Raw genomic sequence first — 144179 nt, forward strand, 5'->3', positions numbered from 1 at the left:
TTTTCCCTGTGAGTGTACACGTGTTGTAAAAATTTATAAAAATAAAAAAAAAAATTAGTAAAATGGAAATCGATCAATTTGACGGAATTCAAAAAAGATTGCAATTAATTCTCGCGGGAATAAACAAAGTCCGTGACGATTTAGATTTAGACAAAGAACAATTAAAGAGTAATGTTAAAAAAATCGGTAGTGAAGTTAATAAAATAGAACGAAGCTTTAAAAGCGAAGAATTTGAATTAGTAGACTTGATTTTGGAAGAAGTGACGTTAATAAAAGAAGAAATGAGGAGTGGGAGGGAGGAAATGAAGGTTGAGATACAAAAACTCAGCGAATCGGTCGCGAAGCTCGATAAAAAGTGCCGGAGAATCAACGACGACTCGGAGGATCTTCATGTTCGTCTAAACTCGGCTTTAGATGAGGCGAAAGTTGCCGAAGAGCGATTGGAAGAAGAGAGGGGGAAGAATGACGTCAGCGCGGAGCTGGTGGGGAGACTCAAGGAAAGGGAGCGGCAGCTGGAAGAGAAGCTGGAGGGGATGAGTAAGAAGATGGCGGAGCTCAACAAAATGTCGGAGAAGACTCAGGTCTCTTTTAGCGAGTCCAAGTCCCAAGAAACTTGGCTCAAAGGCGAGAATTTCGTGATTAAGGACTATAAAGTCTCTGAAGAGGTTAGAGAGGTTGAATTCAATTTTAAGAAGTTTGGGGAGCAGGATAAAATTGTTAGAAGGACTGATGAGGTTGCGGGTTGGAACTGGCTCGAGAAAATGGAGGACAGGATGACCAATATTGTTATTAAGGGTTTGAAGGTTCAGGAGGATAATATTGTGGAGCAGGTTAGTCAGTTTATTGAATTGAAGCTTAATGCGCAGATTAAGGTTCTTGCGGCTAAGTATTTTGAAGGTAAGGATAAAGAGAGGGCGCTGCTGGTTAAGTTGGAGAGCGAAGAAGATGTCGAGGAGGTTATGCGCAGGCACAAGTTTGGAATGGACGGGATTTTTATAGAGTATGGTGAAATGACGCCGCAGAGGGAGCTGCGGAAGCAGTTGAAGATTATTGTTGAGAAACAATTGAAACATACTAATAGTTAGATTTAAATGTGGAATTTTTGAGGTTGTAATTATTGGAGAAAAATAAAATTATTTTTATTTTTAAATATTTATTTATACATTTTTTTATTTCTTAATTTAGTAAATTTTTTTTGTAGAAAAAAATTATTTTTATTTTTAAATTAATTTTTTTTCTCAATTTTTTTGTTCTTAAGTTACTATTTTTTATTTTTTTTAGTAATAAAAAATTATTTAAATTTTTTAATTTATTTTTTATTTAAATAAATTTATTTTTGATTTAATATTTTTATTGTAACTTTTTTTCACAAAAATAATTTTGATTTGTAAATAATTAATTTTTTTAAATAAATTTATTTTTGATTTAATATTTTTATTGTAAAATTTTTTTTTGTGTAAAAAAATTATTTTTATTTTTATTTCAATAAATTTGTCTTTAATTTAATATTCTTATTGTAAAATTTTTAATTATATTTAAGACGATAGTTTAAGTTGTAAATTTGTATTTAATTAAATAAATTTTTTAAATCATAATTTAATATAGTTATTATTGTAATTAAAACATGCCAATTGTTTAATTTAAAAGTGGAATTTTGGAGATTTTTATTATTGAAGAATAATAAATTTATTTTTATTTTTAAATATTTATTAATAAATTTTTTTATTCTTAATATAGTGGAAAACAATTATTTTAATTTGTAAATAATTAATTCTTACTTAAATAAATTTAATTAATCAATTTTTTTATCACAATTTAATATAGTTATTATTTTAATTAAATTAAATTTTACAGGCTCGAATATTTATAATATAATAATATTTATTCCTAATATTATTTAGCTTTAGTGTAATAATTAGGTTTAATAAAGGGCATTTTCGTTACAGTGGCTTTCCAAGTTTTTCCTCTAACTTCAACTAATAAATTTGTACCAGCTTTGGAAAAATTCGGAGGTACATAGCCCATAGCAATAGACTTCCCAAGAGTAGGACTGGGACCTCCAGAAGTGACCACGCCAATTTTCTCTCCAGATTCGGTGAGTATAGAAGAGTTTTCTCGGGCCGGCGGGCCCTGGTTTATCGTAAGTCCGACTCGTTTCTTCTGAACTCCTTGTTCAATTTGGGAAATTATTATTTCAGCTCCAGGGAAGTTTGCTTCCTGACGTCTGCGTTTTCCTGCAAATTTTATACCAAAATTTAGTTATTTGACCTCAACTCTCTACAAAGGAGCAGATTTAGTGATCATGCGCCACCTTTTGGAAGTTTGAAACACTTTTGATCAAATAAATTACCGATTTTTGGGTTTTAGTTTAAATATCAATTTTTTTCACGTAACTGAGATAAATTTTTAGTATATAAAGGATTAATTAACAAGTAATTTATTAGAAAATAATTAAATAAATATTTATTCATAGGAAAGTATTTCTTAAACATTCCTGCTGATTTTTGAGGTTTATTTATGAAATTTTTTATTTTTATGTGATTTATAGAAAATATTAATAATAATTAATTGTATTACGGATGAAAATTAGTTGATTAATCTGAAGAAAGACAGATGAGGGCTTTGGAAAAATTTTTATACCTAAATTTAGTTATTTGACCTTAATTATCTACAAAGGAGCAGATTTAGCGATCATGCCCCACCTTTTGGAAGTTTGAAACACTTTTGATCAAATAAATTACACGATTTTTGGGTTTTAGTTTAAATATAAATTTTTTTCACGTAAATGAGATAAATTTTTAGTATTTAAAAGGATTAATTAACAAGTGATTTATTTGAAAATAATTGAATAAATATTTATTCATAGGAAAGTATTTCTTAAACATTCCTGCTGATTTTTGAGTTTTATTTTTGAAATTTTTTATTTTTATGTGATTTATAGAAAATATTAATGATAATTGATGATGATAGTGCATTATTATTTACTTTTTACTTTTCATATTTTATATATGATTATATATTTATACCATATACTTTTGTATTAAATAATTGTATCCGTGATGGCCGCAAGGAGCCTAGACTCTATGGCCAAATAACAATAAATAAATAAATAAATAATTAATTGTATCACGGATGAAAATTAGGCCATTAATCTAAAAAAAGACGGATAAGGGCTTTAGAAGAATTTTTATACCGAAATTTAGTTATTTGACCTTAACTATCTACATAGGAGCAGATTTAGCGATCATGCGCCACCTGTTGGAAGTTTGCAACACTTTTGATCAAATAAATTACACGATTTTTGGGTTTTAGTTTAAATATCAATTTTTTTCACGTATATGAGATAAATTTTTAGTATTTAAAAAGATTAATTAACAAATGATTTATTAGAAAATAATTGAATAAATATTTCTTAATAGGAAATTATTTCTTAAACATTCCTGCTGATTTTTGAGGTTTATTTATGAAATTTTTTATTTTTATGTGATTTATAGAAAATATTAATGATAATTAATTGTATCACGGATGAAAATTAGGTCATTAATCTAAAAAAAGACGGATAAGGGCTTTGGAAAAATTTTTATACCTAAATTTAGTTATTTGACCTTAACTCTCTACAAAGGAGCAGATTTAGCGATCGTGCGCCACCTGTTGGAAGTTTTCAACACTTTTGATCAAATAAATTACCGATTTTTGGGTTTTAGTTTAAATATCAATTTTTTTCACGTAACTGACAAAAATTTTTAGTATTTAAAAAGATTAATTAACAAATGATTTATTAGAAAATAATTAAAAAAATATTTCTTAATAGGAAATTATTTCTTAAACATTGTTTTGTACCAAATATTTCTTACTATTTAATAACCCATTTTAAAATATTTATATTTTTAAATTTTTATATCACAAAAATCAGAGTTTAACAAAAAGAACATTTGTAAAATTGGACAATGAGAAAAATAGTGGGGGTAGAAAGGTTGAGATGTTCTCTAACGTTTAACCTACAATATAATTAGACACGTCGCAAACAAACAATATGGCGGCTCAGCGACACACATTGATATGTGTACAGGTGTCGCTGTTGCTCTTACTAATCTATAGACATAACTGTTGGCTAGTGTCCAGCCATCTACCGACAAATTCTCCTAATAAATATTTATTAACTATTAATAAATGTTGTTTGGTGGTAACAAATATTTATTTAAACATTCCTCGGCCTTTGTTACCATCAACAATATTTATTTAATATAACCAACTAACTTATTTCACTTTAATAAATAGTTTTAATTATTAAACAATATATTTTGCTCCCAAAGTTTTAAAAAATCATTTATATTACTCCCTAATAATTCTATATACTATCTATTAACAAAAATTTTTACCAATAAGCCAAGTAAGCCCAGCTTCAACCGGTGTTGTTTCTTCATTAATATCATGACCATATAAACACAAACCAGCTTCTAACCTAAAAAATTAATTAAAAATTATTAAACTTCTCAATTATCTTACAAAAAAATTTTTCTACTAACCTCAAACTATCTCTAGCGCCAAGACCAGCCATCTTAACCTCTTGCTGCCCAAGAATCATCTCCATAACATCCTCAGCATGTCTCCCCTTGAAAGAAATCTCAAACCCGTCTTCCCCAGTGTACCCACACCTAGTAATCCTCACATTAATCTTCTTAGCTTGCGTCTCAACAGAATTCATAAAATAAACTTCATCTAGATTAACTTCAACAAGCTTCTGGAGCACATTTGCCGCTTCAGGACCCTGAAGCGCAACTAATCCTTGTTCCAGAGGGTCCAGGTACTCTAACTGCACTCGTCTTCCTCTTTTATCAAACTCATCCTGGAAAACAAGAAAAAAATTGAAGCTATCCCAGATAGCAAAATGACGTATTAAGTTATTCCGAATGAGCTCAGATTTCTGATTTGGACGTCAGAGTCTACGTCTAAAAGACGTCTTTAAGACCTTCTGAAGAGGTCGAATGCGCCGCTTATTGTAGACTTTAAGAACTCATCAAAACGAGCTCTTTTTTCTGAACTCGCACAGATGAATGATTTTTTATCTCTATACGCTATTATAATGATAACAATAATAAGAACACAACAAAAATAATATTAATAATAATAATAATAATAAAAGTAAATTATGAAAAATAATTCAGAGTTTCATGAAGCACCGATGCTGATTTCGAATGTTTATTATTTTAGCTAGACCTAATATTGTCGGTTTAAAGAGAGAAAGTGAAAATCGCAATTGCCTTAACTAAGATTTGAACCCGAGTCGCGCGCGTGCTAGATCGATACCTAACCCCCTACGCTGTTCAAACGATATGTCGTTACACATCTCATTATTCTTATAAGCTAAGTTTATATAGTGATGAAATGTTGCGATCATTGTCTATATTATTTATTCTATTTGATACTGTGTATCGATAGAGAAAAAGTAACTTTTACGAATATTTATATACTAAAAAATATTCAAAAGTCTACCTGTAATATTTTTTTAAATAGTCTATATAAATTTTGTTTACTTTTCACAATATAAAATCTAATAGATAAATTAATGAATATTAAAAATTCAACAATAATTAATAAGTATATAGTTATAAGATATCGTTAAATTCGAATAAAATGTTTAAAATTGATACATGCAAAGTATTCCTTAAATGTAGAAAGTTCACATAATTTTTTCAGATTAGAATCCAATTTTATTATTTTATCTAAATTAGTTTGATTACGAACCAGATTTTAACATTATTGCCTATTACTTCATAATATAATTTAAAATTTTTGAAAAATTTAATTAACCTGGATTAAGAGAAATGAGTTAACCTATGCCAAGTGTATATCTATATATTAATCTATTCAAATTGTTTTAAATCATTTAATTCGAATTATTTTTAATCATTTTCAATTTAATTTCTCAATCAGGAAAGTAATAAATGAAAAATGAATAAGATTTTGACAGCTTTATATTAAAAAGAAATTTGTGTTTTTGTTTATAATGTCTATATATAAGCTCATTATACGCAACTCAAAAAGAAGTCCAAAAAAGGGACTCAGTTAGATGTCAGAAAATTGACTCCAAACTTATAAGTTCATTAAGAGCTCTTAGTTCTGACCTCGTAAAAAAGAGCTCCTTAAGACGTCACATTAGGACTTCTATAAGAAGTTTTTTAAAAGACTTCATACTGAAATCTTTATGACTTGGATGCTGACTGGGTATATTAGATAAAATGCGGAATAATTAGAGGAACTTTTAAAGATGAAGTTTCATTTGAAACAACCTTGCGTTGGTTGAACAAATTAATGTCGCAGTCCCTGCGACCGGCGTTAGACACCACGTAGAAGCGATCTTCAGCATCCTTGGTGATGATAAGGTCGTCCAGGATCCCGCCCTGGTCGTTGGTGAAGACAGTAAGCGTAGAGCCGCCAGGTTTTAAGTTTTTTAAGTCTGCAGTGGTTAGACTCTCGAGGAACTCTCCGAATTTCGGCCCCAGACTATTGTCTGGAGCATATGGCCGACGTCGAACAACGAGGCTTGAGTTCTTGTGTGCTGGTGCGAGACTGCTATCGCTCCTTTGTATTGGACTGGTAGAAGCCATCCGGCAAAGTCCACGATTTTTCCTTAAAATATATGTACAATTTTTAGAAGAATAATTGTAACACTGATAGAAGAATTTAGGGAGTAATATATAAAATTTTGGGAGCAAAATATATTGTTTAATAATTAAAACTATTTATTAAAGTGAAATAAGTTAGTTGGTTATATTAAATAAATATTGTTGATGGTAAGAAAGGCCGAGGAATGTTTAAATAAATATTTGTTACCACCAAACAACATTTATTAATAGTTAATAAATATTTATTAGGAGAATTTGTCGGTAGATGGCTGGACACTAGCCAACAGTTATGTCTATAGATTAGTAAGAGCAACAGCGACACCTGTACACATATCAATGTGTGTCGCTGAGCCGCCATATTGTTTGTTTGCGACGTGTCTAATTATATTGTAGGTTAAACGTTAGAGAACATCTCAACCTATCTACCCCCACTATTTTTCTCATTGTCCAATTTTACAAATGTTCTTTTTGTTAAACTCTGATTTTTGTGATATAAAAATTTAAAAATATGAGCCTAGCTGAAATATATCATTATTAACTATTTAAATATCCCTATTAAATATTTTAAAATGGGTTATTAAATAGTAAGAAATATTTGGTACAAAACAATGTTTAAGATATAATTTCCTATTAAGAAATATTTATTTAATTATTTTCTAATAAATCACTTGTTAATTAATCTTTTTAAATACTAAAAATTTTTGTCAGTTGCGTGAAAAAAATTGATATTTAAACTAAAACCCAAAAATCGTGTAATTTATTTGATCAAAAGTGTTGCAAACTTCCAACAGGTGGCGCATGATCGCTAAATCTGCTCCTTTGTAGATAGTTAAGGTCAAATAACTAAATTTAGGTATAAAAATTTTTCCAAAGCCCTTATCTGTCTTTTTTTAGATTAATGACTTAATTTTCATCCGTGATACAATAATTGTCATGATTATTTTTTATAAATCACATAAAAATAATAAATTTAATAATTAAACCTCAAAAATCCTTCTATCAGTGTAAAAAAAAACTTTTTTAAAATTAAACTAACCTTGGTTCTGAACATGAAAATCATATAGGCAAGTTCTTCTAGCGGTCGATTGTTCTCGCACACTTTTGAGGTTAAAACTGTCAGAGGTTACAATTTTCTTACAACGAAACAAAAATGAAGAACGAGAGGAATGTTTGAGATGATTGATGAGGTTAAACATGATCGACTCAGACTGACGTGATGTTGATTAATCAAGAAGAAAGAGCGTCCAATTTGTTAACAAAATCATTCGCTCAAAGTCGTACATTTACTAATACACTTACTTTGCATATTTATCTCGTGAGTGTTGAGATAATAAACTGCCAGTGCGATAAACTCGCCTCGTTTTTTATTATTATCGATTTGTGCAGTGTTTTGATACTCTGAGGTCATACGCTTGATTATTTGCAATTGAACAAGAAAAATTAACTTCAATTATTAATCAAGAATAAAATGTTATCTTCTCGATTTAAGATAATTAAAAATTAAATTTTTAATTATTAAAACAATATTTTTAAGTACTAAAAAAAAATTTTTAATACATTGCAGTACTTACCTTTAAAATCATACAATTATAAGTCTATATATAAATATATAAATTTATATTTATTTTTTTATTTTTTTTGGCTGAGAAGCAGAATATCAAATATTGAAAATATTCATTAGCTTACGCCGGGATCGAACCCGGTCTAATGCTTTGGTAAACAAGAGCCGGCTTCAATAGGCTACTACGCACTATAATCATTAAATATTACTAACAACCTTGCAGTCACTATGTGACTGCCGTGACTTGTGAACAATAAATAAATAAAATTAAGCTTTATTAAATACTTACTTTGGTTAAATTGCACTGTACTTTCGTAAATATTGACGTTTTTAAAAATATAAGCTCATCCTGATGTTATACTCATCAAGAGCTTTCATTTAGGTACCCACATGCCTTTTTGATATATTTTTCATGTAAACAAATATATATAATATCTATAAATATATAAAATATATGAAAAATTGATGTGGGTACTCATATGAAAGCTCTCGATGAGTGTAACATCAGGATGAGCTTATATATTTAAAAATGTCAATATTTAACAAGATAGATGGTCATTTTTTAATTATTGACATTTTTAAAGATATAAGCTCATCTCAATGTTACACTCATCAAGACCTTTCATTTGAGTACCTACATCAATTTTTCATATATTTTATATATTTATATATATTATATATATAAGAAATATATCAAAAATGCATGTGGGTACTCAAATGAAAGCTCTTGATAAATGTAGCATCAGGATGGGCTTATGTATTTAAAAATGTCAATAGTTCACAAGATACAAGGTCATTATATCTTAATTATTGAAATTCTTAAAGATATAAGCTCATCTTGATGTTACACTTATCAAGAGCTTTCATTTGAGTACCTACATGCATTTTTGATATATTTCTTATATATACATATATGTAATATATATATAAATATATAAAATATATGAAAAATTGATGTGGGTACTCAACTGAAAGCTCTCGATGAGTGTAACATCAGGATGAGCTTATATTTTTAAAAATGTTGATAGCTCACAAGATATGTGTTAAATTGCACTGTTCTTTCCTAAATATTGACATTTTCAACGATATAAGCTCATCCCGATGTTACACTCATCAAGACCTTTCATTTGAGTACCTACATCAATTTTTCATACATTTTATATATTTATATATATTATATATATGTATATAGAAGAAATATATCAAAAATGCATGTGAGTACTCAAATGAAAGCTCTTGATAAATGTAGCATCAGGATGGGCTTATGTCTTTAAAAATGTCAATAGTTCACAAGATACAAGGTCATTATTTCTTAATTATTGAAATTTTTAAAGATATAAGCTCATCTTGATGTTACACTTATCAAGAGCTTTCATTTGAGTACCCACATGCATTTTTGATATATTTTTCATATATACATATATGTAATATATATAAATATATAAAATATATAAAAAATTGATGTGGGTACTCATATGAAAGCTCTCGATAAGTGTAACATCAAGATGAGCTTATATCTTTGAAAATGTCAATAGTTCACAAAATATAAGGTCATTTTTTAATTATTGACATTTTGAAAGATATAAGCTCATCTTGATGTTACACTTATCAAGAGCTTTCATTTGAGTACCCACATGCATTTTTGATATATTTTTCATATATACATATATATAATATATATAAATATATGAAAAATTGATGTGGGTACTCAAATGAAAGCTCTCGATGAGTGTAACATCAGGATGAGCTTATATCTTAAAAAATCTCAATAGTTCACAAGATACAAGGTCATTTCTTAATTACGTATCTAAAGATAAAGCACTTGATAATAGACATTAAATAAGCGTCTTAAGACCCTTAAATAAATAAAAATAAATCATTGAAAGCTATAATATATATTGAATTTGTAAATTTATTTATTAGTCACTAAATTATCATATATTAAAAAAATGAATAAATAAAACCAACATATTTATCACTTTTTTTTTTATATCTCATTATACATATGTTATTACAAAAACAAAAAAAGACATCATTTTCCATTTGTGTGTTCTTTAAATCTTAATTTTTATCTTTTATTTCTTTTAAACTATCTTACGATTTTCACAAAATTTCACCGATATTCAAAATTTCAATCCTTAACTTTATCCTTGTTCACCCTTTGTTCCTACAATTTCAAAATCGGTATAATTTTTTTTTATCAATAATTTCCAGAGAAAGGTTTTTTAAGGAAACGCTCCTGTCAACATACAATGTACAATGATTACACCAGAAGTTATCTTCCGCAATAATAATAATAATAATAATAATAATTAATAATTAATAATAACTAAAATTAATAATTAATAATTAATTTTCACCCTAAAAATTTCAAATTTTCCTTACAAATTTAAGCCTTAACTATACAATAATTCGACTCGAATACAATTAAATATCATCACTTCCGTATATATAGATACAATTTAAAATTCCTCAATTAATAATTAATTAATTAATTTGTTCCTCCTCTTTTATTTTTTTCCACAATTATTAATAATTAAATATTATTTATTTTATTACATTAATTAATTAAAACATTTTAGGTCGCATAAATATTTTATCTTATTAATTTATAAAATGAAAATAGGTACAATTTTTTATTTTTTTATCATTATTTTAATAATTAATTTTAATAATTACTTTTTTAAATATTGGACGCTCTTTATTCGGATTTTTATAAATATTTTGTCAAAAAAGACTCCGAAATATTATTTTTAGTCGCTTTGTTTCTCCCTAATAATGCCCATCGATTGCGATTCTAGTCCACTTGGTAGAATTAATTTTGTAGTTAACATACACACAATTATTATCATAATTTTCTTTTTAATTTTTCCCTTTATTTTTCCTCCTAATACATTCATACACACGCATTAGACAATTGCAACAAATTACTAATTAATAAACACTCCTTTTTAGTTCCTAACCTTAAAATTAAATGCCCGTAAGCGGCTCACAAAATGGCGGCAGGTTTTCTAACTTCGAAATGCAACCATTTTGTCATAACCTTTTAATTAATTTTTTTTAATTACAAAATTTCCACCAATTTTTATTATAATTAATTATTTACATTTTTCTGCATTTCGACGTTTTTCTTTTTTTACACTCTTTAATTTAATATTTACAATAATTTCTACCGTACAAAGTTAACCTTAATTTTGAGGAAAATCCGCCGACAATTTGGAGCAGCTACGGTAATTTATATTTTTAATTTTATATAATTTTTAACCGGTGTAATTTACAATTATGCTACGCAATATCGTTGGGAATTTTTTATTATTAATTTTTTTTAATAATAACCTCTCACTCACTCGTAAAATTACCAAATGATTGAGTTTTTAATTTTATACATCGCTTGTCAATGTTTTTTCTGTCTTTTTGGGAGTACCTATTTACAATAATTCGAAAATTACGGTTTTGTCCGAATTTCGAATTGTCCATATGTATTTTTGATGGAAAAAAAATTTTAAAGCGGGAAAAAAATATATTTTTACCTTGCCGGGGATTCGAACCCGGTTCCGCGCGGGTGAAAGTTAAAATAGTCTACGCGCGTAAAAAAAAATTATTTTGACCCAAAATTATCGCTTTTTTTTGCTCTTATCCACTCAAATAACATTTTTAGTACTTAAAAATATATTTTTGCCCGCTTAAAAATTGTAAATAACTAAAAAAATTTTAATATTACAATTTTTTCACTTTTTTTTCGTTTCGTATCCATAAATAGATCGTGATGCTTGTCTTTTTAGTTAAGTAAACGTAAAAACTTTTATTGCTAATTAAACACAATTAATCAACTTTAATAATAACTATTAATTATGATTATAAATAAAAATGGAACAATTTATAAATCAAATCAATTGTTTCGAAATTGCACATTTTAATAAATCACAATTTTTTTTATTTTATTTTCTAATTCATACCTTTTAATGAGATTTTCGAAACAATTAATTATTTAAATAAAAATGCTTTACAAACAAAATTATTACAAAATTTTTTTTATAACTATATAATAATATTTATAATTATTAACTAATTAATAACACTAAAGATTGTTGTTAGTAATTACAAAAGTCATTTATCGGGTAAATTGGAACGCATTTTGGTTTTATTTTTGTTAGTGTTAAATGTGGTGTTGTCTTTTGTGTTAATAAGTGTTGAAATGCGATTTTAACCCGATAAAAATTAACAAAAAAAATTATAATAAAACACGTTTTTTAAATGCAATTTTGGGACATAAGCGTATTTTTAAGATTTTTGCAAGGTACCCGGATTTTGATCACGGGTTAAAAAATTCAAGGTCTAGATGAAACACGCAACGTTAACTTATAAAATTAATAATTAATTATTAATAATTGTAACAGTAGATTAACTAACAATTAATAAAAACTTAATTATAAATTTAAAAAATAATTATTAGTCGTATTTTTAGCTGGAGGGTCTTTAATTATTTTTTTTATTATTAAAAAAAAATTTTTTTTTATTAATAAAATTTTTTTTAATCCAAATTTTGTATTTAACTGCAAAATTACTCAAATATTAATTGCAATTTAAATTATCGTTCATTTTTGAGGGAAGAAATTGACCGAAAAATATTTTTAGGCGTCACAAAAAACTGACCAGAAAAAACTGGGTTCGAATCTCAGCGCCGTCTAAATTAATTTTTATTTTTTTTTATTTTTTTTAATTGAAATTCAAGAGAAAAATTTTACTTTAAAGAATTTAAACATAAAATTGAAAAAAAAACATTATTTTTATTATTAAAAAAAATTATTTTTTAATCAAAATTTTGTAATTAACTGCAAAATTACTCTAATTTTAATTGCAATTTATATTATCTCTTATTTTGATGGAAAAAATTGACCCAAAAAATTTTTTAGACGTCATTTAAAACCGACCAGAAAAAACTGGGTTCGAATCTCAGCGGCGTCCAAAAAAATATTTTTTTTTTTTTTTTTAATTAAAATTCAAGAGAAAAATTTTACTTTAAAGAATTCAAATATAAAATTGAAAAAAAATTTTTTTTAATAAAAAAAAATTTTTTTATTTAAAAAATTACCAGCTTTAACTACGACTAAAAAACTTGTTATATTTTTTCTAAGAAGCGGTTCAAAAAATAGCTAATAATATTAATAATTAAAAGTAAAAACTTAAAGTCAGTCATTTTGCACATTTTTAAACAATAATAATAACTTTAATAGTACATTAAAATATTTAAACATAACTAGACATTCAATAATAATAATAGCTATAATATTAAGAGTGCTTAAAAAATTATTGAAAAAAGCTAGACAATTTTTTAAAAAATTGTCGGGATAAAATCTAAAAAATACGCTTGTGTCGGTAATCATTGTATATCGTATTCGACGCCGATTCGCGACGTTCGTAAAATAGTAACGCAAATTGAATAAAAATTGTTAAGGATTTTTTCCGTAAGTTTTTCAATCGCGTACTACAAAAATTACGACATACGCATCGAATGGAAATAGAAGCGTGGGAGTAAAAACTTATAAAATAATAACCGAAGCTTCAAAAATTCATTCGCACATTTTTAGACTGAATTTTCATTTAAACAACCGTCGTGATTTTTAACAATTTACCATTTCACACTTTTACTTCTTTTCAACTTTTGTTTATTCATTACAAGGATCGACTCGAGTCCGATCGCCGATTTTCGGCGAAACGACCAACGAAAGGAGGCTTTTTGTCAACGCTGATTGTGGTCCCGCAGATTTTTTATTTTTTTCCGAAATTTATTATTGCCGATTTTTACTTTTTGACTAGATTCGAATTTCAATTTTTAGTTTTTTATTTTATCTGCGGGACAGTGCGTCGGTGTATTTTTGCCCAAAAGGGGACTTCGATCAAACTTAATCAATACCATTAACGATCACTTTTTCTTATTCAGTGTTGGAATTTTTTTTTTTTTTTTTTTTTTTTCCGAACAAGCTGAATAGAAAGTTTGTGATTTTTTTTAAAGTAACAGTAACGCGCTGTGTTAAGATAAATAACTGTACGTAAAAATTTCAAAATTAGAAACTTAACGTTCGCTTTTTTTTTTGAGTTTTTTTTAGATTTTTTTTATTATCTGTCAATTTTTTAAAAATTATTTTTGATAAAAAATAATTAAATTTTTCAATAAAAATTTTGAACAAAATGTTTGAAAATTTCTTAACAAATTATGAACATTTTTGAACAAATTTTGAACAAAATGTTTGAATAAATTTTGAACATTTTTGAACAAATTTTGAACATTTCTGAACAAATTTTGAACATAAATTTTCAATAAAAATTTTGAGCAAAATATTTGAACAAATTTTGAACATTTTTCAACAAATTTTGAACAAAATTTTTGAACAAATTTTAAACAAAATGTTTGAACAACTTTTGAACAAAGTGTTTGAACAACTTTTGAACATTTCTGAATAAATTTTGAACAAAAATTTTGAGCAAAATGTTTGAACAAATTTTGAACATTTCTGAACAAATTTTGAACATAAATTTTCAATTAAAATTTTGAGCAAAATGTTTGAACAAATTTTGAACATTTTTCAACAAATTTTGAACAACTTTTGAACAAAATGTTTGAACAACTTTTGAACATTTCTGAACAAATTTTGAACAAAAATTTTCAATAAAAACTTTGAGCAAAATGTTTGAACAAATTTTAAACATTTTTGAACAAATTTTGTAAACAATGTTTGAACAAAATTTTTGAACAAATTTTGAACATTTTTGAACAAATTTTGAACAACATTTTTGAACAAAAAAATTTTTTTTCTAAGACAGATAATAAAAAAAAAAAACTCTTAACAAAAAACAATAAAAAAAACCATTAATCGCGAACGAACATGATCAACGTGTATGTGAAACATTTATTACGGGGACTTCCTTGAGCTTTTTTTATTTTGTTTGAATAATTACTGACAAAGTACTTGAAACCCATTAGTTAATAAATGTACTCATTATCAGGGTTTATCCATTATTAATAATAAAATTTAAATATGTAATAGACCTTGGAAAAATGTCGGGTGGATATTTTGTGAGGGAGGTTTGTATGTGTGAAAGCAAATGCCATAAGTTAATAAACTAAAAATTGATTTACTCGGATACTATTAATTTAAGATTGTATTTTTTTCCCGGGAAGCTCCGGCGCCTCTGACCAACCTACCCCGCAGTCGCCCTCAATCAATCTCTCCCTCCTATTCCCTCAGAATATGGCGCCAGAGGTGTCTTAGATCCGCGTCCGAGGCCCGGTAGGGGGAATCCCCCGGTGAATGCCTTCGCGATGAGAACCGCGATGAAAATCGCGTACACTGCTTATATCTATTGTATCCGGATAACATTTGTAAGTTATTATTTAGATATTTTTGTTATAATAATTATATATTTATATATATGCATTAATTATGTAAGGAATGTCAAATTTTAATTATTTTTTTTTTTTTTTTCGAGCCCAAGCTCATTTTCCTCTTTACCCTCTTAGTCTTCTATTTTTAATAAAATCGATTATACAATTTATCTATCGCTAAACACTTAACACATTGTTTTTCCCAAATTACCAAATAAATTAATGGAAGACCATTTAAATTTAAAAAAAAATAAAAAACAAAGCTTTAAAATCTGATAAATCCTTACATTAAATATTAAATGCGTAACCTGTTCCTACTATTGTTTATAATTGTTTATTGTTTATGGATTCTACTATTGTTTATTATTGTTAATTAATAAATTGGTATGTTATATTTGATAAATCTGTAATAGTTCACTGTAACTAAAAAATTTAACTATAAAATATAACCCTGACGAAGGCAATCACCAGCGGTATTATTAATAACAATAATATTACCAAATATTATTGCATAATTTTCCATCATTAGTCATGCTAAAGCCAATGCAAAAAAAAATTTTTTCATATCTCGGTTTGTTTCCGAGAAACAATCCAAATCCGATTGTTTCTTTGTTCCGGTTGCTCTCGGACGCGCATGCTTAAGACAGTGGGTTAGGGAGCGAACATATTCCCGTCAACGAAAGTTCGGAGAATATTCGAAACAAAAATTATTTGCCGGAACAAAGTGCCGAACAATCGGAACCAATGCATTGTTTCGAACAATTCAAACGGATTCCGATTGTTTGGGACCTTGTTGGCCTTGCCACCGCTTCACGTGTTTGTCGCAAGCTTTTTTGTTCACTTGGGAACAATTGCAATTTTTTTGTAATTTTTTGCACCGAATTTATTAGAGTCAAGCTGCGCAGGTGAAGCGATCGCCTTATTAACTATGATTCTTCGATTATATAGTGGACATTTTAAACAACTTATTCCGGTTTTAATCACGGAGGCTCATACAGTGTACAAAACATGTGAAAACAATGTTTTACTGACGAGCAACTCGCACTGCTATAGACTGTCGGTTTTCATGCTGCGCACTTACGGTTCGTAGAACACACGGTATACAAAATGGACACCTATAATTCGGATTTATCCGAACAATCCCGATTGTTGATTTTTTGTATCACCGTATATTCCGATAGTAAGATTATTTCATTAAAAAATTAAAACCCGTTTTTTAAAAAAAAAATTATTTAGTTTTTTTAATCGTCATCTTTAATTTAATTGCCTAAAACAATGGCTCTTTAAGCCGTTGCTCATTAGTCCGTGGCCAGACATAATAAATATGTCTGATTTGTCATATCCGGGTAGTCACATTTTTTAAGCAATTTATTAATACTAATCCTTCGTATCAACGCAATTGCTATACCTGCATCCAAACATATGCCAAAGGCCGCGAATTTTATTTTCAAAATTTAAATTTACCGCGAATTTTTCAATTTCGCGCCAAAATTTCAAATTATTTTTTTTCGCGGGTAATTTAAATCCAAAATTTTGCCGCGAAATTTAAAATACAAAAATTCCTGCGAATTTTTTATATTTCAAATTTTCGCGCCAAAAATTTCAAATTTAAATTTCCCGCGGAAAAAACCCCGCGAATTTTTAAAAAATTTAAATTTCGCGCCAAAATTTCTATTTTTAGCCTCCAAAATAATGCATCGTGTCTCTGTAATTTGTCGAAAGGATTTTACCTTTTTTTTTTTTCGCAAATTTACAAAAACAATTGGCTTTACATATCCGTAGTGTATTTAAGTGTAAGTGTGTAATTGTATTTAAATTGTTTAGTAAATAATTATTAGTTTATCATATTAATAAGAGTGTAATTAAGTGTTGGTGTGTGTGTAACTATTGTGAGGCCAAATTGGACAACAAAATGGCCCCGTGTATGAGAAGTGTGTTTCCGAACGCGCACGGGAGAGCGCGCTCCGAGAACCAGGGCTTATTGCGCTTGCGCAGAAGAAGGGCAATCTTCTGACAAGCTTAACTGTGTCTTCCTGTATATATTTTTTTTTATTTTTTTTCATGGTTAGTCGCACAAGATGTCTGTATTTGTTTATTTATTTATTTTATTTATTTATTTATACTGTTAAATAATTGAGTTTGTTGTATTGGTGTCGGACCAATCTTACCGCGTCATTACAACTTACCGCGGATTTTTTATTTAAATAATCATCAATAGTTCATGATAGTCGAGTCGTATTTGTGAGTGTGTATGCGCTGGGAGTATACACCAGCGCATCCGGGCTATGGCATATTTTTTAATTATTTTTTTAGTTAATAACATTAGCAAATTTACATGGATTAAGATTATGGCAGGGTTTGGCGCGCAATTTAAATCTCCCGTACTGAAGCTTTTACAATTGTCAACTTCTAAGCCTCAGTACGGTGCACGGGGACCCATAACCTGTTAGAGGGTCCATTATATCGCGCGCCTTGCCCCCTTAGAGTACGGGCATATGTAAATCAATATATTTGTAAATTATTTTTTAGATTTTTATATACTTTTTTTTATATTTTTTTTGGCGCCAATACATGGCATTTTTTATTTCTTTCGATTACAGAACATACACTACGAGCTATTGTACCTGTGTGTTTGTTTTTAAATGTTTTTTACATCGCGGGCACAGACGGCGCTAGGTGTCCTTTCCAATTTTTATTTTTTTTTAGATTAGTTAATTAATTAGTTGGAAAAGCGACCTTTGCGCACGGCAGGACGCACCCTTGCTGGTCTGTCAATCGTTCCATGGCTTTATATGTGTGACAATAAATATTACGGCGTGCTATGAAGTATTGTTAAACGTCTTTTTTTGTTACACGATTGTCTGTGATTTGTTTTAAATTATTTGATATTAGGGACCGTTAATTAATTATAAACATTTTTTTTTTATTTTATATAATTACTTAAGTGATTTAAGTTTTGTTTGTTTTTTTTTTCTAGAAAAATAAATTTGTTTGTGAAAAATTTATTTTTTTTTTTTTTAATAAATCTAATTTACAGTTTTATCTTTTATCTCCCTTCCATTCATTAGTATTCACACCGTTATTGCTTAAACCATTCATCCAAATAAGCCCAAATGAAATTTATCCGAATAAATATTTTTGAGGTTACACAGTAAAAAATTTTTGTGTTGTTTTAAAATCAAGATTGTTTTTTTTTGTTAAATATTGTCAATAGCAACACTTAGTTTGTGTTAAATAAAAATATTTATTAAAATAAACGAAAAGTTATAAACGTCAGACAATTTATTATTTTCTTTTTTAAATAATATTAAGCTAGCAACCTTGCATCTAAAAAAAATTTTGCTTTATTAAATAATGAATTTCATTAAATTGCACAGTATTTTCTTAAATATTGACATTTTTAAAGATATAAGCTCATTCCGATGATATACTCATCAAGAGCTTTCATTTGAGTACCCACATCAATTTTTCATATATTTTATATATTTATATATATTATATATATGAATATATGAAATATATATCAAAAATGTATGTGGGTACTCAAACGAAACGTCTCGATAAGTGTAATGTCATGGTGAGCTTATATCTTAAAAAATATCAATTATTGAAAAATTACCCTATATCTTGTGAACTATTGATATTTTTAAAGATATAAGCTCATCCTGATGTTACGCTTATTTAGACCTTTCATTTGAGTACCCACATCATTTTTTTATATATTTTATATATTTATATATATTATATATATATAAATATATGAAAAATATATAAAAATGCTTGTGGGTACTCAAATGAAAGCTCTTCTTGAGTGTAACATCGAAATGAGCTTATATCTTAAAAAATATCAATAATTAAAAAATTACTTTGTATTTTGTGAATTATCTACATTTTTGAAGATATTAGCTCATCCTGATGTTACACTTATCGAGACCTTTAATTTGAGTACCCACATCAATTTTTCATATATTTTTCATATATACATATATATAAATATATGAATATATGAAAAATATATAAAAATTCATGTGGGTACTCAAATGAAAGCTCTTGATGAGTGTAACATCAGAATGAGCTTATATCTTAAAAAATGTCAATAATTACGAAATAATGACCTTATATCTTATAAACTATTGACAATTTTAAAAATATAAGCTCATCTTTACATTATACTCATCGAGACCTTTAATTTGAGTACCCACATCAATTTTTCATATATTTCATATATTTATATATATCATATATATGTATATATGAAAAATATATCAAAAATGCATGTGGGTACTCAAATAAAAGCTCTTGAAGAGTGTAACATCAGGATGAGCTTATATCTTGAAAAATTTCAATACTTCACAAGATATAAGCTCATTTCTTATTTTCTTAATATAGATTAAATTAAAAAAATCTAATTTTTTTATTTTATTTCTGGTTGAAATATATAATAAAAATTTGTGTTACTATCGACACAACACATTTTTCACTGTGTAATTTTTTATTAAATGGAGCTGAATTTCGTTGGAAGGGATTAGGAAAACTAAAACCCAAAATAATTGGTCCCTATCCTTTGAAACAAAAAGGCCAGTCGTGCCATTGAGTGCTGTTGGGTAATTTCCATTGTTAAATAGTGTGTAAAAGTGTGTTAATGTTTAAAAGGCTTAACTATCCTAACTGTACAATCCATCGCAATGCCGTATATTATTATTATTATTTAAATAATTATTTTTTGTTTGTTGGCAATTGAGTGTGCGTGTGTTTTCGTGTCCGAATAAAAATATTTAAATAAATAGGAAATGTCGGTCGGTACTTGGCTATGTACGCCGATTGGACGAACATAAGAAGCTCGAATATTAATATTATTCTTGAAAAATTGAAGTGTGGTTGCCCGAAGAGGGTATGCACTCTTCGAGCGTTAGGTATTTACACTGACAAACTAACCCTATTTGTTATTTGTTATTCATTATTATTATTGTAGTAACTGTAACTGGTTTTTTTTTGTTTATTATCATGCGAATAGAAGTAGTATGCAATTATTACTCGTACAAACTGATCGTTCTGCGGTTTTCCTGAGGTGTATTTACAGTATGTGAGTTTTTAAATTAAAATGGAATAATATCTGCAACGGAAATATTTTATTTTGGGAAGATTCATTTTTTTTTTTTTTTTTGAGAATTCGGTATGGATCTATTTTTTTTTTGGACTTTTTTTTATAATTTTTAACATTAAAGATTTTTTTTTTTAATTTTTTGCAAGTAAATTTAAAAAAAAATTTTTTTTTTTTTTTAGTAATTTTTGCAATTTTTTAATTAAAAAAAATTTTTATCAGGTTAAAAATTGGAAAAAAAAACAATTTTTTTTAATAAAATAACTTTTAACATTAAGAATTTTGGATTAAAAATTGAAAAATAATTTTTGCAATTTTTTAGTTAAAAAAAAAATTTTTAAAAGCTTAAAAATTGGAAAAAAACAAATTTTTTTGATAAAATAATTTTTTATCATTTTTAACATAAAGAATTTTGGATTAAAAATTAAAAAAAAATTTTAGCAGTCAAATTTTTAATAGTACTTTTCTTTTAAACACTTTTTGCAATTTTTAAGTTAAAAAAAAATTTTAAACAGTTGAAAAATTGTTCAAATACGAATTTTTTCAATAAAATAATTTTTTTATAATTTTTAAAATTAAGAATTTTGGATTAAAAATTAAAAACAATTTTTTTGCAGTCAAATTTTCAATAAAAATTTTATAAGAATAATTTTTGCAATTTTTAAATTAAAAAACAATTTTAAACAGCTTAAAAATTGGAAAAAATACTAATTTTTCAATAAAATAATTAATTATAATTTTTAACATTAACAATTTTGGATTAAAAATTGATAAAAAATTTTTTTGCAAGTAAATTTCTAATAAAAAAATTTTTTTAAGCGATTTTTACAATTTTTCAATTAAAAAACAAATTATAACAGCTTAAAAATGATAAAAAATCAAATTTTATCAATAAAATAATTTTTTATAATTTTTAACATCAAGAATTTTGGTTCAAAAATTAAAAAAAAATTATTTTTACAATTTTAAATTAAAAAAAAAATTTTAAACAGCTTAAAAATGGTAAAAAAACAAATTTTTCCAATAAAATAATTTGTAACATTAAAAATTTTGGATAAAAAATTGAATAAAAATTTTCTGCAGCTAAATTATTAATAAAAATTTCTTTAAAAATAATTTTTGCAATTTTTAAATCAAATAAAAATTTTAAACAGCTTAAAAACGGTAAAAAAACAAATATTTTCCGTTATCTAACCTTTAAAACTCAATTAACCATATAAGAAAAAATGACGTCACTTGCTAAGATGCGCGCGCATCTTATAGAGCACTACCGTGTTTCTGACTCTTGAAAAAAAAAGCCCAAAAATAAAAAGATCCACATAAACTTTGAAGCTTTTACGATGAATCCTTGACATTTCTTATTTATATATTTATAAACAGATAAATATATATCTCATTCGGATAGTAAGCAGCCTTAGGTGTTCTCGTATGTATCGGATGTTGGTCAATAATTATTATCATCATTATCAATTATTCTTTATAAATTCCCAATAACAATTTCCTGCAATTTAATTATTTTTGTCTACTATAAAAGGCTACGCGATTAGAAAACATCTGGAAAGAAACAAAAAATCAGAAAAGTCTCTATCTCTCGATTAAACGTAAGGAAGATCCAATCTGGCCTAGATAAAAATAAAAAATCCATTTTAGATTTCAGGAACGGGTGTAGGAAATTTATTAATTTTGGGCAGAACGAAATTCGACACGCTTCCATTCATTCCGCACTCTTCAGTCTGCGATTATTCCAATTATTTTTTTTTTTAATTAATTAATAAAAACAAAATAAGTATTGTCTGTTACGTTATCGATAAATAATTACAGAATTATTTTGAAGCCACGTTAAATTGACGTTTATAATTTAAACAATTAAATTGGCCAATTGATAAATTTTAACCAATAATAATAATAATAATAATAATAATAATAATAAAAATAAAAATATCAATAATGTTAATAATAACATAATAATAATAGTAATCATAATAATAATTATTTCAATATATTATCAGAACAATAAATCTCTCCCATCCCTTTTTAAATTATTTAAAGTTCCCATTTAGTTTATTTGTTATAATTTTATTTTCTTTTCTTTTTAATATTGCGAGAACGTAACGATTTTAAATCCTTTATTTTACATTACATTTAATTATTTATTTATTTAATCATTATTTTGTTTTTATATTGCAAATTGTTTAATTTACCTTTTTTTAATAAAAGATATTCGAAACCGACGCAATGTTACGTTGTTCGAAAAATAAAAAAATATTTCCCTTATTAACGATCACAGGACCTCAGATTACCTCAACCACACATCAGGACTCTAATATACACTATTTGTACATATATATATTCATACATATTTACATATATATTATATAAACACATGATGTTGTTTTGCGGCGATTTTTTCTTTCGGATTTTCAAAAGTTTGCTTTTTTTGGGCGAGATTTTGGAATTTTATTATTTTATTTTATAGAAAATTTTATTATGAACAAAAAAGTATTAATTGATTCTTTTTTAACTCAATACTTTTCGTGCAATTTTAATTTTAAATTGCAAAACTAGAATTGCACAATTTAATTTTCCCGCGCTTTTTTTCAAATGACCAAAAGTGGCATTTTTCGTCCGAGATTTTGAAATTTCATCATTAAACTTGATAGAAAATTCAATTCTGAACAAAAAAGTATTCTTTGAATTCTTTTATAAACTCAATAATTTCCGTGCAATTTTAAGTTTTTATTGCAAACATAAATAATACAATTTGATTTTCCCGCGCTTTTTTCAAACGGCCAAAAATGGCGTTATTCGTCCGAGATTTTCAAATTTTATCACTTAACTTGGTAGGAAATTCAATTCTGAACAAAAAAGTATTCTTTGAATTTTTCTCTAAACTCAATACTTTTCGTGCAATTTTAAGTTTTTATTACAAACTTATAATTTACACAATTCATTTTTCCCGCGCTTTTTTCAAACGGCCAAAAATGGCCTTATACTTCCGAGATTCTGAAATTTTATCATCAAACTTGATAGAAAATTGGATTCTAAACATAAAAGTATTCTTTAAATTTGTCTCTAAACTCATTACTTTCCATGCAATTTTAAGTTTTCATTCCAAAACCGCAACTCTTATCAAAACCAGAAAAAGTTCCGCCGCAAAACTGCCATACGCTCATATATATACATAAATATAAAAACAAATACATATACATACCACTCACACATCATTTACCTAATTCATTCAATCGTCGGTAATTACCCGAGTAAATTTCACTCTCACACACTCGAATTATTTAATAGAAATAAGTCACTCGGCTAATTACCGTCCCAGTTTCACTTATCCTAATTTGATAAACCCTATACTTTATTTTCAATATTTATATTTATATTTATATTTATATATATATACCTTTCCATATATATATATTTATATAGCATTTATTTATAATTATATTTAATAACTCTCATTAAACGAGACGAAAGTCACTGTTATCAGCGTGTGTGTGATGTACGCATATATAATATATCATATATATTATACACAATATATATATTTATATATATAACTGCAATATTTCGTCTTAATCTAATAATTTATTTATACCTTAATATTAAAATCATTATTATTATTAAATATGTGCCACGCCAAGCACACAATTACCTCTAATTATCAAATGTGTACAATTTAGTTTAGTTGCGCGTAATAGTGTAGTGTAATTAACCAATTATCAATAATGTTATATTAATTGTTATTTTATCCTACCGTATAATTAACTTAATCTTTTTTTAACATTATTAAATATTGTTAATATAGTCAGTCGATAAAGTCGGTCAGGACAGTTATCGGTTGTGTAAAAAAACATTACACATACCTCGGACTAATTTTTACATAACGTGTCTTTTAAGACAGTGCTATTATCAATTTTAAGAACAAAATTTACCGAACAAAATAACAAGCCCGTGTGTTAAATGTCCGATAAGTGTCTGTTCCTCAATTCATTATTGTATGGCACGTTTCTGGAGTCGGAAAGTACCAGCGCGTTATGTAAGATGGCGCCACTGGTTACTTCCATGGACTCTGTAACGGAATAATCGATGGAATGCACATCGATCTGGGCCAGATGATCAATCATCACCAAAAGACACCTAAGCCCAGTGAATATTGTCCGATAAGTTATTTACTAATTAATTAGTTAAATTAGTTACTTTAGTTGATAGTTGAGTGAAAAACTGCTGAGACAGTGAGTGTTTTCGAAGATGACCGCTTGGACAGAGTTTGAAAGAGGTTAGTGGGTGACTTTAAGATTCGCCAATGTCGTCGGCTTTTCTTTTAACACCACGCTCTTCAAGGTCTTGCCCGGACTGGTCAGCAAGCATCGACCTTTGCAGTTGCTGTTGCTGCTGATGCTGCTGAAGCTGCTGCTGCTGATGAAGATGCTGCTGCATGATCTGGTTCTGGTCCGGGTAGGACGACTCGTTCGCCCAAGGGGTCCACTCGTCTCAGTAGTAACTGAACTTTCATGGCTGCTGATTGTTCTGTTGGTTAACAACGTGCTGGAGCGTGAACCCGAGAGCACGGGGATCGCCGTGGAGCCTCAGAGCCTGCTCTAATCGCTGCTCCTGCAGACGGAGCGCCTCCCCTGATGATGGAATCAGGCTTGCGGTTAATCTGACGCGCTTGTTTGCGGATTGGGATTGCAAGTCCTCGTTAAGTCCCCTCATCATCATCTGATGATGCTGCTGTTGCGACTTACCTAGATCTGGCGACAGGCTGTCTGGCTGGGACAGCTGCTGGTTCGTGTGGTGTCCTGGCATGCCAGAGCCTCCACCGCCGCCATTGTGCTGCCCTAAATGGTGCCTCATATCGCTTCCCACCGCAGAACTCGCTGCAGCAGCTGCTGCTTGGGAAACCTGCAAAAAACCATCATCATCACCACCATCATCATCAATTTTAACAATTCCAACTTACCGCGAGTCTGAGGGCAGCCTCCGCTTGTGATCGAAGCAGAGCTTCTGCTTGATGCATTCTCAACGCCTGTTCAGAGTTATTATTCTGGACACCTTGCTGTTGTTGTCCAGTCTGTCCTTGCTGGTTCGCATTAATGTCATTGTTATTCCCGCCCATTCTCATGGCAGCTGCTAGGGACGCCACATCTACTGATGATAAGTTAGGAGAGACTGAATTTTGAAGACCTGTTGGACAAAGAAGCAATTAGAAGTGATCCAAAGTGAAAAGTGATGATTCTGGAGGTTAAAAAAGATTCTTACCAGCAGCTTGAACAGCAGCAGCCATCACGGCCATCCTTTGTTGCTGAGACTGCATCTCGTCGTGATACTGTTGAGCCGTGGATTGGCTTCCCGCTCTCAGCATCTCGCTCAGCTTGTTTCCGCTTGGTCCCGGTGAAGCCATGTTGTTGTTGTTATTGTTGTTGTTGTTGTTCAGTAGCCCGGTCCCTGCACAAAAATCTGCTCGCGTCAGTTAGACCGTGTTTACTAACATCGTCTATTAGTTTATCACATTGGAAAATAAGTCTTAATGAGCTAATGATTATAGCTAATGAGCTAATGATTATAGCTAATGAGCTAATGATTATAGCTAATGAGCTCATGATTATAGCTAATGAGCTAATGATTATAGTTAATGAGCTAATGATTATAGCTAATGATTAGCAACCAGTTTAGGATTTATTTTCCAGGATGATGACTTAGATTAAGTGTCCCAAAGGGAAGTGTCCCCACTGTTATATGAATATCAAGAATAATGATAGTTAGAATGATTGATGAATGTCAATTGTTATAACGAAAGTCAGGATTTGATAGTCTTTATGTCTAGGAATCGTTAGTGACTTAAGTTAATAAAATGTAGTACGATAGCGTACCAGGTTCACTACCGGCCGAAGATAGTCTTCCGTTTCCGCTACTGCTCTCGGAGTGAGCCGACGGGGATGGGCACATTGGTGGTTGCTGTAAATTTTGTGGTCCACCTGGTTGACTCGTCAACACACCGAGACCTGCTCCTGAATCCACAGAATATGGATCTCATAACAAGTGCATCATCATCAGGAGCTAGGATTGGGGCACTATCTGATTGGGCTTTAACTAATCTAAGTTTGTTTGCTTGCAATCAATCCAAAATCCTGCTGAGGTCAGCAGATCTTGCAAGATTTGCCGGCAAAGAAACTTAGACCACTAATGGGACATTGAGGGAATCACCGAGTGCATTGTCTATCAGGAAAGAGAGGACAATAGGAATAATGACTCACCTAAACTAGAACCGGCTAGAAGCTCTCTTTCACGTCGCTCAGCGGCAGCTCGGCTTAGAACGTACTGGGCAGCAAACTGATGCTTGGGATCCATTCTCATGTGCTCCATGTGACTCAGCAGACCTTCGGAACAAGAAATTATTGGTTAGTCATAGAAGGAGCAATTGGTTTGTTATTAGCAGTTAAGTCTAGGCTAGTGTCTAATGTCTAGAACTTCTGGTCTAGGATCTAGGATCTAGAATCAAGAAGACTCACCACTCTCATGGGTATAGACGGCTTGGCAAACAGAACACGGCCACATCCTTAAATTGGTACTTAGTTGACTAGTTTCCGGATGACATGCCAGGTGCTTTCTCAGGCTCCCCTCGTTGACGTAGTGCTTCCCGCATACTGGGCAAGGATGGTTCGCAGTCCGACGTTTCGCTAGGTAAACCCCAGCAACCGAGGTGGTGCAGTCAGCAGGGGGAACAATAGTACGACACAATGTCGAGGTCAATGCCAAGCAGGTTTAAGCACCCAAAGAGTGTGTACATTTTAAGCTTATCTTAGGTCATTCATTCTTTTTACCATTCGTTCATGTTCTTCTTATTCTTAGTCTAAGTGTTATGCTAACTATTTTTCTTCCAGTCACTCTAATAGATATTTTGATCTCCATTGTGGTCTAATTTGGGCCCAGGTTTGGTGCACACCTCAAACGCAATTGGTTAGAATTTTTTTGGACTGTTCAATTTCAGGTTAATGGTTACCAATACAATTCAAGAAGAGGAAGGAAGGGTTCAATTGTTGGTCATGAAGAAATTGCGTTTGAGGTATGGATGGTTTCTTGTTATTTGAAAGTTAATGACAATTTGTGTAATGATACTTTCTGCCAAATTTTTTTGGTAAAGCTTTAGAAGCTAAAAATTGATTTTTTGGGCGAATTTGAAACATACTCATTACACAAATTGAGAAACCTTGAGCCCAAAAAAAAATCGGACAATATATATTAGTAACAGTTAGTTAGTTTCCAAAAGTATCCATTGCCCGAGAAGAGACACGTATGCCCGCGCCAAAGCGAATCGGGAATATGTGATAATCTTAGAGCTAATCTGATAAGTCTTTCTTTGTCTCGGACTAAGATGTTAATAGAGATGTTACTAACCACAACTATAACCACTTACAATGATTAATATTATTGATATTAATGATACCAATTGGAAAAGAGACAAAGAAAAACAAGTTTTGATGTGTGACTGATAGAACAATGTCAAATTTTAGGTACTTACTGGCAACACCAGAGGCGTTGGGGTCCTTGTGGGTGATCTTCATGTGTTCCATGAGTGCCTCGCCGCCGAGGAAGAGTTTGTGACAGATTGGACAGCTTGTTGCGTTTGGCCCGCCAATTAGTCCCGCATGTTGCTGGAACACAACACGCTGTTGCAACTCCTTTTTTGTTTTTTGCGATAATTAGTTTTGTTTTTGTGAAGCGATCACGATGATGACCAGAAGTAGTAGTAGAAGTAGCAGTAGTAGTAGAGAAGCAGCCGGAGGATTTTTATTTCGCGGACGGTGCCACAACAGGACCAAACATATTACCGGGGTAATATTACCGTGTTTATTTTTATCGAGTCATTGTTTTTGTTACCAGAAGCAGCAGGGAAGGCACAGAACAGACGATACCAATTGTGTGTAAGTTATTACTTGCCCAATTAAGTTATTTTATTATTTTATTTTATATTACTTCGCACCAGTGAGCTTGCATTCATTTCTTTCAGGCTTATAAATCAATATTTCAGGCTTGAGGAAGTTTTTTACCCGGTCCATTTTACCCTTCTTTCTTTCTATCCTGTACAGTACTTATTTCTGAGTAATTTGAGCCTATGTACGATCAAATCCGATAATTAGTTTCGATTTTAGAAGCATTTCATTCCTGCCCGAAATTTTAACCAAAAAAAGTATAAAAAAAACGACACCATTTTTAAACTACTTTGCCGATTTTATTCAACTCATAGCATGACCTAGGGGCACATATAAGGAATTATGTTACTGAGTTTCGTTAAGTTCCGACGGATATTTTAGAAGTTATCATCATTATAGTTTTCGAAATAGGCTTTTCGAAAAAAAACTTTTTTTTTTTCTAATAATTTTTTTCGATAAAAAATCGCTAAAAAATCACCAATAATTGATACCGAGTAAGAAAAATGCTCGGCTACGAAAAAAAAAATAATTCTTTGGACCTTTTACGAGGCCTCGAACATGTGGGTGGTCTACTGTAATGCGAGCGGCGTTGCCGGTTCTTTCTCTTCTGATATTAGCATTCTCGGATACTCAGTACATATTAAATACTTAAAACATGTACAATCTACTGACAATTAGATCAGATTAAGTCGATCGAGGACTAAACAGCTGAATGTTATCGTCGACATAATCATCAGTATCTACTTTTAAAATTTATAAACTTTAGCTCCCATGCCTTCAGACCGAGAGATGATGAATGCACTAAGCTCATTGGCTGCGAATATATATGTTTAATAACAATAATAACAATAATTATAATTAAAAAAGTACTACTGTAATTTTAAACCAGACGTCCTTTGTCTATCATCATCGCGCGACGCACAGCCACATTTTTTTTCTAAATAATTTTGATACTACACTAGGTCATTTTTTTTTGCTTAATCCAAAAATTTGAGTATTTATTTTAAGGTCTCCGTCGTTTTTTGTTCATATAAAGGTGTGGGAGGAATTTTTTTAATCTCATTTACACGAACTGTATTTTCGGTGTTTTTTTGGGTAAATTCTTTTATGTGTACCGTTTTTTAACTAGTGGACCAATTTACCCCGTTTTCTATCACGACTTAGGGGCACATACCAGAAGTTATGATATAGAGTTTGGTTAAGTTTCGATGGATATTTTGAGAGTTATCATCATTATAGTTTTCGAAATAGGCTTTTCGGAAAAAAACTTTTTTTTTTGGATCATCTAATTAACTTCTAGCTTTTGGAAATCTTTAAAGAAGTGAAAAATAATTAAAATTTACTAAAAAAATTCAGAAGTTTCCTTCTAATTGAAGCTTTGATCCTGTTTTTATAAAAAAAATTTTTTTTTAGAGAAAATACCAACTTTTAAGTTACCTAGTATTTTTTTTCCGTAACTAGGGTTCGTGTAGATGAGATTTAATAAAAAAATTCCTGAAAATTAATTTAATAAAAAAAACGGCGGAGCCTGGAGAATAGTCAAATTTCACACAAACTAAAAATTGGGTAAAACATAACTTATAGGCAAAATAAATGGGTAGAATAACTTAAAACATACTTAGGAAGCTTTAACACAATAAAAAGTACATAAAATTGGTGAACAAGAGACGAGAAAAGGCTAAAACGAGACTGGACGGCAATGACCTCAAACCGCAAACATTTGGGGGTCGTGTAATGTTGTATTTTTTTTATACTTGTTATTTTTAAAATCCCGGACCTAGGGTACTGGAGCCGCGGTTGCGTATGGATAAAAAAACATCGTAAAAAAAAAGAAATATAAAAGTTGGAATAAGTATACATGAGCGGAGGAGTTTGTAACCGAGATGTAAAAAGAGAGAGGGAGATATATTGCATGCAAGTTATTCTCGGAGGGAGGCTGACTCTGGCAGAAGAAGGTTCGACGCCCCGACCTGGCCCAACTGGAAAAAACCGGTTTCAAGTGCTTTTTATTTTATTTATTACCTTTTTTTTTATTCAACATCAGCATCCACGGTTTTTGTAACCAACTCATCTCGAGTGTGGAGAACTGTATGAAGATTATTTTTAACGCGTGGGCGTTTGTTCCCATATACCTCGTAATTATTGTTTTTATCCTCTCGGCTAAGAGTTATTGCTTTTAGTTTCATTTTTTTAAACATTTATTGCATTATTTTTTTCAACTTCGATTTTGCGCATTTTTTTGAAAAAATTGCAATGTTCGCCATTTTTAAACTACTTGGCCGAATTACCCCGTTTTTTTGCCACGACCTAAGGGGACATACAAAGAGTTAAGTTACTGAGTTTGGTTAAGTTGCGACGGTTTGTTTGGGAGTTATCGTCATTATAGTGTTAAAAATAGGCTTTTCGGAAAAAAACTTTTTTTTTTTAAACCATCCAATTAATTTCTAACCTTAGGGTTTCTTTAAAGGGTTGAAAAATAATTAAAATTCACTACAAAAATTCAAGAATTTTTTATTTGCTTGCTAATAACTCGACTCGATAAATTTCTCATCACTCCCGAATTTCTCTAAATATTTAAATAATTAAATATTGTACAGGCGTAAAACCTTCGAAAAGACATTTGAAGTGAATTTTAAATCGAAAACGCGTTGATGACTCGGTAAGTCATCAAGGGATCGATAACTAACTAGCCGTCTAATCGTTTCCTTGACGTTGTCGGTGTGCGTGTCTACGTTAACCTCTTTCGGGTGAACTCCTCGGAGGTTTCTTGATCGTCATACATATCACCCTCGGTTTTGTATTCCGCCCAACTTCTTCACTTAAATCCTCACCCCCGACCCTTTCGCCCCTAAAACCTGGCCTATAACCTACAACATACAACCTCATACCTAACAACTTCCTCTTTATGCTCATGTGTTATAAAACTACGCACTGATAGAACGATTTTTTATTTCTATGTAATTTATAGGAAATATTAATGATAATTATTGTATCAAGGATGAAAATTAGTTGATTAATCTAAAAAAAGACAGATAAGGGCTTTGGAAAAATTTTTATACCTAAATTTAGTTATTTGACCTTAACTATCTACAAAGGAGCAGATTTAGCGATCATGCGCCATCTGTTAGAAGTTTGCAACACTTTTGATCAAATAAATTACCGATTTTTGGGTTTTAGTTTAAATATAAATTTTTTTCACGTAAATGAGAAATTTTTAGTATTTAAAAAGATTAATTAACAAATGATTTATTAGAAAATAATTGAATAAATATTTCTTAATAGGAAATTATTTCTTAAACATTCCTGCTGATTTTTGAGATTTATTTATGAAATTTTTTATTTTTATGTGATTTATAGAAAATATTAATGATAATTAATTGTATCATGGATGAAAATTAGTTGATTAATCTAAAAAAAGACAGATAAGGGCTTTGGAAAAATTTTTATACCTAAATTTAGTTATTTGACCTTAACTATCTACAAAGGAGCAGATTTAGCGATCATGCGCCACCTGTTGGAAGTTTGCAACACTTTTGATCAAATAAATTACCGATTTTTGGGTTTTAATTTAAATATAAATTTTTTTCACGTAAATGAGATAAATTTTTAGTATTTAAAAAGATTAATTAACAAATGATTTATTAGAAAATAATTTAATAAATATTTATTCATAGGAAATTATTTCTTAAACATTGTTTTGTACCAAATATTTCTAACTATTTAATATCCCATTTTAAAATATTCAATAGGGATATTTAAATAGTTAATAGTGATATATATCAGCTAGGCTTATATTTTTAAATTTTTATATCACAAAAATCAGAGTTTAACAAAAAGACCATTTGTAAAATTGGACAATGAGAAAAATAGTGGGGGTAGAAAGGTTGAGATGTTCTCTAACGTTTAACCTACAATATAATTAGACACGTCGCAAACAAACAATATGGCGGCTCAGCGACACACATTGATATGTGTACAGGTGTCGCTGTTGCTCTTACTAATCTATAGACATAACTGTTGGCTAGTGTCCAGCCATCTACCGACAAATTCTCCTAATAAATATTTATTAACTATTAATAAATGTTGCTTGGTGGTAACAAATATTTATTTAAATATTCCTCGGCCTTTGTTACCATCAACAATATTTATTTAATATAACCACCTAACTTACTTCACTTTAATAAATAGTTTTAATTATTAAACAATATATTTTTGCTCCCTAAATTCTTACATCAGTACCGAACCCTTTTAAAAAAAATCCTTGGGCATTTTTTTCTCTACAAGGCAAGCCAGAGCTCAAGATAAAGATTAAAGAAAAATAAAAAATAATATTGAGAAAACGAATGAGTAATATCTCTTTCCCTTGAAGGTTGTCTGAGGCTCACTCTTTATTATTTCTTTTTCTTAACGTGGCCTCGTACTTCAGCCCGCGGATAAATAAAAAATAGCAAGCAAGTAACTCCGCAAAAACTCTCTACACAAATAATAACAACAGTAAGTATGTATGTATAAGGATAAAAAAATATCAAACCGAGGCCTTGAGCCGCGATTTCTCGAGACTGAGACCGAGACTGCAAGTTATTCGGCTCGACCTTAATTTCCGGCGGTAACGAGGGCGTGACGACTCGCTGGCCCTCGTTGTCGTTGCTCAATCGGGCCCAGGCATGTTTATTCGCAAAATGTCCCCCCAAGGCCCATTTGAGCCTTCCAAAGGATAAAGGAGACCATTGACGACGTTGTTACGCATCGATGACGCTTCATGTACACCCACTTCCTCTTTATGCCACACCTTGCCGGTTAAATGACAGAAAAAGCGCTTTTTTTGGGGTCTTGTCCCAATTAATGACAAGGTGGTACCAATTATTGGACATAGGGTTTTTTGATTGGAAAAAATCCGAGTTTTTTTCTTGGAGTGAATGAGAGTTAATAGAGCCTAATCCGAAAGGAACGAAAGCGTGTCGGATAATCCCGAAAGGGTGGACTGAAGACTAATTCCGAGGGTGATTGGAGTCGAAGAAATGATGAAAGTCGCACATACCCCTGCGGGGTATGTGCCAATGAAGACAGACAAAAGTTTATTGTCCTAACGGGTCATTGAAGTGTGACAGGACGTGGGGAAAAAATTCGGGGGTAGTCGACCGAGAAATCCCTCCCAGTTGATTCACGAGCAAATGATTTCATTATCGGTCCCCTGCTTTTTTAGGTACTAAAAAAAATTTGAGGGTGGAGCGAAAAAATGTCGCTATTGAATTTTTTTTTTTAATTATTTTTAAGTCGAATTTTGGAAGATATTGAAAAAATGGCTGTAGAAGAAAATTCAATATTTATAGATATATTTTGTGTTTTGATATTAATCAAAAAGGTCAAGTTATAATTTCAATTAAAAATTATATCTTGACTTTTTCCTTTAAATTTTAAATAAAGGGCTTGAGATATTTAAAAAAATTGATGAGGACCTTTTAAATAGATAATTAAATTTCCTAAAAAAAAAGGTCTTTTGTAATTTTTTCATATCTTCAATATTAAGTCGTAAATTTTGAATATTGATATTTATCAAAAAGATCACTAGTGATACATGAAAAAAAAAATTATATGAAAAATTACAATACACTGATAGAAGAATTTAGTACGTACTAAACTGATTTAGTAACAAAATTTTTATTCATTTATTTTTGGGAGAAATAAATATTTTGTGCCCATCAATATTATTTGTTACAATTTAATAAATGATTTTTTTATATAAACAAAGCCTTATTGCTTGGAAATAAATATTTAGTTCCACCAAATAATATTTAGTAACAAGTACTAAATATTTCTTTGGCAAGTAGTCTATTATTGATATATTTAAAACTTGTTTAATTTAAAATTTTATAAATGTCTCAAACAAAAAAATATAATTTAAAGAAATTCTTTTCTTTATAATACCTTATATTTTTACTTAAAATTATTTTTATTTATTTCAAGTTAAAAAGTTAGGTTACACGGTAAAATAAGTTAAAAAATTAATTTTTTTGATACAAATAAACGATTTGTTAAATATTAACAAATATTTTTAACTATAAACAAATATTTTTAACTATAAACAAATCCTTCTATCAGTGTATATATATATATACTAGCCGTTACCCGCCCGCTTCGCGTGGCGTACAATATACGTGTATTTGTATATCTATATTCACAAATATAGGTATACAAATACATAGAGTGATCATATAATGGTACATGATCATCTATTATGGCTTTTACCTTATATAAAAATTTTTAATTTTTTCTATATTTAATGCCTTCTTATTATCCTTTAGGAATTGAATTTTATAATTTTTTAATTAACGCCCACGCAAGGATTTGTGAGGGTGGCATTTCATAAAATTCATTCTTTACAGCTCAAAAACTCCAAAAAAATCCATCTGGCCCAGTTTCAATCCTTTAGCTGCTATAGATTAAAAGGTACAATTTCTTTTAATTTTACGCCCACGCACGGACATGTGGGGGTAGAATTTAATGAAATTTATTCTTAACAGCTCAAAAACGCCAAAAAAGCATTCTGGCCATGTTTCAAAGTATTAATAGCTATAGATTGAAATTAACGAATTTTTTCTTAATTTGACGCCCACGCACGGGCACGCCAGGGGGGTGGAATGTCACAGAATTCCTTTTTAAAAAATTTCTAAATGTAATTTGAGACATTCTGACCAAGTTTTGAACTATTAAAAGCCATAGTTGAAAAATATGAATTTTTTTTCGTGAACACCCCCGCAACCCCCCTTGTGGGTGGAATTTCGTGAATTCCGTTCTTAGCTGACCTCTACTTGGCAAAAGGAATATTCCTGCTAAATTTCAAGTCTCTAGGTCTTATAGTTCCAGAGATATCGTGATGAGTGACTATCTATATCTACACGGGAAAAAATTTCTGGGAAAATTTACGATACAACTATTGTAAAGCTGGACTATACTTTGATTACTATTAATTTTCAAATATTTTAGAAGAAAAAATACTATTTATTCATGAAAAAATACGATATTACTATTGTAAAAAGTAAGAGATGAAAATTGTCCAGTGCTGCCTCTGTATCTTTCCAATAGAACTATAGCAAATTTTACAATAGTTGAATTGGAATGTTTCTCAATTAGTGTGAGTGATGGCCGTGCACAGCGCTAGACTCCGAGTTTATGTAAATGTTAAAGGATATGTGTCTTAGTTTACCTCAGGTAGCGTAGAGGGAGAGTCTCTGGCTGCCAACACAGAGTTCTGGGTTCGATTCCCAGATAGCACGAAAATGTCGGTTTCTTTTTTCGATTACTGTACAGGTACCAATTAGTCCACTCTTCTATCTCTCTCCCTCCCTAATATTTCTTTTAAAAAAACCAACTGTGAATTTTTACAATAGTTGAATTGTAAAGTTCACAAACACATATTGTATAATTTGCTCTATAGTATTCGACTTTTTAAGACTCTTGCTTGTCTTATTTGTTGGATAAAATTTACAATAGTAGATCGTAAAAATTACTAAATAAGAAGTATAGTCCACCGTTACTCTTTTATTTAGTAAAAATTACAATAGTAAATTAGTAAAAACTCCTTCAATTTTATTTCCGTGTATAGAAAGTCTCCTATATATATATATAAATACATACATATATAAACTTTTGAACTAATGGCATTTTCTGAACCAGCTTGACGAACTGAGTCAGGAAATAGCAAAATTTTTCAAAAGTTCCGTCATGAGGACAAATGCAATAGTTAGATTTCTATGAAATCTACTAAAAAAATAAATAAAAAGTATGAATAATCGAGGGTGGAAAAAAAATAAACAAGTAAATCCGGTGTCTAACGAGTTTTTACTGAGCGTACTCACTGGGGCAATTAACCGGGGGTTTTCCAGGTAGTATAGCTTTTGCAAAGGAAGAATACCTCGAGAGAGCTTGCAGGGGTGGTGGCGAAATGAGTAAAGCAAAGTACTCTGACTCTGGGTGGAGGGATGAGGGCTTGAGGGATGTCGTGGCTAGAAAGAAACCCGGAAAGCCAAGCAAAGGGTTGTTGTATCGTGTTGCACGGCATTTAAGACTTACACCAGTACTTTTAGGTATTTTTGTTCCGGGGCAGCGTGCACCACCACCTAGACGATAAATACAAACCATTTCGTATCTAATTCATCCCCTGTGTCTTGTTCCGTTCACTTTTAACCGGACAATCCATTTATTATTTTTTATTCTTACTCATAAATAAATTTTATTTATTCCTTCCCTTTTAATTAAAACAAATTATTTTTTTTTTCTTTAGGCACTAAAATTTATTATCAAAAATTTTAAAAAAAAATCTACTTATCACTTAAGTTTGTCGCGATTCAAGAATAAAATATCGCGAAAGGCTTGTTGGTAATTAAAATCCCGGCATAAAACACTCCGTTAACTTTATGCCTCTGAAATATACCTTTATAGAAATACCTTAATATATAAACAGTTAAAAAGGGTTGCTAGTTGAGTAAAAAAAATATTTACAAGCGAAAATAACTACAAATGTTTTTTTTCTGTCGTTAATTTCTTAAAAATAAACTCTGGCAATTAAAATCATACTTTTTAACGGGAAATTCAATTTTAAATACAGATCTCAAGAAATTGTTTTTTAATATAAATTCATTATCAAGTTATTAAGACAGTGATGTTTTTTTAAAATTGCATTTTAATTCAGTTTAATTTTATTCAATTATATTAATAGTTTTTTTTTTTTTTTTTTTAATCAATTATTTCAAGGTTAAAATTGAAGGGGAAAAATTGTAAGGAAAAATTTTTTTAGGAAATTTTTATAGTCCAGAAAGAAATATTTAATATTCAAGGTAATTTTTGGATATTTTAATAAGAATTTTAATTTTAATAGTGAAAAATAATTATTGAAGTAAAAAAATTAAAATTAATTCATTAAAATAATAAATTAAATTAAGATACTTTTTTTGTAGAAAATTTTTATGTTTTATAAAAAGTATTTTAAGTAATTTTTTTAATATTTTAGCCAGAATTTTGATCTTAAAGTTGCAAAAAAAAATTTTTGAAGTTTAAAAAATTGCAAAATAAATTTTTTTTTTAATTTAAAAGTTAAAAAATTAATTATTTTAAGGTAAATATTGAAGATATGGAAAAATTGTAATAAACTTTTTTTTTTAGGAAATTTTATAATACATTAAAAATATTCAATATTTATAAAAAAATTTATTTTTAGTTTAATTAAAATTAAAGGGTTAAATATGGAAGATAAGAAAAAATTTAGGAAAAATTTTTTTAAGAAATTTTATGCTTTATAAAAAAATATTCTTGGGAATTTTTTAATATTTTAACTAGAATTTTTGTATTAAATATTTACTAAAATTTTATTTTTTTTTAATTTAATTAAATTTAAGGGTTATTTAAGATACAAAAAAAATTCTTTTTTGAAATTTTATGCTCTAAAATAATTGTTGAATATTTTAGCTAGAATTTTGATTTTAAAGTCGCGAAAAATTATTATTGAAGTTAAAAAATTATGAAATTAATTTTTTAAAAATTTAAATGAAATTTAATGGTTAAATATTGAAGATATGGAAAAAATATGAGACTTTTTAAGGAAATTTAATTCTCTATAAAAAGTGTTAGTAATTTTTAATATTTAAGCCAGAATTTTAATTTTGAAGTCTTAAAAATTAATTTCTGAAGTTAAAAAATTAGAAAATTAATTTTTTTTTTTAATTTAATTCAAATTTAAGGTTTAAATATTGAAGATATGAAAAAAAATAGATTTTATTTCTAGTAATTATTTAATATTTTAATTTTAAAGTCTTGAAAAATAATTTCTGAATTTTAAAAATTACAAAATTAATTTTTTAAAAATTTAATTGAAATTTAAGGTTTAAAAAATTTAATTTTCTAGAAAAAAGCTATCTTATATTCATATCTTAAAATTTGAGTCTAAAATTTAGAAAAATGAATTTTGATAAAGAAAAATTAAATTTTAGAAAAAAATGGCATTAAAAAATTTTTTTTAAACAAAAATTATTAAAGAATTCTAAGAAAAAGTTGAGAAATGTGAAAAAAAATTGATTTTTAAGAAATGTCCCAATTATCGTAAAGAAAATTCCCACGTTTTTATAAAGCTAAAAAAAAAAAAAATTCGCGCTATCGTGAGATATTATTCATTGCCGGACTAGAATCTGTAAAAGAATCCTTAAAAAAAAAAAAAGTAATTTCTATATAATACTATGTAGCTCTCAGAACTGGTATCGTGGAGATTCCCTTGTTGCATCGCTGGTTATTGTGCCAGCGAGGGGTGAATTTGATTAAAGACCCCGGAGGCATCTTTCAATCTCTTATAAGTTTTTTGCCGGATTTTTTGTTTTACATTTTACATTTTAAGCCAACATACACCTCGAGCCTTTATTTTACTTCTATACAAGTTCCTTCCCTAGCATCCCTTTGAGTCCTCTTGTCTTCCGGAAGCACCCTGTTTGTGTTCTCACACCAGCCGACGTAACGACTAATCACAATAACTGGTCTTATTAAACTCAGCTAACTAACCCGCTCTAAATAAAATGTCCAACGGACATTTTTATTGATACGTCAAGCTTAATTACTTAATTTTTTATTTTTATGTGATTTATAGAAAATATTAATGATAATTAATTGTATCACGGATGAAAATTAGTTGATTAATCTAAAAAAAGACAGATAAGGGCTTTGGAAAAATTTTTATACCTGAATTTAGTTATTTGACCTTAACTATCTACAAAGGAGCAGATTTAGCGACCATGCGCCACCTGTTGGAAGTTTGCAACACTTTTGATCAAATAAATTACCGATTTTTGGGTTTTAGTTTAAATATCAATTTTTTTCACGTAAATGAGATAAATTTTTAGTATTTAAAAAGATTAATTAACAAATGATTTATTAGAAAATAATTGGATAAATATTTCTTAATAGGAAATTATTTCTTAAACATTCCTGCTGATTTTTGAGGTTTATTTATGAAATTTTTTATTTTTATGTGATTTATAGAAAATATTAATGATAATTAATTGTATCATGGATGAAAATTAGTTGATTAATCTAAAAAAAGACAGATAAGGGCTTTGGAAAAATTTTTATACCTAAATTTACTTATTTGACCTTAACTATCTACAAAGGAGCAGATTTAGCGATCATGCGCCATCTGTTGGAAGTTTGCAACACTTTTGATCAAATAAATTACCGATTTTTGGGTTTTAGTTTAAATATCAATTTTTTTCACGTAAATGAGATAAATTTTTAGTATTTAAAAAGATTAATTAGCAAATGATTTATTAGAAAATAATTGAATGAATATTTCTTAATAGGAAATTATTTTTTAAGCATTCCTGCTGATTTTTGAGATTTATTTATGAAATTTTTTATTTTTATGTGATTTATAGAAAATATTAATGATAATTAATTGTATCATGGATGAAAATTAGTTGATTAATCTAAAAAAAGACAGATAAGGGCTTTGGAAAAATTTTTATGCCTAAATTTAGTTATTTGACCTTAACTCTCTACAAAGGAGCAGATTTAGCGATCATGCGCCATCTGTTGGAAGTTTGCAACACTTTTGATCAAATAAATTACACGGTTTTTGGGTTTTAGTTTAAATATCAATTTTTTTCACGTAACTGAGATAAATTTTTAGTATTTAAAAAGATTAATTAACAAGTGATTTATAAGAAAATAATTGAATAAATATTTCTTAATAGGAAATTATTTCTTAAACATTCCTGCTGATTTTTGAGATTTATTTATGAAATTTTTTATTTTTATGTGATTTATAGAAAATATTAATGATAATTAATTGTATCATGGATGAAAATTAGTTGATTAATCTAAAAAAAGACAGATAAGGGCTTTGGAAAAATTTTTATACCTAAATTTAATTATTTGACCTTAACTATCTACAGAGGAGCAGATTTAGCGATCATGCGCCATCTGTTGGAAGTTTGCAACACTTTTGATCAAATAAATTACCGATTTTTGGGTTTTAGTTTAAATATCAATTTTTTTCACGTAACTGAGATAAATTTTTAGTATTTAAAAAGATTAATTAACAAGTGATTTATTAGAAAATAATTGAATAAATATTTCTTAATAGGAAATTATATCTTAAACATTGTTTTGTACCAAATACTTCTTACTATTTAATAACCCATTTTAAAATATTTAATAGGGACATTTAAATAGTTAATAATGATATATATCAGCTAGGCTTATATTTTTAAATTTTTATATCACAAAAATCAGAGTTTAACAAAAAGAACATTTGTAAAATTGGACAATGAGAAAAATAGTGGGGGTAGAAAGGTTGAGATGTTCTCTAACGTTTAACCTACAATATAATTAGACACGTCGCAAACAAACAATATGGCGGCTCAGCGACACACATTGATATGTGTACAGGTGTCGCTGTTGCTCTTACTAATCTATAGACATAACTGTTGGCTAGTGTCCAGCCATCTACCGACAAATTCTCCTAATAAATATTTATTAACTATTAATAAATGTTGTTTGGTGGTAACAAATATTTATTTAAATATTCCTCGGCCTTTGTTACCATCAACAATATTTATTTAATATAACCACCTAACTTATTTCACTTTAATAAATAGTTTTAATTATTAAACAATATATTTTTGCTCCCAAAATTAAAAAAAATCAATTATATTACTCCTTAAATTCTATCAGTGCACTTTAGAATTTTTCTAAATTATCTTCTATAGTTTAAAAGAAAGTTCGGAGGATTTGTTGTAATGTGTGATATAATTTACGAAATTGATTTTCTTGGAATGCCGCGCGAGGGTAGCTATTACGATTGTATCTATTCTTAAGGGTGAGGAATGCCTTCGATCGTTTCGGCGCCAGAGATATGTATATGTATAGAGAAGAGTGAATAATGATAGTGATGGTTAATTCCATATTTTAAAGAATTATTTAAACATTATCTGGGCTATATTTAGCCGGTCTCTCGTCTCGTCTGCTCAATTCTATTCGATGTTCCTAGCCTTTTCTCTAATGAACTCTGCCAGAGGTCATATAAGTCTCTTTGGGTTTTATTTTGCCGGTTTTTATTAATATTTCGGGGCGGTTTTTGGGATTAATGGTGCTTAAGTAATTCAGCGAAATAAAGAGGTGTGAGGATTATAATTAATTAATTTGTAAGCACTTGTGCAATTTTTAGGGTTGTAAATTGTAATATTACTTTTTAATAATTATTATTTATTTTTTATTAATCGAAAATTGTTTTTTTTCCTATTTTAAGTCCAAATATTTTAGTAAAAATTACTTTTTTTAATTATGTAGTCCAATGTTTAGATTAAAAATTAATTTGTTTAATTTTGGAGCCAAAAATTGAATCAAAAATTGGTTTTTATAATTAAAGAGTCCAAAATTTGATAAAAAATTCATTTTTACAAATTTTGATCTCTAAAATTTGAATTTAAAGCTTATATTTTAGGTATTTAGCACAAAAATTTTAAAAATTAATTTTTAAAATTTCTAGACTTCAAAATTTGATCAAAAAATTAATTTTTCTGTTATTTAGCTCAAAATTTTTATTAGAAACTAAATTTTCTCATTTTTGAGCCTGAAATTTGATCAAAAATCAATTTTTGTAAAATTTAGACCCCAAAATTTTAGTAAAGAAATTATTCATTTAATTTTTCGCTCCAAAAATTGACTAAAAAGTTGATTTTTTAGTTTTTTAGTCCAATGTTTAGATTAAAGACTAATTTTTAAAATTTTTGAGCCAAAAATTTAATAAAAAATTGGTCTTTTTAATTAAGGAACTCGAAATTTGATCAAAAATTGATTTTTTTAATTTTGAGCTCTAAAATTTGAATCAAAAGTTCATTTTTTAGTCGCTTACCATTAAAATTTGATCAAAAACTAATTTTCAAAATTTTGGCTCTAAATTTAGATCAAAAAATTAATTTTTTAGTATTTGTGCCCAAAATTTTCATTAGAAACTAATTTATTTTAATTTTGGAGCCAAAAATTTAATAAAAAATTGGGCCTTCAAATTTTGGAGCACAAAATTAGATCAAAAATTTGTTTTTTATTAATTTAGGAGCCCAAAATTTGGTCAAAAATTAATTGCTGTAATTTTTAACCCTAAAATTTGGATTAAAAGTTTAATTTTAGTTATTTAGCTCAAAATTTGGATTAAAAACTAACTTTTTGAATTTTTGAGCCCAAATTTTGATCAAAAAATTAATGTTTCAGTTTTTTAGCCCAAAATTTCCATAAGAAACTGATTTTTTTAATTTTGAAGCCAAAAATTTGACCAAAAATTGGTTTTTTTAATTTTAGAAGCTCAAAATTTGATCAAAAATTAATTTCTTCAAGTTGGAGCCCTAAAATTTGAGTGAAAAGTTTATTTTTTAGTTATTTAGTTCAAAATTTGTATTAAAAACTTACTTTTCAAATTTTTGAGCCCAACATTTGATAACAAATTTAATTTTTCAGTTATTTAGCCCAAAATTTGATCAAAGATCAATTTTTACAATTTTTTGACCCCAAAATTTTAGAAAAAAAATTATTTATTCAATTTTTGACCCTATCAATTTACAAAAAAATTAATTTTAAAATTTTCAACTCCAAAATTTAACGAAAAAATCAATTTTTCAACTATAGACTCCAAAATCAATATAAAAAATCCAATTTTCCCAAAAATTAACTTCAAAATTCAATTTTTCAAATTTTGAGCTTTACAATTAGTTCAAAAATAATTTCATTAAAAATTCTAATCAAAATAAATTTTTTCCTAAAAATTAAATAAAAAAACAAACTTCGAAATTTTCTAAAAAAAAAAATTTTTCCAAAATTTACCTCAAAAATTAAAAAATAAAATTACATTAATAAATAATCCTTTTAATTTATGTCTCCAAAATTTTTGAAAAATAAATTTGAATAAATAATTCTTCTAATTTGACTCCAAAAATTTTTTAAAAATAATTTACAACCTTGTAAGTGTATTAATTAATTAATTAATTATACTTGCGAAGCATAAAAAAGGAAATAAAAAGAAGCCGGCACCAAATAAAAAATAAAGAAAAATTAGTATATAAAATAAAAAAATAAAAGTGTGAAAATTGCGCTGGCCGGTTAGTGCGTAATTGCATGATTATGTACAAAATGATATATATTATAAGTTAGTAATATATATAAGACAGGTGATTATTGCAAATAATTTCTCCTTCTCACTTTCGAAAGTTTTAATTTCAAAAAAAAAAAATTATTTAAAAAAAATAGAATCAAAAAAAGCAATAATCACATGTCCTGGGTTAGAACTTAATTAAAAAAAGTGGACGTCGGATTTATCATTGTTTGGTACATACATGACTGACCTTCGACGTATGGGTCCTCAAGCTTGACTCGGTGGCGAATCCCTTTCCGCAGATGCTGCAGTGGAAGGGTCTGTTCTTGGCCCGCTCTACCTGGGCGTCGTGGTTCCTCAGGTGTTGCTGGAGGTTAGACAGCTGGATAAATGCGCGACCGCAATCCGGTAAGTGACATTTGTACGGTCTTTCGCCTGAAACATCCGAATGGATCATTTTAACTTTTTTTAAAATTTAATTTGCCGATTTAATAAGTTTGACAGAAGTTTATTATTATTGGCTATAATTTTATAATTATAATCAATAATAATCTAATTACATATAAGACACACTTTTACAGAAATAATAAATAAATAATTTAAAGTAGCAACCTTGCAGTCACTGTGTGACTGCTGTGATGTGAACTAGAAATAAAAATTTTGCTTTATTAAATGTTAAATTGCACTGTACTTCTTAAATATTGACGTTTTTTAAGATATAAGCTCATCCTGATGTTATACTCATCAAGACCTTTCATTTGAGTACCAACATCAATTTTTCACATATTTTATATATTTATATATATTATATATATGCATATATCAAAAATATATCAAAAATGCATGTGGGTACTTAAATGAAAGGTCTTGATGAGTGTAATGTCAGGATGAGCTAATATTTTTAAAAATGTCAATAGTTTCCAAAAGATAGAAGGTAATTTCTTAATTACTGACATTTTTTAAGATATAAGCTCATCTTGATGTTACACTCATTAAGAGCTTTCATTTGAGTACCCACATGCATTTTTTATATATTTTTCATATATATATATATATATATATATATATATATATAAATATATAAAATATATGAAAAATTGATATGGGTACTCAAATGAAAGGTCTCGATGAGTATATCATCAGGATGAGCTTATGTCTTTAAAAATATCAGTTGTTCACAAGATACAAAGTCCTTTTTTAATTATTGACATTTTTAAAGATATAACTTCATCTTGATGTTACACTCATAAAAAGCTTTCATTTGAGTACCCACATCTATTTTCATATATTTCTCATATATTCATATATATAATATATATAAATATATAATATATATGAAAAATTGATGTAGGTACTCAAATGAAAGGTCTTGATAAATGTAACATTAGGGTGAGCTTATATCTTTAAAAATGTCAGTAGTTCTCAAGATACAAGGTCATTTCTTAATTATTGACATTTTTTAAGATATAAGCTCATCTTGATGTTACACTCATTAAGAGCTTTCATTTGAGTACCCACATGCATTTTTAATATATTTTTAATATATACATATATATAATATATATAAATATATAAAATATATGAAAAATTGATATGGGTACTCAAATGAAAGGTCTCGATGAGTATATCATCAGGATGAACTTATATTTTTAAAAATATCAGTTGTTCACAAGATACAAAGTCATTTTTTAATTATTGACATTTTTAAAGATATAAGCTCATCTTGATGTTACACTCATAAAAAGCTTTCATTTGAGTACCCACATGTATTTTCATATATTTCTCATATATTCATATATATAATATATATAAATATATAATATATATGAAAAATTGATGTAGGTACTCAAATGAAAGGTCTTGATAAATGTAACATTAGGGTGAGCTTCTATCTTTAAAAATGTCAGTAGTTCTCAAGATACAAGGTCATTTCTTAATTATTGACATTTTTTAAGATATAAGCTCATCTTGATGTTACACTCATTAAGAGCTTTCATTTGAGTACCCACATGCATTTTCGACATATTTTTCATATATACATATATATAATATATATAAATATATGAAAAATTGATGTGGGTACTCAAATAAAAGGTCTTGATGAGTGTTACATCAGGATAAGCTCATATCTTTAAAAATTCCAATAGTTCACAAGATTCAAGATAATTTCTTAATTATGTTAAAATGCACTGTACTTTCTTAAATATTGACATTTTTAAAGATATAACCTCATCCTGATTTTACACTCATCAAGAGCTTTCATTTGAGTACCCACATGAATTTTCATATATATTCTTCATACATACATATATATAATATACATAAATATATAAAATTTATGAAAAATTGATGTGGGTACTCAAATGAAAGGTCTTGCTGAGTGTAACATCAGGATGAGCTTATATTTTTAAAAATCTCAATATTTCACAAGATATAAGGTCATTTTTTAATTATCTATCTAGAATGATATGAAACCTTGAAAAAGCACAAATAACTTTGCAATGACACTAAATTTCACTAAAAAAACTGACTATCCTGGACATGAAATTTTTCTTATTCTCATAATAATATAGATTTTATTGATCATAAATTACTCAGACGAAAAAAGTAATAAGAGCCTAGCCCTCTTTTATTAAGCGATCTGCTCGCCTCGGGCGGTAAAAACTCACTGGCCACTGGCCAGGATCACAAAGAAAAATTCTTAAGGACTTCTCAGGGATGGGGGTAAGAAATAAAATTAAAAATAAATTATTTTAACTAGTTTAAATATTGATTTTTTATAAAAATTCATTTTTTTTTTGAGTAAATTCGAAATATGAAAAAATTATTAGATTATTATTTTCTAAAAAAAAAATCCTCGTAAATTTTTTAATATTTTTAATATTTAACCCAAAATTAAAATTTTGAGTACTGCTACAAAATAGAAATAAATAAAATTCTTGAATTTAAATTAAATTAAATCAAAATTCTGGCTAAATAATAAAAAATCAAGAAAAATGCTTAAAAAAAAGTCTTTTATAATTTTTATGGTTTAAAATAATTTAATGGTCATAAAATAAAAATTTTATTTAAAATAACAAAGAAAATAAAATCGCTATTTATAACATAGTAAGTACAATGTAACTCTTTAAAATAAATAGTATCTCCCGGAATAATATCTCTATTTTAAATTTACTATTTAAACGATCAATATTCATATCTTACCCCTTCATAATAAATTCTGTGTAGTTTTAGGTTTTTTTTTTGCAGAATAAAAAAATAATTAAAAAAATATTTTTCTGAGAAAAATAAAATAAATAAAATAAAAACAGATGTCCGTATTTATTATAAATAATAAAACTATTTTTTTTTTTCTTATAAAAGTCCTGGGTAATTATTTTTCCAGGGCATTTATATACATTAAACACGTGTAATAAAATGAAATGATGTATAGAGAAGAGTTGTTCGTTCATCGTGCATCATATATTTGTGCCGAGGGTTGTAATTAAATAGAATGTACAATTATTACAATAAGAATAATTGTTTGTGTCTGTGTGTGTGTGTTTGTACAGACGGCCGTGTATTAATTTGATTTTAATTGTAAACTAAAAATGAAAATGAAAACATAAGGTTTTATTATTATATTATTATTGTGGTGAATGAGACGAACCACCGGAAGTTGTTTAACTCTCTTTAACATTGTATTAATACTTACTAGTTGACTACAGTAACATCTGGAGAGAAGAAATATTAAATATATATTAAACCCTTTTATTTTTTTATTTTTTATTTATGTTTATATTTGTCGGAAGTATAAATTAGCAGTCAATTAATATTGTGTACTTTTAACGACAAAAAAAATGTACTGGTGAAATTATGGAAAAAAAAAATTTTTGTTTACAATTTTGGTGTTAAATTTACATTTTTTGAAATTTTAGGTTTACATGTAAATTTTACTTGTGATAAATTTACATGTAAATAAAGAAAGTTTACATTTTTTGAAATGTAAATTTAAAAATTACAATTTTTGGAATTTGAGTTTACATGTAAATTTAGCACATAAAAAAATTTACATGGAAAAATGTAAAGTTTACATTTTTAGAAATTTCAGTGTTAAATTTACATATTTGGAAATTTTGGGTTTATATGTAAATTATACTTGTGGAAAAACTGATACATTTACATGTAAAAAATAGGAAATTTACATTTTTAGAAATGTAAATTCTACAATTACAATTTTAGGATTTTAAGTTTACATGTAAATTTAACACATAAAAAAATTTATATGGAAAAATATAAAATTTACTTTTTTAGAAATTTCAGTGTAAAATTTACATTTTTGGAAATTTTAAGTTTACATGTAAATTTTACATGGGGAAAAACTGATAAATTTACATGTAAAAAATAGAAAGTTTACATTTTTAGAAATGTAAATTTAAAAATTACAATTTTTGGAATTTAAGTTTACATGTAAATTTAGCACATAAAAAAATTTACATGGAAAAATGTAAAGTTTATATTTTTATAAATTGCAGTGTTAAATTTACATACTTGGAAATTTTGGGTTTACATGTAAATTATACTTGTGGAAAAACTGATACATTTACATGTAAAAAATGGGAAATTTACATTTTTAGAAATGTAAATTCTAAAATTACAATTTTAGAATTTTAAGTTTACATGTAAATTTAGTATATGAATAAAATTTGCTTAATTTACATGGAAAAAATGTAAAGTTTACATTTTTAGAAATTTCAATGTAAAATTTACATTTTTGGAAATTTTGGGTTTACATGTAAATTTTTTAAGCAGAAAATTAAATAAATTTACATGTAAAAAAACGAAAATTTACATTTTGAGAGATGTAAATTTTACATTAATTAAAATGTAAACTTGATATAAGGATAAAGTTGTAAAATTACAATTTTAGAGATTTAAGTTTATATGTAAATTTAGCATATGAAAGAAATTTGCTTTATTTACATGGAAAAATGTAAAATTTACATTTTTAGAAATTTTAGGTTTACATGTAATTTTTTTGTGTGGAAAATTTAATAAATTTACATAAAAAAATGGAACATTTACATTTTTAGAAAATTTAGGTTTACATGTAAATTTTTTATGTGGAAAAAATAATAAATTTACATGTAAAAATATAGAAAATTTACATGTAAATTTTACACTACAAAAAATGTAAACTAAGAATGAAGAAAAATAGTTAAATTTACATTTTTAGAAATTTAAGTTTACATGTAAATTTTGCATATGGAATAATTATTTGATTTACTTTGAAAAATGTAAAAGTTTACATTTTTTAGCAATTTTATGTTTACAAAGAAAAACTGTTAAGTTTAAATTTTGAGACGTGTAAATTTTAGTTCATAAGAAGTGTAAACTTAGTCTGTAGAAAAACGATTAAATTTAAATTTTTAGAAAATTAAGTTTACATGTAAATTTTGTATGTGAAAAAATCAATAAATTAACATGAAAAGAGTGAACAATTTACGTTTTTATACATGTTAATTTTAAATTATTAAAAATGTAAACGTAGTCTGTAGAAAAACGTTTAAATTTACATTTTTAGAAAGATTTACATGTAAATTTTGCACATGTAAAAACTACTAAATTTTCCTGAAGAAAAGCAAAAAATTTACATTTTGAGGAATTTAAGTTTACATGTAAATTTAGCATGTGGGATAACTATTAAATTTACATGTAATAAATAAAGAATTCACACTTTTAAATTAGTGTTAAATTTACAAGTTAAATAATTTAAAATTTATTCCTTAAATAATAATACACTAGCTTCGACCGATAATAACCCTAAAAGAAATAATTCAAAAATTAAGTAATAAATTATTAAAAGTGGGCGTACAATCGGTGGCATGTGTGACATGTGAAAAAGTGTCCCATGCGCATTGAGCCAGCCCCAGCCCTCGGTTTGGATTTTTTACTTAAACAAAACTAAACTACCCTCCTACAACATACTATCCTCAGCACTCTCTCGCAGTCTCCCTCAAATGTCCCCGTACTCAGCATATAACGCAAACGCGAACACGGGATGCGCGGAACACCGACCAACCACGTGCAGTATGAGTAAATCTCGTTAAACTTTTTTATTTTTTTTTTCCTGTATTGTTTCGCTATTTTTTTATCGCACGGAGATTTTGATGACTGGACCAACAAGATTTTTATCGAGAATTTTATATATAATTTCAAGATTTTGGGTTAAATATTTAAAATTTTGAAAAATTATACATATTGAATGAAAAAAAATGATGAAATATGAAAATGAAAATTAACTTCTACCTTTATAATTAATTTTTTGGAGCTCGAGGCTGAATTTTTTCAAAATAATAAAATTTTCTTGGCTTTGATCTTCCGATCGGATGCGACATCTTGAACTTTGATCTAAAATTCTGGCTAAAGGGTTGTAGATAAAAAAATAGACTTAGAACTTTTTTGTAGTAAATAAAATTTCCCATAAAAAATGTCGAATGATTTTTAAATATTTTGAATATTTATTCCAAAATTTTGAGTTTTAATTTTCATAAAAAGCACGATTTTTTTTATCAGCATTGATATCTTAAACTTTGACCTGAAATTCTGACTAAAGGGATAGAGATATCAACAAAATTGATGACCTTATCGATAGGAAATTAAATTTCCTATAAAAAAGGTCTCTTGTGATTTTTTTGTCTTGGATATTTCAGCCAGAAATGGATTATCAACATAATAGGTGACTTAAAAAGCAACAAAATAAATATTATTATTTTCTTCGAAGGTATTTTTATATTTTCTGCAATTTCCGGGATATAAATCAATCTTACAAGCTAGACTTGGAATTTTAGGATTAGCAAAAAAAAAATTAAAATCGTCTACGTTATATGACATACTTAATGTCCGACTGTAAATGCCGACGAATTTAAAAATTTATTTTTAACAATTACGCACGTTTGTATTATACACTAAGATTTTCTTAGCCTTTTTTTCGTTATTTTTACGCGGTGATATTTTCCTAGTAGCTGATCTATGATTAGAAAATGCTCCGAATGACGTCTGAAAATTGCGCTTTAAGATTACAAAGGAAAAAAAAATTATTTACAATCGATTTAACAGTAGCTCGGAAACCTTTTGACCAATTAAATTTTTTTCTTTACTCAAGTCAAATAGTCACGCAGTAATAGGAGCAAGCTACTTTAAGATCTGCAGTAATACATGCATTTAGACTTCTTTTTGAATGTTTATTATTTAACGAAAATATTTGTTTCTCTCATTATTAATTTTATTTTGGGTTAATAATAAGTCAAACTTTTGTTTAAAAAAAAAAAGTTATTATTATCTTGAGAAAATTTTATAAAAATGCTTTCGAAGTGAGACTTACAAAAAAAATTAGGAAAACGGTTGACCCTAAAGGCCATCCCTGCAACTTCCCGCTAATTCCGTTAATACCTGGCCGCTTTTTTGAGCTCTTCGAGCTCAAAAGTACAATCTGTGTGTTGTTTTGAGCTCTCCGAGCTCAAAAAGATACCTTTTCTATGCTTTTGAGCTCTTTGAGCTCAAAAGTCTGATGGAAGTTTCATAGAACACTATTTTTTGAATGTTCATACCGCAATAACTTTTGAATGAATGAACCGATTTTTACGCGGTTGGCGGCATTCTACACGGGAAAAAATTTCTGGGAAAATTTACGATACAACTATTGTAAAGCTGGACTATACTTTGATTACTATTAATTTTCAAATATTTTAGAAGAAAAAATACTATTTATTCATGAAAAAATACGATATTACTATTGTAAAAAGTAAGAGATGAAAATTTCCAGTGCTGCCTCTGTATCTTTCCAATAGAACTATAGCAAATTTTACAATAGTTGAATTGGAATGTTTCTCAATTAGTGTGAGTGATGGCCGTGCACAGCGCTAGACTCCGAGTTTATGTAAATGTTAAAGGATATGTGTCTTAGTTTACCTCAGATAGCGTAGAGGGAGAGTCTCTGGCTGCCAACACAGAGTTCTGGGTTCGATTCCCAGATAGCACGAAAATGTCGGTTTCTTTTTTCGATTACTGTACAGGTACCAATTAGTCCACTCTTCTATCTCTCTTCCTCCCTAATATTTCTTTTAAAAAAACCAACTGTGAATTTTTACAATAGTTGAATTGTAAAGTTCACAAACACATATTGTATAATTTGCTCTATAGTATTCGAATTTTTAAGACTCTTGCTTGTCTTATTTGTTGGATAAAATTTACAATAGTAGATCGTAAAAATTACTAAATAAGAAGTATAGTCCACCGTTACTCTTTTATTTAGTAAAAATTACAATAGTAAATTAGTAAAAACTCCTTCAATTTTATTTCCGTGTACGCAGTTTTTTAAACCTTATAAATAATTTCTAAGTTTCAATTGGTCAAACTAGAAATTTCGGAGTAACTCTGAAAAAACACTTTTTTCGGTTTTCTTTCGTTCACGATATCTCTCGAACGAATCAACCGATTTTGACCGGATTGGCGGCGATCGATGTGGTTTTTCAAGGTTGAGAGCTGATCAGTTTTTGGAATCGATCGGTTGAGCCGTTTAAAAGTTATCCCAAAAAAACCACTTCAGAAAAAATTTTTTTCCTACTTTTTTTTAGATTTCTCCGAATTTCTCAAAATCTATCGGTCCGAATCGGTTCAAATTAACAGGAAATCTAAGTTTGGCGAAGCCCTTTCGAATGGCACCAACCGCGATGAAATCGGTTCAACCGTTCAAAAGTTATAAGAGGTTTACATACTTACACACACACATACATACAGACACCCTAGTAGAAATAATCGAGTTTTCACTGGACATAAACCAGTAACTGGCCAGTGATATCGAGTAAAAACTTGAAATCGCGCCACCTACAACTAAGTCATAAACATTAGTTACACCGACAGTGTATCTTTAATAGTCTGTGTATGTTTGTTTATTTTTTTTTGTTAACCTGTACGCATCATTATTGTAATTATTATTAAAAAAACAGTATAAATCAATCAAAATTAGTGTTTATTAACGTGTAAATAATTTCCAGTATATATTTCAAAATTGGTGCAGTGAAAAAAAATGACACAATATATAAACTGCGACTGTGGGCATTAAAAACAAATCTCCAATTCAAAATAATTATTTTCTTATTCTATTGTTAGATTTATTATTAGTCTATCAGACTAATGATGTTATCTATTTTATAATGTACACATAAATGAAACTTTTTTATATCATATCGTTTATTAAACATTATTTTGAATTTATTTGACAATTTTAATAACGCCTAATAACCTCAGAATTCGAAACTGACAGTTTCACTAAAGCCGCCATAATGTTTTGTTAGATCTCTAGTAAAACTGGCCAGTCACTAGACAGAAACTGGATATTACACTGGCCAGTTACTGGTTTAAGTCTAGTAAAACTGGCCAGTTACTGGCTAAAAACTTGATTTCATTTCTACTAGGGCATACATACAGACATAGTGACACCCTCGCGGGAATAGTCAGGAAAGCTTCCTAGGACCTCAAAACTTCGAGATCTGATGAAAACTCGATTTTCGAAAAACGGGGTAAAACCAATAACTTCCCGATTTTTGAAAATTTTCAATTTTCTTAGCGGGAAGTTAAAAACTGCAGTAATACCCATACTTACCCTATTAATCAATAGAAATTTTTTTTTTCTCCCAAGAAAATAATTAAAATAATTTAGCCATAAATAAAATAGCCATAATTTATAGCTAAATTTGTCATTAAAGACAAATTTGGGAACTGGGGAAATAAAGGATAAGGGGGGAGGAGGGACTTTACTCAGTAGGAATCTTTCGGTAACCGAAAAAATAATTCAGACAGCCCAGACCGGGACTCGAACCCGGATCATTTGGTTACGCGCCAAAGGCTCTACCAGTTAAGCTATCCGTATATCATTATTTTAATTTCTGCATAAAAAAAATTGAAGAAATAAAATAAAAATTGCAATATATATCTATCCCCGTGATTCTTGTCTCTGTCTCCGGGAAAATTCGCCCCTTCGCAACATCGGAACAATTCGCCCCCTCCTCCAGAAACTCGCCAGTGAATGCATATCCGAGGGAGTATAACTTCCATGACCCGGGCGGCGTCATCGAAATTCCACCCGATCCGAAAATCATTAAATTGCACGCACTCACATACAACACACAACCCCAATAACACATTTCATCCCCACAGCCCACAGTCATGCGCTCCCTTTGCCTCCACACTCTGCCGAGCGGTCACATTTCCTCCCTTAGCTCTCCTCCCACCTCCCCAGCTCCCCACCTCCCAAACCAACACTCTGTCCACTCAAAATCCACTATCGCAGTTTCCACCCCTCCGCTCGAGGCATGTGCATTCCTCTCCACTCTCTGCCTCTTTGGATCCTCAATGGATGTGCGTTGCGAAATTACACTCCAAAATCTCCCGATTTTTGCCACGCATTTTGCATTGGACTGATGATTAATAAAACCCCTTTTTTACCCTTCATATTTGCAGCTCGCTATTTGCTATTACTTAATTGATGACTCGAAGGGGTCATCATTTTATTTATTACCCAAAGGGTCATGAAATTTTTTAGGGAATTTTATTCAAAATTTAATTATTTAAATTATTTGGAATTTTTTAAATGAAATTTTAATTAAAAATATTTAATAAATTTAATAAATTTACATGTAAAAAAACGAAAATTTACATTTTTAGAGATGTAAATTTTACAATAATTAAAATGTAAACTTAGTATAAGGATAAAGTTGTAAAATTACAATTTTAGAGATTTAAGTTTACATGTAAATTTAGCATATGAAAGAAATTTGCTTTATTTACATGGAAAAATGTAAAATTTACAAATGTAAAATTTTATTCAAAATTTAATTATTTAAATTATTTGGAATTTTTTAAATGAAATTTTAATTAAAAATATTTTTTTGTCCAAAAATTTGCTAGAATTTTAAATAATAAATTAATTTTTTTTGCAATATTAATTTAATAAAAAAATAAAAATTTATAGGCTATTTTATGCAGAATTTTAGAAAGTTTCACGTCAAAATTTTAGTTTGTCAAAAAAAAAATTTTTTTATGAAAAAAAATTATTTTTAGAGCCTAAAAATTTATTAAAATTTTAAATAATAAAAAATTCAACGCTTATAAATTAATTTTTTTTTTGCAATATTATTTTACAAAAAATAAAAATTTATAAGCTATTTTATGCAGAATTTTATAAAGTTTCACGTAAAAATTTTAGTTTGTTATAAAAAAATTTTTTTTTAATAAAAAAAAATTTTTTTTTTAATAAAAAAAAATTTTTAGCGCCACTTTAAGCAGAATTTTATCAAGTTTCAAGTGAATATTTTTGTTTTTTTTAGAAAAAAATTTTTTTTTAAGTCTAAAAATTTATTAAAATTTAAAATAATAAAAATTCGACTTTTAAATGAGTATTTTTAGTAATTCATTTTTTTTTGCAAAATTAATTTACTAAAAAAAAAAAATTCTAAGTCATTTTAAGCAAAATTTTATAAAGTTTCATAGAAAATTTTTTGTTTTCATAAAAAAAATTTTTTTTAGAGCCTAAAAATTCATTAAAATAAAAAATTAGATTTTGAAGATTAATTAAAAAAATTTTTTTTTTTTTAATAAAAAAAAAATTTTCAAGTCATATTTTATGCAGAAATTAATAGAGATTTATGTAAAATTTTTTATTTTAAAAAAAAAAATTTTTTTCAATTTAAAATTCTAATAAAAGTCAATAAAAATTGATAATTTAGAAAATTATGCTTATGGAATTATTTTAAGAATTTTTATTAAAATAAAAAAAAATTTTAGGTGATAATTTACTCAAAATTTAATAGAGTTTCTTTTAAAATTTAAAATTTTCTTAAAAAAAAATTTTTTTTAGTCAAATTATTAGAATTAAAAATAATTAAAAAATTTGATCTTTATTAAATAATTTTTAATTCAACCCCAAAAATTTATAAAAAACCTCTAAAAATAATAAATAATTAATAATCAAAAGTCCGATATTCACTTCAACATAATAATCATAATATATGACATAAAATATAAATGGAAAATTTTCATTAATACTTCGGGATGAAACTAGAGGCCAGTTACCTTTTAAAATTAAATAATATATAAAATCTGATATGATAAAATTTATCCATCTTTTAATAATGAAGCCTTATTAAATATAAATGAATTTAACGCGTGAATAAAAAGACTTATTTTTTTTATTTTATTTATACAAGTTGAAAAAAATTGAGAAGCAAAAAAAAGTTGTAGAAAATATAATAATCCAGTTCTCTGACAGTAAGCTTTAATAAAAGAGAACCAGGGGTTGGATTCCGAGCGGAGTTGTACGAAAGTTCGCGTAAACCAGTTTTCGAGTTACATTCAAACCTCGTTACACAATATATAACATGTAACATATATAATATGGAAGATAAAAGCGGCTTTGTTATATAAAAAAAAAATCTAAAAAAATTATTAATGAAATTTAAAATTTGTTTAATGAAAAGTTCTGAGTTTGGACAGATTTGATCTGATTATTTATTGTTTATTGTGTGTTATAAATAAAAATAATTGAAGTGGTATCGGGTTGTGAATAATAAATGAAATATTGCAAACAAAAGTATACTTTGGATTAAAGTTACAACAGATGAATTTATAACCGCAGGTTCGATGAACGCCTTTCTATTTTCGGTGATTTAATATATTTCGTAAGTGGTTCCTCGCTTAATCGATACAAACCATCGTTCGTATTAAAAATATATATATATATATACATTTGAATTTTAATTTAATATTGTGTCAGAGGAGTGTGCAGATGTAATATAAATATAAGAAAATTTTATTATTATTATTCAAACAAAATTTTTCAAAAAAATAAAATTTTAGTTTATTAAATAATGACTTTTGTTAAATTGCACTGTACTTTCTTACCTATTGACATTTTTAAAGATATAAGCTCATTTTGATGTTACACGCATCAAGAGCTTTCATTTGAGTACCCACATGTATTTTTCATATATTTTACATATATACATATATATAATATATATAAATATATAAAATATATGAAACATTGGTGTGGGTACTCAAATGAAAGGTCTTGATGAGTGTAACATCGGGATGAGCTGATATCATATAAAATGTCAATAATTAAGAAATGACCTTGTATCTCGTGAACTATTGACATTTTTGAAGATATAAGCTCATCCCGATGTTACACTCATCAAGAGCTTTCATTTGAATACCCACATGTATTTTTGATATATTTTTCATATATACATATATATAATATATATATAAATATATAAAATATAGGAAACATTGGTGTGGATACTCAAATCAAAGGTCTTGATGAGTGTAACATCGGGATGAGCTTATATCATAAAAAATGTCAATAATTAAGAAATGACCTTGTATCTCGTGAACTATTGACATTTTTGAAGATATAAGCTCATCCCGATGTTACACTCATCAAGAGCTTTCATTTGAATACCCACATGTATTTTTGATATATTTTTCATATATACATATATATAATATATATATAAATATATAAAATATATGAAACATTAGTGTGGGTACTCAAATCAAAGGTCTTGATGAGTGTAACATCGGGATGAGCTTATATCATAAAAAATGTCAATAATTAAGAAATGACCTTGTATCTCGTGAACTATTGACATTTTTGAAGATATAAGCTCATCCCGATGTTACACTCATCAAAAGCTTTCATTCGAATACCCACATGTATTTTTGATATATTTTTCATATATACATATATATAATATATATAAATATATAAAATATATGAAACATTGGTGTGGGTACTCAAATCAAAGGTCTTGATGAGTGTAACATCGGGATGAGCTTATATCATAAAAAATGTCAATAATTAAGAAATGACCTTGTATCTCGTGAACTATTGACATTTTTGAAGATATAAGCTCATCCCGATATTACACTCATCAAGAGCTTTCATTTGAGTACCCACATGTATTTTTGATATATTTTTCATACATACATATATATAAAATATCTTATATTTATACACATAAATATATGAAAAATCGATGTGTGTACTCAAATGAAAGGTCTTGATGAGTGTAACATCAAGATGAGCTTATTATCTTTAAAAATGTTAATGGTCCACGAGATATTTGTTAAATTGCTCTGTACTTTATTAACTATGGATGTTTTTAAAGATATAAGCTCATCCTGATGTTATACTCATCAAGAGTTTTCATTTGAGTACCTACATGCATTTTTGATATATTTTTCATATATACATATATATTTTTCATGTATACATATAAATATAATATATATAAATATATAAAATATATGAAAAATTGATGTGGGTACTCAAATGAAAGGTCTTGATGAGTGTAGCATCAGGATGAGCTTATATATTTAAAAATGTCAATAGTTCACGAGATACAAGGTCATTTCTTAATTATGTATCTAGAGATAGAGCATTTTCTAATCATATAAATATTTATTTTGAAAAATAATTTTATGATCTACAATACACTAAAATTCATAAATATTTATTATTTTTGTTGTTGTTGTTGTTGTTGTTTTTATTGTTGTTGTTACTATTTATAAAGTTAAGTACAAACCAGAATCCTGGCACTGACCATTAACCACCCAATTCGTAATAGATATTTTTCTCCGTCCCCCTCCTCGTGACAACCGACAATTTGATATTGTTGAAATTGAGGAAAACGCGGTTTTAATTGCACGGTGGTGAAATTTACAACCCTCTATTTCACACTTGATGTTCACACAAACTGACACTAACCTAAGCCAATCCTCGGTGAGGTCATTAACCTCCCCTCATTCAGACCGCGGTTTGTCAAATTTTGACAGTCACTTTATTATTTATTTCGGGAAATCCGCGACATATAATATACTATTTCCACCCTTTGTAATATTTATAGCTCGAATATTTCATCAAAAAAAGAAAATTTTCCTTTTAAACATCCAAAAAACTAGACTAGGAAATTTGGATTAACAAAACGCGTTGCTAAAAATCGTATAGAGCCAAACGTACCAGGTTCGAATCTTCCTTCGATTAATTTTCTCATTTAAAATTTTTATTAGGCATTTTATCAATTATTTCAAAGTAAATATTTATTTTTTCAATTATTAAAGCCAGAAAATAAAAAAATAAATTTTTTTTTCAGCTTAAAAAAATTAAAAAAATTAATTTTGAAAAATAACAAAAAAAAACAAAAATGTGATCTATAAATATATAGAATTTTGCTTTATTAAATAATGAATTTTGTTAAATTGCACTGTGCTTTCTTAAATATTAACGTTTTTAAAGATATAAGCTCATTTTAATGTTACACTCATCAAGAGCTTTCATTTGAGTACCCACATGCATTTTTGTATATTTTTCATATATATACATATATATAACATACATTTTAAAGATATAACCTCATTTCGATGTTAAACTCATCAAGAGCTTTTATTTAAATACCCACTTGCATTTTTGATATATTTTTCATATATACATATATATAATATATATAAATATATAAAATATATGAAAAATTGATGTGGGTATTCAAATGAAAGCCCTTGATGAGTGTAACATCAGGATGAGCTTATATCTTTAAAAATGTCAATATTTCACAAGATATTTGTTAAAATGCTCTGTACTTCCTTAACTATTGACATTTTTAAAGATATAAGCTCACCTTGATGTTACACTAATCAAGAGCTTTCATTTGAATACCCACTTGCATTTTGATATATTTTTCATATATACATATATATATATAAATACATAAAATATATGAAAAATTGATGTGGGTATTCAAATGAAAGCCCTTGATGAGTGTAACATCAGGATGAGCTTATATCTTTAAAAATGTCAATATTTCACAAGATATTTGTTAAAATGCTCTGTACTTCCTTAACTATTGACATTTTTAAAGATATAAGCTCACCCCGATGTTACATTCATCAAGAGCTTTCATTTGAGTATCTACATCAATTTTTCATATATTTTTCATATATATATATATATAAATATATAAAATATATGAAAAATTGATGTGGGTACTCAAATGAAAGCTCTTGATGAGTGTAACATCAGGAAGAGCTTATATCTTAAAAAATATCAATAATTCACAAGATACAAGTTCATTTCTTAATCATGTTAAATTGTACTGTACTCTCTTAAATATTGACATTCATCAAGATATAAGCTCACCTTGATATTACACTCGTCAAGAGCTTTAATTTGAATACCAACATGCATTTTTTATATATTTTTCATATATACATATATATAATATATATAAATATATAAAATATATGAAAAATTGATGTGGGTACTCAAATGAAAGGTCTTGATGAGTGTAATATTAAAATGAGCTCATATCTTTAAAAATGTCAATATTTCACAAGATACAAGGTAATTTTTTAATTATGTACAAATTTTCATTATTCCTCAATAATATAAATAACATTGATTTAAAAATAATTTTTTTAATAAGTTAAAAAAAAATAAATGCACTTTAAATTAATAAAATAATAGAAAAGCTATTATAATATATCGACAGGAGGAAAACAATAAATCCAGAATATATATTTGAAATAATGATGCATAATTATAATTCATTATTAATTTAAGTCTATCGGGAATAGGACAATTAAATATTCAACTGTGTGCGTCCATACAATGTTTAATTAAATGCGTATAATATATTCGGTATTGCAACTGGTATTACTAGCTTGCTGTACTATATGCCAAGTTTGCGCATTCAAATAAAATTTGATGATTTTAAAAAGTTTAGCAACATGTATACAGTAACATGTAGAGAATTGCGGGTGTGTGTGTCTGTGTGTGTGTGTGTGTGTGTGTGTATATGTGTTAAAGAGTGATTTAAATGAAAGAGCGATGCGGTAAAGTGTTTCACGCATGCATGGAAATCATTAAAATAAAATGGCCGATAACAAATGACTGTAAGGTTTATAGAGAAAATGAGGGGAAGCTTCTTTATATATATATATATAAATGTTGTTATGTATAATGAAACTAGCGCTATAGCCGGCCATGTTGGTTCACGTGACCGTCATCCGGGTAACCACGGGTACGCCACGCCCATTTAATGATTTCTACCCCCTGGTGAACATGCATGAGCTCGAATTTACGTACAATTTGGTGGGTGCGTGTGTGTGTGATAAGTGTGCAAGGGGGCGAGTGTGCTCCGGACACTAGACATCGATGTGGTCTCCGAGCCCTCGTTGCCAAGCGTCAGTACAGTCATCATCAGTATTTTATGTTTGTTTTATTTTATAGGCATTTTTTATTTTTTAGTTTTTGCAGACAGACCCAGGGATGTTTTGGGCTTTGTTTGTTTTGTTTGCTTTGTTTGCGACAGAGAGATTTATTTGTTTTTACGGGTGGGAGATGATTTAATGATTTTGGGGGGTGGTTGGTAAAAAAATGATGTTTTTTTTAGAGAAATATTGAAAATAATACTGAAAATATTGAAAGAAAGAAAAAAAAATTTATTTTATTTAATTAAAAGATTTTTTGGAATTAAAATTGAATATTTTTTTTCGTTCAAAAATTTTGAATGATTTTTTTTTGGAGCTAAAATATAATTTTTGAAGCTTCAGAAGAAAAATTGAAAATGATGAAATTTATTCAAAAAAATCATTAAAAAATTATTTTTCCGAGTTTTTTGGAAGAATAATTGAATTTTTAACACAAAAATGGTTACAATAATGTTTTTTTTAGTGAAATATTGAAAAAAAATATTTTATTTAATGAAGAGGAAAATTTTTCAATTAAATTAGATTTATTTAAATTGAAAATTTGAATTTTTTTTTTGTTTAAAGATTTTGAATGATTTTTTTCGAGCTAAAGTATGATTTTTGAAGCTTTAGAAGGAAAATTGAAGATTTAAAATTGAAAATAATGAAATTTATTTTAAAAAGCTTAAAAAAATTGTTTTTGGGAGTTTTTTGTAACAAAAATTGAATTTTTTAAAACTCTTTTTGGATTTTTCTTTAAAAAAGTCGTCAGAAATGATTTTTTTAGGAGTTTTGAGAACAATTTGTCAAAAAATTACTTTTAAAAAGAAATTTAAGAAGCTTTAGAAGAAAAATTAAAGATTGAAAATTGAAAATGATGAAATTTAGTTGAAAAAGTCATTAAAAAATTATTTTTCCGAGTTTTTTGGAAGAATAATTGAATTTTTTGAAAATTATTTTGGAATTTTTATCATAAAACATTGTCAGAAATAATTTTTCTAGAAATTTTGAGAAGAATTTGTCAAAAAATTTACTTTTTAATAGAACTTTTGTTTATTTTTATGAAATTTAATTTTTTTTTAATTAAAAATTAACTATTTAAGGATTTTATAAAGTTTATGATCCAGAAAACAGTCAAAAAATAATTTTTTGAACATTTATACAGTAAAAATAATAAAAAATTGATTTTTTAAGTACAAATTTGTGAAAAAATCTTTGTTATTTAATTTCTTTGATTGAAAATCGACTTTTTTAAAATTGACATGATTATTTTGTCATAAAAATTGCTTGTAAATAATTTAGGAGCTTTTTTTCAAACTTTTCTGACCAATTTTCAAAGCAAAAATTAAGAAACAAAATCCTAGATAAAATTTTTTGAAAAATTCCTCGAAAAAATCTAATTTTTTGACCAAAATTCAGCCTTTTAAGCATTTATTTAGAATTTTTCTTATTAAATAAATTAATAGAATTTTTTAAAGACTTTTCTAAAATTTTCAAAGTTTAAAACTTTTAAATTTGCAAAAAAAATGTATTTTTCCTCTGAAAAATAGCCCAAAAATTTATTTTTTAATAAAAAAATATTTTTTATGTAATTTTTAATTGAAAATTGACTTTTTAAAATCTTCATGATTACTTCGTCATTAAAATTGCTTGTATATAATTTTAGAGTCTTGTTTTTAAACTTTTCTGACCAAATTTGAAGCTTGAAACCTCAAAAATTGCAAAAAAATTTATTTTCCTTCATAAATAATACCAAAAAATTGATTTTTACAATTTATACACTTAAAATTCACATTTAAATAATTTTATCCTAGAAAATTAATTTTAATCACTTTAAAATAAATTTTTAAAGCAAAAATAGAGAAACAAAATTATTGATAAAATTTCCTTAAAAACATTTATTTTTTGAGTTTTATTGACCAAAATTCCGTTTTTTAAGAATTTTTCTTAGAAAATTAATTAACAGAATTTTTTTAAAGACCTTTATAAAATTTTCAAACCTTAAAAATTGCAAAAAAATTTATTTTTAAAATTTTTAAATAAAAAAGGGCATTTAAAATAATTTTATCCTAGAAAATTAATTTTAATCACTTTAAAATAAATTTTCAAAGCAAAAATAGAGAAACAAAATTCTTGATAAAATTTCCTTGAAAAAAATCTATTTTTTTTTAGTTTTATTGACCAAAATTCAGGTTTTTAAGAATTTTTCTTAAAAAATGAATTAACAAAATTTTTTAAAGACTTTTGTAAACTTTTAAAACCTTAAAAATTTATTTCTCTTCATAAATAAAGCCAAAAAATTTATTTTTACAATTATTAAATAAAAAAGCGCATTTAAAATAATTTTATCTGTAAAAATTAATTTAAATCACTTTAAAATAAATTTTCAAAGCAAAAATAGAGAAACAAAATTCTTGATAAAATTTCCTTGAAAAAAATCTATTTTTTTTTAGTTTTATTGACCAAAATTCAGGTTTTTAAGAATTTTTCTTAAAAAATGAATTAACAAAATTTTTTAAAGACTTTTATAAACTTTTAAAACCTTAAAAATTTATTTCTCGTCATAAATAAAGCCAAAAAATTTATTTTTACAATTTTTAAATAAAAAAGCGCATTTAAAATAATTTTATCTGTAAAAATTAATTTAAATCACTTTATAATAAATTTTTAAAGCAAAATCCCCCAAAAAATTGACCTAGCCTCAAAATTTCAATAAAGTCGAAACTTTTGCAAAAATCCTGAAAAAATCAATAAAGTTTTCCAATAAAGCCCAAACTTTTGAAAAATTCTCACGAAATTTGCAAAAAAAAGAAGATCCTGTGACCTGCGATGACCCGTAATGATTTTGGGCGATGAACCTTTGTGCCCAGAGGGAATTTAAAACGGTTGGCCGAAACGTTCCGCATATGCCTCGGTAGCTCGAAGCCTACAGAGCGTTACACCTGCCGAATTTTTCTCCTGCACCCACGCAGTCCAGGTAGTGGGTAGTGAGTGGGTCATCGGCCTCTCAGTCTGAGACTGGCCGTTGAAAATTGCCCCCAGGTTTATAATTAAGCTTCGCACCCTTCCGCAGCCTCGCGATCCGTTGCAACTCACTGGGACTCTTAATCCTGACGAGCGATTGTTGAGAGCCGGAAGTGGGGCACTAGACAACTTGGATAAAGGAAGGGTTGAGTCCTGGATCCAGTTTTGAGGGAATAACTTATTTACAGAGTAGAACGAGATAAAAAGTGAGTAGTAAACACTTGCCATTAAAATTCGGGTCTGGATGCGTGACTAGGCTGCCACAATATAATAACGACGTCATCAACTTTTGGATCGTATAACCTTCCAGCTCCAGCTCCAAGTTCTCTCTTTCTCTTGTTTCTCTGGGGACAACTCTCTCACCACTTAACGGTCTTATTTCGGTGGTGGTCCTTTTTTACAACTCGTAAAGAAACCACCCGATGCTTGGGTCATTAGGCAAGAGGGTGCTTTTACTCACAGACTACTTTTAGTCTTTACTCTTGTCTTTATCTAACTAACTACCCGCCACCCAGCAACGCTAGACCACGTTACGTTAAAGGGTAAAAATTAATGTCTCTGAATGAATTTCACTCGAATTTTTATCATTTTTCTCTCCTTCCTGCTTTCTTACTTTTGAATCTAAAGGGGCTACACTTTTTACACTACCCAGAGATTTTTCATTGTTAACGTCGAGGTTAACGGCTCGAAATCTAAAACGCTGGCGCCGTTAATTACCATGCAATTTATACCACTAAAAATGTATGTTTTGCAGCTTCTTGATCAGCCTTTTTTTGAATTTTAATTTTGTCCTACCCAAAAAATTTTTTTTAGTGTCGAGTTATAAGACCACTAAGTTTCATAATTTTAGCTTAAGCTGTTTAAAAAACGTTTATTTTTTGCAACATAATTTTAGCTTAAGCATAATTGTAGCTTAAGTTGGTTAAAAACCATTTTTTTTTTTGGAAATTTTGTGAATTTTGAATTGTTGACAGCCTAGAACTTCATTTGTGTGCAATTTTTAAGCTACTCCTTCAGTTATGGAGAAAACTAAAATTTTATAGATAAAAAACAAGCTCATTTTTGCTAAATTGTTGAATTCGTCCGTATTCGATGCTATAAAATGAAATATAGTGTTTTTTTTTTCAGAAACTTCTGAAAATTTAGCATTTTTAGGGTCCTATACTTTGAAATAGAACTAATTAGTGACAACCCCTTCAGTTTTTAACAAAACGAACCGCGTTGAGACAAAAAACACGCAGTTTTTTTTACTAAATCAATGAATTCATGCTTTTTTGATGCAATAAAGGTATATATGGTGTTTTTAATGGAATTTCTACGAATTTACAATTTTTTTGATTCTATATCTTTAAGAATAACTAATTACTGACTACTCCTTCAGTTTCAAGTGAAAAAATTTACAGTAAGACTAAAAACAAGCCTAATTTTTGCTAAATTGTTAAATTAGGGCATTTTTTGATGCAATAAAGTTATATATGGTGTTTTTGATAGAATTTCTTTAAATTTCTAATTTTTTTGGTCCTATATCTTTGAAAATAACAAACTCCTGACTATTCCTTCAGTTCCAAGTGAAAGAATTTACATTTACACCAAAAACTAGCCTTATTTTTTCTAAATCATTAAATTAGGGCATTTTTTGATGCAATAAAGTTATATAGGATGTTTTTTATGGAATTTCTTTAAATTTCTAATTTTTTTGGTCTTATATCCTTAATAAAAACTCACTACTGACGACTCCTTCAGTTTTGAGAGAAAAAATTAACGTAAAAACCAAAAACAAGCCTTATTTTTGCTAAATTGGCGAATTCATGCATTTTTGGCTAGAATAAAGTTATATGGGGTGTTTTTTATGGAATTTCTTTAAATTTCTAATTTTTTTGATTCTATATCTCGAAGAATAACTAATTACTGACCACTCCTTCAGTTTCAAGTGAAAAAATTCATATTAAGACCAAAAACGAGTCATATTTATCAAAGCTATTGAACTTATGATTCCCATCATGAAATCCGGGTTGTCAGCATTCTCAAGCACGATTTAATTAACTTTTACCAAAGCATGATAATCGATAAGAATCCCGTGAGTTGATCAAGAAAAAGCGGGCACTTGGTATTAAGAATCGGCGTTACAAGATGAAAGCGTCATCGGCTTAGCCTAGATCAGCTTAATTTCTGGTTTCTCATAACAAGATACTGAGCAAGCTGTACTGAGATAGATACAAGCAACTTTGTACGTAGGTAGAGCGTAACGTAACACATAACTGCACCTCCTTGATGTACACATGCGTTTAATAAGAGGTACAGAAAAAAAAAAGGAACAAAACTCTGGGCTCGGATACCGTATGGCGGTTAACACCCACGCAAACCCTTTTTCAAGCCCCTGTCATTTGTTTTATTTAAACTCATCGTCGTTTTAAATGTGCCAACAAAGTACGGAGCTAGCTAGTACTTATACTATTATATCCAATATGCAATGTACTTGAGGTTATATATATATATATACTAGATGTAAATCTATATCTTAGTTTATGGGGCCGATGTGCAAGCTGTTTGCCGGCCATACCAGTCCCAGTCCCAGTCGGACATACATCGTCGACATGCTTGGATTACTACCTCGATAAAATAACCCTGTGTATTAAATCATCGCGACATTCAAAGCCGATCTTGCGCAATCGATCTTTTGAGAAAGAAAATAAAATTTTTTTTTTGTCTAATATATGCAAATATTTTTTTTAAATAATAATAATAATAATCATCTATATTACTAAGAAAATAAGCAAAATTTTGTGGTGTATTTATATGATAAAATGGGTTTTTATTAAATTATCTCTGCAGAATTAAGAAGTGACCTTGTATCTTGTGAAATATTGACATTTTTAAAGATATAAGCTCATCCCGATGTTATACTCATTAAGACCTTTCATTTGAGTACCCATATCAATTTTTCATATATTTTTCATATATACATATATATAATATATATAAATATATAAAATATATGAAAAATTGATGTGGGCACTCAAATGAAAGCTTTTGATGAGTATAACATCAGGATGAGTTTATATCTTTATAAATTTCAATATTTAAGAAAGTACAGGGCATTTTAACAAATATTTTGTGAACTATTGACATTTCTAAAGATATAAGCTCATCCCGATGTTATACTCATCAAGACCTTTCATACGAGTACCCACATCAATTTTTGATATATTTTTCATATATACATATATATAATATATATAAATATATAAAATATATGAAAAATTGATGTGGGTACTCAAATGAAAGCTTTTGATGAGTATAACATCAGGATGAGTTTATATCTTTATAAATTTCAATATTTAAGAAAGTACAGGGCATTTTAACAAATATTTTGTGAACTATTGACATTTCTAAAGATATAAGCTCATCCCGATGTTATACTCATTAAGACCTTTCATTTGAGTACCCACATCAATTTTTCATATATTTTATATATATATTATATATATGTATATATGAGAAGTATATAAAAAATGCATGTGGGTACTTAAATAAAAGCTTTTGATGAGTGTAACATCAAGATGAGCTTATATCTTTGGAATATGTATTATATATATGTATATTTGAAAAATTGATGTGGATACTCAAATGAAAGCTCTTAATTAGTGTAACATCGGGATGAGCTTATATTTTTAAAATTGTTTTGCTTTTTGAATAACAATAATAATAATAATAATAATAATAATAATAATAATAATAATAATAATAATAATCAAATTTCTTTAAATTGTGATACAAAAAATGAAAATATTAATTAAATTCAATTTTTTAGTCAAAAAAAAAAAAAAAATTTTGTTTTTCGTATAAAATATAAAAAATGAAAAAAAAAATAACAATGTAATTTATTTAACTGAGTAAATAAATTCTTTGAAACGATAATTGCAATGAGAATGTCAATTTATATTTTTTATTATTTTTATCTATTTATTTTAAAATCTTCATGCAAGTGTTATCTTATCAATCGGTTGATATAATAGCACATAACATTGCGTCTTCTTTGCAATGCTTCAAACTAAAATATTTTTAAAGAATAAAATTACACAATTTTTATATTAAAAAAAAAAATCAATTTTTTTATTGCTCATCAAAACCATAAAAGGCAAAGCTTAAAAGAAATTATTAAGATACTCGACTATAAACTTCGGATGAGTATGTACGTATGATATTAATCTTTGACAAAGTCTGTCATTATTTGTCCGACACCTGTAATTTATTCCAAGCAAACGTCTTTTATAAACACCGATAAGTACCGATACTTATTATAACTACTTATAATATAATTAATAATTAATAATATACTGTAACAAAAAATAACACTGAGTGTTACTTAATTAATAATAATAAATGATAAATCATAACCGATAAAATAATAATAACCCGTTTAATAGGACGTCATTGGATCAAGATTGCAAACAAAAATAATAAATGACTGTTCGATTGATAATGAGTCAAGGCTACGGCTTTAGATGATAAACTTAAATTTATAAAACAACTATTATTCAAAGTCGATTCTTTTATTAAAAAAAAAAAATGTCAGTAATTAAGAAATTACCTTGTATCTTCTGAAGTATTGACATTTTTAAAGATATAAGCTCATCCCGATGTCACACTCATCAAGACCTTTCATTTGAGTACCCACATCAATTTTTCATATATTTTATATATTTATATATATTATATATATGTATATATGAAAAATATATCAAAAATGCATGTGGGTACTCAAATGAAAGCTCTTGATGAGTGTAACATCGAAGTGAGCTTATATTTTCAAAATATATATTATGTATATGTAATAAATGAAAAATATATCAAAAATGTCAATAATTAAGAAATTACTTTGTATTTCATGAACTATTGACATTTTTAAGAATATAAACTCATTCTGATGTTACACTCATCAAGACCTTTCATTTGAGTCCACACATCAATTTTTCATATATTTTATATATTTATATATATTATGTATATGTATATATGAAAAATATATGAAAAATGCATGGGGGTACTCAAATGAAAGCTCTTGATGAGTGTAACATCGGAGTGAGCTTATATTTTGGAAAATGTCAATAATTAAGAAATTACTTTGTATTTCATGAACTATTGACATTTTTAGAGATATAAGCTCATCTCGATGATATACTCATCAAGACCTTTCGTTTGAGTACCCAGATCAATTTTTCATATATTTTATACATTTATATATGTATATATATATATATATATATATATATATGTATATATATATATATATATATATATATATATATATATATAAGTATATATATATATTTATATATGAAAAATATATAAAAAAAGCATGTTAAATTTATAAAACAACTATTATTTAAAGTCGATTCTTTCATTAAAAAAAAAAAAAGTCTTTTCTACCCTCGAAAAAAAATCCCCCGCAATTATTGAAGGGTTAATTTCTATAGTGAGTAATCATGCCCACGCTTCTATTATAATTTTTTTTCCCCCTTTTTTTTACCAAAATGAAAAATCGGTTGATTGTTTTCTTATAACAGTAATTTAAAAAATTTTTAAGGGTTGTAATTATCATGTATTATAATTTATGTATTTATAATGTACATAATACAGTTGCGTCGGATGACTTCCTGCGAGTTTAGTTTGAATAAAATATTTGGACAACAATTAATTACGGTTATTATTACCTTTTTTTGGTGACCCACTAAACCCGGAAGCGATTTATAAATTCAATTAGATATAGTCGTGTATATTAAGTATGCTTAGTATTGTGGTCTAGAGAGACTCTATGTATAATAAAAAAGGGTTGTGGATGTTAAATATGGGTTGTAGTAAGAGAAAACTTGTATAATATTCTTTAAGCATGCTCTATTTTTTACTATTATTTTTATAACAATAAATTTAAGTGGAATTATTTTTAATTAATTGTATGCAAAGTAAAGTATTTATTTATTCAAAAAAAATTTTTTTTAATTTTTTTATTACTAATAAAATCGTTTTTTTTTTTAGAGATATTTAGTGTCATTGCAAAGATCTTGAATTTTTGTGCTCTATTTCTAGATATGACCTTCTATTGACATTTTTCAAGATATAAGCTCATCCTGATGTTACACTCATCAAGAGCTTTCATTTGAGTACCCACATCAATTTTTCATATATTTATATATTTTATATATATTATATATATGAATATATGAAAAATATATCAAAAATGCATGTGGATACTCAAATGAAAGCTCTTAATTAGTGTAACATCGGGATGAGCTTATATCTTTAAAAATGTTAATAGTTAAGAAAGTACAGTGCAATTTAACAAATATCTTGTAAACAATTGATATTTTTAAATATATAAGCTCACCCTGACATTGCACTCATCGAGACCTTTCATTTGACTACCCACATCAATTTTTCATATATTTTTATATTTTATATATATTATATATATGTATATATGAAAAATATATCAAAAATGCATGTGGGTACTCAAATTAAAGCTCTTGATGAGTGTAACATCAGGATGAGCTAACATCTTTAAAAATGTCAAAATTTAAGAAAGTGCAGTGCAATTTAACATAATTAAGAAATGACCTTGTATTTTGTCAATTATTAACAATTTTAAAGATATAAGCTCACCCTGACATTACACTCCTCAAGACCTTTCATTTAAGTAGCCACATCAATTTTTCATATATTTATATATTTTATATATATATTATATATATGTATATATGAAAAATATATCAAAAATCGATGTGGGTACTCAAATGAAAGCTCTTGATGAGTGTAACATCAGGATGAGCTTATATCTTTAAAAATGTCAGTAATTACGAAATGACCTTATATCTTGTGAACTTGACATTTTTAAAGATATAAGCTCACCCTGACATTGCACTCATCGAGAGCTTTCATTTGACTACCCACATCAATTTTTCATATATTTATATATTTTATGTATATTATATATATGTATAAATGAAAAATATATAAAAAATGCATGTGGGTACTCAAATGAAAGCTCTTGATGAGTGTAATCACAAGATGAGCTTATATCTTTAAAAATGTCAATATTTAAGAAAGTACAGTGCAATTTAATAAAATTCATTATTTGATAAGGCAAAATTTTATTCATTTTTATTTTAAAAAATTTTAATTAAAATAAAAAATATAAATCCTTAAGAAGCTTGTAAATATTAAAAATAATAATATTTCTCGAAAATAAAACATTTATTTTGCAAACTAAATAATTAAAGAATCCTTTATGCATCAAAAGTGTGACAGTCTGTCTCTCAGTATTTCCACTTTGTTAAATCTTTAATTCGAGGCATTTGTGATGAAAAAGGATTTTAAATATAAAAACTCGAGTAGCTGGGACATTTAGCTTTGATTTTTCTTGAGACGTCTGAGTGGATATTCCGTCCCATGAATTTGTAAACGGGTAAAATTACTGATTTTTAAGTGGAACTGAGCACTTTTCATTCTCTATTTTATTTTTTTTTTTTTTTAAGATTAAATTCAAGTTTGAATAATTTTTTTTTTTATTTTTACAAACTTAAAACCCGAAAAATAACGTGTGATGTTTTGTAATAAAAATAAAGAGATATCGATTAAGTGTAATGACTAGAAAGGGTTGTCTTCTGAAAGAGAAGTAAAATAAAAATTGTCGCGTTAAATATTTATGGAAAATAGGCATAAATATTGTAGAAAGGGCGAGGAATACATAATGACGTGATAAAAAGTTAAAAATAAATGACAGCCATCATCGCAACTACAGCAATTATTACCGAGCAAGAAGTGAACCCTCCGAATCTTGGCAACCCTTTTCGCTTCTTCTTCTTTTTTCTTTTTTATTATTTTTATTTTTTTTTTAAGAGAGTACTCATACTTTTTCTTTATTACGCGGCTCTTTAAAAAATGGTCACGTTCCGCCGGGAAATTGACCGGACAATTTTAAAGCCCCGCCATTAATACCGATAAAAATCCTCGTTAATTTAAATTAACTTGTTTTATAAAATATATTGTGGTTAGTATTGCACACCTCAATATGTAGAATTTTAATATTTAAAAATTTTTTTTAAATAAAAATTCAAATTTCTAAATAATTAATAGTGAATTTTGTTAAATTGCACTGTACTTTTTTCACTATTGACATTTTTAAAGATATAAGCTCATCCTGATGTTACACTCGTCAAGACCTTTCCTTTGAGTACCCACATCAATTTTTCATATATTTGATATATTTATATATATGTATATATGAAAAATATATCAAAAATGCATGTACACGGAAAGAACAAAATGACACTGGATATCATCTTAGATTATACTGAGTGAAAAAAAATTTTCAGATAGTAGCTAGTATAATCCAGATTATAATGAGTATAATCTAGATTACAAAAGGTATAATCCAGATATCACGCAGTATAATCTGGATTTTTTTAGTTACTATCTGAAATTTTTTTTCACCACAGATATTACTGAGTATAATCTGAGATAGTTTCCAGCGTCATCTTGGTCTTTCCGTGTAGATACTCAAATGAAAGCTCTTAAAGAGTGTAATATCAAGATGAGCTTATATCCTAGAAAATGTCAATAATTAAGAAATTACCTTGTATCTTGTGCTACAGACATTTTTAAAGATAAAAGCTCATCCCGATGTTACAATCATCAAGACCTTTCATTTAAGTACCCACATCAATTTTTCATATATTTCATATATTTATATATATTATATATATGTAAATATGAAAAATATATCAAAAATGCATGTGGGTACTCAAAAGAAAGGTCTTGACGAGTGTAACATCAAAATGAGCTTATATTTTCAAAATATATATTATATATATGTAAATATGAAAAATATATCAAAAATGCATGTGGGTACTCAAAGGAAAGGTCTTGACGAGTGTAACATCAGATTGAGCTTATATCTTTAAAAATGTCAATAGTTCACAAGATATAAGGTAATTTCTTAATGATTGACATTTTTTAAGATATAAACTCATCTCGATGTTACACTCATCAAGATCTTTCATTTGAGTACCCACTTGTATTTTTGATATATTTTTCATATATACATATATATAAATATATCAAATATATGAAAAATTGATGTGGGTACTTAAATGAAAGGTCTTGATGAGTGTAACATCAGGATGAGCTTATATCTTTAAAAATGTCAATAGTTCACGAGATACAAGGTCATTTCTTTAATATCTTTAAATATTTATTATTAAATACATTTTTAATATTATTTTATAATTGTTAATTTTTTAAATAAAAAATTTAATATTTTTTTTTTAAATTACAAAAACTTTTTTTCAAAAAAATTTGCTTCTCTCTCCCTAGTGCAGAATATTGGCCAAAACGCGATTAGAGGACAGGAATTACCTCGGGATTAGATTTTATTACTAAAATTGAATTTCGGTTATAGAGAATATATATATAATCGAAGCCTGGAGCATAAACATGTCCCCTTCCGGTTGTCCAATTTCCGAGCGTGTACAATGGACACAGCTCCCACTCTAAAACAAATCGCCCGAGTGCAATAAAGACACCCCGAACTGAACGCCGAACGTAGAACGGGCTAACGTTGAGAGTTTGCGTCGTCAGTGCGTATGCGCACGTTCTATTATTGACCGGCGTATTTTCCCCGATTAAAAAATTCCCGCGGTTTTTTTCGCGCCACCGATATTTAACCAAGTGTTGTAGGTGGTGGGGACGCGGTCCTATTGGTTAATCAGGCCGCGCATGCCCCACCATTTTAAATCCACGAGGGGTTAACCCGACGATTATTTGTCGGCTGGCCATTATTGAACACTATCGATAATATATATTGCATCTATATTTATTCCGAAAAATTTTGGAAATATTTTATTGAATTATTTTGGTAAGAAGCATTATTAAAATATCTTCAAAATTACCCCGGGAATTTTTTCACAATGAAATAAAATTTTTTGTTATGTTTATACTTTTTTTTTAATTTGCTTTTTTTTCATTAAAGACCTTCATAAGTAATACTTATAACTATAAATTTTTTTTTTAGTTTTGATAATTTTAATTAATGATGTTCCCAAAATAATTGTAAATTTCGTAATCGATTATTTAAAAAAGTTATTAGATTTTTAACATACAACCTTAAGGCAGGTCAATGTCAAATATTGACATTTTTGAAGATATAAGCTCATCCCGATGTTACACTCATCGAGACCTTTCATTTAAGTACCCACATCAATTTTTCATATATTTCATATATTTATATATTATATATATGAATATATAAAAAATATATAAAAAATGCATGTGGGTACTCAAATGAAAGCTCTTGATGAGTCTAACATCGGGATGAGCTTATATCTGCAAAAGTGTCAATAATTAAGAAATGACCTTGTATCTTGAGAATTATTGACATTTTTAAAGATATAAGCTCATCCCGATGTTACACTCATCTAGACCTTTCATTTAAGTACCCACATCAATTTTTCATATATTTCATATATTTATATATATTATATATATATATGTTTATATGAAAAATATATAAAAAATGCATTTGGGTACTCTAATGAAAGCTCTTGATGAGTCTAACATCAGGATGAGCTTATATCTTTGAAATTGTCAATATTTAAGAAAGTACAGTGCAATTTAACAAATATCTTGTGAACTATTGATATTTTTAAAGATATAAGCTCATTCCGATGTTACACTCATCAAGACCTTTCATTTAAGTACCCACATCAATTTTTTATATATTTATATATATTATATATATGTATATATGAAAAATATATCAAAAATACATGTGGGTACTCAAATGAAAGTTCTTGATGAGTGTAACATCAGGATGAGCTTATATCTTTAAAATTGTCAATATTTAAGAAAGTACAGTGCAATTTAACAAATATCTCGTGAACTATTGATATTTTTAAAGATATAAACTCATTCCGATGCTACACTCATCAAGACCTTTCATTTGAGTACCCACATCAATTTTTTATATATTTATATATATTATATATATGTATATATGAAAAATATATCAAAAATGCATGTGGGTACTCAAATGAAAGTTCTTGATGAGTGTAACATCGGGATGAGCTTATATCTTTAAAAATGTTAATAGTTAAGAAAGTACAGTGCAATTTAACAAATATCTTGTGAACTATTGATATTTTTAAAGATATAAGCTCATTCCGATGTTACACTCATCGAGACCTTTCATTTGAGTACCCACATCAATTTTTTATATATTTATATATATTATATATATGTATATATGAGAAATATATCAAAAATGAATGTGGGTACTCAAATGGAAGCTCTTGATGAGTGTAAGATCGGGATGAGCTTATATCTTTAAAAACGTCAATATTTAAGTAAGTACAGTTTAATCTAACAAAATTCATTATTTAATAATGGAAAATTTAAAGTTTTGTATGATTGCTTAAAATACCATGATATATAATTTTTTAAAAAATAACTTGATTAATGCAGTTTATATAATTTATCTTTACTTTAAAATAAATTTTGATTAAATTGAATAATTAAATGTCCAACTGTGGACATTTAACTGTCAATAACTAATCAAATATAAATACTATTTAGTCTACATGTTAATTATATTTTCCGAAAATCCAATATCCACGTGTCATGTAAATTAACGTCACGAATATTTTATTAACTTTGGTTTTAATCGAATTAAAATACTCGATTATTACACGCTTTTTCAATAAAAAAATGTTTAGCTTGTAGGACATAAGACAAGGTCAGACGACGCGACATGCGTTACATCGATCGTTGCTACAGTTGTCCAATGATTACCTGTTTTCCAGTATTATTGTCCGAACTATATATATATATATATATATATAATACATTGTGAGTTTGATGATAGGGTTAAGTCTGTAATTCATGCTTATAATCAATTCATAAGTTTGTATACTAAAGAAAGTTTCAAGGTAAATATTTACGGGTAATAAAAACAAATTTGCGATAAGTATTGTAAGATCCTTAACTAAGTATTTTGATTTTTAATAAAAAAAAAATTTGAGTTTTAATTTGTGACATCTTGAACTTTGATCTAAAATTCTGGCTAAAGGGTTGTAGATAAAAAAATAGACTTAGAATTTTTTTGTAGCAAATAAAATTTCCTATAAAAAATGTCGAATGATTTTTAAATATTTTGAATATTTATTCCAAAATTTTGAGTTTTAATTTTCATAAAAAGCACGATTTTTTTTATCAGGATTGATATCTTAAACTTTGACCTGAAATTCTGACTAAAGGGATAGAGATATGAACAAAATTGATGACCTTATCGATAGGAAATTAAATTTCCTATAAAAAAGGTCTCTTGTGATTTTTTTGTCTTGGATATTTCAGCCAGAAATGGATTATCAACATAATAGGTGACTTAAAAAGCAACAAAATAAATATTATTATTTTCTTCGAAGGTATTTTTATATTTTCTGCAATTTCCGGGATATAAATCAATCTTACAAGCTAGACTTGGAATTTTAGGATTAGCAAAAAAAAAATTAAAATCGTCTACGTTATATGACATACTTAATGTCCGACTGTAAATGCCGACGAATTTAAAAATTTATTTTTAACAATTACGCACGTTTGTATTATACACTAAGATTTTCTTAGCCTTTTTTTCGTTATTTTTACGCGGTGATATTTTCCTAGTAGCTGATCTATGATTAGAAAATGCTCCGAATGACGTCTGAAAATTGCGCTTTAAGATTACAAAGGAAAAAAAAATTATTCACAATCGATTTAACAGTAGCTCGGTAACCTCTTGACCAATTAAATTTTTTTCTTTACTCAAGTCAAATCTATCATAGGATTCCGATGGGCAGAATGCTAAAAATTGGCATTTGTGACTGGATATTTAAGCCAGAAATGAAGATAATGATGACTTAAAAGCAACAAAATAAAATAATAACTAAGAATAATTGAAGATAAACTAAACTTACCGGTATGTAAGCGTGTATGTTGTTGTACATGACTAAGTTGTTTGAACCTTCGATCACAGTAACTACATTTGTAAGGTTTCTCACCAGTATGGACTCTTATATGTTGTACTAGCTGATGATTACTTGAGAATGATTTAAGACATTGTTGACACTGGTGTGGTTTAACTTCATTGCCGGTTATCATGCCGCCTGGTCCAACGCCGACTCCTAGCCCAGCAAGACCGCCGGGAACTCCGCCTGGTCTGCCAAGTCCGCCTGGACCGAGATCCCGAGCGTGCATTGCACTCTGCATTGCGCTCTTGTGCATGAAGATCTGCGAGAAGAACTGTTAGGGTTAGTTGGTATGCTGAACTTACTGGTTAACCAACGGGCACCGATTGAACCATCAATTTACGTTTTTATAGGCGTACAAGCCAAAAAAAAAATTTATTTTTTGGTTGAAAAAAATTTTTTTTTTAATTTGTTTCAAAAAAGCCATTTTTAAAAATTAATTGTTAATTATTATGACCTTAGAGGGTGCTTAAGACCTCAAAGAAAAGGACCTTGAGGTTTTTTTTAATTAATATTAATTACAAAAAAAGTTTTCTTTGTTAGGTAATTTCAAGGTCACCAAAAAATTTTTTTATAAGCTTAAAAGCCCATAAAAACATTTTTTTTGGGTAAAAAAAAGGCATTTTTAAAAATTAATTGTTAATAATTATGACTTTAGAGGGTGCTTAAGACCTCAAAGAAAAAGACCTTGAGATTTTTTTTAATAAATATTAATTACAGAAAAAGTTTTCTTTGTTAGGTAATTTCTAGGTCACCAAAAAAATAACTTGATGATCCAATAAACGGGTTTTTCGGGTAAATAACCGCTTGGCTCAAATGTTACAGCTAAAGTACGTGAAATAAAGGGTTGGATTATCGAGTAATGAATTAATTATACACAAAAAACCGGAAGTGGATGTTAAAAAAATATCTGACTAGGGCACAGGTGTTTTCGCCCACTCATTCCGCTTACAAAAGGGTTTAAAAAGTTTTGCTGGAGTGGAGTAGCGCGTCTACTCTTAAAAACCAGACGGAATTAAAAGAAATGCCGAGGAAAGAATTTTATTAAAATATGTTAAAACTGTAATTAAAATCGTCGAAACCTGAAAACTTTTGTATAAGAATCTTTAGCTTCTTTTTTTTTTCCTTTTTTAAAAAAAAGCGCATCAATTGTCACTAAGAGATTCCCACCCAAGTTTTACAAATTTTCTCAGCTTACCACCGTTTTTTAATAATAAAAAATCTTAATAAAGGGTTGATCGGCGACATTGGGCAATTTAAATCCGCGTGGGACCCAAGACAGATAAATCTGATTTCAAGGTTGATGAATTACAAAAAGAATATTTTCTTTAATTATTCCCCTTTTTTTTTATTCGACTAAAAAAGAAGGAAAGGATTTATCTCGCGTTCTGGCCATTAATCATCCCCGGCTATCTTTTGGTATTTTTACAGATTCTTTAAATGAACCCGTTATCAAGTAATATAAAATACATTACTTAGGCCCTTAGCATTTCTACTTTCACCCTTTTACTTTGGATCTCTCGCTAGGGATCGTTTGAGGCTCCTGTCTACTGTCGTAGAATGCAGAACTGGCTCGTCTAACAAAACAAAGCTGTCCTGTCTCACCTGCTTGCCATATGCCCGAAGGAAAGTTGAAAAGGAAACACCAACAACAATCATCTATACACATTACCTACTCTTACTCGCTCATATGCGGAGGTACAATGTACGATATACAACACATACGTGACATACTGCATCCACCTACGCGCTGGGTGGACGCCAAAGTTTAAGTACTTGGCATATGTTCTCTGGACAGTGCACGTAAAGGCACTTCTATTTACTGGCTCTGTGTCATTGCCCTAGTTCAATAAGCTATTGTTTTTTGGTGGAGGCTATCAATTTTTTGATCAGGGTTGAAGCAGTCCATCAGAATTCTATCAAGTCATCAGAAGGACATGCTAAACCATTTAACTGATCAATTTTAGGGATAAAATTCCGGATAGTTGCTTGTTGATCATCAAAAATTGATCCGATTCTATGAATTTTTGGTTTTTGATCAAGTTTTGATATTTATGTTGAAGGAATTCATAAGAATTCTATAAAATTATCATAAGGATGATCTAAACTATGTAACTGATCAATTATAGAGACAAAGTCCTAATTGGTGCTATATTATCACAAAAACTAGATCAGAAATGAAGAATTCATGACTTTTGATCAAATTTTGTGGATTTAGTTGAAGAAATCCATCAAAATCATCAAAAAAACAGGTTCATCCACGTTACTAATCAATTTTAGAGACTAAATTCTGGATAGTTGCTTATTGATCATCAAAACTTGATCAGATTCTATGAATTTTTGGTTTTTGATCAAATTTTAGTGACTAGGTTGAAGGAATCCATCAGAACTCTATCAAATCATCAGAAGGGCAAGCTAAAGTATGTTACTGATCAATTATAGAGATAATATCCTAGTTGTTTGCTTATTTATGATCAAAATTTGATCAGAATCCATGTATTTTTGGTCATTGATCAAGTTTTAGTGTTTAGGTTGAAAAAATCCATCAAAATTCTATCAAATTATCCGAAGGACATGCTTAATCATTTTACTGATCAATATTAGTGATGAAATGATGGTTGGTTGCTTATTGATCATCAAAACCTGATTAGATTCTATAAATTTTTGGTTTTTGACCAAGGTTTAGTGTTCAGGTTGAAGAAATCCTTTAAAATTCTATCAAATCATTATATGAATGAGGTAAAGTATGTTAATGACCAATAACAGAGGCAAAATCCTAGTTGGTTACTTAGTTATCATCAAAACTTGATCAGATTCTATGAATTCTTGGTTTTTGATCAAGTTTTAGTATCAAAGTTGAAGCAATCCATCAGAATTCTATCAAATCATCAGAAGAAGTATCTAAATTACGTTACTGATCAATTTCAGGGACAAAATTCTGGATAGTTGCTTATTAATCATCAAAACCCAATCAGAATCCATGAATTTTTGGTTTTTGATCAAGTTTTAGTGTTTAGGTTGAAAAAATCCATCAAAATTCTATCAAATCATCAAAAAGACCTGCTAAATCATAGCATTGATCAATTTTAGGGATAAAATTCTGGATAGCTGCTTATTAATCATCAAAACCTGATTAGAATCGATGAATTTTTCGTTTTTTATCAAGTGTCGTTGTTAAGATTGAAGGACTCCATCAAAAATCCAACAAATTATCAAAAGGACATGCTAAACCATGTAATTGATCAATTTTAGTGGCAAAATCCTAGTTGGTTGCTTATTGGCCATCAAAACCTTGACCAAAATTAATGAATTTTTGGTTTTTGATCAAATTTTAGTGTCTAACTTGAAGGAATCCACCAAAATCTTATAAAATCATCAAAAAGATATGCTAAACTATATTTCTGATCAATTATAGAGACAAAATTCTATTTGGCAAATATTATCACAAAAACTTGATCATAATGAAAGAATTCATGATTTTTGATCAAATTTTATGGATAAAGTTGAAGGTATCCACTAAAATCATGTTAAATCATCAAAAAAACAGGTTCAACCATGTTACTGATCAGTTTTAGGAATAAAACTCTGGATAATTGCTATTTAACCCTAAAAACCAAAAATTCATGATGCATCTCAATAGTTTGATGTTCCATTAACAATCTTTCAATCCCATCCATATATGCCCCTCAAAATCCTGCTTGCTGATCAACCTCACCCCCCCCCTTCAAGCCTCCCTATTGTGACCCTATCATCACTTCAGCGCAACTTTACCTGGTTTTGAATCCGCTGCTGATAAATCGGTGAGTAAGGAGACTCGTACGCGCCATTCCTAGGCGAGACATGGTGCTGGTACTCATGATGCTGCTCATGATTGTGATTCTGGGGATAGTTCTCAGAGTTTTGCGTGTTAGACACCACCGAAACGGGAGACAAAAGAACCCCGCTGCTCGGTGGCGTCCAACGTGGTTCGACGCTTTCATGACTGTCACCAGCAGCGTTACCACCTTCACCACCACCACCACCACCGTACATCTTGAGATAACCAAGTTACGCAACACTCACATTATTTCGTCACTTCACCAAATTGGGGACCAATTGCTTGCCAGTTTATCAATCAGGGATGCAAAATCAGTTCCAACACTCTTGATAGCCTGACTCTTGGAAAAATAAGCCTTTTTTACGTTAACATAACTGCGGAAAAAAAGCAACTGCCTATTATACCAGGCGCCATACGCTTTCCAACCGACAAGAATATGACTGAGGGGGGATATCAAGTTTTCTTGTGTCTAGTATTGTAGTATTGTAGACGTTGCGTTGAGGAGGGCGAGCGCAGAGGAAAAAAATATCGCTAGGATTGTAGGGGAGAAGTGATGAAGGGTGAGACGACATTCGTGTTTTATTTCATATTTATATATACCAAGCTGCTACGACCAGCTAGATAACGATTCATCCTAACAAAAAATTGTTATCGATTGAAACAACATTATTCTTAAGTGGGATTTTTCTACCAATCCCAGTGATGCTTTCAATCTGGCGAATCACAAAGCTTCTTTTTTTCTGCAATCCATTGCAAGTCATTTTTTTTTATAATTAAAAAAATTTTTTTTCCTGCTATTTTTTGCAATTTTAGTATTTTGCATAGAAAATCTTCAAAATTTGGCCGTAGAAAATTTTTTAAGAGAAATTTTGAAGGAAAAATTCGAATATTTAAAAAAAAGTTTTTTTCCGTTTTTCGTATTTAGCTCTAAAATTCCTATAAATTTCCGTTATACTTCTAATTTAATCAATCCTTTCGCTTCATTTTAGATACAATACATTAAAATTTACTTTTTTTCACTAAAAATTAGCCCGTAGAATTTTATTTTTTTGATTAAAATTATAGAGGGGAGGTGTGACGAAAAAAAAAATTTTTTTTTGCTGCTATCTTTTACAATTTTATACTTTTTCATAAAAAATCTTCAAAATTAGTCCATAAAAATTTTTCTAAGAGAAATTTTGAAGGAAAAATTAGAGAATTAAAAAAAAAGTTTTTTCTCGTTTTCTATATTTAGTTATAAAATCGCTATAAATTTCAGCAAAAATTTTAATTTAGCCTATCTCATCACTGCATTTTTTATGCAATTCATTGTCTTTTATTAAAAATAATTAAAATTGATCCGTTAAATTTTTTATAATTAAAATTTTGAACCAAAAGTGTGATAAATAAAAAAAAAATTTTTTTTTGCCATATTTTGCAATTTTCATGTTTTTCATAAAAAATATTCAAAATTTGTCTATAATTATTTTTCTAAGCCAAATTTTGAAGGAAAAAATCGATTATTAAAAAAAAATTTTTTTTTCGTTTTCTGTATTTAGTTTTAAAATTGCCATAAATTTCATCGATATTTTTAATTTAACCAATCTTACTGCTTTATTTTAGATATAATACATTAAAATTCACTTTTTTTAATTAAAAATTAGTCTGTAGAGATTTTTTTTCAATTAAAATTATAGAGGGGAGGTATAGCGAAAAAAAAAAAAATTTTTTTTTCGGCATTTTTTTGCAATTTTATTATTATTGATAAAAAATATTCAAAATTTGTCTATAATTATTTTTCTAAGCCAAATTTTGAAAGAAAAAATCGATTATTAAAAAAAAATTTTTTTTCCGTTTTCTATATTTAGTTTTAAAATTGCCTTAAATTTCATCGATTATTTCAATTTAACCAATCCTGTTGCTTCATTTTAGATTCAATACATTAAAATTCATTCTTTCTTATAAAAAATTAGTCCCTAGAATTTTTTTTTCAATTAAAATTTTAAAGGGGGAGGTGTAACGACAAAAAATTTTTTTCCCGCCTTTTTTCGCAATTTTATTTTTGTTGGCAAAAAAAGGGAAAATAAGTACCTAGAATATTTTTCTAATGACAATTTTAAAGGGGAAGTGTGATGATGTAAGAAAAATGTTTTTTCCGTATAATTGTAAAGTGGCTTTGCAAAAAACTAGGCGTAGTTATTTTTTATCTATTCTGAGCGATGGTTGCTGTTATCAGAACGCGTCACGATAAGCCGCGATCTAACAATCTCTCGGATGACTTTATTTGCCCCCGCTATAAATTGCAAAGCTGTCCAAACATAGTAAGGAAATGAATCCTTGGAAAAAAAGTTAAAAAGAGAAGGGAGTTTTTCTTTGTCTGGGAAAAAATAAATTCTGTGCCTGAAAATAATCATGTGTGGAGTTAAATAAAGAAAGAGAGAAAAATTGCGGGGATATAATAAAATAAGAAGAAAGATCTTACAGGCCTTGGCTGCAGTTGTCAGGCTGCGTTGCCAAGTCTCATTTGTTTATCGCTAAAACGTTCAGCGGGTGTATATGAGCTTCTTCTCCCTCCTTACAATTCTTATTCTTATTCTTATTCAACATATTTTTATTTTTACCCGTAGTTTATATCTGCAGACCAGTCAAAGCTGGAAATATTTTTCCGTAATTTCCGGGGTATAAATCTTTAGCTTTACTAGCTAGACAACAATTTCAGGATTAGATTTTTTTTTAATAGATAACTTTTTGACCCAACATTTTTAACTTTGATCTGAAATTCTGGCTAAAGGGTTGCAGATAAAAACATAGACTTAAAATTTTTTTGTAGCAAATAAAATTTCCTATAAAAAATGTTGAATGATTTTTAAATATTTTGAATATTTATTCCAAAATTTTGAGTTTTAATTCTCATAAAAAGCACGATTTTTTTATCAGGATTGATATCTTAAACTTTGACCTGAAATTCTGACTAAAGGGATAGAGATATGAACAAAATTGATGACCTTATCGATAGGAAATTAAATTTCCTATAAAAAAGGTCTCTTGTGATTTTTTTGTCTTGGATATTTCAGCCAGAAATGGATGATCAACATAATAGGTGACTTAAAAAGCAGCAAAATAAATATTATTATTTTCTTCGAAGGTATTTTTATATTTTCTGCAATTTCCGGGATATAAATCAATCTTACAAGCTAGACTTGGAATTTTAGGATTAGCAAAAAAAAAATTAAAATCGTCTACGTTATATGACATACTTAATGTCCGACTGTAAATGCCGACGAATTTAAAAATTTATTTTTAACAATTACGCACGTTTGTATTATACACTAAGATTTTCTTAGCCTTTTTTTCGTTATTTTTAGGCGGTGATATTTTCCTACTAGCTGATCTATGATTAGAAAATGCTCCGAATGACGTCTGAAAATTGCGCTTTAAGATTACAAAGGAAAAAAAAATTATTTGAAATCGATTTAACAGTAGCTCGGAAACCTCTTGACCAATTAAATTTTTTTCTTTACTCAAGTGAAATCTATAATAGATTCCGATGGGCAGAATGCTAAAAATCGGCATTCGTGACTGGAGGCCGTTACCATTATTACTTACATACAATATTCGAGACTAAGGTGGATATATATATTCGTATATATGAGGATAATAATAAGTAATAAGTAAATCCAATATCCATATTTATCCATGCACACGCACATACCCTTTTAAATAAAATCTTTTGTGCTTACAAAACCTTAAATTAGGGCTTCAATTCACCTCAATTGCTTTTTTTTTTATTTTTGATAGAAGAAAAAAAATTATATCCCGAATCTATTCCACGGAAATAAAAATTCTAAGTTAGAAAAAAAAAATTTTAATTTACACTTTTTAAAAATTGTAAATATACACTTTTAAAAATTGTTTTTTTTGTTTTTAAGAAATGTAAATTTTACATGGAAAACTTTTTAATTTTGAAGAAAAAAAATGTAAATTTAATGTTAGAAAATTTGTAAATTTATTTTGTAAATTTTAGATCTAAAAAAATGTAAATTTAATATTAAAAAATTTGTAAATTTATCATGTGGAAAAATTTGTAAATTTTAGATCTAAAAAAAAATGTAAATTTATCATTTAGGAAAACTGTTAAATTTACATCGTAAAAATGTAAACTTATTACTCGGAAAATTTTTTAATTGACACCGAAAAAAATGTAAATTCAATATGGAAAAATTTGTAAATTTTAGATCTATAAAAATGTAAATTTATCATGTAGGAAAAATGTAAAATTTATAAAGTAAAAATATAAACTTGCGATGTAAACATACTTTTGAATTTACACCAAAAAATGTAAATTCAACATGGAGAAATTTGTAAATTTTAGATTATAAAAAATGTAAATTTATTATGTGGAAAAACTGCTCAATTTACACAAGAAAATGTAAATTTATCAAGAGAAAATTTGTAAATTTTACATTGTAAAAGCTGTAAATTCATTGTGTAGAAAAAATTGTTGAATTTACACAAGAAAATGTAAATTTATCAAGAGAAAATTTGTAAATTTTACATTGTAAGAAATGTTAATTTAATGTTAAAAAAAATGATTGAATTTACACAGGAAAATGTAAACTTATCATAGGAAAATTTTTAAATTTTACATTGTAAAAAATGTAAATTTAGTATGTGGAAATAAAGGATTGAATTTACACAGGAAAATGTAAACTTATCATAAGAAAATTTATAAATTTTCCATTATGAAAAATTGTAAATTTATCATGTAAAAAAACTTTTAAATTTACATGTAAGAAATGTAAATTTTTAGTGTGGAAAAATCTTAAATTTACATTCAAAAAATGTAAATTTATCATTTGAAAATTTGTAAATTTTAAATTGTAAAAAATATAAATTTAGTATGTGGAAATAAAGAATTGAATTTACACAAGAAAATGTAAATTTATTATAAGAAAATTTGTAAATTTTCCATTATGAAAATAGTATATTTATCGTTTAAAAAAAATGTTAAATTTACATGTAAAAAATGTAAATTTTTAATTTGAAAAAACTTAAATTTACACAAAAAAATGTAAATTTATCTTCGGAAAATTTGTAAATTTTCATTAAAAAAATGCAAAGTTTACATTAAAAAAAAAAGCGGGAATTTCAAAAGTTTAATTAAAAAAATGTAAATTTAAGATAATTTTTCCACACAATCCTGAATCCGAACCTAAACCAGTTTATTCTTTGTATAGTCACATATGTTGCAAGTAATATGTTATGTTCATTTATCTTAATGTAATGTTAAATTTTTTGTTGAAAGTCATCTGCCTTTTTTTATTCATTTCTTGTGTGTGCAACACACGCAATCCCAGTTCCGCGTTCCTTTGGGAAGACAACGGGATTAAAGACTTTTGGATCTAATATATACATATAAACATGTATACATATTATATATGTCTGTATGTAAGAGATAGAGATGCGATTAACATTTGCGTGTCGCGTGAGAGCGTGTCCGTTCACGTGGTGTGTGTGTGTGTCTGTGTGTAATATATATTTTTACAAAATATACATACAAGTTTCTTAGATTCGCTGGCGTGACGTTATAGGTTGATTAGACAAAAAGTATTTCAATTAACATAAGATTAATATGCATGAGATTTTTAACGACTAAAAAAATATAGATAAAGAAATTTTCATCATTATCGAGGTTAGAGTTTAACTATATTTAGAAGAATGTGGGTGGTACTGATTACTGATAAAGATTATATTATATTAGTTGGGATAAGATTGAACAGTCTGAGGTAACTAGACTAGGGAGGTTATAAATTTAGGGAGGATTATTGACATGTGGGATCCAGTTCAAAGCTATATTTGAATCTCTTATTTCTCCGTATTTATTTTTTGGAAATTTTTCTTAGCATGTGTGGAAAATAATGTTTTTTTTTTTTTTTTTAATACCAACAACAGAAATTCTTTTAATAGACGATTTTTTGCACCCAAAAATCATATATATATTTATTTTTGCCAAATATATGCAAAAAAACTTCAAAATTTGGAAAAAACAGCAATTTTTGATATTTTTTTTTTTTAGTATTGATTTATACCTCCAAAATATATAGTATATATTTAATTTTTATGAAAAAAATACACAAGTGATATAAAAAACTGTATTTCCCACCAAATATACAGTTCGTTTTTTATCCGAAAAGCCTATAAAAACATATTTTATACTAATTTTTGCGCGGGAAACTTATAAATTTCATATATGAACAATTTTTATACTAAAAAATTATATTTAGAAATGTAAATGGTGGATATATATAAAATATATGCAAAAATCTTCGAAATTCAGAAAAAATGCAGTTTTCGTCAAAAAACTTTTTTTTGGTTTTTGGATTTATGAACAGTTATGGCCATCATATGTCACATATACATGATTTTTTATGTAAAAAATACACTAGTGATACCAAAAATTGTATTTTCCGCCATATATACAGTTTTTTTAACCGAAAAGCCTGTAAAAAGTCTATTTTATACAAACTTTTGCGCGGCAAACTTATAAGCTTCATATATGAACAATTTTTATACTAAGAAATTATATTTAGACATGTAAATGATGGATATATATTAGATTCGAGTGAAAATCTTCGAAATTTAGAAAAAAGTGCAGTTTCCGTCAAAAAACTTTTTTTTGGTTTTTGAATATATGAACAGATATGGCCATTATATGTGATATACACATTATTTTCATGTAAAAAAACACAGTGTTGACTTAAAAATTTGTTAATATATTTATTTTATAGGTTTTTTTGCGGAAAATGTATAAAAATATACTTTCCGACCTAAGACATACAATTTTTGTATTTTTATATTTTTTACAAGTGGAAAATACATTTTCCTATAAATATTATGAATATATGTATCATATATGTGAAAAATCTTCAAATTAAAAAAAATATAGAAGTTTGCGTAAAAAAAAAATTTTTTTTTTTTTTATATTTACGAACAGATATGGCCATCATATGTTACATACACACTATTTTCATATGAAAAAACCCATACTTGACTAAAAAATATACAAATATACTCATTTTATAGGTTTTTTTTTTTTTGCGAAAAACGTATAAATACATGCTTTCCGACCTAAAACATACAATTTTTTAATTTGTATATTTTTTACAAGTGGATATTATGTATATCTGTATATATAATGAATATATGTAACATATATGTAAAAAATCTTCAATTAAAAAAAAAATGGCAGTTTTTATGTGAAAAAAAAAAATTGTTTTTTTCCTATATTTGATCGGATATATATATGTATATCAGTATATTTGATGTGATTATAAATTATATATATGGTGCATATATATGACAAAAAATTGTTTTATCCAAAATACATGCTTTTAGTATTAAAAAAAATTTTTTTTCATATATTATATATTTTTATTATTATTATTTTGCAACAAAAAGACACTCAATAATTTTTTGCGGTGTTATCAGATCGCAGACCGCAATAAAATTTTTTTTCAATGCAGGCCGAGTGTGAATGTATTGAATAACATGAAAACATTATTCCAAGCGACTGAGGTATATTTATATATATTTATATATACAAGTTTGCGAAGAACGAGACTGATAATAAAAAATGAATGAATTGGTGGTTGATTGAACTATTAGCGAAATGAAAATTGTCGGCTAATCTTAGCAGAAACCAAAGCAAATGATTAATGATTGAATAGTTAATCGTTAATCGTCTATCATCGGAGTCATTGCCTTCACTCGGGGATCGGGTGATGGCTGAAGGTTTATTAATCAATAACTATAAGTTAAATATTAATTTGAATCATTTTCGCTCGATGACGGGATTTAAATAGACAGTTATACATAGTTCAATCTCGTTATATATAGATCGATTCACTGCTACTGTTACTGTCGCAATTATATAAATATAAGTGGTATAATTAGATATAGAACGTTCCTCGTCCCGGACTCTTTTTATTAATGTCTTTTTATTTATTCAAACCGATTTCAAGATCAACACTGATGAATTTATTTATTGTTATTAATCACTATTATTCATTTTAATTGTCGAGATTTTAGATTCAATCACTTAGGAAATTTTTTTAGTTTGTTTTCAATTACTTAAAATTATTCTTAATTTTAATTATAATAAAAAAAAATTTTTAAACACAATTTTGTCCCTAGTTTTAAAAAAAAAATTTTTTTTTAATGGATTTTAAAATATTTATAGTTAATTTATAAAAAATTTGTTGAAATAAAATTTGTCAAATTTATGAAGCCTTTTCAAGGCTTCATATCATTTTCACCGATAGTCTTGTGTCAATATCTTGTGAACTATTGACATTTTTTAAGATATAAGCTCATCTTGATGTTACACTCATCAAGACCTTTCATTTGAGTACCCACATCAATTTTTCATATATTTTATATATTTATATATATTATATATATGTATATATCAAAAATATATCAAAAATGCATGTGGGTACTCAAATGAAAGGTCTTGATGAGTGTAACATCAGGATGAGTTTATATTTTTAAAAATGTCAATAATTAAGAAACGACCCTGTATCTTGAGAACTAATGACATTTTTAAAGATATAAGCTCATCCCGATGTTACACTCATCAAGACCTTTCATTTGAGTACCCACATCAATTTTTCATATATTTTATATATATTATACATATATTATTCATATATATAATATATGTATAATATATATAAAATATATGAAAAATGCATGTGGGTACTCAAATGAAAGCTCTTGATGAGTGTAACATCAGGATGAGTTTATATCTTTAAAAATGTCAATAATTAAGAAATGACCTTGTATTTCGTGAGCTATTGACATTTTTAAAGATATAAGCTCATCCCGATGTTACACTCATCAAGACCTTTCATTTGAGTACCCACATCAATTTTTCATATATTTTATATATTTATATATATTATATATATGTATATATGAAAAATATATAAAAAATGCATGTGGGTACTCAAATGAAAGCTCTTGATGAGTGTAACATCAGGATGAGTTTATATCTTTAAAAATGTCAATAATTAAGAAATGACCTTGTTTTTCGTGAGCTATTGACATTTTTAAAGATATAAGCTCATCTTAATATTACACTCATCAAGACCTTTCATTTGAGTACCAACATCAATTTTTCATATATTTTATATATATATATATATATATATATGTATGTATGAAAAATATATAAAAAATGCATGTGGGTACTCAAATGAAAGCTCTTGACGAGTGTAACATCAGGATGAGCTTATATCTTTAAAAACGTCAATATTCAAGAAAGTAGTGTAATTTAACAAAAGTCAATTAACAAACATTATTCAAATACCAAAAAAAAATTTTTTTATCAATTATCAAAATTGAAATATCAATAATTATTTAATATAAAAATTTTTGTCAAAATTTGTCCCTAATTTTCAAAAAAAAAATTTTTTTTCTTCAAAACTTTCTAATGGAATTTTTTCCCATGAATCTTAGTATAGGGTCAGCAGTATCGCTGATGTGCGAGGTCGTCACCGGGAGAGTAAATCGCAAATAACTTTCGGGCGAGGGTTAGCGGGTGGAAGAGTGAAAAAAATAAGAGAAAGAATATAAATAAAGAAAAAAAAAAAAGAGGTTTGTTGCCTCGCTTAGTAAGTAACCTTGTGGTCGCGTCACAGTTTTTTTTTATTTATTTTCTCATTTTTTATCGTCACATGTAATGTATAATATCAGGGAATATACAGACTGGGAGTTAACAACCGGGACAATGTTCTCTGGCTGCGATATACAAATAAAGCAATGATAAAAAATTCTTTTTTTCTCCCAACAATCTTGTCTGTGGTCAGTTTTATTCATCTCGTATGTTAACTCATCCTTTATTTTTTTCTCAAGTTCTTCCTCAATTTTTTTCCTCTATTTTTTATTTAAAATAAATATTAAAGCCTAACCTTGTAACAATTAAAGTTTTAATTGGAAAAAAAAAGTAAATAAATTTCCGCTTGATATAAAAAAAGATCAATGACCGAGGCCACGGCTGATTGAAAAAATAAACGTATCCTACATGCTCGGGGAAAGGAGAAGGGGGGCTAAAGTGATACGATGAAAAAAATAATAAATAAGAGAGGGGAAAATAAAAAAAGAAGGCCACTGCTGGCCTGATAATCTTTAATTTATTTTAATGACGCCGAGGCGTGACTCGCCGTGGTACAAACCGCGACTAAGAGCTTCGGGGGAATGCCGCGTGTTGTCGGAGGTCAGGTTCACCAGCCAAGCATTGCTCCATGCAGGAGATCCATGCGGGTTTTAAATATTTCGCGTTTTAAATCTCGGGTCAGTTTTTTTTTAACAGTCAATTCTTTATTTTTAAGAATAAAGAGATCTTCAGTATTTTAGCCAGAATTTTTAATAGACAGTTTTTGGTACCTCCTTGACGATAATTGGGACATCTTTTTAAAATCAATTTTTTTTTGTTAAAATAATTTTTTTTTGACATTTCTTAACTTTTTCTTGAAATTCTTTAATAATTTTTGTGTAAAAAAAATTTTATTGCCATTTTTTTTTAAAATTTAAAATAAAAGGTTATATGGATTTTTTTGATAGGAAATCAAATTTCCTACAAAAAAGGTCTTGTTATTTTTTTATATCTTCAATATTTTAGCCAGAATTTTAAATAGACAGTTTTTGGTACCTCCTTGACGATAATTGGGACATCAATTATTTTTTGTTAAAATGACTTTTTTTTTTTACATTTCTTAAAATTCTTTAATAATTTTTGTGAAAAAAAAATTTTATTGCTATTTTTTTGTAAAATTTAAAATAAAAGGTTAAAAGGATTTTTTTGATAGGAAATTAAATTTCCTACAAAAAAGGTCTGGTTATTTTTTTATATCTTCAATATTTTAGCCAGAATTTTAAATAGACAGTTTTTGGTACCTCTTTGACGATAATTGGGACATCTTTTTAAAATCAATTTTTTTTTGTTAAAATAATTTTTTTTTTCGACAGTTCTTAATTTTTTTTTAGAATTCTTTAATAATTTTTGTGAAAAAAAAATTTTATTGCCATTTTTTTGTAAGATTTAAATTATTCTAAAGAATAGTTTTAAACTACACAGAAAAAAAATGTTCACTTGAATCAAGAAAATATTTTTCTTTCTAATTATTTTCTTGAGGGAAAAAATTTTTTTTTTACTTCAATATTTTAGCCAGAATTTTTAAATGGACAGTTTTTGGTACCTTCTTGACGATAATTGGGACATCTTTTTAAAGTCAATTTTTTTTTGTTAAAATAATTTTTTTTTTGACATTTCTTAACTTTTTCCTAAAATTTTTTAATAATTTTTGTGAAAAAAAAATTTTATTGCCTTTTTTGTGTAAAATTTAAATTATTCTAAAGAATAATTTAATTTAATTAAATAATTTAAGTCTCGAAAATCTTGTTGTTTTGAGAAAATTTAGCCTCGAAGCTCCAAAAAATTAAGTTCTTGATAGAAGTTAATTTTCTTGTCTTGAGAAAATTTCTCTTTTGCTCCAAAAAATTAAATATAAAGATAGAAGTTAATTTTAATTAATATTTTTAATAATTAAGATGTCAATTGGGAAGATCAAATAATATTTAATCATTTTTTTCCATTCAATATGTATAATTGCACGGTAAAATAATATAAAAAGGGTATCAAATATTCTCGAGAAAAATTTTCTCAAGGTGATAAAATTTTTTTCTCAGCTAAAGTAGGTGGCGCTGCTTCCCTAAAGTATATAAAAATCTTTATCAAATATAAAAATTTATTGTATCGAGTATTTATGATAGAATTAAGAAAAAATTACCACCAAGAATAGAATTTCTGGAAAAATTTTAACTTCGGCTAACAACTTCGGTCTTCCTTAAGGCACCCGACAAATTTTCTTCAGCCAACAATTTTGTTCTCAATAAATTTATCTTTCTGTGTACGTTTTACTATTCTTAAAAATAATTCGTTGAAAAAAGTAACACACACGCTTTCACGGTAATTCGATAGAAAAATAAAGAATTTACTTAAAAAAGTTTTAGAATAAAAAACAAACTAAGTAGAAAAGAATTTTTAATAAACTTTAAATAAAAGATTAATAAAAAAATTTCTATTGTAAAACATTTGCGAGTTTGATGACAATTTTCGGAAATATTTTATTATTTTGGTTAGAGGCTATTAAAATATCTTTAAAATCACCCCACGGATTTTTTTACAATAAAATAAAATTTTTTGTTACTGTTATTTTAAACCCATTGAAAATTATTTTATACTTTTTAGTTTGCTTTTTTTTTTTTTATTAAACACCTTGATAAGTATATAAATTAATCTTAATATAAACTTTTATTGTAATTATTTTAAAATTAAATAATAAATAACGGGTTGGAGATAAAAAAAATTGCCTGGAATTTTTTTTGTAGCAAATAAAATTTCCCATAAAAATATTTTTAATTATTTAGTCCAAAATTTTGAGTTTTAATTTTCATAAAAAAATTTTTTTTTTTCAGGATTAATATTTTAATCTTTGACCTCAAATTCTGACTAAAGGGATATATATATATATATATATATATATATATATATATAGAGATATAAAAAAATTGAAGGACCTTTTCGATAGAGAATAAAATTTCCTATAAAAAAAGTCTATTGTAATTTTTTTAAGACAAAATATTTAAGCCAAAATTTAAATTGTAATTTTTAAAAGAAAAAATTGGTCACATAATACATTAGAGAAAAAAAAAAAAAAATAATAAAAGTGGATGCTGGATGGAGTATGTTGATTGCATACATGTATGTGTTGCTGTGTTGCTGTGTTGCCAGCTCCTTCCACCTTCCACCCGCTTTCTCTGTTCTTCTCGGTCTTATTTTTCTCCATACCGACATCTTCCTACACTCCACACTGTCCATTTTTTATCATCATCATTATTATTATTCCCATAGTTTATTTTATTTTTTAGCTCTGTACTGGGTTTGCCTTGGATTGGCCCCCACCCCCTCTCCCACCGCCACCCCCTCCTCCTACTATCTCAGTTTTTAAGAGGCAAGTCTCGCTTTATCATCCGGGACGTTTAGTAACTCTTTCTTGCTCTCGCATCTTACTCCTTTCTCGATAGAGCCACCCTGCCGCTTACTGCCTACACTCTTGACATCTCTCAAACCTAAGCCACCGAGTACAGAGTGTACAGAGTGTACAGAGCACTTGCAAGGGGACGGGGATTTAGAGTCATTGAACTCGGAAAAAAATAAGATGGCGAACAAAAAAATTTATATGTAAGAGAAGGCCATTTTAACTTTATTATAAAATGTTGCGAGGATTTTTTTTTCATATTTAAATTTTTTTTTTATTTACTAAAAAATATCAATTTTTTGTCAAAAAAAATTGTTTGTAATTTTTTAATGAAAAAAAAAATTTATGACTTTTTTTTTGAAAAAATCATTAATTTTTATGATTTTTTAATTTTAAATATTAAGGATTTTTATTAAAGAAAAAATTAATGATTTTTTATTTAAAAAATCATTAATTTTAATGACTAAAATTTTTTATTTTAATGATTTTTATTTTAAAAAAATTAATGATTTTTTATTTAAAAAATTATGTATTTTAATGATTTTTGAATTTAATGATTTTAAAAATTTAAATTTTAATAAATTAGATTCAAATAAAATTAATCATTTTTTATTGAAAAAATCATCAATTTTAATGATTTTAAAATTTTAATGATTTTTTAATTTTAATAATTTTTATTAAAAAAAAAATTAATTTTTTATTGAAAAAATCATTAATTTTAATGATTTTTAAGTTTTCAATTTTAATGATTTTTATTAGAATAAAATTAATCATTTTTTATTGAAAAAATCATCAAATTTAATGATTATAAAATTTTAATGATTAAATCATTAATTTTAATAATTTTTAAATTTTTAATTTTAATGATTTTTATTAAAAAAAAAATCATAATTTTTTATTGAAAAAATCATTAATTTTAATGATTTTTAAATTTTAATGATTAAATCATTAATTTTTACGATTTTTAAATTTTTATGATTTTTAAATTTTGATGATTTTTATTAAAAAAAAAATTAATGATTTTTTATTGAGAAAATCATTAATTTTAATGATTTTTATTAAAAAAAAATCAACAACTTTTTTACTAAAAAAATCATTAATTTTAATAATTTTTAAATCTTAAATTTTAATGATTTTTTTTTAATAAAAAAAAAATTAATGACTCCTTAATAAAGAAAATAATGATTATTTTTAATAAAAAAAAAAAATCAATGATTTTTTTATAGAAAAAAATCATTAATTTAAATGATTTTAAAATTTTAAATTCTGATTATTTTTATAACAAAAAAATAATGATTTTTTTTAATAAAAAAAAAAATTGATCACTTCTTAACAAATAAAATAATTATTTTTTTATTAAAAAAATCATTAATTTTAATGATTTTTAAATCTTAAATTTTAATGATTTTTTTTAATAAAAAAAAAAATCATTAATTTAAATGATTTTAAAATTTTAAATTCTGATTATTTTTATAACAAAAAAATAATGATTTTTTTTAATAAAAAAAAAATTGATGACTTCTTAATAAATAAAATAATGAATTTTTTTAATAAAAAAATACAATTAATAACTCCTTAAAAAAAAAATCAAAGATTTTTCCACTAAAAATAAACTAAATAATTCTTTTTATTAAAAAAAAAAAAAATTCATAATTTTTCGTAAAAAAATAGTATTTTTTACTAAAAGTTGAATGAGCCGGCAAAGCACGAGGCCGTGCGTGCTGTTATAGTGACTCGCCGCGATTGTTGGAGTAGGTCGTGGTCTGCGCCGTCGCGCTTCTTATTTATCTGTCAATTAACTCTGAATCAATACCCAAAAACCTCAAAATAAATCTGAAAAAAATTTCCAAAATTCAAAAATTTCCTCTTGACTCTCAAAAGTTAATTTTTTTAAAATAAAAAATAATTTCTCGGCCTATCCGCGCTTCGGAGCATGTCGTCCTTGCTCCAGAATGTTAAACCGGTCGAAATCGGAGCCTACGGAAAACAATAAGTATATTTATAAAAAAAATTCTTACCAAGAAAAAAATATCCTAGAGGCTCACTAAAGTATGGCACAAGTTAAAAATCATGTTCACAAATTTTGTAATTATTAATAAAAATAAAAAACCGCGCCATAGAACTTAAACTGTCACTAAATTTTAAGCACATAAATTTTTCACTTGGGAAAAAATTATTTATTATTTTTTAAATTAAAATTAACAATTTAAAATAATTATTAATTATTAAGCACCAAAATAAAAAATTGTAAAGCTCGGGGGAATAATTACAGCGGCGGATTAAAAGTAAATAAGTAATATTTAAAAAGTGTAAAAATATATATATAAATAAGCGTAAAGTTGCGTGCGCACCTTCCCTGCTAAAGAGTCTTTGCTTTATAAAATAGTTGGGGCGCAATACGCCTCAATGTGAGAGACGCCAGGAGAAACAACGCTCAACAACTGCCCGATTGGTCGGAAGGACAAGGAGAGGGAGAACTGGCGCGAATGTTGAAGGAGGCGCTGTCTGTTGAGAGCTTACGGCAACTATTTGTAACAATTTACTGAAAATTTATCAAAAATTGTGATTGAATTACAAATTTTCCGCGAATTTGGGACAATTTTTAGGGAAAATTTGAAAGATTAGGGTCTGAAGAGGGAATTCAAGGGGAAAATTGGGAGAAAGCGCGCTGAAGAAGGGGAAAGAGAGTGGGAGAAGGACCGCGAGGGTCTGGGTCACGTCTGGGCCCTCTCCCTAAGAGTGGGAGAGCCAAGGGTAGGGAGAGCTAGGTGGGGACGATATTAGATTATTTTTTTAGCGGGTTAGACTTCCTGCGGCCCCAGGTGGTCAGGCTATTCACCCACGCACATATGTGATTTTGAGGAAATGAGGAAAATAATTTATAGAGGACTGATAATGCAAGACAAGGAACAAAAGGAAGACTTCTTTGAAAAGAACAAGGGCTTAACGGAAACCGGGGAGAGGTTTTGGCGACCTAGTTTCGCGGGGAGATCGTGGGACTGACCTACGGCTACGTTTTTTGAGGGTTTTTGAAATAGGAGATTTGTTTTGAGGTTTTGGTTGTTTGATTTTTAGAAGATTTTCGGAGGTATTAAATTGATTATAATAAATAATATATTTCGTAAAATATATCATTTTTGTCATTATTGTTGTTATTATTGTTTTTGTTGGTATTATTGTTGTTCATATTTTTTTGACATAAAAATAATTTTCAAGAAATTAAAAATTATCACTGATGTTGTTGCTTTTGTTTTTGTGTTTGTAGTTAATGTTATTGTTGATGTTGTAGTTTTTTTCATTTTTATTGTTACTGTTGTTATTGTTGTTGTTGTTTCTTTTGTTTTTGTTTTTGTCATTATTGTTGTTGTTATTGTTTTTGTTGGTATTATTGTTGTTCATATTTTGTTAACATAAAAATAATTTTCAAAAAATTAAAAATTATCACTGATGTTGTTGCTATTGTTGTTGATGTTTTTGTTGTTGTTGCTTTTGTTTTTGTTTTTGTCGTTGTTGTTGTTGTATTTGTAGTTAATGTTGTTGTTGTTGCTTTTGTTTTTGTTTTTGTCGTTATTGTTCTTGTTATCATTGTGATTGGTTTTGTTTTTGTTGTTATTGTTTTTGTTTTTGTTCTTAATATTATTGTTATTGTGGTTTTTATGTTTTTTTTGTCGTTGTTATTGTGGTTTTTATGTTTTTGTTGTCATTGTTATTGTTATTGTTTTTGTTTTTGTTGTTGCTTTTGTTTTTGTTATTTTAAATTTAGTCGTTATTGTTATTTTTGCGTTTGTTCTTGTTCTTGTTCATTGTTATTGCTTTTGTCCTTGTTGTTATTGTTTTCAATGTTGTTTTTGTTTTTGCTGCTAATATTATTGTTGTTGTAAGTTTTTCTGTTTTTATTTTCGTTGTTACTGTTGTTATTGTTGTTGATTTTCTTTTTGTTGTTAATATTGTTGTTTTTGTTTGTATTCTTTTATTATTGATATTTTTTCTGTTTTTATTACCGTTGTTGTTGTTGTTGTTGTTAATGTTATTGCTATTGTTAATTTCCTTTTTGGTGTTATTGTTTTTGTTGTTAATATTATTGTTGTTGTAGTTTTTCCTATTTTTTTTCCGTTGTTACTGTTGTTATTGTTGTTTTTGTTTTTATTGTTACTATTATTGTTCTTGTAGTTTTTCCTATTTTTGTTTTTGTTGTTACTATTGTTATTGTTGTTATTTTTTTTTGTTTTTTTGTTGTTATTTTTTCTGCTTTTGTTATTATTGTTGTTTTGTTGTTGTTGTTTTTGTTCTTGTTGTTATTATTCTTTCTGTTTTTGTTATTGTTGTTGTTGTTTTTGTTTTTGTTCTTGTTCTTGTTGTTCCTTTGTTGTTGTTATTTTTTCTGTTTTTGTTGTTGTTGTTGTTTTTGTTTTTGTTCTTGTTGTTCCTTTGTTATTGTTATTTTTTCTCTTTCTGTTATTGTTGTTGTTTTTTGTTGTTGTTGTTGTTTTTGTTTTTGTTCTTGTTGTTCCTTTGTTGTTGTTATTTTTTCTGCTTTTGTGATTATTGTTGCTTTGTTGTTGTTTTTTTTGTTATTATTGTTGTTTTGTTGTTGTTTTTGTTTTTTTTCTTGTTGTTGTTTTTTACCGCAATAATTTCCAAGAAATTTAAAAATTTGCAACGAATTAAAAATTATTAAAAATTTTAATCTTAATCAACCCTTGTAGTAATTTTCTCAACATTGTATCTTATTAAATTAAATTAAATTAAAAAAAAAAAAAAAAAACGGTAAGCAAATAAATAGGGTGTTTAATAAAACATATATTTAAAATTGATTGTAAATATTATCACGTTAGTATTCATGTTTAATAATCTAAAAATAGTATTAGCAGCTAGCATCGTATTTTTGCAGCGAGTAAATAACTCGAATCGCGTGAGTTACGTGTGTCCAACACTCGACTTACTAGTATTAAAACTTACAGAAATCCTTCTCTCATATATATACATATATATATATAAAAAGAATAAAGTGTCTTGTAGTAGGAACAGCATCAGTATAAGCGATCAGCTTGAACTCCCCCTCTTATAGAACCAAAGGAGCCTTAGTATAAGATCGTTGCCCTTCTAAATATAAGTTTGCAAAATCAAACAGCTAGAGTTTTATGCTGCATATACCAGCAACGCTCCAACAGTAGTACAAGCTCATTTTCGAGCAACTACAAGCCCTTAATACCTTATACCTTCCACCCCTTTGGTCATCTTTAGTCTTAATTCTTCATTGTTAATTTTCATTGCCGTTATTTATATTATTTAAGCGGCCTTTTTAACAGTTGAAAAATGCAAGTGCCGAAAGATCGAGTCGAAAGACGAAAGACGGGAAAGAAGTAGACTCTGAAACCGCAAATGCGCTCTAATAAGATAAAGAGAGAAGGAGAGAGGCGAGACAGATGCTAAGAGATAATTCAAAGTGTAACGCTGCCAAGCTATTATTACATCTCTACTTTTATTCTTACTTTAGAGTTTATTCTCAAGTTTTTTATGTTAACGGCAACAGCTTATTGCTTGGACTTGTACTTTACTTGGATTGGATTGGGTAACTTATTATAAGGCCCAGACTTTTAAGAGTTCAATCTTTTTTTTTTTTTTTCTCATTTTTGTTCCTTTTAGGGAATTTTTTTAACGAAATACCTTTTAAAAAAATTTCTATAATTATTTTTTTTAATTAGTCTTTTAGATTATTAAATTCCTTTTAAAATAAGTAATCACACGCCAAAATTTAATTTAAAAAATTAACCCGCGAAAATTCGCGAATTAAAAAATTAAAAAAAAAAATTATTTTTTTTTTAATATTGCAATTTTTTGCTCTGCATAAAATTAAGTAAACAATAATTTTAGAAAATTTATTGTTATAATTATAAAATTAATAATAATAAATTTTAAAATTAATTTTTGATGAAATTTTAGTTTTAAAAAAATTAAAATTAAATTAAATTATTGTTAAAAAATTTTTAATAATAATAATAATAAATTTTTTAAACTAGTTATAATTGTTATTATTAAAAAATACTTTAAATAGCAAGAACAAAAAATAATAATAACAATAATAATAATAATAATGAATAGAAAAAATTAATTTTCGACTAAATTTTAATTATAAAAAAATTAAAATTAAATTAAATGATTTTTAAAAAAATTTCAATAATCATAATAATAATAACAAGAATAATAATAAATTAAAAAAATTAATTTTTAACTAAATTTTAATTGAAAAAAAATTCAAATTAAATTATATAATTGTTAAAAAATTTTTAATAATAATAATAAATTACAAAAAATTAATTTTTGACTAAATTTTAATTATAAAAAAATTAAAATCAATTTGAATGATTTTTTAAAAAATTTTAATAATAATAATAATGAAAAAAATTAATTTTTGACTAAATTTTAATTGAAAAAAATTAAATGATTGTTAAAAAATTTATAATAATAATAAATTAAAAAAATTAATTTTTGACTAAATTCTAATTATAAAAAAATTAAAATCAGTTTAAATAATTTTTAAAAAAGTTTTAATAATAAAAATAATTTAAAAAATTAATTTTTGACTAAATTTTAATTAAAAAAAATTTAAAATTAAATTAAATGATTGGTCAAAAATTTTGAATAATCATAATAATAAATAATAATAATAATTAAAAAAATTAATTTTTGACTAAATTTTAATTTAAGAAAATTAAATAATTGTTAAAAAATTTTGAATAATAATAAATTTTTGACTAAATTTTTATTTAAAAAAAATTAAAATTAAATTAAATAGTTCAAAAATTTTGAATAAAAATAATAATAATAAACTTTGAAATTTTGACTAAATTTTAATTATAAAAAAATTAAAATCAATTTAAATGATTTTTTAAAAAATTTTAATAATAATAATAATGAAAAAAATTAATTTTTGACTAAATTTTAATTGAAAAAAATTAAATGATTGTTAAAAAATTTATAATAATAATAAATTAAAAAAATTAATTTTTGACTAAATTCTAATTATAAAAAAATTAAAATCAATTTAAATGATTTTTAAAAAAGTTTTAATAATAAAAATAATTTAAAAAATTAATTTTTGACTAAATTTTAATTAAAAAAAATTTTAAATTAAATTAAATGATTGGTCAAAAATTTTGAATAATCATAATAATAAATAATAATAATAATTAAAAAAATTAATTTTTGACTAAATTTTAATTTAAGAAAATTAAATAATTGTTAAAAAATTTTGAATAATAATAAATTTTTGACTAAATTTTTATTTAAAAAAAATTAAAATTAATTTAAATAGTTCAAAAATTTTGGATAAAAATAATAATAATAAACTTTGAAATTTTGACTAAATTTTAATTATAAAAAAATTAAAATCAATTTAAATGATTTTTTAAAAAATTTTAATAATAATAATAATGAAAAAAATTAATTTTTGACTAAATTTTAATTGAAAAAAATTAAATGATTGTTAAAAAATTTATAATAATAATAAATTTAAAAAATTAATTTTTGACTAAATTCTAATTATAAAAAAATTAAAATCAGTTTAAATAATTTTTAAAAAAGTTTTAATAATAAAAATAATTTAAAAAATTAATTTTTGACTAAATTTTAATTAAAAAAAATTTTTAATTAAATTAAATGATTGGTCAAAAATTTTGAATAATCATAATAATAATTAAAAAAATTAATTTTTGACTAAATTTTAATTTAAGAAAATTAAATAATTGTTAAAAAATTTTGAATAATAATAAATTTTTGACTAAATTTTTATTTAAAAAAAATTAAAATTAAATTAAATAGTTCAAAAATTTTGAATAAAAATAATAATAATAAACTTTGAAATTTTGACTAAATTTTAATTATAAAAAAATTAAAATCAATTTAAATGATTGTTAAAAAATTTTTAATAATAATAATAAATTTTTGACTAAATATTAATTAAAAAAAAAAATTAAACGATTGTTAAAAAAAATAAAAAAAGATAATATAAGTTTATTTATATCATAATTGGGGCATTGAAAATATCTGCGAAATAAAAATGAATATAACCTAGGACAATAATAATATTATTGAGATATCTTATCATGGAGGCTAAAGTCGGAGCGACGATCTTACTCACTGGAGTCAATGAACGATAAAAAAAAGGACAGGCTGCACAAAGAATAAACTTGGTGGACTCTTCTCCTCTCTCCACGTTTCTTCTTCATCTTCTTTATACATAATGCCTCTTCTCTTCTTTATACATTGAAACTCCCATACATAATACTAATACTCTCTTCTTTATATTTATATTTAATAGTAAGAGCGCAACAATATATACCGAGCAAGTGTGTTATGTGTGTTGTGTGTCTCATTCGATCCGCGCTCTCAAAGAGTATGTAGTATCTTCGGCGTCGGTGCGTTGGAAAATAAGAGCGTGTGGGCGAGTACAAGCCCGCGGTCTTCCTGGGGTAGGTCACGGCAAAACCAGCCTCAGCCTCAGCTTCAAGCTCTTTAGCTTTAGCTCCGTCTTTCTCAACTTCTCTTTACTTCTGGTTTATCCTGCGCTGGTACACGTGATTTTATTATAAGCGACCACGGTAGATCATCCTCTGGGCCTAGCAGATAAACGGAGAAAGAGCAAAGAGAAAAGAGAGATGGAGAAAGAGAGGGAGGAATCCGAGACCGGTACTACTACTTTAGATACTTTGCGGCCGCGATTTGCTTTACCTCAACTTTAGCTTCTTTCAATCATTAAACCAACACTTGTAAACTCTATCATTACTTTAATATGTTATATTTAATTAACGATTATTTTTATTGCCTTATAATAACCGTTTTTTTCCAGACTAAAATTGGTCAATTGTTTTTTTTTTTTTTTTTTTTTTGGATATGTTAATTATTTTTGTACAAAAATTTCGACCCATATGGTTGGATAGAAATTATATATGCTCATATTTATTCACATATGACTCATATGTGGTCATGTGTAAATTAAATATATTCATATGTAAGCAAAAAATGTTCATATTTTTATCTATGTCATTAAATTTGAGTCATATATGATCACATATGCCATATATGATCATTTATGCCATATATATGGTCACATATGCCATATATGGTCATATATTGCAATATATGTCATTTATATGGCCATATAGGATCACAATGCCATATATATGGTCATATATTATCACATATGCCATATATATGGTCACATATGCTATATAAATGGCCATATATGGTCATATAAGATTACAAATACCATATGAATAGTCATAAATGATCACATGTGGTCATGTGTGCCATATATATGGTCATTTCTGTAATATATGCCATATATGTGACCATATATGGTCACAAATGCTATATATATAGTCACGTATGACATATATGGTCATATATTCTAATATATGCCATATATGGCTAAATAGAATCACAAATGCCATATATTGTAATATATGCCATATACGTGGTCATATATTGTAATATATGCCATATATGGTCATATAAGATCACAAATGCCATATATATATAGCCATAAATTATCACATATGGTCATGTATGCAATATATATGGTCATTTATTGTAATATATGCCATATATGTGGCCATATATAATCACAAATGTCATATATGGTCGCATATATGCCATATATGTGGTCATATATTCTAATATATGGCATATAGCATCACAAATGCCATATATATATGGCCATACATGCTCACATATGGCAATATGTGCCATATATAGCCATAAATAATCACATATGGGAATAAATATCATATATGGTCATATGTTGTAAATATGTCATATATGTGGCCACAATTGCCATATATATGGCCATATATGATCAACATGATCAGTATGACCATAAATATGGTCACACATGATAAAAAAAATGCCATATATATGGCCATACATGCTCACATATAGCCATATGTGCCATATATGGCCATAAATAATCACATATGGCAATAAATATCATATGTTGTTAATATGCCATATATGTGGCCATATATGGCCACAAATGCCATATATATGGCCACAAATGCCATATATATGGCCATATATGATCAATATGACAAAAAAAAAAATTTTTTTCTATCAAAAATTAAAAAACTAAATCTTGAAACATTGAAGAGCAATAAATAACATTTATCTAAATTTTATAAAGTTAGTGATGAGTCTAAAGTGTATAAAGTGTATAAAGTGTGCACAGAATATTAAAACATGATACCCTTGCAGCTGCCGCAATTGAAACCCCGAAACCGGAATGTTTTAGAAAAAAAAATTTTTTTTTTTGCCAAAATATATGGAAAGGGGCAAATGTAAATTGAATAGGTGAATCCATTGTCTCAGCGAACCCCACGTATGATGAGAAGACCTCGTACCTCATCCAAGAACAGTTCTCACGTTGCAACCCCTTCAACTAACCCAAGGTACATTTCTGATGTACTTTTTTTTTTTTGCATTTCGACACTATTTAAATAACGGTTCTTCTCTTTGTTTCAATTCATCCCCATCCCTCGGCAGATTCTATTTATTTTCGATGTTTATATAAAAAAAAAAAAAGAGTGAAATGAAAGCGACAAAACGATTGACAGTAAATTAAAATTTCTTTTCTTGAAAGACACAAAACTTCTCCGCCCTTAAAAAAAAATCAATTATAAAAGATTTGCATATTGCGAAATATTTAGCGCCGCCACGGTGGCAAAATAAACGAATGAAAGAAGTTACTGCTAGGGGTGGAACCAATAGTTAACACCCTCTCTTACGTTCACAGCCCGGTTAGTTTTTAAGATCTACCCGCGCGCGTTTGTGCGATTTTAAACGAAGGGTGACATAAGTGTTGCAAAAAACTCTCCTAAAATCAATACAAAATGGCGGCTATTGTCATAAATAATAAGAGCTCTAGTATTATTACTTTTTCCAACCCTGACTAAATATTCATGACGCATCAGAGTGTTGCTAAATATCTCGAGTGTTTTCAAAACCCAGTAAGTGGATTCGAGTTTTGATTATTTTTTTCCGACAAGTTATTAATTTTTTTTTTTATTTTTAGTACGCTCCCTTGGCAGCGGTGATACCGCAGTTGTAGCGTGAATTAAAATCCAATTATATCGTCACCTTCAATCCCTTATTTCCACGTCGCGAGGTTTTCTACGACTCACAGGAGGCTTTTTGTTTAATGTTTTAATTTAGTGGAGTTGAAAAAAAATCTGGGATTTTTATAAATACACAGAAAGAAAAATTTCTTGACTGGAGAACAAATTTTTGGCTCAAGAAAATTTGTCGGGTGATTTAAAAGATATTTTAATAATGCCTCGGACCAAAATAATAAAATATTTCCAAAAATTGTCATCAAACTCGCAAATGTTTTACAATAGAAATTTTTTTATTAATCTTTTATTTAAAGTTTATTAAAAATTCTTTTCTACTTAGTTTGTTTTTTATTCTAAAACTTTTTTAAATAAATTCTTTATTTTTCTATCGAATTAACGTGAAAGCGTGTGTGTTACTTTTTTCAACGAATTATTTTTAAGAATAGTAAAACGTACACAGAAAGATAAATTTATTGAGAACAAAATTGTTGGCTGAAGAAAATTTTTCGGGTGCCTGAAGGAAGACCGAAGTTGTTAGCCGAAGTTAAAATTTTTCCAGAAATTCTATTCTTGGTGGTAATTTTTTCTTAATTCTATCATAAATACTCGATACAATAAATTTTTATATTTGATAAAGATTTTTAGATACTTTAGGGAAGCAGTGCCACCTACTTTAGCTGAGAAAAAAATTTTATCACCTTGAGAAAATTTTTCTCGAGAATATTTGATACCCTTTTTATATTATTTTACCGTGCAATTATACATATTGAATGAAAAAAAAATGATTAAATATTATTTGATCTTCCCAATTGACAAGTTAACCATTAAAAATATTAATGAAAATTAACTTCTATCTTTATATTTAATTTTTTGGAGCAAGAGAGAAATTTTCTCAAGACAAGAAAATTAACTTCTATCAAGAACTTAATTTTTTGGAGCTTCGAGGCTGAATTTTCTCAAAACAACAAGATTTTCGAGACTTAAATTATGTAATTAAATTAAATTATTCTTTAGAGTAATTTAAATTTTACACAAAAATGGCAATAAAATTTTTTTTTCACAAAAATTATTAAAAAATTTTAGGAAAAAGTTAAGAAATGTCAAAAAAAAATTATTTTAACAAAAAAAAATTGACTTTAAAAAGATGTCCCAATTATCGTCAAGAAGGTACCAAAAACTGTCCATTTAAAAATTCTGGCTAAAATATTGAAGTAAAAAAAAAATTTTTTCCCTCAAGAAAATAATTAGAAAGAAAAATATTTTCTTGATTCAAGTGAACTTTTTTTTTTCTGTGTAGTTTAAAACTATTCTTTAGAATAATTTAAATCTTACAAAAAAATGGCAATAAATTTTTTTTTTCACAAATATGATTAAAGAATTCTAAAAAAAAATTAAGAACTGTCGAAAAAAAAAATTATTTTAACAAAAAAAAATTGATTTTAAAAAGATGTCCCAATTATCGTCAAAGAGGTACCAAAAACTGTCTATTTAAAATTCTGGCTAAAATATTGAAGATATAAAAAAATAACAAGACCTTTTTTGTAGGAAATTTAATTTCCTATCAAAAAAATCCTTATAACCTTTTATTTTAAATTTTACAAAAAAATGGCAATAAAATTTTTTTTTACAAAAATTATTAAAGAATTTTAAGAAATGTAAAAAAAAAAGTCATTTTAACAAAAAAAAATTAGTGTCCCAATTATCGTCAAGGAGGTACCAAAAACTGTCTATTTAAAAATTCTGGCTAAAATATTGAAGATATGAAAACTATTTTTTGTGTAAAAAAAAAAATTTTTTATCGCTCAAGAAAATAATTAGAAAGAAAAATATTTCTTTACAAAAATTTTCTTCAAAAATAAGGAATTTAATTTAATATAAAAAAAGTTTCTTTCGATTTTAAAAATTCTTAACTTTTACCAAGAAATTTTGAATTTAAAAAAACAAAAATTCCTCCTGTGATTTTTTATCTCAACAATTTCGCATTTTAATTATCATATTAAAAAAAAAAAGCAGCAAGTGGATGTTTTAATTAAATCTTCGCGGAAACATTAAAAGTTTGTAGCTTTTCCGTTTGCGTTTTTGCGATTTTAAAATGTACCTACGCAAGATAGAGACAGAAAAAAAGCCCCATCCCCTTTAAAAAAAAATATTTAAGGAAACACAAGCGCCCGGGATCCGGGTATCTCACTCTCCTCCTCTTCCTCTTTCTTCTCCTTGTTCTTTTATTTCTATTTACCTCGAATAAAAAGTAAATACAATAAGAGCCGGTAAAAAGTGCAACCGCAAAACAAAAGAGCCGACTTCTTAACGAAACAAATTGTTGCTTCTGTTGAAGAGAAGGAGGAAGAGAAGGAGAATTTAAAAACTTTTCCGACGAGTTTTCTTTCCCAACAAAGTAAAACCTAAAGTACAACCTCATAACTTCCATTTTATTTTATTATTTTAACGTCCGATATTTTTCTTCTTCTCTTGTCTTCTCTTTTTCGGGATTTTTAGCGACACAATTGAATGCTCGTTAGTGGAAAAACTTTTTTCGGCACTTTGGCAGGAGAGGAGACTTTAATTGTACGGGCACTTGAAGTGGTCAACTTGAGCCTCATTTAGACATTCCAGATTTTAGGTCTTATGAATTAAGATCTCATTAAATTCTTTTGTAGAAATTGCAAATGGCTATTGGAAAAAAAATTTGAGGACTTGGGACAAGATTTTTTTTTATTTTTTAATAAATTGCGCTATTTTAAATTAAAAAATCTCTAATTAAAATTTCAAATTGTGTTCAATTTTTGTAGGAAATATAAATTAACTATTTAAAATTTTTTTGGTATCTCTAGATACATAATTAAGAAATAACCCTGTATCTTGTGAAATATTGACATTTTTAAAGATATAAACTCATCCTGATGTTACATTCATCAAGACCTTTCATTTGAGTACCCACATCAATTTTTCATATATTTTACATATTTATATATATTATATATATTTATAAATGAAAAATATATCAAAAATGCATGTGGGTACTCAAATGAAAGCTTTTGATGAGTGTAACCTCAGGATGAGCTTATATCTTTAAAAACGTCAATATTTAAGAAGGTACAGTTCAATTTAACAAATATCTTGTGAACTATTGACATTTTTAATAATATAAGCTCATTCTGATGTTACACTTATCGAGACCTTCAATTTGAGTACCCACATCAATTTTTCATATATTTTATATATTTATATATATTATCTATACATGTATATATGAAAAATATATCAAAAATTGATGTGGGTACTCAAATGAAAGCTTTTGTTGAATGTAACATCGGGATGAGCTTATATCTTTAAAAATGTCAATAATTAAGAAATGACCTTGTATCTCATGAACTATTGACATTTTTAAAGATATCAGCTCATCTCGATGCTACACTCATGAAGACCGTTCATTTAAGTACCCACATCAATTTTTCATATATTTTATATATTTATATACATTATATATATGTATATATGAAAAATATATCAAAAATGCATGTGGGTATTCAAATGAAAGCTCTTGATGAGTGTAACATCAGAGAGAGCTTATATCTTAAAAAATGTTAATGCTTAAGAAAGTACAGAGCAATTTAACGTAATTAAAAAATGACCTTGTATCTTGTTAACTATTGACATTTTTAAAGATATAAGCTCATCCTGATGTTACATTCATCAAAACCTTTCATTTAAGTACCCACATCCGTTTTTCATATATTTATATACATTATATATATGTATATATGAAAAATATATCAAAAATGCATGTAGGTACTCAAATGAAAGCTCTTGATGAGTGTAACATCGGGATGAGCTTATATCTTAAAAAACGTCAATAGTTAAGAAAGTACAGTGCAATTTAACAAAATTCATTATTTAATAAGACAAAATCTAAAATTTAATACAAAAAAATTCTCAACTTTAAGAACTGTCTAAAATAACTTATAATAATTTTTTTTTTTTTTTGCCCTAAGTAACATTTGAGCCAATATATTAATAAAAATCCTTATTCTAATCCATGCAAAAAGTATTGCATGCAAAAAGTATGTTAAAAAAAAATGCAGGAAAAATATTAATATAAAATGGTGGGTTGGGTATTCAACTCACTCGCTGCAGAGTTGACCAGCATTCCTCGAGGGTGCGTTCGTTGATGTTAGCCATTCCTCCACCCCCGGCACCGGGTCCACCACCACCTAGACCAGCAGCCGTAGCACGAGACTGCGTTTTATTTAGGGCAGCCCAAAGCATAAGGAAACAACCCATTAGATCTTAAATACATTCATACCTTGTAATTAACTATTTATTACAATTTACATTATATTAACAACCAAGTAGTTACCAAGTTAACTTAATCTATAACTATATCTATTTATATAAGTGTACTTATGCATACGTATGTCTTATAGATGGATTTGTGTCTTTGATCCCGATTTAGAACTCTATGACCTGATAATCACCCGGTCTATAATCATCGGCAGTAACTAAAGCTCAACATTTACCTACAGTCTTGTTTACGATACTGCCTTTAGCTAATTGTAACGAGACAATTATTTTTAACGCCGACTAATTGCTTTTTTATCGACCATTTTACGGCTAACGAACGCTTTCTTTTTTATTATTGTTATTTTTTTAGTAATTTCGAAATTTTTCGGTAGAAAAGTTACTATAGAGTCTACTCAAAGTCTCAAACCGGAAATTATAATTTTTGCACCAACAGAACCTAAAAAATTACTTTTTTAAAATTTAGAACTCAAAAATTTAGCAATTTTACGATTTTTTAAGTTTAAACTTATTTTTTTTTTGGAATTAGAAAAATTAATTCACTAATTTTGCAGTACAAAAGTTACTATAGAGTCTCATGAAAATTTTAAGCCCTAAATTAAACTTCTAGCACAATTCAATTCCGAGAAATGACAATTTAAAACTTGAAACTCCGAAATTTAGCAATTTTACGCATTTTCAACTTCTAATCTAATTTTTTCAGGAATTAGAAAAATTTTTCCAAAATTTTTCAGTACAAAAGTTACTATAGAGTCTAACGAAAATTTTAAGCCCAAAAAAAAACTTCTAGCTCAATTCAATCCCGAAAAATGATAATTTAAAACTTGAAACTTCGAAATTTAGCGATTTTTAGCAATTTAACGCATTTTCAACTTCTAATCTAATTTTTTGAGGAATTAGAAAAATTTTTCCAAAATTTTTCGGTATAAAAGTTACAGTAGAGTTTACTGAAAGTTTTAAGCCGGAAATTTAAATTTTTGTACCAACAGAACCCGAGAAATAACTTTTTTAAACTGAAAAACTCCGAAATTTAGCAATTTTACGTATTTCTAACTTTAAACTAATTTTTTTTAGACTAAGAAAAAAAAATTTATTAATTTTTCAGTACAAAAGTTAGTTTAGAGTTTACCGAAAATTTTAAGCCCAAAAAGAAACTTCTAACACTATCCAATCCCGAGAAATGACAATTTAAAACTTGAAACTCTGAAATTTAGCAATTTTTCGCAATTTTCCGTATTTTCAACTTCTAACTAATTTTTTTTAGAAATTAGAAAAAATTTTAGAAAATTTTTCAGTAAAAAAGTTACAGTAGAGTTTACCGAAAATTTTAAGCCCAAAAAGAACCTTCTACCACCGATAGAACCCTCGAACTTTTCAAAAATCCCCACAAACTCACTAAAATCCCGCACTTTTAAGCCAACAAAAAAAAGCAACTCACCTGAAGTTCATTGACAAGTTTCTCCGTGAGAGTAGCGTCATGCGAGTCCTGACTGCCCGTCCCGGGACTCATCATAGAATTCTGCGAATTCTGCTGATTCTGAACATTCATCCCAGGAACTCCTCCATTCTGATTCATCCCCGCCATATTAATAGCCTGCTGCTGCAAGCTCTGCTGATTCAAGCTCTGACTCAAATTTTGCGCTTGCTGCTGAAGCGCTTGCTGATTGAGCCCCTGTTGAAGATTCTGACTCAAATTCTGAGCTTGCTGTTGCAGAGAATGGCTCAAATTCTGCGCCTGATTTTGCTGCAAGCTCTGCTGCAGATTCTGACTCTGACTCAGATTCTGAGGCTGATTCAGCTGATTCATCTGCTGTTGGGGCGACAGACTCTGCAAATTGTGCTGAAGCGTCTGTCCGAGGTTCTGCTGCATGTTCTGGCTGAGCGCCTGACTCAGGGCCTGTCCAAGATTCTGATTAAGCGCTTGAGCAGCCTGGACGGCCTGGACGGTCAGCGACGGACTCGAAGCCTGCGACATTGTCTGCTGAGCTTGAGCTTGAGCTTGAGCAAGATTGTGCAAACTCTGGGCCATAGACGAGCTTATCGTGCCCTGGTGCTCTCTTTGATGCGGCGACGGCGTCGTCGGAGCAGGTGATGACTGCTGCTGAGAGTTCTGAGTCATTGCCATCGCGTGGTGCATCGCGTTGGGGCTTGGTCCAAGGCTAGAATTGCTTGGCATACCGCTGTTGTTGCTCTGGTTCTGCTGGCCCAGAGGACTGTGCATTGGACTGTGCACCTGATGCTGCTGCTGTTGCTGCTGCTGCTGCTGTTGTTGTTGCTGCTGCTGTTGCTGCTGCTGTTGCTGCTGTTGTTGTTGCTGCTGCTGTTGTTGCTGCTGGACCTGGATCTGCTGGTTCTGCAGCGGACTGTGCTGCAGCCCAGGAGAACTCTGAGGCGGCCCCCGTTGCGGCTGCTGCCAGTAGTCGGACATCTTGAAGACATGCTGCCTGAGCGCGTGCAGATTAGCCGCAGCAGCAGAAACCGCAGAGGCCTGGACCTCCATGGGCTCTTGGTCCGGCTCAAGGTCCGGCTCGGGAGAACTCGGCTCCTCGTCTTCCTCCTCGTCTTCCCTTTCTGTGATGTCCTCGTCTTCCTCTTGGAGCCTCCTGGCCTCCTCGATCGCTGCGGCGGCCACTGCGACCTGGTTCTGAATGCTGACGGAATTCGGGTCGACAGTGAGCCCAGGACTGATACCAGGTCCTGGTCCTCCGCCGCCTAACCCACCCCCCGAATCTCCAGCGTGGTTTGCGAGATGATGGTGATGTTGCTGGAGCAGGTGTCTGTTCTGGTGATGGGAAATGTGATCCGGACTTTGGACCTGGTGCTGCTGCTGATGGTGGTGCTGCTGCTCCAGGCCAACAAAATCCGGATGGGCTTGCGACTGGGCGCGCAGGTCCAGGGCCGTCGCGTCCGAAATCTTGAGGCCTTCGCGCGAAGCCCGTGCTACCCCTTTACGGCGCAGCTTGCCCGCTTTTTTGGCACACTTCAACCTCTAAGGCACCGGCGAGGACGACTCTTAGTGGCCTTGATTAGTGGTCCCCGGCCCCAGGACTCTCTTCCTTACCAGGAGGTCAGCTAAGCAATTAGTGATGATCAACATCAAGCAGGTTTTTTCACTGTCGCACTGTCTCAATTTTTTTTTAGGATTAGAATTATTCTATTACGCGCGTGTTCTTGGCGTAGAACACTAAGTTTAGAAATTACGATTGTTTCTAGCTACACTTTGTTCAGGTTATCTTAAATAATTATGTCTTACTATTACGATTAGTCTAATTTTATTCAGGATTGCCCAGCCCGGACGGTGTAACGAGACGGAATCTTACGGACTTGTTTTTTCACTGGTGGGTTCTTAATAATTCAACACTCGTACCGTTTTGCCCTGAGTTAAAGCCCCGTTTTTTGTTCGTGTTGTGTGTGTGCGTGTGTCAGTGGTCACTTTTTAGCGACCGTGTTTATATTTATTATATCAGTACGGAACGGTGTCGATCACCAATATATCTTGATCAGTAAGAATTATTATTACAATAACTCAACAGTCCGTCGATTCCAGCTCGAGTAAGGAATATGCGACTCTATTCAAAGATTCGTAGTCTGCACCATCACTGTTATTATCTCAACTTGATTTTACCGCATATTACAACTATCGTAAATGTTTTTTTGTTAATTTTTATAAATATTGCACTTAGGTACACTCGTTTTTTGAACACACTGAAATATACAATAATGCGGCCTTCAAGCGGATTATCTCGGGGGGTTGATGCACTCTTTTTCACTGGACGTTAACCACTACCACTCGCGCCCTTCACTCTTCAAATAAATCAGTGATTCTTTCTTCACCCCCCAAGTATTTGCGACTTAGCGACTAATCCTTCTTCTCCTCTTAGTTTTGACTTCCCTCGTCTTAATCTGCTTCTTCCGCTTTGTCCAGTCTTCCTCTCCTACGCGGGAATCTTCCGCTGCAATGCGTCTCCCGCTCGAAGCTGTAACATATATGATTTATATGATTAAACCATTATCATCATCATCACCACCATCATCATCATCATCATCATCATCATCATCATCATCAAAAATTTCTAAAGTTTTATTAAAAAAACAATCGTCTGGCCGTCGGTCAACGTCACTTATAAAAAATTACCGATAAAAATCCTGAGTATAATTTGAATTCTAGAACTTTATTAACACATGATCGCGAAAGTTAATATCGTTTTTAAAAGTTCCGTTGAGCGACGTTCCATTCATATAAAAAAGGGGACGGAAATGAAAAGGAAAAAAAAAAAAAAATGTCACTACCAATAGCTAGGTTTTTAAATGAAAGTCCTGACAGATGTCTTTCTCATATTCTTACATCAATAGCTAGGATGATAGTATACCACCAAGCTGGTAATAATAATTGGGTATGATAAATTCAACCAAAAATGACTGCTATCACTAATATTACTTTTACATTCACTTTCTATTTCTTTTGTTGACAATCCTACAACGTAATACAACGACATGTGGTTAAATCTCAGTGGTTGCCGTGACCCACTCACCGGTGTTGTTACACACATGACATTACTAAGCTGTGACAGTTGGTGAATTCATCCAATCTAGAGATCTAGCACCAAGATGTCCTGACGGAGCATCAAACTAATAACAAGAACAAGAAAAACACACCAACCACCTTTGTGTATTGGACACTGGTCAAGTAATCCACTGGGGGTAAGTTACTAACTAAGACTTAGTAATTGTAAGAACTGATGATAGTGGCTCTAAAGGATAACAATCGTTTAAGTTATCTTATAAGAATACCGCGACGCGTTTTCCTCTTCCGTGTACGAGTCCTTGACGGAGGAGGAACCGAACTGACTCGAGTCTGTGGCTCGTGAGAAATGCTAAGTCCTTCTCCGTGGCCGGTGGTGGCGCGCGTCTCAGACCGCGTGCGTCTAAACCACCCCCTTGCCTTAAAGAACGCGACTGAGGTAGGGGCGTTGTCTTAGGTGGTGCGCGGCCGCGAGTGTCCTTCTCTTATTCCGTTCTTAGATCCGACGGTTTGTTTACTTACGTACCGAGTAAGGGTGTCCCACCATACGAGGAATCTAACACCACTTAGGTCCAGCCGGTTCTCGGGTCCTCCAGAGGAGACCCGAGAATATCACCGCGGTCCTCCGTAAGGTAATACTCACAAAAACGCTGGTCCTGGCGAGTTTTCTCAGCCCCTCTACGGGTGGCAGTCGCCCCCACTTTGAGGTTCAAGGGGCTCAAGCTTCTGTGCGCGCTTCGAAGCTTGAGACGACGAGGATTGAGGAGAAGAGTCCAAGCTCTCGAGAAAGGCTCCCCTTCCGAGCGGCTTTTCAGAAGCGTGGGAGAGAAAATTCAAGGGAGAATATTTCCAACTGGGGAAAAAGCTCCTACCTCCTACCTTCTCGCCTTATCAGTTGTCTTACTTTTTCCCTCACTCTGGACGCAACACTTTCCAACTAGACATCTACACTCTACAACTTCCCGAAGGGTACTGACGGAAAAAAAACCCCAAAGGGGGTGCGGAATATCAGTAGGAGGTAGGAGGGGACTCTATTTTTTCGAAGAAAAAGGGGCTACACTTTTTTACGCACGGAGCAACACATGCGTGACTAACTGGTAAGAGGGTGGCCATAATTGTCGTAATTATTCTTACTCCCACTCTGACTCCTTAGAATCTTTGGATCTAGCTAGATCTATGCATCCTTGCTTTGGATCTTCTAAGTGAGCAGCTACCTGCTCCAATTAGGAACGGTCAGCCGGGTGACAAAACAACCCGCCTTTTAAAGTCTTCCACGTGGCTGGCACGCGCCGTCCAGGTGTTTGGGTAAAAAAAAGAGCGGGGTGGCCGTCTGTGGGAGGGTTACAGTCTTCAGAGCGTAAAAAAATCAGCCAATCAGCCGGGCGACGGAAAAAAAATCCCACCTACATTCTTTTATCTAACCCCGAGAGAATGCGCAAAGGGACAGCTTACCCCTTCCACTTTACTAGTTACTTTGTTCGGTTGATTGTCCTGGCATTGATCAAAGAATTTACCCATCCGGCTAGTGGGTACTTACTTTAAATTACAAATAAGACTTGATGCTTTGGAAACAGGTGAGAAGCAGCCGGAGGATAGTGGGTGTAGATCTGAATCGGGTAAAAAATAAACACCCCAATTGCGCCACCTGATCACTGATCGCTATCACCAGCTGCCACCCGCTATCAAGTACTTCAATTGCGAACAGTTGTTGCAATTATTTTTATAGATACATCGCAAGGTGGCCATTGAATTGGAATTTTTATTTAAACACAAATTGTTCTGATGCTGGAGAGAAAGTTGCTAGTTTGAATCTTGCTTAACGTTAGGAGCTGCCTCAACCCTCAACCCCGGTTAGAGCTGCCGTCTGGCGGCGGAAACTCGGACTAGATCCAACAAGGGTTCATGTCCAAACTAAGTGTATAAAAAAAAAGCCGTTTAGCTAACTGGTGAGTGGGAGAGTAGGATTAAATGAGCGACGTCGTCCGGTATTTTATATTACGCAATTGAAAGAAACAAATGAAGCTTAATAGAAAAACTGCCGTTAGAAAAAGGCATTAAGAGTTGTACAGCCTGAACGAAAAGCTTTTATTAGATTTTATTGGGTATTATCTATTTAAATTCAAGAGGAGAATAATAGTTTTTATTGTCGCTATTGCTGCGATCATTGTGATATTGATGCCGGTGTCATCATCGGATAATTTAAATAGGATTTTATAACTTGTAAGACCAAGTTAGTCAAGGGAATATCGATCCTGATGGTATCGGCCCTAACAAACCGGACCTAGCCCAACTTAGACCCTTAGAATTTTCGGGAAGCGTGGAAGGTTGCTCTAATGCATTTCAAGTGTTTTGCTATTCTCTTAGACTAAAAGATTCTCTGTGAATGTTGATGTATTCATAAAGAGTCCATTTGCGCTAGGATTTTATAAAATCTTTTGGATGAATCATTGATGATTGAAGGAGTTGTCCCAACAATTGAGACGTTCATTGAAGACATTAACAAATGGCTAGCAGCCAAGACTACTCAGCATAACTACGATCTATGACGTCTGGCAGTAGCTATCAAAATAGATTAGCTCGGCCATGAAGAATCTCAAATCTGATCCTCTTCTCTTCTAGCTTCTAGCTTCCAGCTACTGCATAATAGAACCCGGTTTAAAGCCAATGACACACGTTATGATAATCCGACAGCAACGTGTCGTCTGATGACTTCCAGCGTCATCGAGCAACCCGGATCAGCTCCAAAGAATTTACAGTTTTGTTGCCACCATCATCATCATCATCATCTCTGTTATTTTCCCCGGGCCGAGGATGATGGTGGTGGTGATGATTGTGATGATAAAGCCAGCCGGGAATTCCCGGAGCTTGAATTAGCATCGAGCATTGATAATTTTTATCCGGGGTTTTTGTATTTAACAGAAATATTCGAAAAATGATTTACCAGGCGAGGTCATCGACGCATTCGTTCCCCCACCGAGTCAGGGTGGAGTTGTTTCCCCCGTCACCAAATGTGAGTGTGTGTGATGTTTTAGGGTGAGCGTGTGGTGGTAGTCAGCAAACGTTTAAGTGGTAGTGGCGTCGGTGGGATCCCATTGGCCTCCCTATTGCCCGTTCCAGGGGTAGCTCGCTGCAGTCATCGATTCAGACAGTCATTGGCTGACTACGGTAGGCCGCCATTTTGAATGACTCCGGGATCAATACAAGGGGAGAGGAAAAAATAGTTAAATAATGAATTTTAGCTGGCGCCCAGCCCTCAAAAGCCCCCTCCCGACTTTACACAGCCGGACCGTCATCTACCCTCCGCAGCCACCCTCGGCATCAACCTTTATAAATGACTGTGTTCGTGAGCGGCAACCGACCCAGACCCCGGACAAAATCATCAACTAAAAATTATTCGATCTCACCCTCGTCCTTTCTCCCTTTCCAAGCAAACACACACACACACATACACCTAGTCAGTGTGTGCTTCTGCGATATCTTTCCCGGGTTTCCAGCCCCAGGTTCACGTGTTTTATACGTCCATTCCCAGTTGCGTGTAATTCCACGCGCTTTTGTAGGCTCTTTTTCGCTCGCGTGCTCGAGGGGCTGACAGTGGGTGGTGGGTGGTGGGTGGTAGGCAGTGGGTGTCGGGTGGCTCAAATGCAATCATTCCTCTTTACCCCAGAATATACTGCACCCCCTTTTACAATGATTTTGCACCGAGTATTTCCTCCTGGCTCAGCCAGGAAATAGGAAATTTCGAATCTACTGACTGGACCGGTCGTTATTTTCAGACATATATTCACCCGGAGTTTTCAAATGGTTGTTTTATGTATGTACATGTGAAAACGTCATCGAAAATCCTCTCGTTTTATTTTATTGACAGGCTTTTTGTTTGTTTTTACTACGGCAGATTTTATTTTTTTTTTTTTGATCTACGCTATTCGAGGGTGGAATAATAAAGGCAGACGTTATATATTCAATTTTACTTTTTTAGACGGCTAACGAGCTGTGCATGTGGAAATACGCTTTTGTTTTTAAAGGAAATTCATTTGGATCGTTTTATTGCCTTAGCGCCCTACCACTTTTTGGATTCCGGGTGTTTTATCGGCTCTAAAGCTTATTTTCGCGGATTTTTTGATGAAGTATTATCAAAATATGTTAAATCCTTCCAAAAAAAATTAGAAAAAAATTCTAAAGCTTAAAATTTAAGTTTTGAGTCGATAACTGTATAAAATAGATGAAAAAAAATTTTTTTTTACGTAATCAATTTTTAGGATTAAAATTGCTTATTTTCCCAGATTTTTGGACGAAGTATCATCAAAATATGCTAAATCCTTCCAAAAAAAATTAGAAGGTGATTCTAAAGCTCAAAATTAAAGTTTTGAGTCGAAAACTGTATAAAATAGGTGAAAAAAAAATTTTTTCTTACTGAATCAATTTTTAAGATTAAAATTGCTTATTTTCCCAGATTTTTGGGTGAAGTCTCATCAAAATATGCTAAATCCTTCCAAAAAAAATTAGAAGAAAATTCTAAAGCTCAAAATTAAAGTTTTGAATCGAAACCTATATATAATGCAAAAAAAATTTTTTTTTTTGCAAACTCAATTTTTTGGTCTAAAATTGTATAAATTCATGCATAAATAGTATAGAAGATTTTGGGTACTTACGTTTTGAACCGAACTAACTGAAACAAGGACATAAGGCTCTCTTGGTAGCAACGACTTTTAGATCACATTTTTAGTTATAAAGATTCTTATTTGTTAAAATTTTATTTAAATTATTCTTCTCGTTTCTTTAAATTTAAATGTTTAATTAATGTATTAAATAATTCGTCATTTAAACGTACGTGTTTTCCTTTAAAATCTAAACTTTTCAAAACTTGTTAAAAATATACTTTAGTATCTTTACAATTTGTCTAAAGGTTACTTTTTTTTCAACGCCATTAATAAAATTTATCTTTTTTTGTTTCAATAAATCCTCCCTTTGTTCCTCAATTATTATTTTTGTTTTAAAAATTAATTTTTTCTAAGGCAATGCTTCAAATTTGTTTCTTCTTTTGTATTTTAGTTTCGCACTCTTCTTTTTTTGGTTTGTATTTTTTTTTTGTATTTTTTCTTTTTTTTTCTTCTTCAAATATCACTTCGTCGTTACAAATTTAGATAAAAATAATTATTTTAAAAAATCCGTGACATAAAAACAAGGATGTTTTTCAGTTTGGTCGAATTAACGATATTAATATAATAAATCAATTTGAGTTGTTCGTCAGACTTTGTTTTAATAATAATAAAGATGTATATTTTCTTCGGCAATATGTGGATGATTACACAGACAATATTGTTGCGTATCAAGGTTTGTTAACGGTAAAATTAATTTTTCAATGAAATAATTACTATTACAACACATAACAACACAGTGCGACGCGTCTGAAATCAAACAAAAAAAATTTATAAATTAAAATTTTGAAAACCAAAAAAAAAAAAAATGCCAGAATCTAATGAAAAGGTAGCGTCCTAAAAATCGATAGTCATCGAGTGATGACGCGGCGGCCATTTTCTCGACTCTAATTTGCCGTCCATGTTCTTTTCGTCGCCGAAAAATAGGGTTTAGCCTATAAAAACGCAAAAAAAGCCTATTTATAGGCTTTTTTTTGCGTTATTTTCGATTTGAAAATTAAATAAACAGCCACGTGGCTTTTCTGTAAGAACGAATGAAGTCTTGAGATCTCCCTCCAGTAACACGTCCCTGTTCATTCACCCCGTTGCCAGATAGTACGCTATCTCTTGGTCTTTGTCTTACACCCGTGTCCTTTCGCGATAAGTCGCAGTCGACGCGCGCGTTAAGACGTTAGCGACGTTGCCATTTTCTCCCGCGGTAAATCCAAACTTTTAAGAGTCCCACGTGATCTAAGACCCTATAAACCGCGCTTTTAAACAGGACCTGGACATTTGCACCCTTTCCAAAGATTCTGGCACATTTTTCCACACTTATACTGGCGCCCAAATTTTAATTTCCACCCAAATTAAAATAACAATTTTTCACGACATATTAAGGCACAATTAACAGATGAATATATTTAAAAAAAACACGATTTAACCTTTGATAGAGGCATTGCGAGCATCCCCGTGTCTGAGTAGCAACTGCGCCGTGGCGGTGTGCCGGGCGGCCCCACCTCACCTCTCGCCACCTCACCTAACCATCCGAATCTCGTTGGTGTGTACACCCTCCTCTGATCGCGAACGCGCACCACCAACTCTCCACTATCCACTATCGGGCAACAACACGCCACGAAAGAGAGAGACTAGGATGAGTTATGCGACCCAGGCAAGGACGGGTAATCCTGGAGCCACACATACACATACATACCCAAATTCGCCCCGTTGTCCGTTTCAGAGTTTAACAGCACCCCTACGCTCAACAACGCCCGATCTGAGTGGACGATCCTAACATAGGCGGGGAACGATGATGATGATGATGATGATGGTGGTACAGTCATCGCACGAGGGTAGCTTGTGTTGGTGAAACCAACATCTTCCACATGTTCAGCTCTGAGTGTCTGAGGATTTGGAGGAGTAAATTTTGGATCTTCTAGATGATGGCCCGCAACAGGCAGCTTGGATCTCTTCAAGCTTGCTTAAATTTTGGACCAGGGCCTATTAAAGGATTCTAGCAAGATCTAACTGAATTCAACTGAAATTAGGCTGGGTGTGCTACCGATAATTATTAAATGGTCACGAGGTAACACGCGCGAGAAAATAATTGGAAATAGTCTATTCACTAGAAGGTATAACGGGTTTTAGACAACTAGACTGGTACAATAACTATTGTATACTTTAGACTCTAGGCCTATTAGCTAGCCTACTAGCTTCGTCTAATATTCTCTAGTTTGGGAGAAAATTTAAAACTTGGAAATTATTTTGCTGACTGGGATTATGTTTTGGTACTAAATGTTTTTTATGATGTTAGAATTGTAAATAGTTATTTAGTAATAATTTTTGGAAGATTTTTAAAGAAAATAATGATTTTTAAAGTTAAAATTTTTATCTTTTTATTTTACTAAAAAATATATAACAGAATATAAGATTTTGCTAAATTATGCAGAAAAATTGACCGGAGAACAAAATTCTTGGCTCAAGTTATAATCTTTAGTCTAATAACTAATAAAAAAAAGTATTAAATAATTTTCAATGGGTTTTAAATAACAGTGATTAACAAAAAATTTTATTTTATTGTAAAACAAATCCGTGAGGTGATTTTAAAGATATTTTAATAGTCTCTAACCAAAATAATAAAATATTTCCAAAAATTGTCATCAAACTCGCAAATGTTTTACAATAGAAATTTTTTTATTAATCTTTTATTTAAAGTTTATTAAAAATTATTTTCTACTTAGTTTGTTTTTTATTCTAAAACTTTTTAAAATAAATTCTTTATTTTTCTCTCGAATTAACGTGAAAGCGTGTGTGTTACTTTTTTCAATGAATTATTTTTAAGAATAGTAAAACGTACACAGAAAGATAAATTTATTGAGAACAAAATTGTTGGCTGAAGAAAATTTGTCGGGTGCCTGAAGGAAGACCGAAGTTGTTAGCCGAAGTTAAAATTTTTCCAGAAATTCTATTCTTGGTGGTAATTTTTTCTTAATTCTATCATAAATACTTGATACAATAAATTTTTATATTTGATAAAGATTTTTAGATACTTTAGGGAAGCAGCGCCACCTACTTTAGCTGAGAAAAAAATTTTATCACCTTGAGAAAATTTTTCTCGAGAATATTTGATACCCTTTTTATATTATTTTACCGTGCAATTATACATATTGAATGAAAAAAAAATGATTAAATATTATTTGATCTTCCCAATTGACAAGTTAACCATTAAAAATATTAATGAAAATTAACTTCTATCTTTATATTTAATTTTTTGGAGCAAGAGAGAAATTTTCTCAAGACAAGAAAATTAACTTCTATCAAGAACTTATTTTTTTGGAGCTCGAGGCTGAATTTTCTCAAAACAACAAGATTTTCGAGACTTAAATTATTTAATTAAATTAAATTATTCTTTAGAATAATTTAAATTTTACACAAAAATGGCAATAAAATTTTTTTTTCACAAAAATTATTAAAAAATTTTATGAAAATGTTAAGAAATGTCAAAAAAAAAATTATTTTAACAAAAAAAAATTGACTTTAAAAAGATGTCCCAATTATCGTCAAGAAGGTACCAAAAACTGTCCATTTAAAAATTCTGGCTAAAATATTAAAGTAAAAAAAAAATTTTTTCCCTCAAGAAAATAATTAGAAAGAAAAATATTTTCTTGATTCAAGTGAACTTTTTTTTCTGTGTAGTTTAAAACTATTCTTTAGAATAATTTAAATTTTACTAAAAAATAGCAATAAAATTTTTGTTTCACAAAAATTATTAAAAAATTTTAGGAAAAAGTTAAGAATGTCAAAAAAAAATTATTTTAACAAAAAAAAATTGATTTTAGAAAGATGTCCCAATTATCGTCAAGGAGGTACCAAAAACTGTCTATTTAAAAATTCTGGCTAAAATATTGGTCAAAAAAAATTTTTTTTCCAAGAAAATAATTAGGAAGAAAAATATTTTCTTGATTAAAGTGAACTTTTTTTTCAGTGTAAAAAAATAAATTCTCTTGTGCGCTGAAGAAAGCGTCTATTGTTTCACCTAATTACCTTTGGATAATTAGGCGGTCGGCCAAAATTCCATTCACTTATGCGATCCATTGCTCTGCGTCAATAATCGAAAAAAAAGCTGGTAATTAATTCACCCGGTTACTCGGCCAAAAAATCACCCAAGCGGATGAGTCGGCTATTATCACTCGGCGTCCTCCGTTATTTAGACAGTATAGTATCCCGATCCATAATTCCGGGACAAAAAACACAAAGCCGAAAAATTTAAGTGTCCATCTACACCATTGTCACTTTATGGCAGCTGCCGGGGCAAAAAACCGATCAATTGTTTTACCTATTGCGTAACTCGCCTCCCCTTGAGTTGTCCGTGGTCAACTTGGGCCTAGACTAGGTAACTATCCAGGTAGACTATCCAGAAGGGTCCAGATGGGTCCGTGATCCCCTCGCGGAAAGGATAGACCAGCGGCAACACTACCCATCTAAAACGGATTCTTCGTTGTTATTGTCCCAAACATAATACCGGACGTAAGACTCCTTGGTATGCAAATTACCGCGACAAAGGACCCCTTGATTCATTCTATCCACTAGAATTGTATCCTTTTATTACGACCGCAAAAAATATCCAGGTCAAATGGTCTCATCCGGTAAATATCAGAGGGATTGAGATTTTTATGATTTTTCCTTTTATAAAGTGTCCTCATTATTAAATGAATTTTTATTTATTTTTATATAACGGTTCTCTAAATAATTTTCGGAGAATTAGTAGAAGAATTAATTAATTTTTTATTTATTTATTATAAAAAAATAATTATTTTTAGATAGCTAATAAATTTTTATGAAAATTAATTTTAGAAATAAAAAATGCAATGAAAATAATTTATTTTTTAAATAAAATAAAAATGGCAACCTTGCTGGTAAGTAAATAAAATTTTGCTGTACTTTCGCTGTACTATATTGCACTGTACTTTCTTAATTATTGACATTTTTAAAGATATAAGCTCATCTCGAGGTTACTCTCATCGAGAGCTTTCATTTGACTACCCACATGTATTTTTGATATATTTTTCATATATTTATATATGTAATATATAATATATAGATAAATATATGAAAAAATTGTTGTGGGTACTCAAATGAAAGCTCTTGATGAGTGTAACATCAAGATGAGCTTATATCTTGAAAAAAGTCAAAAATTAAAAAATGACCTTATATCTTGTGAAGCATTGATATTTTTAAAGATATAAGCTCATCCCAAGGTTACACTCATCAAGACCTTTTATTTGAGTACCCACATCAATTTTTTCATATATTTTATATATTCATATGTATTATATATATATATATATATATATATATATATATATATATATATATATATATATATATATATATATATTAGGGTGGCGCAAAAACCGACTATTTTTTTGAGTCTCGAGTGAAAAAATGTTAGTTTTTAATGTTTTAAAAGCCCTCACCAAAGGACCGCTTAAAAAAAAAATTTTAAGAGGTCACTCCAAATTTTTTAAAATTTCAAAAATCGTCAAAAATCGAATTTTTTTTTTTTTTATTTTTTTTCTCGTTACGGTATAATTTTATAGACCAAAAAAAATAAGTTTCTGAAAGTTTCAGTTCAAAATTTAAATTTTGAAAGGTCGCTCATAATTTTTTTCAATTTATTAGTGTATTAATTTAGATTTTTTCGAGCGACCTTTTACTATTCAAATTGCGCCAATATATATATATATATATATATATATATATATATATATATATATATATATATATATATATATATATATATATAATACATATGAATATATAAAATATATGAAAAAATTGATGTGGGTACTCAAATGAAAGCTCTTGATGAGTGTAACATCGGGATGAGCTTATATCTTAAAAAATGTCAATATTTAAGAATGTACAGGGGATTTTAATAAATATCTTGTGAAATATAAACATTCTTTAAGATATAAGCTCATCTTAAAGTTGTATTCATCGAGACCTTTCATTTGATTACCCACATGTATTTTTCATATATTTTATATATTTATATATACTATATATATGTATATAAGAAAAATATATTAAAAATGCATGTGGGTACTCAAATAAAAGCTCTTGATGAGTGTAATATCGGGATGAGCTTATATCTATATAAATGTCAATATTTAAGAAAGTACAGTGCAATTTAACAAATATCTTGTGAAATATTGAAATTTTTTAAGATATAAGCTCATCCTGAGATTACACTTATCAAGACCTTTAATTTGAGAACCCACATCGATTTTTCATATATTTTATATATTTATATATATTATTTAAATGTATTTATGAAAAATATATCAAAAATGTATGTGGGTACTCAAATGAAAGCTCTTGATGAGTGTATTATCAGGATGAGCTTATATCTTTAAAAATGTCAATAGTTAAAAAATTACAGTACAATTTAACAAAATTCATTATTTAAAAAGCAAAATTTTATTTATTTATAGACTTAAAATTTTTCTCAAAGCTCCAATAAAATTCAATAAAAAATAGCTTGTCTAAAATTTTTATATTTAACGTGAATTTTCCAATTAAGGCTGATGATTTGAGCTAAAAGACGTGATGTTAATCGTGAGTTTGATGACACGGCCGTAAAATGGACTATTACGTAGACTTATATTAAACAATAGACCTACGCTGGAAGTGAAGGTGGTATTGGAGAGTGTAGTGTAGAGTGTATCATGCCGATCCCGTGTGTCACGGTCTAGCCTTACCCGACTAACCTAATCACACAAGCGTGCTCGGACAACGAACGCTATCGATTCTCTGCTTCTGCTTCTGGTGATGCTGATGCTGATGCTACAGTTGATTCTATTCTGCTCTCTTGATGGAAAACAACTCGTTGTCATGGTTACCCGGGGAAATTCCACGAGATAGAAAATCGACAGTTTAACAATTCAAGAATCAAATTGTTGAGGTAAATATTAAGATCGAGTATAAATAAGGAGGATGAGGGTGAGATAAAAGACGAACCTGCAATTTGCATGATTTATACTTGTGATAGCTATGCTAAAGTTAGCACAGCTGTACTTTATACTCTATACCTCTTCCCTTTACGTCTGCTTACCTTTACCTGGTTCTCTTATACTTATTACGGATCCTCGGTTATCCATATGCCGTTTTATTTTCACGGATGCCCTAGAATCACGTCAAGAGTAAGGCAAGATTCAGAAACATCTGCGGAATTACCGAATGAATAACGAGCTATTCACTTGCTCAATCTCACTGATATTAACAATAGCGACAATACAGCCCACTTTATATTAATAAATTATATGGATTATTGTAACTAAATCTTTGTATAAATTTTTATTTTTTAGATGATTATTATTATTAGCAGTCTTGCAGTCACTATGTGACTGCCGTGACTTGTCAAATATAAAGAAATAAAATTTTGCTTTATTAAATAATGAATTTTGTTAGATTGCACTGTACTTTCTTAAATATTGACGATTTTTAAGATATAAGCTCATCTTGATGTTACACTCATCAATAGCTTTCATTTCAATACCCACATGCATTTTTGATATATTTTTCATATATTCATATATATAATATATATAAATATGTAAAATATATGAAAAATACATGTGGGTACTCAAATGAAAGGTCTTAATGAGTGTAACATCAGGATGAGCTTATATCCTTAAAAATATCAATGCTGCAGAAAATATAAGGTAATTTGTTAATTATTGATATTTTTAAAAATACAAGCTCATTTTAATGTTACACTCATCTAGAGCTTTCATTTAAGTACCCACATGAATTTTTGATATATTTTTCATATATTCATATATATAATATATAAAATATATATATAAATATATGAAAAATTGATGTGGGTAGTCAAATAAAAGGTCTTGATGAGTGTAACATCGGGATGAGCTTATATCTTTAAAAAAGGTCAATAGTTCACAAGATACAAGGTCATTTCTTAATTATGTTAAATTGCTCTGTATTTCTTTAAATATTGATATTTTTAAAGATATAAGCTCATTCCGATGTTACACTCATGAAGAGCTTTCATTTGAGTACCCACATTAATTTTTCATATATATATATATATATATATATATATATATATATATATATATATATATATATATATATATATATATATATATATATATGTAGTATATATAAATATATAAAATATATGAAAAATTGATGTGGGTACTTAAATGAAAGGTCTCGATGAGTGTAACATCGGGATGAGCTTATATCTTTAAAAATGTCAATAGTTCACAAGATACAAGGTCATTTTGTAATTATGTTAAACTGCTCTGTATTTTTTTAAATATTGATATTTTTAAAGGTATAAGTTCATTCCGATGTTACACTCATCAAGAGCTTTCATTTGAGTACCCACATTAATTTTTCATATATTTTTCATATATTCATATATATAATATATAAAATATATATAAATATATGAAAAATTGATGTGGGTAATCAAATAAAAGGTCTTGATGAGTGTAACATCGGGATGAGCTTATATCTTTAAAAATGTCAATAGTTCACAAGATACAAGGTCATTTTGTAATTATGTTAAACTGCTCTGTATTTTTTTAAATATTGATATTTTTAAAGGTATAAGTTCATTCCGATGTTACACTCATCAAGAGCTTTCATTTGAGTACCCACATTAATTTTTCATATATTTTTCATATATACATATATGTAGTATATATGAATATATAAAATATATGAAAAATTGATGTGGGTACTTAAATGAAAGGTCTCGATGAGTGTAACATCCGGATGAGCTTATATCTTTAAAAATGTCAATAGTTCCCGAGATACAAGGTAATTTCTTAATTATTATTATTTTTCTTGTTTAATTGTTGTGATTGTTAATTTTTTATCATAATATAATAATAATGATTTTTTTTCTTATTCTTTTCTTTCTTTTCTTTTTGTCTCCTCCGTTTCATTTTTCTTTTCTCGAGCACTTGAAGTGAAAGCTTAAGAGTTGCAAATTAAGGTCTAAAGAAAATTAAACAACTTTTCGCGAATTTTATTATCATCTGTTATCATTCGATTAAAACTGGACCGCCTTGTTTGATTTGATTATGAAAGTTTAAAAAAAATGTATATAGATAATTATAAGATTGATTTAGTAACGCGTAATTGAAAGTAAAGTCTGCGTTTTAATTCTAAATTAATAAAATTAAAGATCGAACTGATCTGAAGAGGATGACGGAAGCCAAGTAAAGACTATAATTTTCTCTCCATCTCTTTCTGCAGTCCGTCCGTCCATCTATCGGTGTACAGTCATCTGAGAAGGAAAGCCTCCTCAAACAGTTTTATAATTAATTTCATTTTAATTTTAATTTATTTTATATCTCGTCAAGCTTCGCTCCAAATGCTTTTTCTCAGAGACTCACTAAGGGCCGGTAGCTCCTTGTATTTTTGTCATTGTTACTTTCCTCTCTTTCTTAGACACCCGACACCCGACTACAGTTCCTGACCCCGCAATCAATTTAATGTTTTAATTAAGAAAGTATCCGTGAAAAATTTCATTTTAATCGGATCGTCAACTAAGATCTGTTTTCTTACAATTTACTCAAAAAAAAAAAAAATTAATCTTCAAAATTTACCTACCAAAATTTGGTAAAAAAAAATTTTTTTTTTTTTAATATATCTCAAAATTTTTTGAAAAAAAAATTTTTTTGTCTTTACCAAATTATTCTTCATTATTTTCCCTACAATTTGAAAAAAAAAAATTTTTAAATATCTTAAGTTAGTCCCGAGAAAAAAATTCTCAAAATCTAGTCCCCAATTTTCGTTAATCGTGTACCGAATCTTGTACCTTTTATTCAAACTCGGATATCTCGGGATCTATTGATCGGGGAAATTCAGGATTAAGCTTCAAATTTTCCTTAGACTTTTCTAAACAATTTCCAAAAAAAATTTTTCAAAATATTTTGGAAAATTTTTGAGAAAAAAATTTTTCAAGTCAACACTAAAAATTCGATTTTTTATTTTTCGGCTCTTTGATTTAAAATTGATTTATTTTTGTTCTAGTGAAGGTAAAATTTTTTATTTACCTCAAAATTTTTTCTCAATTATATTTAATACTATAGTAATTTTTTCACTAAAAAAAAAATTTATTTTGACTTTAAATATCCTGGAAATTTTTGGAGGAAAAAATTTTTTTATTGTCTTAAAATATTTTCTAGACTTTGCTCTATAATTTCAAAAAAAAAAGGTTTGAAATATCTTGTGTAGATTCTGAGAAAAAAATTTTCAAAAACCTGGCACCAATCATCGTTAATCGTGTACCAAATTTTGTACCTTTTATTCAAACCCGGATATCTCGGAATCTATTGGTCGAAAAAATTCGAAGTTGAGCTCAAAATTTTCTTTAGACTTTTGTGAACAATTTCCGAAAAAAATTTTTTCAAATATCTTGGATAATTTTTGAGAAAAAAATTTTTAAAGTCACTCAAAAAAATGGATTTTTGAAATTTTTAATTTTAGTTGAAATAAAAATTTTTTTTTGGAAAAAATTGATTAAATATTAAAAAAATTCCTATAAATAATTAATCTTATATATAAATAGTGTAGTTATAAATATAAATAAAATAGTTAAATGGATCTCGGTAATAATAAAGCAAATATTTAAGTAACTGGTAGTTATCATCGATTACAAATTTAACACTTTTAGCCTTACATTTCTTTCTAGCTCACTCGTTTAAGTTTTAAATATACACACTAGCCAAATGCATAAACCGTTGCATAACACGCGAAAATAGACTCTGCATAGGGCTAAAAAATTTGTTTTAAATATTCTATCCACGGTCGGATAATCCCTGGCTTATGCTGTCCAGAAAAAAAAAACATATCTTTTGTCTTAAAAATTTTTTAACAAAGTTAAAAAAAATTTGTCCGTTTTAAATAAAGAAAAACTCGCGGGAGAAAAAATAATAGAAGCAATAAAGAATTAAAAAAATGGCGGTTGATTTTTATAAACCCGCCCAGAGATCAGCAAAGGTGCGTTATAAATATAAATCGTGTTATAGATTGCGTAACGCGCGAGAATAACTTTCAAAATGGTGGATTTTTTGGATCGGTCTGTCGGACATTGAATAAATATTTAAATACGTCAGCCAATTTTTTTTATTGCAATCAGTCTATATTTTTTTTGACATTTTTTAGATTGTTTCTGGTGAAAATTCAATAAAAAAATTTTTTTTGTAACTTTTAATTAATTTGTTAATTTAATATAATTATTGAGGGGAAAAAAATAAAGTTTGTGGGCGAAAAAAAAAAAATAAAAATGAGAGTTGCCTGAGATTTATTATCCCACTAAATCTCACTCCCGACTCTTATTCTTTGTCGCGACTTTTACATTCTTAAAACTTTATTCGTCCAGAAGAAAATTTCATTATTTTACACAAGTAGATAAGACAGACTTTCTTCTTAAATATATCACCTAATTAATCCAAAAAAAAAAAATATTTTTTTTAAAGATTCATTTTATAACCAGGATAGAAATATGATAAAATCGTTTTTTTTTTTTAGTGAAATTCAGTGTCTTGATTTGAATTTGTGCCTTTTCAAGGTTTCATATTTATTATGATATTTAGGTTGCATTCGGAAATTATCTCAAGATGCATAATTAAGAAATTACCTTGTATCTTGTGAAATATTGACATTTTTAAAGATATAAGCTCATCCTGATGTTACACTCATCGAGGCCTTTCATTTGAGTACCCACATCAATTTTTCATATATTTTTCATATATACATATATATAATATACATTTTAAAGATATAAGCTCATCCTGATGTTACACTCATTAAGAGCTTTCATTTGAGTACCCACATGCATTTTTTATATATTTTTCATATATACATATATATATATATAATATATATAAATATATAAAATATATGAAAAATTGATGTGGGTACTTAAATGAAAGCTTTTGATAAGTGTAACATCAGGATGAGCTTATATCTCCAAAAATGTCAATATTTAAGAGAGTACAGTGCAATTTAATATAATTAAGAAATGGCCTTGTACCTTATAAAATCTTGACATTTTTAAAGATATAAGCTTATTATAATGTTACACTCATCGAGACCTTTCATTTGAATACCCACATCAATTTTTCATATATTTTATATATTTATATATTATATATATGAATATATGAAAAATATATCAAAAATGCATGTGGGTACTCAAATGAAAGCTATTGATGAGTGTAATATCAGGATGAGCTTACATCTTTAAAAACGATAATATTTAAGAAAGTACATTACAATTTAACATAATTAAGAAATGGCCTTGTATCTTGTAAAATCTTGACATTTTTAAAGATATAAGCACGTTATAATGTTACACTCATCGAGACCTTTAATTTGAGTATCCACATCAATTTTTCATATATTTTATATATTTATATATATTATATATATGTATATATAAAAAATATATCAAAAACGCATGTGGGTAGTCAAATGAAAGATCTTAATGATTGTAACATCAAGATGAGCTTATATCTTCAAAATATATATTATATATATATATATATATATATATATATATATATATATATATATATATATATATGAATATATGAAAAATTGATGTGGGTACTCAAATGAAAGCTCTTGATGAGTGTAACATCAGAATGAGCTTATATCTTTAAAAACTTCAATATTTAAGAAAATACAGTGCAATTTAACAAAATTTATTATTTAATAAAGCAAAATTTTATTTATAATTTAATAAAATAATTTTTAACTTAAAAAATTCTTATCCAATAAAAAAAAATCTGTCGAATATTGGAATTGTCTATTATTATTTTTAGTGTTCAAACAGTCGGATCGATCACCGGAAACGTGGTGGAAATGAAGCTGGTAACTTTTTTCAGGTTTTATTACCCATAAAATGATTAAAATTTTCTCGTGTTTATTTTTTTTTTCTTTTTAAACGAACAAAGCGATAATGAAACACCAAATAGTCGGATGATACTGTCAAACAAAAGGACAGGCCGCTTAAATATTTAAAATGAAAATTGTCGATTGAAATTAAACGAAAATAAATATTTTATTTATTTATTAATTCTGTACTTTAATCGACTGCTCACTGATGTTTGCTCCGTTTAAGTACACATTATATGCGGGATTTTATTCTCTATAATTAATTAATTACTCAAACGTTATTTACTTCGTTTGATTTAATTTTAAATTAAAAAATCCGATTTTAAATTCCGATAAATCGATTTATATTTTTTCCGAAATAAGTAAGCTAATTACCTTGAGTGATATTTTAATTAAAATAATTTACCAAAAAAAAAAAAAAAAAAAAAATAACTTGGAAAAATATTGATGAGTATAATAACAAAGAAAAAAATGATCCAAGGGTTGCAAATTGGGAATGGAGTAAAAAAAGGGCGTAAAAACTTGAGGGGTTCTTTTTTAAGAGTGGGGGTGCTTCGGATATTCCACCCTTTTTTCCACTCCACCCTCTACTCTCTGTTACAGCATCTCAACACTATAGGGTCGCTCAATATGCCCAAGACTGAGATGAGAGCGTTACGTCCATCTTTGTTTGTTCCTTCATTTTATTCGGCAACGCAAAAATAAAACTTCTTCCAAATAAAATCCCTTGTGGGACGCGGATAAATTTTAATGTTGATATTTTGTCTTATATATTGAGATAATTTTAATCTAAGCCCCTTTTTTTCACCCCCTCAGGCTCAACCACCAACCCTTTTTATGTCCATTAGCTATTAAGATTCTGGTCCAACTTCCAAGACGCAAATGGGAAAAGTTAACATAGACAATTTTATCATTTTTAGCTGGGAATTTTTTTAAAATATTTATTTCAATAATAATAATTGCACTGTACTTTCTTAAATATTGACGTTTTTTAAGATATAAGCTCATCCCGATGTTACACTCATCAAGAGCTTTCATTTGAGTACCCACATCAATTTTTATATATTTTTCATATATACATATATATAACATATATAAAATATATAAATATATGAAAAATTGATGTGGGTACTCAAATGAAAGGTCTTGATGAGTGTAACATCAGGATGAGCTTATATCTTTAAAAATGTAAATATTTCACGAGATACAAGGTCGTTTCTTAATTATGTTAAATTGCATTGTACTTTCTTAACTAATGATATTTTTAAAGAAATAAGCTCATCTCAATCTTAGATTCATCAAGAGCTTTGATTTAATAACCCACATGCATTTTGATATATTTTATATATATATATATATATATATATATATATATATATATATATATATATATATATATATATATATATAAATATATGGAAAATTGATGTGGGTACTTAAATGAAAGGTCTTGATGAGTGTAACATCGGGATGAACTTATATCTTTAAAAATGTCAATAGATCACAAGATACAAGATAATTTCTTAATTATGTTAAATTGCACTGTACTTTTTTAAATATTGACATTTTTTAAGATATAAGCTCACCCCGACATTACACTCATTGAGAGCTTTCATTTGAGTACCCACATCAATTTTTCATATATTTTATATATTTATATATATCATATATATAAATAAATGAAAAATATATCAAAAATACATGTGGGTACTCAAATGAAAGCTCTTGATGAGTATAACATCGGGATGAGCTTATATCTTTGTAATATATATCATATATATGTATATATGAAAAATATATGAAAAATTGATGTGGGTACTCAAATAAAAGCTCTTGACGAGTGTAACATCAGGATGAGCTTATACCTTTAAAGATGTCAATAGTTTACAAGATACAAGGTCATTTCTTAATTATACATATATAGAGATAATTTTTGAATAAAGTCTCAATATTTACAATAAATCAAGATCTTTGCAATGACACTAAATTTCACTAAAAAAAAACCGATTTTATTATATAACTATCCTGAATACAAAATTTTTCTTATTTTCTTAATAATATAAATTTTAATTTTTATGTAAAAAATTATAAAAAAATTCTTGAAGTATTTAAAAAAATTTACAGAATAATTTAAAAAATAAAACTCATCAATTTATCAAAAGATCAAAAACAAAAAACTAATTTCTTAAAAACTTGCATCAACCCCTAAAAAAAGTTCCAGTATTATTCCAATATCTTTCGTAATTATTTTTCTTACTCCCTAGCGCTTATTCTTTAAGCATTTCCTCTCCCCTCGTTCTATCTATATACCTTCCATAGTAAAAGGATAAAAAATTACAAGGTTGAATCCATCTTAAGATTCACCCCAAGAATGATCACAACAGACAACCCTCCGGTGAAAACATGCGCGTCGAAAAAAACTCAAAAAACCCTAAAGGGTCGGAACAGGCTGACGAGGTCAAGCTTAGAATAAAACAAACGGGGTATAAAATAAAATAAAAAAATAAATAATTGAGTAAATAAAGCAAGCGGAGTAAATAAAATAAAATAAATAAAATAAATTAGGGAAATTATAACATTTGGAGTTTAATTTAGTTTAATTTAGCCCCACTACGGCTATTGAATTCCTTTGGCCAACCGGCTGTCGATTTCTGTTTGCGATTAATTATTCGAAAACACTGAGTAGAGGACCATAGTGGGACAAAGTGTTTGTGGGGGCATTGTAGGGGTGATTTTAAACGGGGATGTTCAAGTACTCGATAGTGGGTGGCTGGGTGGTTAGGTGGCTGGGTGCCAGGGTGGGGGCCAGTTAAATGAGAGGCAAAGAGGGATTTTGTAAATGGTTTCGAGTATATAGATATTTAAACGCGTTGAGGGCTGTGATCGAATCTCCGTGCGACCAATCCTGTCCACGTCAAACATTGATCAAAGTATTGATGTTATATTTATATGGCTATATATATTTATGTTATAAACATGTTTAATCCTTGCTTTGGCAGAATTTATAATTTTATTTTCTACATTTTTTTCGACGGATAATTTTTTAGTTTTTGCAATTATTATTAAGAGAATAAGAAAAATTTTGTGTCCGGGATAGTCATACAATAAAATCGGGTTTTTTAGGAAAATTTAGTGCAGAATTTGATATAATAAATTTATTATAAACATTTATTTTGTTTTTGGTAAAAAAAATTTATTTGATTAAATTTTGAGATTTTTTTCATTTTTAAAAATTAAAGATGTAATTTTTTTGTTTTAATTTTGAGCAAAAATTAAAAAAAAGTCTTATTTTTAGAAATTAAAAAAAAATCAAATTTTAAACAAGTTTTTTTACTAAAAAAAATTGATAAAATTTGAAACTTTAATTTTTGCAAGAAATTTTTTATTCTTTTGCGTCAAAATTATTTTAAATAATTATCGAAAATAAAAAATTGAATTTAGAAATTAATTTTTTCAAAATTTTATGTCTAAATATTTTTAAAAAGTTGAATTTTAATTTTTTACTCAAATTTTTGAGGAAAAAAAATTTTTTTGATCAATTTAAGAAGAAATTTTAATTAAAACTTTGAATTTTCGTTCTTAAATTTAAATTTAAATTTTAAAGCTTTTAAATTTTCAAAAATTTGACCAAAAAATTTCTAATCAATCCAAAAATAATTTTTTTGATTAATTTAAAAAGAAATTTAAATTAAAATTCTGAATTGTTGCTTTTAAATTCAAATTTTGATTCCAAAACTTTTAAATCTTCAAAAATTTGACCAAAAAATTTTAAATAAAGTTCTAAATTTTTCTAAAAAAAATTTTTTTCATGAATTTTAAATAAAATTTTAATCAAAATTTTGAATTTTTACTTTTAAAATTCAAATTTAAATTTTGAAGCTTTTAAATTTGACAAAAAAATTTCTAAATAAACCCAAAATTTTCCAAAAAAAATTTATTTATTTATTTCTTTATTGATTTATTTCTTATTTCTTTTTTGATCAATTTAAAGAAAATTTTAATCAAAATTTTGAATTTTAGCTTTTAAAATTCAAATAAAAATTTTAAATCTTCAAAAATTGGATCAAAAAATTTCAAATAAACCTAAAATTAATCTCCAATTTTTTTCTTTTAATTGTACTTACAACTAACCAAATTTTCTTAATTTTCCTCCAAAATTTAAAATTTTCTACTTAAAAAAAAAAAGTGAAGAAAAAATTTCTTACCAACAAATAAATAATCCATAACTATTAGAACAAAAAATTCACATGTTCCACTAACCACTACGCGCTCACTAAATTTCGGATGTTGATACTCCGCGGTCCCGACTAAAACTGACCCTCAAGCATAAGTCGGGCCTCAGCCCCCTAGGGCCCGAACTAGAGAAGCAGAGCGAGCCCCTGGCCGCGGTCGCTAAAAATCCGATTCCGAAAAAATCTCATTGTGACCCAGGTCACTTACCCCAGGGTGCATTGCGCTTGCGAATGCAAATCTCTTAGGGCGAGGGTCCTATCTTAAATTTTCTTGTTTATTTATCATCAGCATTATTATTATTGTTATTGTTATTTAATGCAAGGGTCAGAAACTCGAGTATTTTCGGTTGCATTAAATCTGGATTTTTTTTCGACACCACCGGTTAGCTGCAGGTACTTTTGTGCTCACATACTTCCACAGATGACATGTTATATGTGTGGATCTGGATTAATCTGTGTGTGAGGGTTGAGCCGAGTGAGATTCATGTTCGTGGTGGCTGGTATCGAGGGAAGAGATCACGATTGAGATGCAACACAAGTTCCCAGGGTATGTTACTTTGTGTTGGTGGAAAAGAGAGGGATTGAGGGTGCAAGAGAGATACCCTTGGCAGATGTTGCTTCAGAGACTACGGATGTCTATCACTGGCTCTCATACTAATATTAAGGTTTTGTTTTTTTTTTAAACAATTTTTTTTATAATTCAATTTTAAATTAAAAATTGATTTTTATTATTAAAAAATGTATTTGTAAGTAAAAAATGACCTTGTATTTTGTGAAATATTGACATTTTTAAAAATATAAGCTCATCCTGATGTTACACTCATCAAGACCTTTCATTTGAGTACCCACATGCATTTTTCATATATTTTTCATATATTCATATATATAATATATATAAATATATAAAATATATGAAAAATTGATGTAGGTATTTAAATAAAAGCTCTTGATGAGTGTAATATCAGGATGAGCTTATATCTTTAAAAATGTCAATAATTAAAAAATGACCTTGTATCTGGTGAAATACTGACATTTTTAAAGATATAAGCTCATTCTGATGTTACACTCATCAAGACCTTTCATTTGAGTACCCACATCAATTTTTCGTATATTGTATATATTTATATATATCATATATATGTATATATGAGAAATATATATTAAAAATACATGTGGGTACTCAAATGAAAGCTCTTGATGAGTGTAATATCAGGATGAGCTTATATCTTTAAAAATGTCAATAATTAAAAAATGACCTTGTATCTGGTGAAATACTGACATTTTTAAAGATATAAGCTCACCCTGATGTTACACTCATCAAGACCTTTCATTTGAGTATCTACATGTATTTTTGATATATTTTTCATATATTTATATATTATATATATATAATATTTATAAATATATGAAAAATTGATGTGGGTACTCAAATGAAAGCTCTTAATGAATGTAACATCGAGATGAGCTAATATCTTTAAAAATGTCAATAATTAAAAAAAGACCTTGCATCTCGTGAACCATTGACATTTTTAAAGATATAAGCTCACCCTGATGTTACACTCATCAAGACCTTTCATTTGAGTACCTACATCAATTTTTGATATATTTTTCAGATATTCATATATTATATATATAATATCTATAAATATATGAAAAATTGATGTGGGTACTTAAATGAAAGCTCTTAATGAATGTAACATCGGGATGAGCTTATGTCTTTAAAAATGACAATAATTAAAAAATTACCTTGTATCTTGTGAAATACTGACATTATTTAAGATATAAGCTCATCCTGATATTACACTCTTGAAGACCTTTCATTTGAGTACCCACATCAATTTTTCATATATCTTATATATTTATATATATTATATATAATATTACTGAGTGTAACATCGGAATGAGCTATATTTTTAAAATATATATTATATATATGTATATATGAAAAATATATGAAAAATGCATGTGGGTACTCAAATGAAAGCTCTTGATGAGTGTATTATCAGGATGAGCTTATATCTTTAAAAATGTCGATAAGAAAGTACAGTGCAATTTAACAAAAGTCATTATTTAATAAAAAATTTTATTTATTTATAGTTTACTACAGCAGTCGCATAGTGACTGCAAGGTTGCTTTGAATTAATTTAAATAAATTACAATTAGTAGCTTACCTCTAATATAAAAATTCAAAATTTTTTTTTGTCATAATTTGGCGGACGCCAGCGTCGCACTAATTTTTTTATTTCAAACTTCATTTATTAATTTTAATTAACAAATATTTTAATTCACTTAAAAATAAAATTCACTTTTTATTAAAAAAAAAAAAAAAAAAAAAAACGCATCTAATTCACTGCAATCACAAATTATTAAATAAGTACACATGCGTAATCTCCACGTGTATATATAATAAGTCAGTTCCACTTTTTAATTAAATAATAACAATAAAAATTTTTTTAATTAATTATAATTATTTTTTCACTAAAAAAAAAAATATGTCGCTAATTTTTAATAAAAAAATTTTGATTGAATTGTATAAAAAATTAAGCACTATAAAAATTATTATTATTATAATTATAATTATTGTAATTAAGATGATTGATGAGGATGATTGTAATTATAAGATGATCTTTGAGTGATTATGATTATTTGGATCGCGTAAAAGATAATACGATAGCGCGAGTTAGAAAATGCATCTAATGCGGAGCACGCGGCGGTGCATAGAATGCATGCACCTTGGTATATAGTAGGGCTAGTACATAGTGGAGGAGTCAACTTTAAAGATGAAGAGAGAGAGAGAGAGAGAAAGAGAGCGACAATACTCGCGAATTATATTGTGGATTTTGGAGGGGGATAACGTGCATGTACTGAGTACTGAGTGTACTGAGTGTACAGAAGGCACAGAGTCGACATAGTATGAGTACGCAGAGCCGAGCTAAGTATCAACAGAGATTAGAGAGAGACCCGCTAAAGAAAGATGAATTTGTTTTTGGACGTAAGAGAGAGGATACCAGATTATTATTATTTTTATTATTAAGCTTACTACCCGCGCATGCGCAAGCTCTTTTAAATATTCGACTTATTATCTGTGTCCATATGAGTTTTAAAAGCTTTGTCTTTTTTTTACTATTTATTATTATTATTATTTTTATTTTTATTATTATTATTATTATTATTAATAAGAACTAGAACAATAGAACCAATAATAACAACAAGAACTACAAAATCAATAATAAAGTGAACAATAAGAACAATAATAAGAACTACAACATGAATAAGAACTACAGAATTAACAATTACAACAACAGAAACAATAAGAACAATAAGAACTACAACATCAGTAACAAAATGAACAATAAGAACAATAACAAGAACTACAACAACAACAAGAGTAAGAACAACAAGAACTACACAATCAAAAATAAAATAAACAATTAGAACAACAAGAATTACAGAATTAATAACAACAATAGGAACAATAAGAACTACAAAATCAACAATAAGAACAATAACAAGAACTACAACAACAAGAGTAAGAACAACAAGAACTACAGAATTAACAACAACAACAGGAACAATAAGAACTAAAAAATCAATAACAAGAACTATAACAACAACAAAAGTAAGAACAACAACAAGAACTACAATAACAAAAACAAGAACTACAGAATTAACAACAACAATAGGAACAATAAAAACAAGAACTACAAAATCAATAACAAAGTGAACAATAAGAAGAATAATAAGAACTACAACAAGAGTAAGAACTACAGAATTAACAATAACAACAACAGAAACAATAAGAACAACAAGAACTACAACATCAGTAACAAAATGAACAATAAGAACAATAACAAGAACTACAACAACAACAAGAGTAAGAACAACAAGAACTACAAAATCAAAAATAAAATAAACAATTAGAACAACAAGAATTACAGAATTAATAACAACAATAGGAACAATAAGAACTACAAAATTAATAACAAAATCAACAATAAGATCAATAACAAGAACTACAACAACAAGAGTAAGAACAACAAGAACTACAAAATTAAAAATAAAATAAACAATAAGAACAACAACAAAAGTAAGAACAACAGGAACAATAAGGACAACAAGAACTACAACAACAACAGAAGTAAGAACTAAAAAATCAACAAAAATATGAACAACAAAAACTACAAAATCATCAACAAAATGAACAATGAGAACAACACCAAGAACTACAACAACAAGAGTAAGAACAACAAAAACTACAAAATCAACAAAAATATGAACAATAAGAAGAACAACAAGAACTACAACGATAATAATAAAGGAATTCTAAGCTCAAATCATTATTATCCCAAACAAGAACAGCAACAACAATAACAAGAATAAAGACAAGAAGAACTATATAATCAACAATAACAGGAACAATAAGAACGACAAGAAAAATAAAAACTACAACAGTACTAGAATTCTAAGTCCAAATTATTACAATCTTAACATAAGCAAGAACAGCAAAAAGAATAAGAACTACAATTTCAATAATAATAATGTAATTCTAAGCCCTAAATATCATTAATATTCCAAATATTTTTAGAAGAATTCTTTTTTGGATTTATCGAAGGTCATCCGAACAGTAAAAATTATTTAGTTTAATGACAATTTTACATTTAAATAATGCATTTTCATCGAATTAACTTCAAATCCAACTAACTCTTTACATTTTCCTATTCATATCCTGCTATTATTATTTTCAAATAATTTTTTATTAAAAAAAAATATTTTTTATACTTATAAAAAAAAAGCTTCCAATAAAAATATTTTATACAATTAAATATTTAAAAAAAAATCATAGATTCACAGATGTGAATATAGATTACAGTGAAGAGTAAAACTAGAATAATACGCATACGAAAGTGTCTCTGGAGCTCAACTTGAACAACTCACATACGCAGTATGTGAGTACCTATAAATGTGCTTGCGCTGACGCTCACACAAGCCCGCAGATGCACTCTAGGCTTTTATCGGTGTGCAGTACTTGCACACTTGAAGAGGAATATATCCAAGTGTGATGTTTATGCACACATATTGATATACACACGAGGAGTCAAGAGTGTTGGACTATAATGCGATCCAAAGGTACTGTATGCACACCTATGCGCTCGAGGGTACGCACACGCGTACCTACCACAAGTACCAGTGTATGTAAATGTCCCGGTATAACTGGTACAAACACATGCTTGTGATATGTATGGATAAAATAGCAACAGTCGAGTAATATAACGTTGTGCTATACAGTAATACAGCGAGCCAGTCAAGTTGGGATGATATGAGTAGAGTGCCGGGGCTTTATTCCTTACTCATGTGTTATGTGCAACATACAACATACACTGTACAGAGCACAGAGCACAGAGCACAGAGCACTGAGTTTTGCTGATTTTGTGTATATAAAGAAACGAGAGAGAAGGAAAAGAATGCAAAAAGGGTTATGGAGAAGTTTCCTCCTTTCGAGCATTCTCATTTTATTCTACCGCTTTACTTATTCCCTCATCAAAGCAACTTCTATTTTAAACGCCTTAAAGTTCATTTAAATACAACGTTATGTGATTTTATGGACGTTGCTCTCGCTGGGTATTAATTTTTACGGATAAAAATGTTATATTTAAAAATGATTCGGAATATATAATATATGTTCTGTTTCCTGAGGAATAATACTACACGGAGAGAAATTTATAGGAACCTTTCCAAAAATTATGGGAATGGTTCCTATAATAAAATTATCATTATAGGTATCAATCCTACACTGTAAAAAAAAAACGCCATTCGGCCACACCCGAAATGGAAGGTAGATTTTACTGAACGAAATTCTTGATAGAATGACGTATATAAGTCGGTTGTACTACACATTGCCTAAAAATGGTTCAATTGCACTCTGAAATTTGAAAAAATAACTAAAAATGGTCAAAATGTCAATGTTACACGGAAAGAAAATTTTACGAAAAATTACAATGAAAACATCGTAATTTTTAGTATAGGACATTGCAGTGCCGGACCAGAACTCAAACATCGTAATTTATACGATGCAACATCGTAAATTTCTATCACTCAAATTAAAAAGAAGTTTAGGTCACCGAAAAAATAATTCTGTATCATCCAGGAATCGAACCCGGTGTCCTCTCGCCTCAAGTCCAAGGTTTATCCCCTCACGCTATCGGAGGGAATATCTAAAGTTTCTGTTCAGTCACATAATAAGACCCTCGATACAGTAGTTGGTCATCTTTCGGTGGTGGCGTCGCAAACTACTAGACTCTGTCTCTCTTTTATTAAAACATATAGTATGCGTCCTTATTCACTTGCTCTTACGGAAAAAAAATTTACTAAATAACATCGTAATTTTCAATAATTCAAATTGTATTCTGTAGACGGCAGCATCGTAAAAATCGAGATACTGAAAGTCTAGTCCTGGATTACGATGTTACTATAGTAAATTTTCATAGGATTTTTTTTCCGTGTATAAACGTCAAATTGAAGGCGATTTCATGAGCTTTCACATGAATTTATCAAAAATTAGCAATCTCTTTTCATACATCAATGAAGTCACCGAAAACATGATTTTTACTATTTTGATAATTTTAAGGAGCTACCATTTCTAAACTTATTGACGAATCTCGCTCATTTTAAGGCTCATGCAAGCTAATTGTCCAAGGAATCTATATACTAAATTTCGTTAGGATCTGTCAAGAATTCTCGATAGAATAACATTCATAAGTCGGTTGTACTACACATTGCCTGAAAATGGTTCAGTTGCACTCTTAACTTTGATAAAATAACTAAAAATGGTCAAAATGTCAATGTCATATACGTCAAATTAAAGGTAACTTCATGAGCTATCTCATGAATTTTTCAAAAATTTGCTATCTCTGTTCAATCAAAAGTTGTACATCAATAAAGTGACCAAAAACGTGATTTTGACTATTTTGAAAATTTTAAATGGCCGCCATTTCTAAACTAATTGATCGATTTTGCTCATCTTCGAACTCGTTCAAGGTCATTACCCAAAGAATATGTGTACCGAGTTTCATCTAAGTCCGTTGAGAATTGTAGACGCTATCGTGTTCACAAGCCGCGTTATATTACATATATATATAAATAAATATATAAACTTTTGAACCAATGCTAATTTTGAGCTTTACTCGACTACTTAAGAGATAAAATGACAAAATTCCGTGTGAATTGCGACACAAGGACCAATGCAATAGATAGATTTCTACGAAATCTACCTAAAAGCGGTGTTAAAATGGACTCATTTTAACACCGCTATGTAACACCTGTGTATTAACACCGGTGTAGCGGTGCTCTTTTGCGGTGTTAAAAATCCGGTGTTAAACCGGTGTAATATCGGTGTTAAACCGGTGTAATACCGGTGTAACAGTAGAATAAATTTACACCGTATCAGAGTATGAATATATTACATGATCAATAAAACACAATTAATATTCAATATTTATCAAAATGAGACAAGTAACATTTATTTAAGAATTTTCAATTTATAAAATTACGCACAAATCGATTTAACGAATGTTATACAACAAGTTAAATAGTATTTACAATATTAAATGTTTAGGAACAATATAATAATTACTTTTATCGTGACTATGATGTTTCTCACAATATAATGGATGTTTTAAACATGACAAATCTACAGCTGTGCAAAAATAAATTATCTGTATGAAAATCATTTAAAAAACGTTCAAAATTGTTCTAAAAATGTTTCAAATTTGTTGTAAAAACACTCTAAAACTGTCCAAAAATGTTCCAAAATTGTCTCAAAAATATCCGAAAAATGTCTCAAAAGTATTCAAAATTTGTTCTCAAATAGTTACAAAAATGTATTAAGATTATTCAAAAAAGGTTCCACATAAGATTTAAGGACAAAATTTCAACTAAATTGCTTCAAATAAATTGCATTGATTCTAAAATTATCCGAAAATCTTAAAAAAAATACTTAAAAGTTATGAAATAATTACTAAACTCCACTATTTTAGAGTTTTCGATTATCTATATGATGTCCTAAAATTGTCCTTTAATAATGGTGTTAAAGTAACACGGATCGAAAATTTACACCGAGAGAATTTCACACCATTATTTCACACTACACGGCCATGTAAAGTGCTCTGGGTCCATTTTTACATCGAAATTTTTTACAGTGTATTTATTTTAATCTAAAACTTTTATCTTTTTTATATTTTATTATTTTAAACTTTCTAAATTAAATATTAACTTTTTTTTTGATTATTTATCTTTAATTATTAAACATAAAAAGTTTAAATTATAAAAATTGTGTTACTTAAAATATTATCAACACCGGAAAATTTATAACACCGATTTAACACCGAAAAAAAATATTTACACCGCGACCGGTGTTACTGCTACACCGATTTCGGTGTTGAATTTAACACC

The 144179-nt window shown here is 28.2% G+C and overlaps 3 protein-coding genes and 1 long non-coding RNA gene across 14 annotated transcripts; 1 reads left to right on the top strand and 3 right to left on the bottom strand.

The window, feature by feature from the left end:
• The first annotated feature begins 62 nt into the window (after positions 1–62).
• Positions 63–1085, top strand: LOC123269782 (tropomyosin). The gene has a single exon (XM_044735616.1). It carries the CDS (start codon positions 63–65, stop codon positions 1083–1085), a length of 1023 nt encoding a protein of 340 aa, XP_044591551.1.
• A 747-nt stretch (positions 1086–1832) lies between these two features.
• Positions 1833–7944, bottom strand: LOC123269355 (aminomethyltransferase, mitochondrial-like). The gene is given in 6 exon segments (XM_044734977.1): positions 1833–2234; positions 4380–4462; positions 4527–4846; positions 6291–6481; positions 6484–6630; positions 7663–7944. Coding segments are annotated over 6 exon segments (1242 nt in total). The 5' UTR covers positions 7823–7944; the 3' UTR covers positions 1833–1893.
• Positions 7945–23392: 15448 nt separating this feature from the next.
• LOC123268559 (zinc finger protein 853-like) lies at positions 23393–113153 on the bottom strand. Of its 11 annotated transcripts, XM_044733732.1 has the most exons (12): positions 110837–113153; positions 109225–109335; positions 77045–77369; positions 43972–44165; positions 28198–28357; positions 27188–27400; positions 26933–27055; positions 26549–26686; positions 25938–26135; positions 25639–25862; positions 25424–25580; positions 23393–25309 (listed from the first exon to the last, which is right to left on the bottom strand). In XM_044733732.1, the coding sequence occupies exons 1-12, from the start codon at positions 111896–111898 to the stop codon at positions 25188–25190; spliced, it is 3027 nt and encodes a 1008-aa protein (XP_044589667.1). In that variant the 5' UTR covers positions 111899–113153; the 3' UTR covers positions 23393–25187. The 11 variants fall into 11 exon arrangements, with proteins under 11 accessions (XP_044589667.1, XP_044589663.1, XP_044589661.1 ...); XM_044733728.1 differs by having other exon boundaries at positions 23393–25580; positions 43981–44165; positions 77045–77357; XM_044733726.1 differs by having other exon boundaries at positions 23393–25580; positions 77045–77357.
• Positions 113154–113223: 70 nt separating this feature from the next.
• On the bottom strand, positions 113224–120508 carry LOC123268560. Its single transcript, XR_006510254.1, has 3 exons — positions 119997–120508; positions 118570–119325; positions 113224–113375 (listed from the first exon to the last, which is right to left on the bottom strand). It is a non-coding gene; the product is annotated as an uncharacterized LOC123268560 (long non-coding RNA).
• Between the last annotated feature and the right edge of the window lie 23671 nt (positions 120509–144179).

This window comes from Cotesia glomerata, linkage group LG7 (genome assembly GCF_020080835.1).
Source record: "Cotesia glomerata isolate CgM1 linkage group LG7, MPM_Cglom_v2.3, whole genome shotgun sequence".
Lineage (NCBI taxonomy): Eukaryota > Metazoa > Arthropoda > Insecta > Hymenoptera > Braconidae > Cotesia > Cotesia glomerata.

Bases quoted from the DNA above. Each gene is read 5' to 3' on its own strand.
- LOC123269782 (XM_044735616.1), top strand. From the start codon at position 63: ATGGAAATCGATCAATTTGACGGAATTCAAAAAAGATTGCAATTAATT.
- LOC123268559 (XM_044733722.1), bottom strand. From the start codon at position 111,898: ATGGAGGTCCAGGCCTCTGCGGTTTCTGCTGCTGCGGCTAATCTGCAC. The intron at 44,166-77,044 runs GTAAGTTTAGTT...CGGATGTTTCAG, and splicing joins ACATACACGCTTACATACCG to GCGAAAGACCGTACAAATGT. The intron at 26,687-26,932 runs GTGAGTCATTAT...CTGTGGATTCAG, and splicing joins TCTAGCCGGTTCTAGTTTAG to GAGCAGGTCTCGGTGTGTTG.